At 35.6% G+C, this 144,179-nt stretch overlaps 1 protein-coding gene and 1 pseudogene across 1 annotated transcript; both read left to right on the top strand.

Moving 5' to 3' along the window:
- The first annotated feature begins 61,921 nt into the window (after positions 1–61,921).
- On the top strand, positions 61,922–142,423 carry GNAI1 (G protein subunit alpha i1). Its single transcript, XM_077153417.1, has 9 exons — positions 61,922–62,061; positions 62,632–62,796; positions 112,528–112,570; positions 112,666–112,807; positions 120,929–121,086; positions 128,952–129,080; positions 135,216–135,345; positions 136,404–136,557; positions 140,367–142,423. The coding sequence occupies exons 2-9, from the start codon at positions 62,679–62,681 to the stop codon at positions 140,555–140,557; spliced, it is 1,065 nt and encodes a 354-aa protein (XP_077009532.1). The 5' UTR covers positions 61,922–62,061; positions 62,632–62,678; the 3' UTR covers positions 140,558–142,423.
- On the top strand, positions 109,942–111,625 carry LOC143677390 (thiopurine S-methyltransferase pseudogene; annotated as a pseudogene).
- Positions 142,424–144,179: the final 1,756 nt, after the last annotated feature.

Below are 144,179 nucleotides of genomic sequence, written 5' to 3'. Positions count from 1 at the left end.
GCCATCTAACAACTATATATTTAAGTTCTATTATGCTTTAGCAGAAGACAGTCACTGTCCTTGTGTAGCTTACATTCTAGTGGCAATTAATTAACTAATTTAATAAATAATTACAAAATTGATCCTTTAAGTACAATTGTGATCACTGCTAAAACAGAGAACTATGGGTATTATGACAGAATATAACCAAAAAAAAGATTCAATCAGGGAAGAATATAAAAGTTATCATGAAGAAAGTTTCATGTGAATTATTGTCTGAAAATAACTGAATTTTAAATGTCAGATGGGGAGAGCCAGGTGATATATTCAGCAAATGCAAAATCCTCAAGGAACAGGAAGAAGCAAGGAACAGTCTAAAGTCTAAAACAAGCCAGTATAGTTAAAGAAGACTGAATGAGGTAGAGAAGAAGAGGATTTAATAGATATCTGAGAGGGAAAATCAAACTGATTTGGGATGTACTGGATCTGGAGTTTTCTGAGAAAGGGAGGTATCAAGAATAACTCCTGGATTGTGATTTCAGCAACCAGTTGGATAATCACGCTATTTGCTTTGAAAAAGAGCACCAGAGTGATACCAAGCTTGCAATTTGGGTGGAGAGGAAAGGACAAAGTTTAGTCTCTGTTTCTAGGTAAATAAGTGTTATCTCCTTTCATGGCTTGGAACTATGTAAACCCCCCCCCCCCCCACCAAATGTTTTTAATTTAGCCTATTCTTAATAGATGTGAACCCTTGTAAACAAGACCTTCTGATGAGGTCATTTCATTTAAAGTGTGCCCCAACTGGATCAAGAAAAGTCTTAATCCTATTACTGAAGGCCTTATAAGGAAGGTCACAGCAGGAGAGAAAAACACAAGGAATAGCCAGAAGTTAATAATCAATAGAACCCAAAGGAGAAGGGAAAAACCAGGAGAACCTTCCATGTGCATTGCCATGTGATAGCAAAGCAAAGTAACCCCAACAGCCAATCCCAGAATGCCACAGATGCTGGGAGAAAGCATCACTTTGTAATGTCTTGATTTTGGACTTCTTACAACTTATGCCTTACGACTGTGAGCCAACAAATTCTTGTTGTTTGAGCCAACTCATTGTATGGTATTTGCTTTAGCAGCCAGGAAACTAAAACATTTGCTTACAGAACATTCTAGCAGTATGGCCTGGAGCTCAGAGAAATGTGTGATGCATATATAAATTGGGGGGCAGTGTTAGAAATCATAAGAATCATCAGAGGCTGGGAGTCAAAGAAGCTACAGGAAGGAAGCATCCTTCAAGATGGAGGAAGTGATTAATAGTCCCACTTTCTGTTGTCATCAGATAAGATACTAACTAAAATATTTATTGAAATTAACCATGTGAAGCCCATTGGTGTCTATGGAATAAGTTTTACTTCAGACTCTTAAACTTGCCAGTCAGTAGGGGTTGGAAGGGTGGCAACCATATCAGATGACATTCCTGAACTGACTCACCTCACATTGCAGGGCACTTACATTAATTCTCACTGACCTCCACCCTTGCCAATGCACTCTTAGAACATTGGCCTTCATTCAAGCCCCAAACGAATTCTTCACCTCAATAAATTTTAACTTTGTATTTTTGTATTTTGACTTATCACTTTTTGTGTTTGTTTGAAAGTATTATGTACCCTAGAAAAGCCATGCTATAATCCTGATCTAATCTTGTGGGAGCAGCCATTTCCTTTAATCCTGATTTAGCACTATAAATTGGAAAGTTGAATAGATTATTTCCACAGAGATGTGGCATGCCCAATTGTGTGTGTGACCTTTGATTAAATGGAGATTTGACTCCACCCATTCCAGGTGGGTCTTGATTAGTTTATTGGAATCCTTTAAAAGAGATAACATTTTGAAGAGAGTCAGAAACAACAGAGCTGACAGAAACATAACAGCAGAGCTGACACAGATGCTAACACTTGGAGAACAGATGTTTGGAGATGCTTGAAGCCCAGCAGACATCATCATGAAATGTAAAGTGAGTCAGAACCTGGAGAGAACCAGGGGATGCCAAGAAATCAAAGCCAGCCCCAGAATAGCAAATGAAGAACTCCTGCAGTAACTGAGGCTGAAAGCAATGGAGCCCAGTTGCAAGGGACCAGCAGATTCCAGCCACGTGACTACCCAGCTGGCAGAGGTGTTCCTGATCCATCAGCCTTCCTTGAATCAAGGTATCTTTCCCTGGATGCCTTAGTTTGGACATTTCTATAGGCTTAGAATGATAAACTTGTGACCTATTAAATTCCCCTTTATAAAAACCATTCCATTTCTGGTATATCACATTCTGGCAGCATTTAAGAAACTAATACACTTTAAATGTGTTTTATGATTATTTTATACAGATTTGTCTCTCCCTACAAAAAGACCAGATCCTAAGGACAAGGGTCATATTTTGTTCATCTTCTCTTCCACAGAGTCTTGCATTTGGGAAATAAAGATATGTTTAGTTGTATTTTTTGAATTTTGTATTACTCATCGTTTGCTTTTCAATGGCTTTCTCATTATCTTGTTTCTCTTTTTATGCGGATTTCTGAAAGAGGCTGACAAGATGTTTCCAAGTGAGCTTTGCCAGGTGTCGGCACATTCGTGGAGTCACCATGGATACAAATTCTGTTTCTCATCTTTGTAAGTCAAAAATCTTAATTTTACCAGTTAATCCAAGGAGGGCCAGATTCTAGAAAATATTCACAACAACAAAGCTTTCAATAAAATACACACACATTTGGAAGAAGATGCATATTCTCATTGTTAAATATCCCAAATTAAAGAATAGTTTGGATGATTATGAACCATAGAAATAATAATAAACATTAAAATATCAGCTTTAAATGGTTTCCATTTCTGATGTTTTGATAAAAGTAAAAAGAGTGAGAAAGATGATAGAATCCATAGGTACAATGAGGCTGAATGTTAAAATAGGAAGTACATAATCTGTTTGAAATCAAACAAACCAGCAGACCAATTTCAGCTATACTTCATGTAAGCTTCTTTATCTATGAACCAGGACTCAGAAAGCCTGCAAAATAGTAATTATTATAAGGATTAAATGAGCCAATTTATGAAAAGTTCTTAGAATTGTAGCTGTAATATTATTTTAGGTGTGATAAAAGTATTGAGTCTCACTCTTTTACCTTTGTTTATATCAATAATCCATATTAGATGTGTTTTTTTGGTCCCAGTTCTCTATTTAGAGAAAAGAATATGAATTCCTTGCTCTCTTCACATTATTTCCCTGCTGAAGTATTATTTTAATTAGCATTTTCTGGAATCTTTGTAGTAGGAGATTGCAGAGACTCTGGAGTAACAGAAAAGCAAATATTTTCATCTTCACTCAAAATCAAACTTAAATCCGCACTAACTGATCCTATCTGAACTCCAAGTTTTGTTAGATCAAGAAGAAGCTAACTCTGGTTGAGAAAACTCTCTATGCAAGTGAACACTCTAAACCCTTTTTATCTAGAGAGGTAGAATATGGTAGCATATTGGTATAGAAGATGTGTAATCTGAGTCTCATGCTCTGAGCCATGCTGACCCGACCTGGAGAAATCCAGAGAATAAAATAGCTTGTTGAATCCCTGTGGTACAAATTATGATCAAGTTCAGTGTAGATTATTCTCAATATTTACTATTGCATTCAATGTCCCCAGTTATCTTGGTTGAGGTAGCAAGCTAAAAGCATAAAATTACTGGAAATATTTAAAAGCTTTGAAAACTTTTGAATATTTTCCAAGGTATATGGTAAATTTCTTAGCTGTTTCTACAGCAACACATTGCAGAATTTTTCCTCCTGGCATTTCCAGAGGAAACTTGATTTCATTTAAAAATTTGCATTGTTACTTTTGTAGGAAAATGTTTAACCCAACTTGTAAGTGCTTATTCAAGTCACAGTAAGAAACTAAAGCATGCTTTTTGAAATCCAATTTCAAAAAATCCAATGATTTCAAAAATGTTTCCCCCATGCTCATTTTCTCTCTCTCTCTCTCAGTCTCTTTCCTTCTTTCTCTCTCTCTCTCTACATACATGGGCACACACACTTGTATTATTCATAAATGTATAGATGAGAAAAGTAGCATCACATTTTTTTTTTGCTTTTAAAAGGGAGAATTTAATGAGTTGCTGGTTTATAGTTCTAAGTCCAAGAAAATGTCCCAATTAAAACAAGTCTATAGAAATGTCCAATCTAAGGCATCCAGGGAAAGATACCTTGGTTCAAGAAGGCTGATGAAGTTCAGGGTCTCTGTCATCCGAGAAGGCACATGGTGAACACAATCATGGTTTCTCTCTCATCTGGAAGGGCACATGGCAAACACAGCGGCATCTGCTAGTTTCTTCTCCTGGCTTCCTGTTTCATGAAGCTCCCTGGGAGGCATTTTCCTTCTTCATCTCTAAAGGTCGCTGGCTTGTGGACTCTGCTTCGTAGTGCTGCAGCATTCTCTGCGCTCTCTGAATCTCTCATTCTCCAAAATATTTCCTCTTTTATAGGACTCCAATAAATCAATCAAGATCCAGCTTAACAACCACTCTTGACTAAATCCCATCATCTAGGGAGAAGATCTGATTACAGTTTCAAATATACAGTATTGAACAGAGATTATTCTACCTTTATGAAATGATATTTTGATTAAAACATGGTTTTTCTAGGAGGCATACTTCCTTTCAAACCAGCACACTTGCTTTCTTTGTCACCACCCTTAACATCCTCAAGGGTGCCTCATGGTCCATGCTGGCTGTCGGGGTACCAGCATCACATCTGCATTCCAGTCAGGAAAAAGACCACAGATTTTAAAAACACCAAAATGAAAACTTTCTGTTTGACGTATTCTAGTTGATTAAAGAATATAAAAAAGGGGACATTTTTCTCCTTCATTGGAATTCCTGAAGTGGGTTTGTATACTTCTGTCTAAGTGGTTCCTGGGCCTCTGGGGGCTGTTTCTGATTGCGCTCTCCCCTCCTGTGTAGTAGGGCACCTGAACCCCATGTCCTACACCCAGCACTGCATCACCACCATGGCCGCCCCATCCTGGAAGTGCCTGCCTGATGTGGATGGTGAGTCCCAAGGCCTGGCCAGTGGAGCCCTTGGCCAGGAGCACCGCGGCCTCAGCTTCCTGCTCAGGCAGGAGGACCGTGACATCCAGGATGCCTACCTGCAGCTCTTTACCAAGCTGGACGTGGCCCTGAAGGAGATGAAGCAGTATGTCACCCAGATCAACAGGTGGGCACAGGCCGTGGGCTGTTAGGGGGGCTGGGTGGCATTTCTCAGCCTGTCACGAGTGACGCTTGGGTCTGGATAATCCCTTGTCATGGGGGACTGGCTGCCCATCGTAGGACAGTTAGCAGCAACCCTGGCCTCGCCCCACCAGCTCCTTTTCTCCCCAGTTACTACAACCAAAAATGTCTCAGGCTTCGCCAGCTATCCTCTGGGGGACAAATGGCAGCAGGTTGGGAATCGCAGCTCGAAGGACATAGCGGATCTAAGCAGTGACTGTCACGAGAGGCTAACACTGTGAGGCAGAGGGAGGACTTACTTCATAACTTGAATCTTGGGGAAAGCGGCCTGCTGTAATAGGGCCCCTCCGGTACCACAAGACGCCCCCATGACACCACCTGTGGAGCACTGACCTGGACTCTAGTCAAGCTTGGCCAGCTCAGCACTGGCCACAGGGTGGGGGCATTGAGGACGCTCAGGGCCACTTGGGTCTGTGTCCTCTGGGTCTGGAGGGCGGGAGCTGCCATAGCACCGTCCATCATTTCTGCAGATTCTTCAACAAATAGCTGGTGGAGGGAAGCAGGTGGGGAGGTGGGGGAGCTCTTAGGGACTTGGCAGCCAGACGTGGCATCCGAACCTGTGAGAAGATGTGTGGACATGAGCTGGGTCCCAGATAGTAATAGGGGATTGCTGATTGTGTTAGGTACCTGTCAAGTCCCACAGTTGGGTTCAAACAGGGTCTCTCTCCCTCTGCCCCGCTGGTGTTTGGGGCTGGATGTTCTCTGTTCTGAACATTGTGGGACATTTGCAGCACCTCTGGCTTCCCCTGCTGGGGGCCTGTAGTACCCCATCTCCCAGTTGTGATGACTTTCTCATCACATTTTCCTTTTCTGGAATACTTAAAAGAAATCTAAGACATCACATTTCTCCTGTAAATACTTCCGTATGTGTCTTTAGCATACAGATATGATCTCTGAAACCAATGGTTCCCAACTGGGGGCAACTTCATCCTCCAGGGAATACTCAGTATAACGTCCAGCGACATGTCTAGCATCACATTTTATTTAGTACTAAATTGTAATAATTCTATTTTATTGAACATAGTCTGAATTTTAGTTAGCCAACTTGTCAAAATCTAGACTACACTTTAAAAGTAATCTCTTGGGCAGGCCATGGTGGCTCAGCAGGTAAGAATGCTTGCCTGCCATGCCCGAGGACCCGGGTTTGGTTCCCGGTGCCTGCCCACGTTAAAAAAAAAAAAAAAAAAAAGTAATCTCTAGTAGTTTATTTGCAGTAAAATTGTTTTTTTCTGAAAAAAAAAGTTACTCCCTATAGTTCATTTTGCACATTCTTTTGGAATTTGAGCTAATAGAGATGGATGACAGTATACAATTTTGACTAAAGAAAGATTCCAGAAACAACAAAGATTTAAGAAATTAACCCGCATTATTAAAGGAAATAAAAGAATATGACTTTTAATATTCCCTATCCTCTTACCAATCATTTACCCTAGTTTGAGTCCTCCGAGCTTCAGTCAATAAGACAATCTTTATTACAGAATAAAGTTTCTGATGTGGCTCTTTTTCTACCCAGTAAACACGGAGGAACAAAGTACAAACTTTAAAAACTTACGTTTTCTCTCTCTCATGTCTAAAGGAAAAGAAAAATTTCTTTCCTTGTCCTTGTTAACAGATAATTTTCCAAAAAGAGTAAAATCATGTTTCTCATATAATATAAGAATAAAAGGTATTAAAGAGGCAATTAAAGTTATTATAACCAGGCAGCTGTTATAAGTGTTCAAATGAGAATCCAGAAAACAGACCATTTATTGATCAAGAATACTGGAGAGTAAATTTGCAGATGGATGCAAAAATGGGTTTTCCACAGTGGGAGGAAAGGACAATGAAGTCTATTGAACTTCTACCAGACAGGAAGGTATTTTGTATCTAGAAACAAGAATTATTTTGTATTGTTGCTAGTTATCTACAATGCACAGGCTCGTAAAATAGCTCCCACAGAATCAGAAGCAGATGACCCCAAAAGGCTTCCTCTAGAGTTTAGATAATCCGTAATTTTTCACTGAATGGCAATTTTTCTTTACATCCAAAATTTGAACTGTAGCCTGGTCTCTACAGCTGTCTTTGGGCAAAAATGTTGATAGTTAAATATGTTTTCTACATGAGAGACATATCAAAAATTTCATAAAGCTCTGAAGGAGCCTGCTCTGCCATACAATTTCACCCCTCCTTCCAGCCAGAGGTACACAGCTCTTCAAGGACCCAGGTTATTTCTTTTTTTAAAAGTGCCTAGCTGCCTTAATCTTGTGAAGTGGAACTCAATGGAGTAGTGAGGGTGGTTGTGGGGAACTGTCTGGAGAGAAAGAGAAAGAAGGGAGATATTGAGGCTCTTTATAATGTCCCTAGACCTTGTCAGCTAACCTTATATTTAAAAAATAAAAATAGATGTGGTTGTTTTTACACAGGCATCCATAATTCTGTGCCCATTAATTAATTTTTATCCTTGATGTTTCCAGGATGAAGTTGGAAGCAGGTAGGAAGAGGAAGGAAACTATAATACGTTTGATGTAAAGAAAACTTGTTCTTGCCAAAATAATTTTTTCTAAACTCCATCTACCACTATCATATTACCATTGGTGGAATTTCATATTTCATTACAATTGTACTGAAAAATTTGCTTCAAATTTTGAAAAATTATAGTAGACCTAGGATCTGAAGCATATTGGCAAGTGAATGAATCTATTTCTACAAGGTCACTTTTCAAAGCTTCTCTGATGGGTTGGCCATGGCAGCTCACCAGGTAGAGTTCTCACCTGCCAGGCCAGAGACCCGGGTTTGATTTCCAGTGCCTGCCTATGCAAAAAAAAAGCTTCTCTGACGTGTCTTTTGTTTATTAATATAAAATGGAGAAGCGATTGCTGTACAACAACAAAAAGCAGCTAAGACGCCGTAACAGAGACGTGCATGGATATCCTTGGCCATGGTGACTTTTGCTGCTGACTTAAGTGGATTCACACTGAGGATCTCCCTTCATGCCTGTGGGGTTTCCTGCCTTATGATTTCTTCAATATGAGTAAATCACTTTGCTGAGCCTACACCCTTTTCCAGGCTTGGCTCTCTGTTTTCTGACTGGAGCCAACAGCTTATGAATCTGCCGCTAATCAATTTTAACACCATTCACTAAAAACAGTAATAATAACAATAGCTAGCACTTATGAGGTGCTAAATATATGAAATAACATATTTAATTCTCACAACAATCCTATTAAGTAGGGAGCATCATATTGCACATTTTTAGATGACACAATTGAACCTTTGATTGGTTAAATAGTTGCCCCACTTATCAAGGTATTAAGTGGTTGAACTTTGATACATAATTATTTCATTCCTTCTGTCAGGATTTTATTGAATATTGCACTGACTTAAGTCAGGCTTAAGATGTACAGTTGAGTGTAGAGTCAAACATGTTTAATTAAATACCTGATAGACCTGGATTGGAAAAATTGTAATTTAAAGAGTCTATAAGGAGTTTTTGCCCTTTGAGGTGGATGCTGAAATATCTTTATGGCAGATCTTTACTTTGTTCTCAGAAGTGATTTTTTGATGATACTCTGCAGAGAGGAATGATAGAACAACTAATTTTTTCATTGTTCTTACAAGTCCTGATCATTGGTAAGCTGATTTAAAATCAGAAACTTCAAACCCACATATAAGTGTGAATTGCATGTGCTTGTGAATATTTAGAAAATATTTTCTACTAAAATTTGGTTTAATTTGTTCTTAGAATGTTTATGTAGTTTTAGTCCAAGAATTTCTTTGAAGGATACATGGACATAAATTCTATAATAAAACTAAATGGATGCACAGGACAGATTTCTCTTTCACTCATTACAAAGCAAAGACGGTAACAACAAATTGGGCTGGATTTGGAGAAGGGCTGCCTAGAGTAAGTAATTTTGCCCTAGGAATAGAGTTAAGACTTTACAACTCAGGCTTTAGATGCCTATGTGGGTTGTTTTGTGTGTCTTTTTTTTTTTTTTTTTTTTTAATTTTTTTATTAATCAAAAAAAGAAAAGAAATTAACACAACATTTAGAAATCATTCCATTCTACAAATGCACTCAGTAATTCTTAGTATCATCACATAGATGTATGATCATCATTTCTTAGTACATTTGCATCGATTTAGGAAAAGAACTAGCAAAACAGCAGAAAAAAATATAGAATGTTAATATAGAGAAGAGAATTAAAATAATAATACTAATAATATATATATATATAAAAAGGAAAAAGAAAAAAAACAAAAACAAAAGATACAAACACACAAACAAACAAAAAAACATATTTCAGGTGCAGCTTCATTCAGTGTTCCAACATAGTTACATTACACTTAGGTATTATTGTGCTGTCCATTTTTGAGTTTTTGTATCTAGTCCTGTTGCACAGTCTGTATCCCTTCAGCTCCAATTACCCATTATCTTACCCTGTTTCTAACTCCTGCTGGTCTCTGTTACCAATGATATATTCCAAGCTGATTCTCAAATGTCGGTTCACATCAGTGGGACCTTACAGTATTTGTCCTTTAGTTTTGGGCTAGACTCACTCAGCATAATGTTCTCTAGGTCCATCCATGTTATTACATGCTTCATAAGTTTAGTCTGTCTTAAAGCTGCATAATATTCCATCGTAGGTATACGCCACAGTTTGTTTAGCCACTCATCTGTTGATGAACATTTTGGCTGTTCCCATCTCTTTGCAATTGTAGATAATGCTGCTATAAACACTGGTGTGCAAATGTCCGTCTGTGTCTTTGCCCTTAAGTCCCTTGAGTAGATACCTAGCAGTGGTATTGCTGGGTCGTAATCCATTCTGCCATTCTATGTCTTTTGATTGGGAAATTCAGTCCATTAACTTTTAGTATTATTACTGTTTGGATAATATTTTCCTCTACCATTTTGGCTTTTGTATTATATATATCATATCTGATTTTCCTTCTTTCTACACTTTACTCCATACCTCTCTCTTCTGTCTTTTCGTATCTGACTCTAGTGCTCCCTTTAGTATTTCTTGCAGAGCTGGTCTCTTGGTCACAAATTCTCTCAGTGACTTTTTGTCTATAAATGTTTTAATTTCTCCTTCATTTTTGAAGGACAATTTTGCTGGATATAGGAGTCTTGGTTGGCAGTTTTTCTCTTTTAGTAATTTAAATATATCATCCCACTGTCTTCTAGCTTCCATGGTTTCTGCTGAGAAATCTACACATAGTCTTATTGGGTTTCCCTTGTATGTGACAGATTGTTTTTCTCTCGCTGCTTTCAAGATCCTCTCTTTCTCTTTGACCTCTGACATTCTAACTAGTAAGTGTCTTGGAGAACGCCTATTTGGGTCTATTCTCTTTGGGGTGCGCTGCACTTCTTGGATCTGTAAATTTAGGTCTTTCATAAGAGTTGGGAAATTTTCAGTGATAATTTTTTCCATTAGTTTTTCTCCTCCTTTTCCCGTCTCTTCTCCTTCTGGGACACCCACAACACGTATATTTGTGCGCTTCATATTGTCATTCAGTTCCCTGATCCCCTGCTCAAGTTTTTCCATTCTTTTCCCTATAGTTTCTGTTTCTTTTTGGAATTCAGATGTTCCATCCTCCAGTTCACTAATTGTAGCTTCTGTCTCTTTAGATCTACCATTGTAGGTATCCATTGTTTTTTCCATTTTTTCTTCTTTGTCCTTCACTCCCATAAGTTCTGTGATTTGTTTTTTCAGATTTTCTATTTCTTCTTTTTGTTCAGCCCATGTCTTCTTCATGTCCTCTCTCAATTTATTGATTTGGTTTTTGAAGAGTTTTTCCATTTCTGTTCGTATATTCAGTATTAGTTGTTTCAGCTCCTGTATCTCATTTGAACTATTGGTTTGTTCCTTTGACTGGGCCATATCTTCAATTTTCCGAGCGTCATCCATTATTTTCTGCTGGTGTCTGGGCATTTGATCAGATTTCCCTGGGTGTGGGATCCAGCTGGTTGAAAGCTTTTTCTATGAAATCTCTGGGCTCTGTTTTTCTTTTCCTGCCCAGTAGGTGGCGCTCGTGGCTCTCGTCTGTCTGCAGGGCAGTCGGCCCGGGAAACTGCGCGTGGAGGTGGGGGTCGCTGGCCGCCGCGGCTTGGGAGAGTGCCGGTCCTAATTGCCCAGCTGGCCCGAAACGCCAAGCGTGACGGGAGGGCCCCGCTATCCAACGTTCCCAGTCAGACCGGGGAGCCACGTGCGTGGAGGGGACCCCAGTCGCCAGCCGACCCTACCGGGAAAACGCGCGCCCCTCGGGTAGCTCACCGCAGCAGATTCTCCCTGCCCGTTCAGCTGTTCCAGAATGGGGTACGCTGTCTTTTTGGTCTCTGTCGTGACTCCGGGAGCTGTTTTGTATTGTTTCTGTTTCTTTAGTTGCTTTTCTGGAGGAGGAACTAATACCCGCGCGTCTTACTAAGCCGCCATCTTCTCCGGAAGTCTCGTTTTGTGTGTCTTGATCAGTCCATGATGGTAAGAGCACAGTCCCTTGAAGGAAAAGGATAGACCTACTCTGAGCCATTCAAGGCAGTCATTAGACTTAGATGGGAAAATATTTACTCCACTTTCTTGGTCCAAAGGGCAGTTAGTCCAGACTTTAAGTTGTAGAAATTCCTGCAGATTCACATTGGAAGAAGCTGACCTCACTATGTGAAAGCCCATCAGGAGTAGACAGGGAGTCTCGGTAATTGCAAGGGTTCTAAGACTTATCACAAGAGGCTTTTCTTTTTGTGTGATATACCCAAAGCTAATTCTAAGCCATTTGTAAAACTCAGTTAAGTTTCAGAACTTAGTTTAAGTTTTATTTTAGAATAAGGAGCATTGCTTTTTCCATGAGGCTTCAGTGGGAATTCCTTGGTTTTGTCAAAAATTGGAAGCTTGGAAAAGTTAAAGAAATTAGGATTAATTTAAAATACTTACAATATACAACCCAAATGAAGCATCAGCTTTAAATTTCTGCCCGTAAGAGTCAGTCAGCAAAAACATGTTTCTAGGTCAATGCAATGGGACTTTGCATGGCACCAAGTCATCCCCGACTCCAAAAATACAACTGTATATTCTGATGTCATTGCTTCATCATTAAAGTTACTGATTTATAAATCTACATATTAATCTAGAATAACAGTAATCACTTTGTTTCTTTCAAAAATTTGCATTATGGATTTGGTGTCAGGATCTGAGAAACAGCAGAGAGAAATTTATGAAAACATTAACAAAAAGATTCTGTCTTATCCATTCCATCTCCACGATGTTTCAGAGAGTGACAACTGTATGGCAATTAGCATCAAGGGCATTTGTTTCCTGAGTCTTTAATTCCTCTTCATTGTGGAAAAAGAAAGCTGCCTTGTAACTAGATTGAATGCATAGGTTTCTGATTCTTCAAATTCTGACAGTTTAGAGATCTACCACAAATAGCATTTTTATTATCTTTATTTTAGCTTATTCTTTTCCTGATTCTTCAAATCCTGACACTTTAGAGGTCTATTGCAAATAGCACTTTCATTATCTTTATTGTAGCTTATTCTTTTCCTTTGATATTTCTCCAATAATCAATTCCGTCTTCCAAATTCTATAAGATAAATCAAGAAGTATGATTTGGTACATTACACAAATGGATGTTTTGTGAAAGATAGGAATCAGCAGTTTGCCATCCTCTCCACCCCACCCCCACCCCCAATAGGTTGTACAGAAAACTCACCCCAGAAAAGCATTTATGTTCTGTGGCTTCATCTTCTTAAGGGTACTATCAGCATTCTCAATAATTACCATATTCTAGTTCACTTGCTTGATTGCCTTTTGTGCTCTCTGAGGAAGAACAATACAGCCTGTTTTCTCTTAGTGTTTTCCTAGAGCAATTTTGTTTCTTTAGACCAAGCTTCCAAATATCTTCTTGAGAACAAAGGACTCTGTTCTTCTATTCAGTATGAAAGAATTGTACAAATAACCACCCATACACATCACTGGGATATGAGGAATAAATAGCACATTAAAATATCAAACACATCATTTAAAATTACATCAATCATTTAAAATCTATTGTCACACGTCAAACATTTGAATTGGAGAATTTAAGCATTAACATTACAAAATAAAATATCCATCATGAACTTTCGCTCTATAAAATTTAATTTTAAATCCATAAATCTACAGAAGACTTTACCACTTTTCCTAAAAGTTTAATTATGGCAGATTTTATACTTTTAAAGTTAAACTTGAGGGTAAACTTGAGGGTGGTTCAGTGGCGGAATTAGATGCCTGGAGGCTGCCCATGGCCAAAAAAAAAAAAAAAATGAACTTGAAATTGAAAGTCTCAAAGAAACCAGATCCCATTTGTGAATTTGTAACACTGTTGCAAGGAACAAATGAATTGGAATCTGAAGATATGCCCTGCTGGCTTAAAACTGTTATGTACCCCAGAAAAGCCGTGCTCTTTAACCCTGATTCAGTGTTGTTGTAGGGTGGGATCTTTTGATTAAGCTGCTTCCATGGTTGTGACTCACCAGTTTGAGGTGGAATCTTAAGTGGTTTCCTTGGAGATATGTCTCCACTCTTTTAAGTTGGGTCACTTACTAGAATCCTTTAAGATGGAACCATTTCAGAAAAAGCTTCAGAGCCCACATAGCCAGAAATCATTGGAGCTTGTTCTAGTTTGCTAGCTGCTGGAATGCAATATACCAGAAACGGAATGGCTGTTAAAAAGGGGAATTTAATAAGTTGCTAGCTTACAGTTCAAAGGTGGAGAAAATGTCCCAATTAAAACAAGTCTATAGAAATGTCCAATCAAAGCATCCAGGGAAAGATACCTTGGTTCAAGAAGGCTTATGAAGTTCAGGGTTTCTCTCTCAAGTGGAAGGGCACATGGTGAACACAGTCACAGCTTCTCTTTCATCTGGAGAGGCACATGGTGAACACGGTCAGGGTTCCTCTCTCATCTGGAGGGGCACATGGCGAACACGGCGTCATCTTCTAGCTTTCTCTCCTGGCTTCCTGTTTCATAAAGCTCCCCGGGAGGCATTTTCCTTCTTCATCTCCAAAGGTCGCTGGCTGGTGGACTCTGCTTCTCGTGACTATGTCGTTCTGCTCTGCTCTCTCTGAATCTCTTCTTCTCCAAAATGTTTCCTCTTTTACAGGACTCCAGTAAACCAATCAAGACCCACCCAAATGGGTGGAGAAACATCTCCCCTAATCCAGTTTAACAACCACTCTTGATTGGGAGACATCTCCAGGGAGATGATCTGATTACAGATTCAAACATACAGTATTGAATAAGGACTATTCTGCCATTTTACAAAATGGGATTTTGATTAAACCATGGCTTTTCTAGGGTCCATACATCCTTTCAAACCAGCACAGAGTTGCAGAAGGAAAACGCCCTGGAGAAGTCTTATGAAACGAGTAGCCAGGAAAAAAAGCTAGTAGTGTTGCCATGTGCCCTCCCATCTGACAGAGGTGTCCAGAAGCCAGAGACCCCAGCAGATGCCAGCCACATACTTTCCCGGCTGACAGAGTGTTCTGGATGGCATCAACCTTTCATGAATGAAGGGAACCTCTTGCTGGTGCCTTAATTTGGACATTTTCATGGCCTTAGAACTGTAAATTTGTAATGCAACTTTTTAAAAGCCATTCCATTTCTGTTATATCACATCCCCACAGCTTTAGCAAACTAAAATACATCTAGTTAAATGTACATTTAGAAACTTCTACATCTCCTTCTTATATTGCCAACATATTGACTATTATTACAGCTTATCATTCATCTGTCTTTGCACCATAATATTTCTATTTTAGTCAATAAAATTTAGTGTGAACTAAACATGATTTTAATATTTTTCTGTTTAATTGTTTAAACTGACACCAATAAAAATGGGGGTAGTTTTCTATCTGATGCACTCAAATGACAATTCCTGTGACACTGGGGGTGTCAGAGAGAGAAGGGATTATTGCTAAATATCAAAGCAGGAGACTAGATGGCCAAGAGACCTAAAAATATATCTTCCCAAACTACAGTAAGTCTGATAGTTTCATAGTATCAAAAGATGTACAGGCTTTATGATCATGACTATAATGGCCCAAGATGATGAAGTTAAAGATGATGTAATTATTGAACATGCACAGATTGATTACATGCTAGTTTTGCCTAGTAAGACAGTTAAGGAATTTGGCAGGGTTAGTTCAAGTTCTTTCATTAATAAACATTAGAGGCTGTCTTTGTGATCATAAGACTCCAAAGTTGATAAACAGGGTAAGGGAGTGTACATGGATCCAGCTGCAAGATTTTTACCATTACAAAGATAAAGGTTTTATAGTTATTCAATCATTATCAAAGATCAAGTGCAGCAATCTCAGGCATTTCCTTTGGCCATTTTACAATGAGAAAGTAAGAAAAGTATATATATAATGATTCAGTAATCATAATTACTAGTTAATTCTTAACTTTTAGTTACAAAATGAGCCTGTTTAGGTTTATATTTCTGTTAATAGATATCCTTCATTTTTAATTATAAGGAGTGATTTCTAGTTATTTAAAGGTGTTTTCTCTATTATTTTTTTTCACTATTTAATCTACAACGATGAGGTTTTTTGAAGGTAGTTCTTTCTGTCTGTTTGTCTATCTATCTATCTGTCTGCTGGAATCCCAACAGAATCTGCTGAATAAATTTCACCTATTCATTCTTTCGAAAGTAAAAGGGAGGTAGGATGGAAAACGCTTTTGCAAATTAGGACTATAGAAAACAAATGTTATGTTCCATTGGAACACTGTGTATCCTCTATAGCACACCCTTTCCGGTTATCAAATGTAGCACAGTTCATTTTCTTTGAGCTGTTTTGCAACTCTTTGTAAATTGTCAGTAGCAGATAGCTATGCAAATGTGTTTTATCTGGTAGTGATAAAAATAACATTCTCCAATGCATGGAAAAATTTGTTTTGTCTCTATTTACAATTTGTCTCAAACTCCTTTACTCCTTATTAATTTGTGCTATTTGACTTTTCCTTTGCATCAACTGTACCAACTGCTTGTTTTCCTAGTATCATGAATAAAATAAATTCTTTAATATGTGTTCATTTTTATAACTATATGAGATGTATGATTTTAATGTTTCCTTAAACTTTCTGTTAAGAAAACTTAACAAAATTCTCCAAACAAAGATTATAGTCATAGATTGGATTATAGAGAAGTAGATGCTGAGGCAGAATTTGAGGAATCAGATATTCATTAGAGATAAGTCACTGCATGGGAGTAAGGGGAGACAGAGTTGGGTTAAGGAATAAATGGGATTGCATAGCAGACAAGAGGTCTCCTCTGTAACCAAGCATGGAGCCCCATCAGCCATGTACCTCCTCCTGCCTCAGTCACTTGATGCAGGCCTAGGGAGACTCCCTGCCTCTAAGGCAGACCCTGCAAAGCAGATAGCTGGAGGTGGTCTGCTCTTGCTCTCCCCACAACTGAAATCCTTCCTGGAAGGGAAATCCAGATGGACAGTTCTTGTGCCTACCACAATTATTGTCCTTTTGTTAACACACTTTTCACTATAGCAAGGTTAACCCTTTTATGCCACTCTGTTGTGATTTGCCACCATATCCAAAGAATGTTAGATTATAATCTAAGAATTGTGATTACATTGAGACAAGGTTTTTCTCAGTTCCACATCTCCAGGTTTCCGGTGACTGACTTTTTGTTTTTCTTAATGACCATGTAAGTGGCCTGATCAGAGGTTTCTAGTCTATGCTACAGTGTTAGGACTCAGCCTTAATCTCTGAGCTCTGTCTCCTGACCTGAATTTTCTTCTGCAACTAATTTCCAATTTTCATGTACCACTAAACTTTTTGCTATTCCCTTGACTAGCACCTACTGTTCAGCCCTGGCCCTGAAATAGTTCTATTGTGTGATTCCCATCTGACTCAACAAGCTACCTTAACCCTATATATTATAAACCCAGTGGCCATAACCCCAGAGATAAAGTTAGCTACCAGCTAACTTTGGGCATGTAAGCATAGAAATAAATTTTTTTTATATATGCAAATACAGAAGGAAACCAACAATCAGGAAAAAATAGCTATTTTTTTTAATATTACATATAGATTAAGACAGCATGTTATAATTTGACCCTAAACTGCAGACTCATGACATAATTTGACTACTGAACTGCAGATTCAGGTTTTATGGAGTCTGAAGTCTTTCCAGTTTAGGAACTGTCCTACAGAAGTAGAATATAAAATTAGAAATACTAAATTATTTTGAAAACTGGTATTTATTTAGAATTATAAAATAAATCACAATAAATTACAAATTTTTAAAAGCTGATAATCCAAAATATCCCCCAAATAGGAAAAATGAAATATTTTCACTAATTTCTAATGGCATATATTTTGATCACTTCTTCAAACAAAAGGGATTTTATAGTATTTTCCACAGCAAGAACAGAAAAAGGACTCATTCTTTTATTTAGCTTGATTGATCAAATGTTTTTTTGTTTGTTTATTAGAGAATTTTCAGGTTTATAGAACAATCATGCACAAAATAGAAAATTCTCGTATAACACCCTAATATTAGCACCCTGCATTGCGGTGAGCATTTGTTACAATTGATAATAGCACATGTTTATAACTAGACTATTAACTACAGCCCATGGTTTAATTTAGGATTCACTGTGTAGTGTAGTTTCATGGATTGTTTTTCTTCTTATTTTTTTCTTTCTTATTATTTTTTTTCTGTTACCATATATACATTTTCAAATCTAACATTTTCCCTCACATTCAGATATTCATTTCAGTATTGTTAATTACATTTACAAAGCTGTGCTACCATCACCACCATCCTTACAAAATATTTCCATCATTCCAAATAGGAATGATGTGCATTTTAAGCTTTAACTTTCCATTCCCTATCTGCACCTGGCCCCCTGGTAACCTATGTTCCACATTCTGACTCTCTGAGTTTGCTTATTCTAATTATTCAAATCAGTGATATTATGCAAATTTGTCATTTTGCATCTAGATTGTGTGAGGTTTCCAAAATTCACCCATGTTATCATATACATGAGGACTTCATTCCTTTTTAAGGCTGAATAGCATTCTGTTATATGTGTACCGCATTTAATGCACCCATTCATTGTTTGATGGACACTTGGGCCACTTCCATCTTTTGGCAACAGTGAATAATGATGCTATAAATGTCAGTGGGCATATATCAAGTCGATGCTTTCAATTCTTTGGGATATAAGCTAGTAGTAGGATTTCTGGCATATATACTGCTTCTACATATAGCATTCTGAGGAACACCCAAACTGTCTTCCACAGAGGTTACACCATTTTACTTTGCCACTAGTAATGAATAAGCAAGTGTTCCTATTTTTTGGCATGCTCTCCAACACTTGTTATTCTTCATATTTTTAATGGCAGCCATTCTGATGAGTATGAAATGGCATGTCATTGTGATTTTGATTTGCATTTCCATGATGCCTAATGATGTTGAGCATCCTTTCATGTGCTTTCTGGCACATTGTATATCTTCTTTGGAAAATTTCTATTCAAATCTTTGCCCATTTTTTTTAATTGGGCTTTTATCTTTTTGTTTTTATGTTGAAAAATTTGTTTAAATATAGTGAATATTAAACCTTCATCAAATATGTGGTTTCCAAATATTTCCTCCCATTCTGTAGGTGGTTGTTTTACTTTGTTGATAAAATCTTTTGAGGCTGAAAAGTTCTTAATTTTGATGAGATCCCATTGATCTATTTTTTTTTTCTTTTTTGCTTATGCTTTGGGTGTAAAGTCTAAGAAATTATTGCCTAATACAATGTTCAGAAGAGAGGTCCCTACATTTCTACTAGAAGTTTGATGGCTCTGGCTCTTATATTTAGGTCTTTAATCCATTCTGAGTTTTTATGTGGTATGAGGTACCAGTCTTCTTCTTTTTTCTTTTCAAATGGAGATCTGTTTTTCTCAGCACCATTTATTGAAGAGACTATTCTTTCCCCCTTCAATGGTGTTTGCCTCTTTGTAAGAAACCAATTACCTAAAAAATGTTTTTGCATGAGAAAGAACAAAGAAATATCAATATTGCAGGGTATTGAAAATAGGTGGTCATTCATATTTTAAAACTTCAACTTCCATGTGAGACCAAAATAAAAACAATGTTTATATTTTGACTAGTGCATTTCTTAATATAACTTATATGGACATAAATGCATGGAACCTTAATTAGGGCAACAGATTTTGTAGGTTTGCCCAGTGTGATGCCCAAATAAATCCCAGAGTCATTTGAACAGTGAATACAGAAGTATTTGTAGAGTCCTCTTGGGGAAATTGCAAGAAAGAGGGTAAATTCAACTTCCCCAATTGGAGAATTCCTGATATTCTCACAAGCAGTGGGGACAACCAAGTCAATAGGCTGAGCCCTCAATCTTGGGGTTTGTTCACAGAAAACTTATCCCAATAAAGTATAGGCTAAGCCTACTTAAAATTAAGCCTAAGAATCACCGCCAGAGAACCTCTTTTGTTGCTCAGATGTGGCCTATCTCTCTTTCAGCCAACATGGCAAGCAAACTCACTACCCTCCCCCTCTCTATGTAGGACATGACTTCTAGGGGTGTAAACCTCCCTGGCAACATGGGAGAGAAATCCTAGAATGAGTTGGGACTCAGCATTAAGGGATAAGGCCTTTTCAACCGAAGAGGGGGAAGAGAGAAATGAGACAAAGTGGAGTGAGTGTAAGAGGCTGAGAGATTTCAAACAGAGTTGAGAGGTTATCCTGGAGATTGTTCTTATATAGGTATCCCCTTTTAGTTTAGGGTGTATTGGAGAGGTTAGAGGGAAGTGCCTGAAACTGTAGAGTGTGTTCCAGTGGCCATGTTTCTTGAAGATGAATGTATAATGATATAGCTTTCGCAATGTGACTATGTGATTGTGAAAACCTTGTGTCTAATGCTCCTTTTATCTGATAAATACTGTATAATTATACAGCCTTTATCTTGTGATTGAAAAATCCTTGTGACTGACTCTCATTTGTATCCCTTAATCCTTGTTTCAGTTTGCTAATGATGCCAGAATGCAATATACCAGAAATAGATTGGCTTAAGTTACAAGTTACAATTCTAAGGCCATGAAAATGCCCAAAATAAAGGCATCTACAAAAGGACACCTTCATTCAAGAATGGCTGTCATATCTGGGCTTTCTCTGTCAGTTGGGAAGGCATGTGGCTGGCATCTCCTGGTCCTCCACTCCCAGGTTGCATTGCTTTCAGCTCCTGATTCTGGTAGCTTTCTCTGTCAAGTATTTGTGGCTCCTCACTTAGCTTCTCTGGGTGAAACCCTGTGTTTCATCTCTTAGCTTAACATCTCCAAACATCTGTGTCTTGGAGTCATCTCTTTGGTCTCTATGTCAGCTCTGAGCTGTCTTTCTCTCTGTGAGCTCTTTTACAGACTCCAGTAAGCTAATTAAAACCCACCTTGAATGGGTGGGGTCACCTCTCCATGGAAAGAATATAATCAAAAGGTCTTACCCACAATTTGGTGGGTCACATCTTCATGGAAATAACGTAATCAAAAGTTTCCAGCCACAACAAGTCTGCATCCCCAAGGATGAATTTTAAAGAGCGTGGCTTTTCTGTAGTGCATAACTGTTGGGTAGCTGATGGCTGGGTGTAAGTGGCCGTACTGAGTCAGTCACACAGACACTCAGCACATGACTCAGGAGACAACCCTCAGGGGTGAGTGGAAGGCGTCCGCTTTATTGAGGAAGTGCACAGGCTTATATAGGCTGGGAGCATGCAGGGACATGCGTCAGGCTGAGATTGGTCACCATTGTTGCTAGGGTGGAGGGCAGATTTAAGGGTAGCGCTTTTGGCACAAACCACCACCAGTTCCAGGAAGAAAGCCGGTCGTGGGCTAGGCCATTTTGTGTTGCCTTGCATCAGCCATGGCAGCCATGTTTGGCAAGATCTTATGACTTCTCCATCACATAACAGTTCCAAATCAACACAATCTTGCTTTTCAACTTTAGAGTCTTATGCTTATTACAGACAGCACCTAATGCTTATTAATAAGGCCCTTGAGTCAGTCCATAAATAACCCAACCCAATTCCAAAACTATCTTGCTAGACAAAGCTGCATCTAACTAAAGTTGGCAACCTAACATGCACAATAGCTTAAATTTTAACCTATAAGTAACCTATCCCTCATTACTATACTAAAAATCATGCCCATCATTATATTAAGGCTGCCATTTTCTTACAGACATTCTTTGAATGAACATGTAATTAATCTAAGCATGCTCAATGATTAGATCTTCTCTAACCTCACCATCTTGAGCCATTGTGCTCAATATTCTAAACCTGCTCATCTTTTAATAATATTAAACTATCGGGGTTACTGCTGTTTGGGGAGCCAAGTTTTTCAGCCAGTTGGCCAACTAATCTTCTGCTTTGTGCTTAGCAAAAACTCTTTCTCTCTTTGAAACCAGTGTCTCAGAATTGAGACATTTCAGAGCATCAGGCAGAGAACCCACCACTTTTGATAAATTCAGCCTGGCAATCTAGATGAGACCAAGGTTCTTAGGCAGGAGTCCCACAACCCAAAGTTCTGGAGCCCCAGTGGGTCGGGTGAATGTGGTAATTGAGCCTCTTATAGCTGTTAGGCTCTCTTAGTCTACAGGCTCAGCAACTGGGTTTTTCTCTGTCTACTGGCATTCCAGACCCTCGGCACCTTAAAAAGCTTCAAAGAGAGAAACCATTCCCAGCTCCAAATCCAGATATGAGACTGGGTGAGTGGGTCAAAAAGTAAAACTGAGTTAGGAAGTCAGTACAGTGGTTGGAGTTCCCCAGCCCCTGTACCCAGTTCCACTTCCAGAACAATATCCCTTTGCTCTGACTCCTACATCTTTCTGTTTCCTGAGTACCATTCTGTAGAGGGTTTGAGGCCCTGACCTGAGTTTGCCTGTTGAGCATACTTATAGAAAATAAGAAATCTAACATTAATTGGTATTTAGTGAAATAAATAAGTGTATGATGTCTGTTTAACTGTTAATTGGTATTTTACTTAGGTATAGTAAATGTTTTAGTGCCTGTTTAATTGTTACTTGGTATGTTTGGTCTAGTTATTAATTGGTGTGTTACTTAAATATATAGTACGTGTGAAGTGTCTGTTTAAATTTCTTAATTGGTGTGTTATTGCATTTGGGTTGTTCAGGTGTTCTTAATTAGTTCTAAGCGGAAATTCTTCAAAGTGGGAAATTCTACTTATAATAGCATTCTTGCATATAGCCTTCTGCATTATGTTTTGAAAATTTTGAAATATTTAGTTATGAACCTATGGAAAAAAAAATAAAAATAGTTTCTTTTTGAAACACCGTCTGGCCTCATATGACTTAGAATAGGAGAGAAATGGCCTGAAAATGTATGTATAGAAAAGGACACTCAATGTCAGTTAGAGTTGTTCTCCATGGGAGAGCAGAATTGGGATGAGATGATGTATATTCAGTCCTTTATTTGTGCCTCTCGAAAGCATATTTCTGTGTTTCTGTGTTTGTGTGTGTTTAACTTTCTGTTTGTGTCTGCCTGTTTGTTTAATGTATATTTTCATACCTTCGAATGGTAACAGCAAATTATAAAAAAAAATTCTTAAAGAGCTCTATTCAAATTGCTTAAAGATAAATAAGTGTACATATACATATACTTATATAAATTCATACTCCTACAGTCCCAGAAAAAAAGGGACAAAATCCTTCTAGGCACTCTATGAACCTTTGCCTGAGGAACACACTTGTCCAGCTCTGCAGTAGGGGATAGACAAGGTATTTGGTATAGATTGCTTTAAAGAGACATAAAAAGTTATCAATACTGTTCTATTCGTATATTAAAGGAATACATGAAAAAGGCTCTAATCCACTCTTATACTCTTGCTCCTTTACTATTCTTGTTCCTTTATTTTCTCTGCCCTCCCACTGGTCTCTTTCTTTTTAATCCATACCATTAAACAGAAATATAGCTTTGCTTTTTCCCAATTCTTTTGTACTATATTGTCTAAAAACCCTCCTCCAACAACAACAAAAAAACTGTCCTATGTCGTTCATATCATCCTGCCATCGCATTGCCATGAAAGAAATCTGATCCTTTTCTATTGACAGATCATTGTTTTAGCTCATAGACCTAAGGTAACATCAAGTATATCGTCTGTACTGGAAAACTTCAGAGAGTAAAAAGGGGACCTCTGTTTATTGCATAGGGGCAACGGGCATAAACATGGACCATCCAGGACAATCTGGGATGTTTGTTACTCCACCTCAACCCCAAATTTTAAAGGCAAAATATAGAGTCTCTTAAATCCCCATTATCGCTCCTCAAATGCTTCTTTACTATTATTCAACAATTCATCATTCAGAAACCTTTGTAGCCAGTCTAGATCAGGGGTCAGCAAACTTTAGCCTACAGGCCAAATCCAGCCCACTGCTTGTTTTTGTAAACACGTTGTATCAGAATACAACTATGCTCATTCAGTTACATAATATCTGGCCACTTTTGCAATTCAATGACAGAGCTGATTAACCACAAGGCCTAAAATATCTGACTATTTACAGGAAAAGTTTGCTGACTCCTGTTCTAGGTTTAAGTTCCATGAGGGCAGGGGATGAGCATGTCTATAGATCTCATACACCATGAGTGTTTAAACAATATGTGCCAAGCACATAGTGGATACTCAAATTTGTTGTACTGATAAATATTAAAATGTGAAAAGAGCCACACTATCTAATAGAGTACGGTATTGTGCATGAACAAATAGACCAACTAGACTGATTAGAAAATACGGAATCTCCCTAATGTTTATCAGTATTTAGCGTGTATAACTAAAAAATTTTCAATCAAAGGTAAAATTGGGTTATAAAAATAAAAAAAAAATTTAAAAACTATTTGAAAGAATTATACATTTAGATTACACCTTTTGTATGCAAAAAAATACATGTTCTAGTTAGCTTAGAATTCCTGCTTGACAACATTTGCACTGTATGGATGGAGTGTGATGACAACGAAGCAAACAGCCCAGAGTCTGCAAGCTGAGTAAAACCAAGAAACCTTGAGAAGACATCTAAACCGTCTTCCAAACACCACCCCCGCCCCCCCCCCCACACACACACACAGCTGCCGGAGCAGATTTGATGGTTAATATCTCCTAAATAGCAATGGAATTTATGTCTTCTTTCACCAAATGCTGCCATTTATGCTTAATATTTTTGAATAACTTTAGGTAGATTTTTAATTAGAAGAAGCTCCTAGAAGAAGGTAGTTATTTTTTAAGTGAATATCAACTTAATAGGCAGCTTAATATTATGGAATTATCTGAAAATACAAAGACTTTCTAGACCATCAGCTCATCATTTTATGAATATTTACATTTCGGAATTTCTGAATAATTTCCTACATTGTTTTTTTCCAAATTAGAAACTACCTGACACTGTATTTAATTTTAATTATACCTTTCAATCTGTTTGATGTTTAGGATGTTGATGACTGAACAGTGAATTACATGACTTTTTAATCTACATAAAGTGACATTTTTCCTCAAAAAGTTTTCAGTGTGAATTCTGGCAGGAAAGATTCTTTTCTATTTCTGTGTTTACTATTTTTTACACCAACTAAAAAGAAAAATATTTTTATGTGAATTAATCATGAAACCTACACAGATTTGCAAATAAAATATCACTGCTAGAGAACTTATTTAGGCATTAATTTTTATTGTAGGCTACTACTAAGTGATAATGTTACTTGCTTTAAAAGTACTCCACAATAAAATTATTCTGCATAAGTAATTTAAAACCCCAGACTTTGGTTACAATTTGGTGTTAACTAAATAAGTATTGTAAATTCTAGGGCTGAATTATCAAATTATTTAAAATAATTATCAAAGTGTTGATTTGATAAAAGATACATAAAATATTACTAGTTAATTTTTTACATATAAGGAACCATATTTTTTTTTTCCTAAACCAAACTGGTATACATCATACTTGGTCATAATAAATTAATGTCAACATCTCTCTTCTAATGAGCTGTATTTAAGGAATTTCAAACATGACTACATCATGGTCAGGTTTAAAGGCTATTAGGAAGTATGTTTAAAGACTATTAATATACGATACATATACTAATTGGTGATAAAATAGCTTATATTACTCTGATCTCTTATAGAAACAAAAATGTCAAGTTTTATTGCTTCCAAATGTGAGTATCTTTTTATAGACCTTTGTTCTAAGATGATCTTTTGTATGATGTTTCAAAAGTAATTTGTCTACCTCAGTAGCAGTAATTCATTCGCATTATCTACCTATAAAGATCTGTATTAGAAGAACTTTAAAATAGCAAAGAAAATAGGTCTGTGGAGTTTAGGTTAAATACACAACTGCTAAATAAAAGTTCTGAATTTAATATGGCAAAAATTAGAATCTATAGAACTAGAAATCCTATTAAGCCTAACTAGCAATTCAGAAAGCAGTAGATGGCTGAAGCTTGATGTAAACTGAGTAGCTAAGACAAGTTAGAAACAATTGGAAAAGTATTTAATAGAACAATAGAACACTAGGTGCCACTGTTTTGTGAAAAACTCATTAAATGATGTAATTGATCCCAATTTTATATTACTTTTAAAAAAATACTGATTTGGGGTGTTGTCATATTATGTTTACAAAATTAGTTTATTTCTTTGCCTGTGATTAATCACATACATATCAAAATGAAAGTAATGCAATATGTGAAAGAAGTGATAAAGAAAAAATTATCACTATCAAGATAAATATTTGGTGTTAAAACTGAACGATTATCCATAATAAAAAATTTATGAAACAAATCTTAGGTAGTGTGAATATATGTAATAAGATGGCTACAGAAACTTATTTAAATTGTGGCATTGGTTCCAAAGATTGCTTGATTCCAAAAGACCTTTATTCACTCACTAAGAGTTAGATTGCAACATGTTAGGAATGAGAGTACAAATAAGGTAATATCATAAAATTTCTTTAAAGCAATAATCCTTAACCCATCAATTGGCACTAATCCAAACGGCATTAATCCAAATGGCACTAATCCAAATGGGCATATATCAAACATGAAGAGGATTAGATTTTCTACAGAAGTAACCCATCCAATGATATTCAAATACAGAAAATCCTTTTAATAAATATGCTAGCTTTCTAAGGGCTGACTATGTGCTCCCCCAAAGTGAAACCAAACAAAATAATCATTATAATCCCTAAATGGTGAGGCAGAATTGATTCCCTTATGCCCTGGCATTAACATTAACAAAAAATACCCATGGATGTTTGGCTGAAAGGTATAAGTAGATGCGTTTTTATACTTTTCAACTAACATCAAGGTCTAAGATATTTATACAATTCTCCTTTATCAATGATGGTAGGTTGCATTATAGATCCCAGAAAAACATGTTCTTAATCTATTCCTGTGAGTGTGAACCTATGGTAAATAGGCTTTCTTGAAGATATTTTTATTTAAGGTGTGGTCGAACTGAATGAAGTTAGATCTTAATCTGTCTTACTGGAGTCCATTACAAGCAGAAGATACTCGTTAATAGATTGAGAAAGCCACGAGGCTTTCTAGCAAAGGCTAGAAATTAGTAGAATCCTGAAGAGAAAAAAGACACCATCATGTGGCAGAAAAACCAAGGCCCAGAGATCACCAGCAGCCATCCCAGAATGCCACAGTCTTTGAGGACAAAATATTACCTTGCTGATGCCTCAATTTGACTTCTCTTAGCCTTAAAACCATGAGCCAATAAACTCCTATTATTTAATCAATCCATTTTGTGGTGTTTGTGATTATACTTCGGAAACTAAGAAACCAACTAGCATTAAGGTCTAAGATGGTGTTCTAGTTTGCTAGCTGCTGGAGTGTGATATACCAGAAATAGAACAGCTTTTAAGAAGGGAAATTTATTAAGTTGCTAGTTTTCATTTCTAAGACTGTGAAAATGTCCAAGTTAAAGCAAGGCTATAGAAATGTCCAATCTAAGGCATCCAAGGAAAGGTACCTTGATTCAAGAAGGCCGATGAGAGTTTTTCTCTGAGGGTTTCTCTCTCAAATGGAAAGGCACATGGCAAACATGGCAACATCTGCTAACTTTCTCTCCAGTCTTCTTGTTTCATTAGCTCCAGGGGCATTTTTCTTCTTCCTCTCCAAAGGCTGTATGGGCTCTGCTGTTTCTTGTGGCTCTGTTGCATTTTCCAAATTGTTCCTTCTTAAAGATTCCAGTAAATTAATCAAGACACACCTAGAATGGGTGGTGTGCATCTTCCACTAATCAAAGATTAATACCCACAATTGGGCGCATCACATCACTGTGGAGATAATCTAATCAACTTCCAACCTTCAGTACTAAATCAGGATTAAAAGAAATGGCTGCTCCCACAAGTTTAAATCAGGATTACAACATGGTTTTTCTAGGATGCATAATCCTTTCAAACAGGCACAACTAATTAAAGTAACTAAAGTTGATTTATAATCCTTTATTTTCTTTCTGGACATCGAATGTCTAGTAAGTTATCATGTGATTAAGTTTTTCATTATTCAAGTAATATTATAATAGCACATTATTCTCTAGTAGTTTTTTGCTGCATAACATATTACCCCCAAATTTATCATCTTAAAAATTGCAGATGTTTATTATCTGTTTCTGGGAATGGCTTGGTTGAATGGTTCCAGCTCAGGTTCTCTCCTAAGGTTGCAGTGAAGGTGTCAGCTGGGGAAGGCATTTCAACACTCAATTGGGGCTGAAGGATCCACTTCCATGAGCATTCATATGTTGTTTGTAATCTTCAGTTTCATGCTGGCTGTTAGTCACAATATAGGCCTGTCCATAAGATTACTCATAGCAAAGTAGCTTGCTCACTCTAGACTGAGTTATACGAGAAAGAGAGAAAGAGAAAGAGAGAGAGAGAGAGAGAGAGAATACATAGGCATTGAAGACAGGGGCCACAGTCTTTTCATGAACTAATCTCAGAAGTGACTGTTTTGTTCATATCACCTCACAGAGGTATAGTAAGGCCAGACACAGATCAAGGAAGCAATACCAGAAGAGCTCCAAAGAGTTATTAGACTCACAGTTCCATGGAGAGAACATGGCATACTGTGCTGATTTGAAAGCATATATGTTCCCTAGGAAAGCCATGTTTTAATCTAAATCCCATTTCGTAAAGGCAGAATAATCCCTATTCAATACCGTATGTTTGAATCTGTAATCAGATCATCTCCCTGGAGATGTGATTTAATCAAGAGTGGTTTTAAGCTGGATTAGGTGACGACATGTCTCCACCCATTTGGATGGATGGATTGATAAGTTTCTGGAGTCCTATGAAAGAGGAAACATTTTGGAGAATGAAGGAGATTCAGAGAGAGCAGAAAGAACAGCATAGCCATGAGAAGCAGAGAGCCCACAAGCCGGTGACCTTTGGAGGTGAAGAAGGAAAATGCCCCCTGGGGAGATTCATGAAACAGGAAGCCAGGAGAGAAAGTAGCAGATGATGCCTTGCTCGCCATGTGCCTTTCCAGCCAAGAGAGAAACCCTGAACTTCATTGCCCTTCTTAAACCAAGGTATCTTTCCCTGGATGCCTTAGATTGGACATTTGTATAGACTTGTTTCAATTGGGACATTTTCTCAGCCTTAGAACTGTTAGCTAGTAGCTTATTAAATTCCCATTTTTGAAAGCCACTCCATTTCTGGATATTGCACTCCAGCAGCTAAGCAAACTAGAACACATACCAAGCAGGGATCCGCAAGGGAAACACCAGGATCAGTCAAGAGGCAGGCAGGAAAGAGAGGGTGGACTGTAGGTAAGTGTACTTATTGTATCTTTCAGGGAAGCATGCAATGTTGAGGCATGCTCCAGCAGGGAATTGGTTGGCTATATTTGAAAGTGGAACTCTCACTCTGTTTATTTGTAAGCAGGCTAGGGGCAGAATTATCTGAGTAACAGGTGTATAGGTGGGGATTGGTCACCTGGGAACATACATAGATGTTAAAGTATCAATTTATAGAAACCTGAAATAATGTTTAATAAAATGAAATGCCTTAATTTCTCCTATGTTTTATTCATTAGAAGTGGGTCACTACGTCCAGCCTACATTCAGGAGGAGGGGATTGCACAAGCAACAAATATCAGGAGATGTCAATCATTGGAGGTCATTTTAGAAACTGCCTTCCACATCAATTAACACTAAAGTCTAAGATATGTACATAGTTACTCTTAAAGTGATTGAAGAGTTTTTCCAAATCTACTGCTGAATGAAGAACTATCAGCAGCTACTAGACAAATCATAAAATCTAAGCTTTCATCTGAATATTTTTTAAACATTCAAGGTAATATTGTCGTGGCACAAGGGTGCTGATTTCATGGAAAAGAAATGGTGAGTAGAATTTGTCATTGAATTTTTACACTACTTGTCAAAAATTTTCTCTACCAACAGAGGTAAATATCTGAAGTAGAATATAATAATTTGAAGACATTATTTCCTAAAATTACTCAACTCTTTTTACTATGATTCCATATAATACTCATAAACATTATAATCTAGGCAAAGCAATGATCTATTGTAAACTATATAAATATTTGTCTTTTATGTGAATAATATGAACATTCCTAATGAGCCCTTTTAAAATATGTGTTTAATCGTTGTATTTCTTTGTGCAAGTTAGAATGTGAAAGAAATACGGCTGTGTTATATGTTGGACCATGATTAATTCCACTGATTTGATTTGTTTTCTCCTTCACTATGCCATGTGCCTGCTTCTCCAAACTGTGTGACCTGGATTGAAGGAGATGTTATTTCCTGAAAATGTCAATTAAAACTTTAATATTTTATTAGTCTCTGGCAATTAATGTGAAACAATTTTTTAAGATCCTAGCAATCACTGAATAACTTGATAAAATTATTCTTTTGGCATAATAGACATGCAAAAAAATCTTTGGAAAGAATGAACATGCAAACATGACGGTACATTTGATCACATATTTCTGCTTCCCTTTCTGGTAAACATCCTTGAAATCTCTATGCTTTTTGTATTTTTGATAGTTGCTATGACTTTAATGCTTAAACCGTCTCCCTTGCCTGGATCGGTCATCACTTCTTGTTTTGTTTGTTTTTTAATTTGTTTTTTTGCATGTTTTATAATCTTTTGTTGAAACTTATGCTTCTTAGGCTTTTTGATATTTTAATGTGTCATTGCTAGAATTTAGACTCTGAGACATCTGTTCCTAAAGCTTGTATCTAGCTAGTTCATGATCAAGTTTTCTTTGAATGCCAGGAGTTAAAAAAAAAAATCTTTTCCAGTCTTTACAGATTAAGTGCTCTTCTTCGCAGTTTATCCATGAATGAGTTTAGAGAATAGCTTGAAGGCAAAGCATAAAGGCTTCCCTCATCCTTTCTAGGAATGTGTCTTATCTTGGAAATAAGATATGGCCCTAAGAGTTCTGCTCTTTACACAATAGGAATGTTGCCTCTTTCCTAGAAAGTGTCTGTGGGGGACAGAGTCCTGAAGCTTCTCACTCTGCCATCTTGATCAAGGTGGGAATAGTTGTTACGGTTTTTCAGTACATCTTATTGCAAACATTTGGTTATTCTAATAGTTCCTCCAGCACACAGTATGAACATGATGAATTCAGCTAATCTCCAGGAGGGAGTACAAATTTGGATGTAGTTTGACTTTACTGGATATTGTAGGTATTGCTTGGTAATTATGTCATAGAAATAAATTCTACAAGGGCAAAAAGAAATCAGCACTGTCCCTTTGTCCCTTACACCTCTGGTCTGGACTAGTTACTGCCGATTTCTACCTGAAGTCAGCTATGTCCAGCCAGGTTTAGAGTACAGATGGGATGGTGGAATCAGACTAGTGAAGTAAAACATAGGAAAAAAGAATTTATGCATTCAGAAAAAAGAAGAAAGGGAAACATTGATGGAGTTCTTGCAATATACAAGACAGAAAATAGGGCCCTGTGGTGAATTAAGATAATGCAGAGAAAGGTGTACAGGTGTTTCAGTGGTAGAATGCTCGCCTTCCATGCAGGAGACCAAGGTTTGATTCCCAGACCATGCACTCCCCCCCAAAATAAATACAAATAAATAAATAATAATATAGGGGCTTTTCACACCATCATGCTGCTTTAGCACGTCTGAGGTCCAGGACAGCGGTAAAATAAAGGGTTTTATCTTGTCCTGCTGCCTCAGTGTCTTAGACCCTCTCATTAGTTCCCTCAGTGACCAACCTTGACACCTGCTTATGTAAGATAACAGCTTCTCCCTCTCCTCTCCAAGATCTACCTGGGTTCACAGCCCTGCAAAAGTCAAACACAATCTCCCCAGTCGCCAATTTTGCTTGACCAACTACTACAGCCCCACTCATATATCACTATAGAGGCAGGGTCCCCAAATCCATTGGAACTTGTGTTCCTCATCAGTTTGGAACGGCAGTGTGACCCTACAAAGCATGTCGGTCGGCCCTCTCTGTTATTAGGACCCATATTAATAAACATTTCTTTCATACATCTCTGGTGTCACTCAGCCTTGCTGCACCTGGCTAGTCATATAAAAAGGCTTACAATTCAGCTTGCCATTCTTTTAGTAAGAAGGTGGAATCTCTATGTCCTTTCATAGTTGCCTCAATGTCCATCATCATTCCCTGTCTTGAAATTTCCTCCTCTTCTTAGGAACAACTATAAAAAAAAATGCTAGCGTTCATTGCAGGTAAAGCCCCTGAAAAGTAAAATTATTTTACTTTGACTGGATCCTAGGCTGTGGACTGACAATAACAGCTTTAAAAAAATAATAATAACCCACAGAAGAACCTGTTACCATTATCTTTTGAAATAAAGAAAAATAAATCAACTAGTATCAAGGGTGAAGGTGATCCTTGAAAACACACACACACACACACACACACATACACAATGTAGAGTACAAATTCTGCACTGTGGAAATAAAAATAATGAAACCATTTGTTAAACTTTAGTTTTTTCTTCTGCAAACAAATAATACCTGTCTCACAAGATAAGCTTATACATTGTTCTTATGTGAAACAAAAAAAATTTTGTTTCAATGGAAAACTATATATCATCTGCAGTTTACCCCCCTTGGGTTATCAGATTCTGTTCCTGTTCCTTGTGTTTGAGCTATTTTGTAACTCTTTGTAAGGAACTGATACAAACATAAATTATGTTCCCTCTTGCCTGGCAGTGATTTAACTGATATCCTTCTCTATGTGGAAAATAAAACATTGTCTCAATTTGTACTTCCTCTCAACAATCCTTTAGTCCACATTAATTCATGCTGTTTGACTTTTCCTTTGAATGAGTTATAACTTCCTGGTTCTCTTATATTGTATGAGTAAAATAAATTATTTAAAATGTGCTAATTTTTATATCTGTATGTAAGTCATTATTTTAACCTTTCTGAAAATTATCTTTTAACAAATGTATAATGTTGCGCATGGTATATAACACACATTAAAAACTCTAGAATAAAAATTCCATTCCTGGCTTTAATTTTTGTTTCTGCATATTCTATTTTGCATTTTTTTATTTTTATGCTTTATATAAAAATCTATGGGCATATTTTACAAAATATAGTAACAATGGCTTACAATGTAAATCAACGATTCACTGTAACATTCTCTCCATATCTTTGACCTTGATTTCATAGGTCATGATCTACAACTCTTTTCTGCAGTATTTACCTAAATATTCATAAATAACATACTTAGTTATTTCATAATTTGTCAATTTGAGACATCATCTATTAGTTTTACACCATGGCATTGAGAATTTAACTCTACCTTACCACAATCCCCCTCCCCTGTTTCTTCCACCCCCATCATCAGCACAGAGATACATCAATTTAAGTTAAATCAAATGTCAGCATTTATTTACCTTATACTCTGTAGGAATGGTGCCCCTGAGATTCCACAGTGTAGGGACACAGATTAAATATTTTTTTCCTTGTAAATATTCTTCACTGTCCTTCCAATTAGTGCATTTGGATTATTCCTCCTACACAATGCTATTGTATTGGTTATCCATTGCTGCTTAACAAATGACCATAAAATATAGTTGCTTAGAAAAATGATATTCATTTATTTCCTCATGTAATTTCTATGGGTCTGGAATTCAGAGCAGTTTAATAAGGTGGTTCTGGCGTGGTTTCTCTCACAAGGTGGTATCACGATGTTGGCCAAAGTTGCAGTCATCTGAAGGCTTGATTAGGCCTAGAGGATCTATTTCCAAGCATATATTTCCAAGATCTATTTCACTCACATAAGGCTGCTTGCTGGCAGGGGGCTTTGATTCCTCCCCTGGTGGACCACTCCCTGCACTGTTTAAGCGTCTTCATGATGCAATGGCTGGCTTCCCTCAGACTGAGCGATCTAAGAGACAACAAGGCAGATGCATGCTATATTTTATGACGTTGGCCCAGAAGTCACACACCATCATTTCTACAATACGTTATTGGTTACACAGATCAGTTCTGTGCAGTGGGAGAAGGGACAACACAATAGCATAAAGACCAGGATCTGAAGATAATTGGGGGCTTTTGTGGGAGCCGGTTATTACAAGCATCCTTTATTTTTCTTGAGTTTAATAATTATCTTATATTTTCCATGTTCCTAATTTTCTGTTTTTCATTTGTCTGTTATTTTCAAAATTTCTGTCACATTCTTATCAACACATGCACAAGAGTCATTCTACAATCTGACTTCACTGAGAATGTGACTGGAGTCCCTCGTTCATTCTCCTAATCCAATGTGAGCTTGTCGCTTTCCAGGCTAGCTGTACAGCTGATCTCCAGGTACTTCCCTTTTTTGTGATCCTGGAGAATTCTGCCAATTTTCTTGATTTGATCTGCTGTTTCCTGGATATTACAGTTGTTTATTAATTCATTCCTCATCCTTTAGTAGTGTCCTATGAATGCATTTATACATACATATATGGTTGAGCCTCTGCATGTCTAGAAATATCTTTATTTTATTTTCATTATTGATTGATAGTTTGCCTAAGTATAGAATTATTGGTTAAATTTATTTATTTATTTATTTATTTATTTATTTATTTATTTATTTGGCAGGCATTGGGAATCGAACCTCTGGCATGGCAGGTGAGAACTCCACCAGTGAGCCATCATGGCCCACCCATGGTTAAATATCATTTTAACTATGAATTCTGAAGGCACTATTCCAAGATCTTCTATCATTCACTATCACTCTTCTCTTTTTTTTTTTTTTTCACATGGGCAGGCACTGGAAATCGAACCCGGGTCTCTGGCATGGAAGGCAAGAACTCTGCCACTGAGCAACCATTGCCCCAATTCACTATCACTTTTGAGAACACTAATAGAATTCTGATTTGCTATCTCTTTGTGGGTGACCTTTGTTATTTTCTCTAGATGCATTCATTCCTTTTGCATACTATTTTAAAATTTCATGTGTTTTGTGGGGTCTCCCATTTTTTATGGGCCACTTGGTCTGGTTCCTCTCAATTTGGATATTTATGCCCTTCTATTTTTTTTTTTTTAAAGTCTTTATTTATTGATAGTTTCTTCTCTTTTGTTTTCTCAATTATTTCTTTCTATAATTCCTACTAACTGGATATTTAACTTCAGGAATCTTTCCACTAATTTTTTTTCTATCCTTTTCATTTTCCACTTCTTTGTTTTTTGGTCTACTATTTGTCTTTGACTTTATCTTCCAACTCTTTTATATCATTATTTAATCATATTTTTCTCTGATTTTTTCCTTTTGTATAGCATCTTGTTCTTATTTGAGAATAGTATTTTCAGTACTTTTTAAAAATTATGCCTGCTTGTCCCTGTTTCCAATGGGAAAATTTGTGTGTGTTGTGGTCTTTGTTTTTTAATGTTTTATACCTTTTTATAATTTTGGTGAGGTTTAAGAGGGAAGGAAAAATAATGTAAATGATTAGTCTTTCTTTGTAAATTGCAATCTCTTCTCTCATTTAGTGTTCCTAAATATTTATTTTAGGTTCTCCTTTCCTCATTAAATGAATGTAGAACTTAGGAGATACAGAAAGGTTAACTTAATTTTGTTTAATATATATTTTTTATTAGAAACTTTGTAAGTTTACAGTAAATCATGCAGAAAATGCAAAATTCCCATATACCTCCCATATAATTAACACCTGGCATTAATGCAGTACTTTGTTACAACTGAAGAAACAATTTTAGCATATATCACACTATTAACTATAGTCCATAGTTCACATTAGGGTTTACTGCTTGTGTTGTACAGTCCTATTTATTTAAACATTTTTATTCTAGTTAGAAATATATATATGCAGCTTAAAATTAACCTCTTTTAACCACATTCAAATGTATAACTCAGTGCTATCAATTATGTTCACAATGTTATGCTACCATCACCACCATCAGTTACTAAAACTGTTCCATCACCCCAAATGGAAACTCTGCCAATTAAGCATTAACTTTCTATTCCTACTCCCACCCTGGCTCCTAGTGACATGTGTTCTTGTTTATGACTCTGAATTTAGTTATTTTAATTATTTTATATGAGTAAGGTGAGGCAGTATTTGTCCATTTGTATCTGGCTTACTTTATTCACCATGCTGTCCTCAAGGTTCATACATGTTTTCACATATATCAGAACTTTGCTACTTTTTATAGCTGAATAATATTCCATTGTATGTAAGTACCACATTTTGTTTATCCATTTATCAGTTGATGGGCATTTGGTTACTTCCATGTTTTGGCAACTGTGAATGATTCCACTGTGAAATTAGTGTTCAAATATCTGTTCAAGTCCGTCCTTTCGATTCTTTTGGGTATAAATCTAGAAGTGGAATTGTGGGGATATATAGTAATTCTAAACTTGATTTTCTGAGGAACTGTGAAACTTCACAGCAGTGGCACCACTTTACATTCCCACCAACACTGAGCAAGTGTTCCTATTTCTCTGCATGCTTGTCAGCACTCGTACTTTCCATTTTTAAAATAGCAGCCATTCTAGTGGGTTTGCCAAGATATTTCATTGTGGTTTTGATTTGTATTTCCCTAATGGCTAATGGTATTGAGCATCTTATCACACACTTATTGGTAATTTGTATTTCTTTTTTGGAGAAATTCCTATTCAAGTCTCTTGTTTATTTTTAAATTGTCTTTTTGTTGTTGATTTGTAGGATTTACACATCTTGGTTATTAAACTCTTATTTGATATGTGTTTTTCCAATATTTTCTCCCATTCTGTAGGTTGTCTTTTCACTTTCATGATGAAATACTTTGATGTGCAAGAGTTTTAAGTTTTGATGAGGGCTCATTTATCTGCTTGTTATTTAGTTGCTCATGCTTGTGGTGTAAAGTCTAAGAAATCATTGCAGAATACCAGGTCCTGGGGATGCTTCCCTGTTTTATTCTAGGAGTTTACAGTTTGGATTCTTATGTTTAGGACTTGATACATTCTTTTTCATGTGGATATCTAGTTTTCTCAGCACCATTTGTTAAAGAGAGTATTCTTGCCCAATTGAGTGGACTTGGTACCCTTGTCAAAGATCAGTAGGTCACAGGTATCACCATATGTGTGAGGGTTTAACTTGCTTTTTAAAAAGTTGTCTCAAACTAAGGTCCTGTAAGCCTTCCTTTTCCAGAAATAGAAAACTTACACAGTTCAGTTTAGCACCTCTCCCCTATAATCATAGCAATTTTGAAGGAGTTAGTATTGTCCCTCCCTGCTCATTGAAATGACCTGCTCATTGCCAGGTCATTTCAAGCAACACTGGCAATGTTTCCCACCCAATGATATGTGGGCAGAATAGAACAGTTCTTCCTGTGCTGATAACAGAAGAGAAAATTATAGTTTTGCTTATTTAGCAAATTAGAAGTATAGATAATGACTGGTTTCATATTTAATTTTGAGATTTGGGTATTTTTGCCTATAGTTAAATTGGTATTCATTTTTCTTTTATGTCTAAGAATTTGTTCAGTTCTGCATGTAATTTTACTTATGCATTTTTTATTCCAGACCAATGAGAGTGATAGGAGGAACTAGAAAACAAAAAGACAATCCGAGGGAAGAATGAGTTCAAAAAGGGAACGATCAACTGTAAAAAATGCCATAAACTGTGTTTCAGTTTGCTAATGCTTCCAGAATGTAATATATCAGAAATGGACAGGCTTTTACAAGAAGGATTTATTAAGTTACAAATTTACAGTTCTAAGGCCATGGAAATGTCCAAATTAAGGCATCAACAAGAGGATACCTTCAATCAAGAAAGGCTGATCATGTCTGGGGTTCCTCTGTCACATGGGAAGGCTCTTTTGTGACATGTGCTGGCCCTTCTGTCCTGGGTTGGTTTCAAAATGTCTCTCTCAGCTCCTGTGGGTCCTTATGGCTTCACTGGGGTATGTTCATTCTCCAAGCATCTGTGTTTCAAAATGTCGACCTTTTAAAGGACTCCAACGTGAATGAGCAGGGTCACATCTCCATGGAAACAACCTAAACCAAATATCCCGCCCAACAATAGGTCTGCCCAAACAAGATTGGATTAAAAGAACATGCCTTTTCTGGGTTCATACCAGTTTCAAACCAACACAGAGTTCAAGTAAAACACTGTCTAGGGTTATTTTATGTGGAGGAAGTTATTGACGCCTTTGGTGTCTTGAAGAGTTCTGTGAGCACAGGCCACATTGCAGTAGGCTGACGATTGAATCAGAGGTGAGGAAATGCTAGTGTACAGAGCCCTCTTTTCTTTCAAGAAGTTTGGATTTGGTAGGAGTAAAAGAGAGGGGGTTGTTTAATATTAATTTTTTTTTAGAAAAAAAGAGACTCAGGAGTGTTTACATTCATTTACTTTTGGAAGGAAAAGCATCTGAAAGGAAAGAGCCTGTAGAGCTGAAGAAGTGAAAATATAGGGGGTGGGAGGAGGGGACTGGAGGAGGGGCTGTTGGGAAGGAGGAGAGAGAGAAGTGTGATATTTGCTTGAAGGGGAGGAGGAACTAATATCCAGACCAATATGTACTAATGTTAGCTTTGACCAAAAGCACAACACAAAAGAAATAAAAATAACTGATGATGCAGCTTTTTTTCCAGGGGATTAAGTGGAAAGGGACAAAAAATTGAGAATGCTTGATTTCCTGTGGAATTTAGAAGGCAAAAGTCATCTGTTGAGGATATTTACAGAATATTATTAAGTTTAATAAATTAAAATTATTATTTCACCTCATAGCCAAAATAGGAATAAAATGACAAAGTAAACAAATGCTCTAAGAGTTCTCTTTAAAACAGAGAATCATTGAGTAGCATCAAATGCCCTAAATACATGGCTTCTTAATAGGTCATTAACAGAGTTTATGGATTTCATACAGCCCATCAATCTTTTATTTTTAGTTTATTTACAAAACAATAAATGACAGGTACAGATTATGGTTTCAGATGCTAAGAGAGCTAAGAGAACGGTAGTTCTGCTATTTTATCTCTAAAGGCTTTAAGTATCCTGCTTCGATTAAAGAATGAAAAAGTGCTTCCTCTAAAAGACTTTCATTGAGGATGTGGCTACATGAGGCACAGCTTTACCTTATTTGCCTAAGTGCTTGCTCTTCAGGGTGTAAGAAAAACCTGCATGGAAATTACATTTGACTTTACCTGATAATACTCTTACTTAAAAAAAAAAAAAAAAAAAAAAAAACTGGTATAATAAGTATGCTGCTACTGTAGAAAAAATTAAAAGTTCCTGACATAAATTTCAAAGTCAGTAAAATATAAATTACTTACTGAAATATTTTATGTCAAACTGTTTATTTAGAAAAGAAAGTGCTTTCATCAGTTAAGCATATAATTTATTCAATCCTCTCAATTAAATGAACACATTCATAATGGAACATGACACAAATGTTTGATAGAATGCCAAGAGACACACAGAACAAGTCTCTTGTTTACAAAAAAAAAAAATGTATAGTGATATTTTTGAAACACACAGATTCAAGGAAGAATTTAACAAGTATTTTCAGTATTCCTGTTAAAATTTGCAACTTTCTCCTTGCTTTTATATATCTATAAGAGTTTCTAGACAAAAAAGGAAGAGTACTGGCACAGGTACAATTTTTGTATTCAGCTCAGGCACAAAGTTACTTGTAGCTGATTCCTTTACAAGTGAAATCACACAGTATTTGGTATGAGCCAAACCATACTTGTTGAAAACTATGTCTGTTTCTAGCAAATTAATCAGTCCTGTCCTTCTGGTATACTATTATGTGATGCTTTGCAACTTGCCCTTTGGGTTAATAGCAAATTGCTCTGAATTTGGTATCTATCTTCTTGCTTTTAAATTTTTCTACCAAGGATTTTACTTTTGAATGAATTGTGGTTTTGTAAATTATAGCACAACGTCAGGTTCAAGAATGCTAAGGAAAATTCAAAATATAGGATTATGGAAATGATTCTATCCATACTTAAGAACATTTATTGGTCTCATGTAAATGAGATTGCTTTAACTGAAAAATAAGAAAAAAATAAAGGGTTCTATTTAACATAGAAATAGAGGAATTGACATTTTTATATGCCCCTCTTCTCATTTTAGCAGGGCAAACTAAGGACATTCAAGATGTACCAAGAAGTAGAATAAACAGTATGTGGGCTGACAGATCATGTATTCTTCATTAAGCATATAATTTATTGATAATAACATAGCACATTCATGGTATTTTATATTTTACACTCTATTCTAGAGTCATTCATTTTGGATGCAAAAAAGGGTAAAGATTACGTCAGTCATTCAATCTACACTTCCTTTTGGTAGCAATGACCTGAAAAACACAGACATGTTTGGAATTGATGTGCTAATGGCACCCCAAGAAGTGTAATGCTTTATAATCAAAATATAATCAAAATGTCAATCGAATTGATATTTTTACTTTTACAAGTTTTATATATACCCAGAGATGAACTATAAAACTTTTGTGGTAAATGTTAGAAAGAACACAATACTAGAAAGAGAATAAGCACTCACCTGATTGTGGAGAAGAAAATAATTTATTCACGATCTTGCAAGAATGGGTGCCTACCGGAAAAAATGGTGGTGGTTGTGCTGGGCAACTAAAAGGGAACCATCTAACACGCAAGTCCCTCCCCTGTTTCTCCACTGACTGAATACTCCAGAGGTTACAGCCTATCTGGATAATCTAACTAATTCAAATTTCTGGTGGAAGGTTCCCACTTTTGATTAGGCTTTTTATTTCAATGACCCTGGCTTTTACTTATTTATACTTGTATGTACCTGTTTGGCGCCAATTCTAGGCTTATATCAGAGGTGCTCGCCTTCCCTGCCTGTGGCCTGAGTTGTTCTGCAGCCCTTTCCTGTGCCGTCTTGTGTGAAAGCTAAACTTAATTTTCTTGCAATAAAGCTGCTATTAAATAAATTAGAATATACTTCAGCAAGGCAATATGTGCTTCAAGGCAATATGTGCTTTTTCTCTTTGTTACTCATTACCTTATAGGATTCTAAGAAATATTTGAGACTTCAAAGAATTAGCTTATAAACAATCTAAAGGTCTACAATGGAGTTCAACTTTTTTAAAAAAAAAACAAGGTCTCTAAATTTTGGTTTCATTTTGTCTGAAATTAAAGTTGGAACTCTTCCATCCAAATGTTTTGCAAATGAAGTAATAAAAAATTCAGCTTTTGAAGCTTTTAGAATATTGAAATTACTGAAAATAACACTTAAAACAGGAAGGTATTAAAATGTGTCTCTATAAAAGTACAGGAAAGAGTGACTAAACTAAGGGATGAAACACGAACAGTGCATGCAATTTAATTCTGAAGTTCCATAACTGTGCTTTGGAATATCTCAATTTGTGGGCTGAATCTTTTGATAGGGGTTTTATTTTTAACAGATAAAGATATAATTTCTACCAAATTTAAATTAAATTAAATTAATTACCAAGTTAAATTCAAAACCTACAATTTTAAATCTGGTGAAACATCCAAAAGAATAATAAAATGAGATAATTTATTTGATAAGCTTTTCTGAATGTAAACAAAAAGACAAAACCTATGGCGATATTTGAGCCAAAATGAATACCAAAAAAAATTAGAATTAAGAATATCCTCCATTTAGCAAAATTTGATCAGACTTTAACAGACATCTCAGCATCTGTAAAGAGAATATTTGTATAATTAAAAATATAATGGTCCAAATTGAAAAAAAATCTGAGCAGTCAACAATTTCAAATTTATTCATGATAAAATGTAACTTTGAGGATTACCAATATTTTATAGAAAACAGAAAATAAGACAATCGGGAAAGAAATACGTTCCTAAGAAAAATAACAATGACATTACATGAGAAAGAAACATTTCAGAAACTGACTAAAAAACATTAATACATGCTAAGGATAAGCATTCTGCTAATTTCTTTTAATGTTCAGATAATCAATATAAATAAGTGTTACCTTTCTTTTACTTTAATGAACATGGGTATATGGGTTTATATTTTTATAAATTATTTTTATGCTTTTGGCATTGTAATAGTAACTTTTTGGTAAAGAAACATTTCAAAACTTGTATAGTTTATTTTGGCACCCTCATTCTCAAAAGTATCCCAAATGGAAATTTAAAATAAATGGCTGGCCTATAGTGCTGTGGTCTAGGCATTACATGATAGTATCCTAAACTAAGTAGATTCAATTGTCAGAGAAAAATGTGGATAGTTTAATTAAATTTAGGAAGTAAAATCAGTAGGGGGTGAAGTAGGTACCTCTGAGTCTTATATTTTGGTTAGGAGAGCTAATTTTTGGCAGAACTAATTGGTTAGTAGAAAGTGTTGACCTTTAAAGGATTAAAAAAAGCAGAAAGAGGTACAGTGAGGCAGGAAACCAGTTTTCCAAGAGTCATTGATACACAGACCTGAGGCAAAGAGAGAAGGTATTAATATTGATAAGAATTAATGGAACTGCTCTTTCCCTGAATGAACACATGGAAGGAATTGCTCGTAATAAATGTACAGAGTTCTGTTCATTTGAAACCTCTGAATCAACTAATGTTAGGTATTTGGAAACAATATTAGGAAACAGAATGTAATAAATGTAAATAAATATACATTTATTTATATGTATGCTATAAATTAGTGACAAATCAGTAAACAAGAAAGAAAAAATATTCTCATTATATATTACTTTTCTGTGACACCCAGGCAAATCAATGAAGAATCTGGAAAGATAATATGGAAAAAAGGTAATTTTGTACTTCCATTTTCTGACTAAACATAATACATAATTCAATTAAAGAATAAATCCATTAGTCAGTGCATTGAGGATATTAAATTAATACATTTGCATTCTATATTGATTTATTTTATTACTCATGAAAAGAGCTCTTTGTTTTATCATGCACAAGCATACACACATCTACATCACCAAACTCACAGCACATATAATATCCAAGTTAAAAATGTAGCTTGGGCAATTTGGCATTCTAAAGGTTTAAAAAATAGACTTTTTACATTTTTTAATCTGGCTAGTTCTTTAGCCATCTGATATATTCAGTAAGATACTAGGTATTACTTTAGGACAAATTAGATTCTACTTTGTGTCATCTTATTATGATTACCAAAGGTCATGTTTTTGATTTATCGTCTTCTGAGATTTTAAATTATTTTAAAGTTTAATTTGTTTTACTCATCTACTTGAATTTGAAAGGAAATGTGTGTGTCTTTGTGCATATTTTGGGAAATGCTTGTGGAAAAATATGTGGAATCCCTCAGTAATATAACATTTGAATTTAAGGGAAAGGAATTGGTATTTCCAAAGTAGTTCTGAGGGACTCTAAATATAACTCTTATCAAAGACATTTAGATATTTAGTTTGGCTAGGTGCCAGTGCTTTCTCACATCACTAAAAACAGAACAGAAAATAAGTGAGTAAAATGAGAACAGAATAAATTAGATTATTAGAATGCTAGCTCTAAAGTTAACATGGGACTTTATTTTCCTTAACCTTTAAGAATGTCATACATATTACTTGATGCACTCATCTTCCATGTCTTGAAAAATAATTCATTTACTGTGTCATCAGAATAAAGCAAGAACATCACCTACCACTCCTGGTGAGAATATGCCCTTCCCCACCCCACCCCAAGTTAATGTTACCCAGGTCCTCCTCTTTCCTTATATTTGCCTCACCTGTTCCTAAACTGAAAACCTTAGGTAATATGCTCCCTACCTTATCATTCATTGGGAACAGTTACTACAGAGGAACATCCTCATATTACCAGCAGCAAATTTACTAATTTTCACTGCTGCCCACACTTGCACAAAGGAAGTACCCATCCCTCTCCTGGAAAATCTAGTCATATATGTATTGGATTCCATCTCCTTTTGCCTTTTCAAGGACTTAACTCCCTCAGTCATGCCTCCACTCACCTGCCTCATCAGTGTCTTCCTCTCTATTATAGTCATTGCATCACGGTTCAGATATTCCCTCTGATTTTCATTTTCAACTCCCTCCTCTATCCCCACATTACCTCCAGCTAGTTGTATTTTTCTGTCTTCTTCCCAGGAAAAGGTATGTCGCATTGTCTACACTTATTTTTTCCAACTCTATACTCCTAATTCACTTATCAAACGACATGTTTTTTAAATCTCTATCCCTTTTACCACTGACGCTACTCCTTTCAAGGTCATCAACTACCTCAAAGTTGACAAATCCAATAAGAATTGTTCTATGTTTAACCTACTGGGTCTCTTAACAGCATTCAACACATTGGCAATGTTCTTCTTGATTCCTTGACATAATAGCTTCAGATTTTTTCCTCTTACTATCACTATCTCCTCAAACTCAGTCTCATATTTGGGAACTCTTGCTTCCTCTGACCCAAGATTTAGCTTGTGCCCCTTATCTTTACCACCCATGTCTTCTTCTTAGGTTATCTCTTTCTTTCCCACAGATTTAGATAGCATTCCCATGCTTCCACATCCCGAATTTATTTTTCCAGGTCAGAGCTTCTCCTTGAATTCTAGACTCATGTACTCGAAGGCCTACTGATATCTTCAGTACATAATAGATCCTAGTAGCATTGAAACATCCAAAAGGAACTGGTGATTCTCTTCACTGACCTGTTTCTCTCCAGTTTCCCCATCTAATGAAATGACCCTGCCAGTTACTCAAGCAAAATAAATAAATCTAAATATCACACTTTATTCCTTATTTAAAAAAAAATCTTTATTGACATATAGTAAAAGGTTTTTAGTCTATTTACAGCTATATGTGATGAACACCAGTCAATTTTTAAACATTTTCATCACACTAGAAAGAAACCCTATATACTTCAGCTATTTCCCTATTCCCTGGTCCCTCCACCTAAACCTAAGAAACTACTAATCTATGTCTTGTCTCTATGGATTTCCCTCCTTTGGGTTGTTCTTATGAATTAAAAAATATGTGATCCTTTGTGAACTGGCTTTCTCCACTTAGCATAATGCTTTTAGGGTTCAACCATGGTGTAGCATGTATAAGCATTTCATTCCTTTTTATGATCAAATAATATTCTATTATATGGATATGCCACTTTTTTATCCATTCACTAGTTAATGGTCATTTGGGTTGTTTCCAACTTTTGCCTATTGTGAATAATACTCCTATAAACATTCATTCACAAGTTTTTATATGGGCTTTTTTTTTTTTTTTTTTGCATGGACAGGCACCAGGAATCCAACCCAGGTCTCTGGCATGGCAGGCAAGAATTCTGCCTGTTGAGCCACTGTGGCCCACCCTATGTGGACATGATTTTATTTCTCTTCAGTATATACCTAGGTACGGAATTGTTGGGTCATATGTTTAATTGCTTGGGGGACCATTAGACTGTTTTCCAAAGCAGCTGCACCATTTTACACTCCCACCAGCAGAATATAGATTTGATTCCTTTCTCTTCCACACCATTATTCCTGACATCCAACTGTTCATCAAGTCTTGCCAGCTCTAAATCTAAAATATGTCTTGAAGGTATCTACTTGCATTTATTTAAAACATATTGGTTCTAACTCTAAACTACCACTACCCTGTTCTAAATTATTTTCCTGTATTTTCTGGAACAATGCAAGAACTTCCTAATTTATAATCCCTGCTGCCATTAACAAGTCTGTTCTTCAAATTGTGGCAAGAGTGATCCTTTTAATATAAATCAGTCAGTGTCACTTCTCTATTTCTACTCCTGTTGTTTACTATTGTACCTTTCCATGATCAAGTTCCTATTCTGCAAACACATCTTTTCCATGTCACCTTCTGTTTATACTCCACACTTCAGCCACTTCAGTCTCTTGGCCTCCATTCTGCTCTTCCAATGTCCAGTATCCAGTATGAAATGGTCTTCCTCCTGTACCCACATTTCACCTGGTTCATTCCTATTTTTCATGTTTCAACTCAAATGTCTTCTTTGTGGTGAGGCCTCACCTCCCCAAATCCATGTAAAGTCACCAATGCCTACTATTTTTTACCTTCACATACTGCTTTTGTTTTTGGCCTACAACTTATTACCATCTTAAAACATCCTATTTATTTACTTTTTTATTATCTATCTATTTGACTATCTATTTGAATGGAAGGGGCAGGGACCTTGTCTTGTGGATCAGTCCTATGTTTTCCTAGGCCAAGAAAATGGTCTGTTCTGAGTAGAAATTGATTGATGGATATAACAATCTCATCTAATCTAATATAATAATAAATCTATAAATAATCTAAACCAAACTAGATAGTCCAATGCCTACAATTGTCTAGAAAATTCAGAAAACATAAATAGTTCTAAAAGCAATGGCGCAAGAGTATAGCTGAAGAAAATCAAAGTAAGATGAATATATTAAGTTTGAGGGCATACTTTTTTTTTCTTTTTTGAAAGTTACAGAGAACGTATAAATCAGAAATTTAAGAAGAAAGTATTTAATTACATAAGTTACAAGAGTTTTCCTATGGAGTTATATATGTGGTTATTGAGCACTTGAAATGTGGCTAGTGCAGCCAAAGGACAGCATATTTATTTACTCATACTGCGTTTTTATAAAATAAAATTAAAACCAAAGCAGCATAAAATATTTTTCATTAAATACCACTTTATTGTTTAGTATGACTACATTTCAGTATACTGAAAATTTAATGTCTGAATTGATATGTGTTCTAAATATAAAATATACACTGGAATTTAAAGAGTTAATACCATAAAAGAATATAAAATATTTCATTATTAACTTTTTTATATATTACACATTGAAATGATAGTATTTTGGATATAAGGGACTAAATACAATATATTTCTAAAATACATCTTTCATATTTCTTTTTATTTTTTTCTAATGTGGCTATCAGAAAATTCAATTACATGTGGCTTGCATTATATTTCTATACATTATATTTCTATACAATACATTACAGTATTGTAAATCTACAATACTGATTTACATATACATATACACTAACATATATAGTTTCTTTAAAAAATATGTTCTTCTTATATACATAGAGAAAAATCATTTTCTTTCAATACTGATCTAATTTCATGAGGCCATACCTATTGATTAGGGTTGAACCTTTGACTAGATGGTTTCCATGGAGACTGACCCACTCAATTGTGAGTGTGGCCTTTTGATTAGATGGAGATGTGACTCTGCCCATTCAAGGTGGGGTTTGATTAATTTACTGGGGTCCTTTAAAAGGGAGACATTTTGGAAAAAACACAATTGCTTCAGAGCCAACAGAGACACAGATGTTTGGAAATGCAAAAGCCCCAAAGAAAACTTAGATATCAAGAGCTGAGAGAGGGTGGACCACGGTGGCTCAGCAGGCAAGAATGCTTACCTTCCATGCCAGAGGACCCAGGTTCGATTCCTGGTGCCTGTCCATGTGAAAAAATAAAGACCTGAGAGAGCTGACAAAAGCTAGACAGGAAGGAAAGCCCAGCAAACATCACCATGCGCCTTTCCATGAGATGCTAAGCTAAGAGACAAACCCCAGAGTTTTGCCCCAGAGCAGCTAAATCAGGATCTACAGATGCCTACAGAAAAAGCCACTGAAATCAGAAGCTAAAGGCAAAAGAACCAGGAATAAGGACCAAAGGATGCCAGCCATGTACCTTCCCATGTGGCAGACATTGACCCTTCTTCGGAATCAAGGTATCTTTTTCTCGATGTCTTAGAACATCGAGACATTTTTAAGGCCTTAGAATTGTAAACTTTTAACCTGATAAGTCCCCGTTATAAAAGCTATTCCATTTCTGGTATACTGCATGCCAGCAGCTTTAGCAAACTAAAAACTTAGCAATATTGCACAAAAATCCTTTGAAGTCAATAAATTCAGATGTATATTTAGCCTTTTGAATGACTTTCATATTTTATTGTGCATACTATCAGAGACGATATTTAATACTAGACATTTAGATGGTTTCCAAATTTTCACTTTTACTATATATATAATGCTAGGAGAAACACATTAAGGAAGACTACTATTGGTGAGAGTTGGTTATACGGCCAAGCATAATCTATGCTAAATTTTTAAAGAATTGGAGATGGCCAAGGGAAATTTTCAGAAATCATTAAAGTGATGAGAATTATGAAAAGCAAAGGCAACAGTGGATTATTGGGTGTAAAGCTGAAGAATGGTATGGAAACTCATTCACAGTGAGTTCCAGGAGGAGCACAAGGTACATGGTGGTGGAAAGAAGAGTTTCCAGTGACAGGAGTAGCACAGACCAGGAGGGGTTAAAAGCAGGGCCATCAGGGCCATCTGGAGCTATTGGGTCCAAAGGGACAAATGTCCATATTCCACTCCTACAGATTTTAATGCAAAAGCGGATATTCTAAGGGATAATAAGCAAGACATTGGATTATGTTTCACACCTTCTGTTTACAAAGACAAAGTGTTTTACAAAAATTTCTATCGGTAACAATTAAAATGATTAAAGTGTTAATTATATGTGATTTCAGTTTTCTGGAAAAAATATGATGATTTCACTTCTTATTTTATAAAAGTATTATAAAATATTTTTATAATTGTAAGTAAATGAAATACTGCATTTTAAAAACTAGACACTATTAAAACCATATTAGATACATATTTGCTAGTAACTGTCTCTACAGAGATATAACAAATCCATGGATATAAGAGGTTGTACACTCTGGCCTATTTCTGTCATTTTGCCAGTCTCTGAGAAGCTGCTCTGAGTACACTTCAAAAGAGTAAGCCCTGCATGGACACCTCTCCTAGACCAGCCCTCCTGAGAAACTATGTGTCATTGCTACACTGATGTCCACCCATCTAGGGCTGTACGAAGTACGGAACGGACTTGCTGTCCGGCAAGGTCAGAGCATGTTTGATTTTAGACTCTGAGCTCCAAACTGTTAGAGCTACTCTAGGTGGCCAGAATCTATTACAACGTCCTCTCCAAAGAACTTGTAATACACTCTGCCTTAGAGGAAATAAACAAAGTAGGATTGTCTTGTTTTTCCAAGTGTTTTGTGTACATGATATATTTCAATATTTCATAACTGTATGTATTATACTTCCAAGGCTCCTAGGTCACTATTAGGTTCCATGATAGCAAAAAGCTCAAGTTTGATGTAGAGAAAAATATCGATACAGAATAGGAAACACTTCATGGTATTTTATAGAAATAAAAAAAACACCACATGTAGTATAGCTAGAAAAATTTTTTAAATTTTGGACCAGTTAATATAATTACACTATAAATCAGATCATATAAGTTTCTTGGTTAATAGCAGCACAGTTCAAAGGTCCTATCTAAACGGGCTTACACAGACAGAACCAATTGGGACCTGAATATGCAGTTTTTGGAAGGACATGATTCAATAGTGAAGGCCAGGGTGAACAAAATAGATGCTGGGAGAATATTCCTATTCCTACATAGATTGAGAAGAGGGACTGTTTTTTATTTATATCCTTCCATAAAAGAGGGAGGAAAACATAAATACCTTAGGTCTACTATTCTCTTTAACTTTTCAAAACATTTTCACAAGCAAATGAAATGGAAAAAAAAAAAGGAAGTAGTATGAAATATCTTAAGAAATAGTAACAAAACTTCTCTGAGGGATGGAATCATTTTTGAGGGGGGGGGAGAAATGCCTTGGCAAGTCACTGAAAGAGAAGTGAGATCCTGAGGGCATAGGTGCCAACTTGTTCCCCAAAACAGAAAGGGTGCTTTACTTCAGAAATCTTCAGAAAATAAAAGGCACTGGATTTTGCACCTAAAAAGTTTGGGGAGAATAAAGGTAGAAGAGACTTGGAAGAAAGGAGCCCGAGAAATACTATAAGCCAAAGCTTCATAGAATAAAGATTAGTAAAATCTTCCTGGTGAAAGAGTTACTGCACCACCCCACCATCAAAACAAACAAATAAACAAACTTCAAGAAGAAAAATTGTGATTTTGGTTGTTTCTGTGTAGCATGAACATTCTATGAACAAGGCAGGAGGGTATAACATCTTTGTGTGTATAAATTAAGAAGGTCGTACATTTGAACCAAATCAGAACAGAATAGAAAGAATGTGTGTTAAAGCAGAAACCACAGATATAACATACACCACCTAGGATCTCCTGGGCAGGGAGTTAGTAGATGACTCTGAGTTGTAAATGCATTATATTCTATGATCCACTGAACAACTTGTGAGGTAATTAAAGCAGATGTCATTACCCTTTGACAGATGAGGAAACTGCAGACAAAATGGTTAAATCATTCACCAAATGACTTATAGCAAATTGGTAGAGCTAAATTAGCCTATGTCTCCTAACTCCTAAGCTTATGTTTTTGCATTAAATTTCCTTCAACTATTAAGACAGTGATAGAACAGTAGTAGTTGCCTCAGTGGGAAGAATCAAGAAATACATGCATCAAATCTATGCTTTTAAATAAATGGCTAATATAACCTTTTATTAATTCATTCATTCATGTAACAAATATTTGTTGAATTCCTACTATGTGACCAGTGTTATGCTAGGTGATAGTGAATAAGGACTAATGAATAAGGACTATTTGAACAAAGTGAATCTTAAAAAAAGAAAAGACCACTTAATAGTGGAAGACTGTGCAATTCACAGTGTTCTTGATTTTTTTGTTTTCTGAAATTTCATGACAAGGTTTGAGCTGGTTTCAGCAGCAGAACTTAATAGTTAAGAACTTAAAACTAACCATATCAGCCCTTCTCATTCATTGCCCACTTTGGAAAACAGTTTGGAAGTTCCTGAAATAATTAAACATAGAGTTAACATATGATCCAGCTATTCCCCCCTAGGTATATAACAAAGAAAACTGAAAACATATGTTCATGCAAAAAACTTGTACAGGAATATTCAAAGAAGCATATTCATAATAGCCAAAAGGTGGAAACAACCCAAATGTCCAACAACTGACAAATGGATACAAAATGTGGCATATCCAAAAAATGGAATATTATTCGGCCATAAAAAGGAATGAGGTACTGATACATGCTATAATATGCTACAACATTAAAAATTGTATGCTGAGTTCTTGCCTGCCTTGATGGAGACCCAGGTTTGATTCCTGATGCCTGCCCTTGCAAAAAAAAAAAAAAAGATGTATGCTAAGTGAAAGAAGCCAGTCAATCATAACAGGCCACATACTGTATGATTCCATTCATGTGAAAGAACAGAAAAAACATAAAGAAAGATGTTAGGTTAGTGGTTGCCAGGAGCTGGAGGTGGGGTGGGAGAATTGGGAGTGACCATTCAATGGTTACCCAGTTTCATTCAGGGGTGATGAAAATGTTCTGGAAATAGATAGTGATGATGGTTGCACAACCTCGTGAATACATGCGAAAAAACACTGAATTATATACTTTAAAATGGTGAATTTTATTGCCTGGGAATTACAGCTCAATTAAAAAAAAATCCTTCACCACATTCTTTCTTGGACAATAAACTACAGGGCAACAAAACCAGTATCAAAATGAATACTAACCACACAGCGATCACAGTATTTCCATTACTACATTTTCCTTGTCAGTGTTTTTTTTTTTCTTTTCTGTGCTATATAAATTTTCCTTTGTTCAGCAATTTTATGTGAAAAAAAAAATCCCAATATCCTTATGGAAGCTGAACTTCTAAAAAGAATCCAATGTCATACTTTGCCTTGAATTTTAGCCACTATTCTCAGAATGGTATAAAATAAAATAAAATAAAATAAAATAAAATAAAGCTTTGACAATGATTTTGAGTTTTAGTTTCTAGGACCAAGAAATGCTTGGAAAGTGCCCTGCTAGTCTAAATGTTCTTCCTGATCGTGGAGTTCCCAAAGAACCATTCAGAAAAGAGACAGAAGCACTATGAATCAAAGCAACACTCCGTCAATAACTGTGAATCCCAGATTCTCGAGGCTGAGCTTTGGTGAAAGGATGATTCTGAATTTGTGGCAGAAGGTTGAGAGCTAAGCATTACCTAACAGTCAACACAAAATAAAAATTTGTGGGCCAACATGGGTTGGATTTGCTTGGAAAAAGAGAGTGTACCCCAAATAGACCATGAATCAGCCCATTCACCCACCCATAAGCATCAAACGGAAGAGCAAAGCTCCTGCAAAGACTCTGCCATGGAGATTAGAAACAGGGTATGCAAGGAGTGCATGGAGTCTAGACATGTGTCAGTATAACGGCACCTAATCCGTGCCTAGAGTGCCGGTCAACTAAATATTTAATTTATTTTCCTGGTGTCTGGGGTAGAGTAACAATGAGCTGGGAATAAAGGAACAGACCAGCTACATGGAGACACGACCAAAAATTATCTTCCCATCCAGCAATATTTCGCTCAGATATTTTTCTCACAGGAGATTTAGGAAATAATCTTCAGCATTTGGCCACTTGACTCTCCATTCCGCATGTTGCTCTTGTTTTGTGGTCACCTGAGTTATGTCTCCCAGTGTAGACATCCATGTCCCTATGAGTGTGCACCCAATGTAAAAAGGACCTTTTGAAGCTATTATTTTTACTCAAGGTGTGGCCAACTGAAGCAGGGTGAGTCTTCATCCAGATTACTCAAGATCTTTATAAGCAAGAAAAAATTAAGATGTGGTGAGAGAAAACCACACGGAGGAGTCAGAAGCAGGAAATCAGTGGGAATCTGAAAGAGAAAGGAAGGGCACTACCAAGTGATGGGAAAGGTCAGAACTCCAAGGAAATAGTGGGACAATAAATTCCCATTGTTTAAGCCAAAACCAGTTTTCGGTATTTGTGATAGTGGCTCAGTAAAATTAAGACATACTTATGGAAAAGCTGGTCAGTTTCATATCTTAATGCCCCTCATATGTGTTTTTTTTCCCCATTCAATGACCCTGTGCTATGAAAATGAGTTCAGTTCTTAATAACAACTATACAATTAAATTTTGTTCCTTTTAGCCCCTAATCCATACATAGCCTAATAAATTATTGATATTTGATAAATGCTTGTTACTCAATACCATTACTTGAAATAATATTGCCAATAACTATAATCGGGACAGAAAAGCTCTCAGTGCTTCCCTTGACCCTCTGCCCTGGCTCCTACTTCAGTCCTCTATCAGCCCTTCTATTGCAGTTCCTGCTGAGCTGAACAAGAAACAAACATGTCAGTTTCACAGCTTAAACAGTGAGTTACTGTGAAAGAAAAACAGCTGAGCCAGCAGGAATCATAAACAGGGGGGAAGTGTAATATAGCTATTTTTAAATCCAATATAGTAAATAAATAAACACATAGAATTTATAAAGCCACATTGTTCACTCCTTGAGAAGTCAGTCTGCTTCAAGTTACAGGCTGGCCAAAATTTGTTTGATCTTTATTAGAACAGAATTTTTGAAACTTTTGATGAAGTCAAACAAACATGGGGAAAAGAGAAAAAAAAGAAAATCTCAATTCTCAGGCTCATTCTCAAAAAGAAAAGTAGGAAGAAGGGGAAGCATTAAAAGAATGGGAAGCATTAAAAGAAACTATTCCTATATTTTAGGAATCCTAAAATATATACTCATCAAGATACAAATGGATACTATATCATGAATTTAACTATAAAATACTTTCTTTTTTTTGGATCTTATCCAAACCCCTCATCTTGACCCTCAAAGTCCTCAGTTGTCCCCCTTCACTTAATCTCTTCCTTCTTATGTTTTTATTCTTACCCATGGATCTGACAACACAGAAAGAAAAAGTACTATAATTATGAATAAATTAAGTGCAGGCACTGTTCTGTGTATTATGTTATTTAATTATCGCAACAATGCTACTGATATTTCCAGCTTTGAGGAAGAAACTGGTTTAGCAATTTTGATGTAGAATACATTTAGAATAAATTCCAGACTTAGAATGGCTGGACATCTCTACAGTTTCTGGTCCCTGCCTAGCTTCCACCACCCACATCTTATCTTCTACATCTCTCGTCTTCCTCATTATGCCTCAGACAAACTGATCTTTGGATTCTGTGATTAGGCGAAACTAAGTTCCACCCTAGGGACTTTGCACTTGCTATTCTCTCTGATTGGAATTTTCTTCCCTAAATCTGTCTCCTCCTTGTCATTCACTTTTTAGCTCAAATGTGTCACTTCCTCAGAGTGATGTCCCCTGAATGCTCAGTTGAAAGTACCTGATTCTCTGCCCAGAATAACAGTAGTGGCTAGGGAGGTTCTTTGCTCAGGTATGCCTTTTTAAAGAGTGTAGTTGGCTGACAGTCTCCAGCTGCCCTACCTTTAGATCCACTGCAGTGTTCACACCCATGACTGAGGCCTCATGCCCCTGGAGCTGCCCCCAGCCCATTACTGAGCAGGATGAGTGGTACTCAAGCAGGGCAATTTCTGCTCAATGCAGCATTCCCCTAAAGGGCAGAATTTACAGCAGGGACGAAGAAAGGCTTCCCGTTGGCCTGGCCAAGACTACCCAAGAGCTGCACAATGGTCTGACGCTTTTCCTACTCAATCCTGTCTCTTCTTTCCCCTCTCTCCTTCCCCAGGCAGCAGACCTGCATCACGTTCTGAAGGGTCACCCCCGGGGCTACTGTTCCCTCTCTTTTACCCTTTTCAGGCACTTCACCCAATATATCTCTTGCATATCTAATTCTATGCTCAATAGTTGTTCTTTAGTTTTCCTTTCTTGTGATGTCTTTGATTTTGGTATTAAGGTAGTTAGCCTCATAAATGAGTTGGGAAGTATTCATATTGCTTCTATTTTCTGGAAGAGACTGTAGAAAATTGGCATCATTTCTTTCTTAAATGTTTGGTGTTGGAATTTAAGAGTGAAACCATTGGTCCTGAAGCTTTCCCTTTTGAAAAGTTACTAATTCAATTTCTTTTATATATATATATATATATGCCTATTCAGATTACATATTTCTTTTTGTGTGAGGTTTGGTAGATTTTATCTTTCAAAGAATTGATCCCTTCCATCCAATTTATCAAATTCACAAACTTGTGAAAGTTATTCAAATATGCTTTTATTATCCTATTAATGTCTACAGGATCAGTAGTAATGGTCCCATTTTCATTTCTGATATTAGTAATTTGTGTCTTTTCTCTTTTTTTCTTGGTTAGTTTGACTGGAGATTTATGGATTTTTTATGTTTTCAAAGAAGGCTTTTTGTTTTTGTTGAATTTCTCAATGTTCATTTTATTTGTTCTTGTTCCTTGTTCATTTGATACATTTTGAAATTATAAATTGTCCCCCTTTTTCAAAAACCTCTCCTTTCTTCACTTATGTGCTACTGTAGCCCTCAATGTCTCTGGCTTCCAATGACTTCAAGAGTTGCCTGCTTCAGCAGAAAATTATGCCTCCTAAGATTGTTCTCCAAATATTCTTGAGGGTCCACCAAAATGACATCATAATCATATGTGCTTACAAATTACACTGTAGACAGATGTCACTGCTTTATGTCCTCCATGTTTTTTCCTCTTCTTTTCTAGTTCCCTTTTATCATGGTGTTATGCACATTTAAGTTGCTTGTGGAAGACTGAGTATTGCCAATGGTGCAGTATCATTTAGGAGGAAGTGATTGCCCATACTCATAGTGCTGCGTCTAGATGCTCTCAATCCATCGATTCCCAGGTGCCTGAATGGTGCTATGTTCCATGCACAGACTATGGCTTCTGCATCATCTTTCTGCCATACTTTGTACATTGCTTACTCAAAGATTTCTGCTTGACTCACAGAAGTCTCAATGATAATTCCATGGGCTCTTGTTCTTCAACTTTTGCCCGAATCTCTCAATATCTCCAGTAAACATTGTTTTGGTTTGTGGCTTTTGTATCTCAGACTATAGAAGAGCACAGATGTCATACTTATACCCCATCTTCCCAATTATTCCTAATCTTTTGTAAACCTCAGAGCAAACAATGGAGAGATGTCCATATATCATGCTTTTCCCAAATTTAGCTCTTAGCCACCAAAAGATGTGCTACACATCGCCATTCTGATCTTTCCTTTGCTCTCTCTGTATACGTAGATACATGTTTTAGTGTCCTAGCTGCTAAAACAAACACCATACAGTGGGTTTGGTTAAACAATGGGAATTTATTGGGACAAATAATTTATTGGGACAAAAAAAAAACAATAGGAACTGTGAAGTTTTGATGCAAGTGAGAAGTCCATAATTGAGGCATCAGCAGGGCAATGCTTTCTTCTTGAAAATGGTGGCATTTTGGGGCTGGCTGCTGGTGATTTTTGGTCCTTGGATTTCCTGCCACATGGCAATTATGCTGGTTTGAAGCTGTTATGTACCCCAGAAAAAGCCATGTTCTTTATTTTTTAAATATTTTTATTGATAAATCTTCACACACATACAGTCCATACATGGTGTACAATCAATAGCGCACAATATCATCCCATAGTTACATATTCCTCAGCATGATCATTTCTAGAACATTTGTATCACTCCAGAAAATGAAATAGAAGGAGAAAAGAAAAAACTCATACATCCTATATCTCTTACCCCCCTCTCTCATTGACCACTAGCATTTTATTCTATCCAATATATTTTTTTTTACCTCTTATCCCTCCTATTATTTACTTATTTTTTATCCATTTTTTTTACGCATTTGTCCATACCTTGGATAAAAGGAGCATTAGACATAAGGTTTTCACAAGCATATAGTCATATTGTAAAAGCCATATCATTATACAATCATCTTCAAGAATCAAGGCTACTGGAGGACACTCAACAGTCTCACGTACTTCCCTCCAGCCACTCTAATACAGCATAAACTAAAAAGAATAAAAATAACCACCCATATAACCTCTTGACTCTGTTTGAAATCTCTCAGCCACTGAAACTTTATTTTGTCTCATTTCTCTCTTCCCTTTTTTGGTTAAGAAGGCTTTCTCAATCCCATGAAGCCAGGTCCTGGCAAATCCCAGGAGTTCTGTCCCATGTTGTCAGGGAGGTTTATACCCCAGGGAGTCATGTTGCACAAATGGGGAGAGGGACAGTGAGTTGACTTGCTATGTTGGCTTAGAGAGAGAAGCCACATCTGAGCAACAAAAGAGGTTCTCTGGGGTGACTCTTAGGAATAATTATAAATAGTAATTATAGGCCTATCCAATGCAGGAATAAGTTTCATAGGGCAAATTCCAAGATTAAGGACTCAGCCTATTGATTTGGTTGTCACCACTGCTTGCAAGAATATCAGGAATTCTCTGTATAGGGAAGTTGAATATTTCCTGCTTTCTCTCCAGTCCCCCAAGGGGAATTTCCAAATACTTCTTTATTCACTGCTCAAATTACTCTGGGATATATTGTAGCATCACTCTAACCTGGGGAAACCAACAAGATCTCACATCTTATCCAAGATTCCATGTACCTATGGTGTTCAACTAAATTGACCATACAATTAAATTAGGTAATGCGCTACCCAAAATATAAATTTTGCAACAAATAAACATCTCTCCCTTTGGTCTCACACAGAAGTTGAAGTTTTAAAACATAGGCCATGTTCTTTTAATCAATTCCTGTGGAAGCAGATGTATTGTGGGTGGGACCTTTGCTTTCTTTCTTTTTTGGGGGGGAGGAGGGTGCATAATCCAGGAATCAAACCCAGGTCTCCCCGGAATGGAAAGCAAGCATTCTATCACTGCATCACCCTTGTACCCTGTGGGTGGGACAGTTTTTTTTTTTTTTATTTGTTTCCCCTATTTATTTATTTATTTTTAATCCATATTTTTTTATTCATCTGCCAATATCATATATGAAAGGATCATCAGACACAAGGTTTTCACACTCACATAATCACATTGTGAAAGCTGTATCATTATACATTCATCTTCAAGTAAGATGGCTAGGGTGCATGGGTAGTTTAGTGGTTAGAATGCCCGCCTTCCATGTGGGAGATCTGGGTTCGATACCCAGACCATGCACCCCCTGCCCCCCCCCCCCCAAAAAAAAGAAACATGGCTACTGGACCACAGCTCTACATTTTCAGGCAGTTCCCTCCAGTCTCCATTACATCTTGAACAACAAGGTGGTATCTATTTAATGTGAAAGAATAACCTCCAGGATAACCTCCCAGCTCTGTTTGAAATCTCTCAGCCACTGATACTTTATTTTGTCTCATTTCTCTCTTCCCCTTTTTGGTCGAGAAGGTGTTCTCAATCCCTTGACGCTGAGTCCCAAGGGTAGGACCTTGTCACTAGGCTGTTTCAATTAAGACGTGAACCACCCAATTCAAGGTGAAACTTAATCTTTTACTGGAGTCCTTTATGAGAAGAGCAAGGACAGAAAAAAAGCCCAGAAAGTTAAGAAATACCCAGAGAAGCTGGGTATTCCTGCAGGAGCTGAGAGGGCCACTAAAACCAGAAGTTGAAAGCAATGGAACACAGGAGTGAATGACCAGCAAATGCCAGCCATGTGCCCTGCTAGCTGACAGAGAAATCCTAGATGCAGTAGTCTTTCTTCAGAGAAGGTATCTTCCTCTTAATGTCTTATTTTGGACATTTTTATGGCTTTAGAGCTATACACGTGTAAATAAACAAATTCCTTTTGTAGAAGCCAACCCATTTCTGGTTTATTGCATTCCAGTGGCTTTAGCAAACGAACAGCAATGTACATAGTATTACTCCTGACTTCTCTCTTTGTCTTACTTTCACTCTGTCTATAAAGACTCCAGTAATCCAGATTAAAGCCCAATCTGAAGTATAACTGAAGTAATATCTTGAATAGATCTTATTAACAATGGGTCCACACCCCCCAGCATGGGGACAAAGATGAAGAACATGTTTAAACTGGGGTATATAATTCAATCCACCACTACACACACACACACACACACACACACACCAGCATACCTTGTTTATTGCACTTCACTTTATCCTGCTTCACGGATATTTCATTGTTTACAAATTGAAGACTTGTGGCAACCCTGCATCAAGCAAAGCTATCAGTGCCATTTATCCAACAGCATGTGCTCACTGCACATCTCTGTGTCACATTTTAATGAAGGTATGTACATTGTTTTTAAAGATACAGTGCTATTCCAAACTTAATAGACTACAGTATAGTATAAGCATGACCTTTACAGGCACTGGAAAATAATAAACTTTGTGTGACTCACTTTATTGCAATAATTGTTTACTGCAGAGGTCTGGAACCAAATCCATAATATCTCTGATGTATGACTATATATCTATGTATCAGGTTGTCTTAATTCCTGCTTCTATGATTCCTCTTTATCCCTATACTAATTCATCAACATACCAAGCCAATATATCTTAGATGAACTCTTCTTTCCTATTTTTCTTCAGTTTGTCATATGACAGGATATGTAGGGAATGGGCTGGAATCTAGAAGGAATTTCTGAGTTATAATCTCAGTTTTAACACTAATCTCATCTGGTTTATTAATAACATAGAATCTCAAAATTGGAAGGGATTTTAAGACTAAATTAATCTATCTGTAGATTGCATTCAATATGAGATCATCCAGCTGAGATTTGGAAATCTTAGTCAAGGATGTCATGAATTTCTGCTGATGACTATTTTCTTTAGAGAGAATTGTTCGTCCTCACGTCAAGGTGAAATTTGTTTGCTGTAGCTTCCTTTCAATACTTCTAAATCTACTGCCTTAAAACCAGACAGAAAATATCTATTCCCTTTGATTTATAATACCCATTCAATTATTTGGAAATAGATTTCATGTCACTTTGCATCATCTCTTTTGTACATTAAATACTCCCAGTTTCTTCAATTATTTCTTATTTCTTTGGAGTTACTTTAAAACCCTAGATGCTCTCAGTGAATGTTTCAGTTTTGTCTCAACATCTTTCTCCAACTCTCTTAACATAAGATGCTCAGTATTATTCAGCAATAAAAAGAAGTACTAATGCACGCTACAACATGAACAGTAAAAACATTTTGCTAAGTGAAAGAAGCTGGTCACAAAAGGTTACATATTGTATGGCTCCGGTTATATGAAATGTCTGGAATTGGCAAATATATTTAGATAGATATATAGACAGAAAGCAGATTACCGGTTGACTGGGGGGATAGGGAAACTTTGGGATGATGGCCAAGGGAGGTAGGGTTTCTTTTTGGGGTGATGAAAATATCCTAAAATTGTGATGATATATGCACAACTCTTTAAATATAATAAACGCCATTGAATTGTACTGTTTAAATGGGTGAATTGTGTGGCATGAGAATTATATCTCAATAAATCTGTTAAAAGCACAAACATAATGCTCAGAAAGGAAAACAGTAGAGTGTTTTAATCTCTATATCTCAATTTCACTCTCTATAGAATAGATGAGTTAATATCTGCTCTACCTCTTTGGCGAGTTTGTTGAATCATAGTTTGCAACCTCATATCTATGGAGTTTATTTGAGCAATTCTCATCACCTCATATCTGGATTATTAATTCAGTTCATCTGATGGTAGCTCACTTGTTTGACACATGGCAAAATTTTTTTTCAAATACCTATTACCCAACTTATTCAGGAGAACGTAAGGGGCACTTAATACCCATTGTATTAAGTAGAGCTTTTTACTTTAATAAAGGTCATCTCCAACTTTGTCTAACACTTAACATCATTCTTCACAGCCAAACTCCATTTCCCTTATAAAACAAATGTTTTCTGCTAAGTACACTTTGTATATTAAAGCTTTTAGCTGGTCATTTCTCTCATAATACACCCCTTGAAAGTCTCTGCCAACTCCCAGTCTTTCAGAAAATTTCCTCTCTTGGAATTTTTCTCCATACTGATCATGCCATTACTCTGCAACCTCTCATAAGTTTAGCTTTATTTGAAGCTAGTTTGTAGTTCTTATTCTTCTCTTTTTAACTCCTTATCTACTTGACAGCTTCTTAAATGGGAGGGTAATGTGCATAATTGTTATACCTTTTCTTCTCCAAAACACAAATTTTGTAGTCATTTCCACTATTACTTAGTCATGATTGCTTCCTCTTTTGCTGCAACTGCTATTCCCATAGCAGTTGGTCTAAAGCTTATAGAGAAAAATCACAGGAACCCATAATCCAAATGTACAATGCACAGTCTATTGAAAGTTGACTTTATTAACTTTACTTCCAGAGCTTGAGGAACATCAACATTGAGTGCCAAGAAATAGAAAGAAGGTAGACAATGATTAAATACAATTTAAGGCTTGTACATTTTTGGTGTTATATTATACAGGGTCATAGGAAGAGTTGAGGGAAGTCTTTGTAATGACATCTCTTGAGCCCAGCTGCATGACTCTAACAGGGGAAAAGGAAAGGACATGTTTAATGAGGAAGGACTCACAATCTCTGCTAGTCCACAGGCCTGGCCTTACTAAGTGACCCACACTATACTATTTTGCCTGTATCATTAGCTCAGCGTCACTTCTCTGGAAAACTCAAGCCCAGTTTTCACCAATGATTTTTAGAAAATAAGACTTCTAGATAGAAATCGAGGAGCAATTTTCCGATCCTTAACACATCAAAGAAGATGCTTCTCTTTGCCAAAAGCCTCAACTTCTAATCAGTCCATGTTTCCTGTGATGTAGGTAAGGGAAAGGTGGAGTGGAACTCTAGCAGATCCCATTCCCTAGCTGACAGGGAGAGAACAGACCAAAACCTTATGCTCATTCATTCCCTGCTGAGTGGAATTCATTCCCTGCTGAGAGAAATGACTGTCCTAGCCCTAGGAGCTTTTTTACCCAGATCAGTTGGAGGTGGACTGATATATCAACACTCTTTCATTTTACATAGGTGGAAGCTAAGGTCTGCAAAAATGAATGGTATGCCTAATGGCACATGAATTACTAACATAATCATAAAAATTGATTCGAACTTCTCATGGAAGGCTGTTATGTGTGGAGCAGATTTGTTTGCTTGTGTGGGTGTGTTTTATTGCTCTTATTTTTTTATATCCTGATTTTTAGTCTCCCATTTTCTCAGGTTATGAGGAAATTATTCAAAATGTTTTCTTCTTGTAAAAAGGAAAAGATGAGAATGGATGGAAGGAAGAAAGTTAAGAAGGGAAAAAGAAGAAACTTGCTGAGTATGATTCCCCCTGTTGTCACTGCTCCCTTAACTTCCGATTTTTGCTGTCCCCATACTGTCCCCATCTCTGATTTCACCAAGGCTCCATTTCCTCCCCAGCTCCCTCTATTTCCCACAGCCTTGAATGCCAGCCGACAAGAGTTCTACATTTTAAAAATCCTCTCGTGGCTACCGGAGCTGGGCATGCTCAAACGCCCAAGACCGGCTTTTCTCGGGCTTCCAACTTTGGCAGCTCTTCCACCCCTTCCCGAAGGGGCAGGTCCGCACAGATCCCTCAGTGTGAGTAAGAGGGAAGAAATTACCCCACTCCCACGGAGGGAGCGTGGTAGGAAAACGCGAAAGGCCTGAAGGCCCCAGCTTCCCGGGGCAGTTCTGTGCTCCAGGCTTGCTCGGCGCGCAGACCCGGGCCCGCTGACCTCGCGCACTGAGCGTTTGCCGGGGACGACGGGGTGGCGGGAGTGCGCGGCCCTCCGGCGGGGGGCGCTGTCCGAGGGCACATGCACGGGAGCGCGCCCTGGGAGTGGTCCCGGGCGGGCGGGAGGGGCGGGCAGGGGCGGTGCCGCGGCGGCGCGCGGACGCCGAGCTCAGCCGGGCTCCGCGAGGCTGTGGCGCGGCCGCGGGTGGGAGGGCGGCAGTGGCTGTTCGAGATCCTCAAACCCCGGGGCTGCCAGACGCCGAGGGGCGTCGGGGACTGAGCCGGGCCTTGGGCACGGCCGACCGAGGCTTCTCCGCAGAGACCGTCTTCCTAGACTCCGTTTAGGAAGTGGGTGGGGGTGTGTGTGGCCAGCGTCGGGAGGGGTTCGAACGACCGCGTCAAGAAAGAAAAAAATCACCTGTGTTTTGAGACAGCACCTCAGACGTGGAGGGAGCGGCGGTCATCTCTGGCTTTTGGCACAATGGGCTGTACGCTGAGCGCCGAGGACAAGGCGGCGGTGGAGAGGAGTAAGATGATCGACCGGAACCTCCGCGAGGATGGCGAGAAGGCGGCGCGCGAGGTCAAGCTGCTGCTGCTTGGTAAGGGCAGCCGGGCCGGGCGGCGGGTCGGGGTCGGTGGGTCGGGCCGGCCGGCTGCGCCGCGGTGGCCGCGAGGGGTCCTTGGCGTTTTCAAACCCGGAGGGATCTTGTCGAAGCGGCCGTGGGCGCGTCTTGAAGCGCCCAAGGATGGTTTTCGGGCGAGAGCCTGTCGTAGGTGGTGCGGAGCTGAGGGGGTTCCCTTTCTCCTCTGTCCTCTTCCTCCTCCTCCTTCAGGGAGAATGAGAACTCACCCCTGGTGGGGCAGGAGCGCCGCTGCACTCCACTGCTTTAGTGTGGACCCTGCAAGGAACCGAGGAGCGATTTTAAGGAGGCGGATCGCTCGTGAACCTTTTTCTTTGAAGTTAGCTCAGACTTAGAAAGATGAAGGGCCATTCGCGACAAGAAAACACAAGTAGCCCATTCCTCCCCTCGGAAAGCCCTTCACACAAGGTGGTGTATCGTGTTTGTGGTTTCCCTTATCGAGTGCCACGTTCCGTGGCTTCAGTGCACCGTTCTAGGGCCTGTGTGGGGTAGAAATGTGTCCTTCCTATTAACTTCCTATGGCTATTCACTAAGTGTTAAAAGAGCTCTGCTTATAGGTACCCTGCGTAAGGAAGTATGCTACACTGGATGCTTGATTTTTTTATTAGTGTGGGAGCATGGAAACCACCAAAGTTGGGTTACATTTGCTTCCGTGGTGGGCAAGACGAGATACTTGAGTGGTGAAAACCCATGTGAAAGGGGCGAAAGGGTCACGCTGGACAGCAGGATTCTCTCTCAGATGTGGTTTCTGACCGATGTGGTTGGCCAGGTACATGCCAGGCTTTTATTTGTTCTTAGTGCTGTTTTGTGGTGAAACGCTACGTGGACGTCTTTTCCAATTGTTTGAAAGGCGAAGGATAAAATGAGTAAACCAGGGTTTCCACTCAGGGATGTAATAGGAAAATAATTCCCAGGTCAAGATTTTTAGACCTTTGAGTTAGAATTTAATTTTGTTCGCTTGTCGTCCCTCCCCCTTACCCCCTCCACTGCAGGTTTTAGGGTCATAAGCGATTTTTCAGAATCTTCATTTGCACCTCCAGCGATTGCTTTTTTTTTTAACAGTTATAATAAAAGGGAAATACTGTACAGACCTGTTTTGTACAGGTTTCTGCTTCATTGTTTTATTGACTGCAGAAAAAATGGTGTTTATTTGCCCCCATCGCTAGTAGGCTTGGAAGCAGCAAACTTGGCATACTAAAAGTAATAATGATCTCAGGTATTTTGCAAGAGAAATAATTTTGCATATTCCTGGGTGTCTTTCTACCCCCCTCCCCCTCCCCCCACACATAAGTCTTTCACAGTTAATACTATTCATCAAGTTTCTGCATTTATTAGAAATACTGTATTTTACCAGGCCATTTTAGTGGGTTTTTTTGAGCCTAGAAGAGACACGGTTGTCACTCGAACATGTGGACTGCTTTTCTGAATTGAATGTACTTGCAAGCTGCAACTAAACAAAAGGAGGATTAAAAAGTTCTTTTCCTGAAGTTTTTACACTCCTGCTATGATATTTTTTCAGTGTAACACTTACTTTGATCCAGCCATCCACCATGTTTAAAGCAATTGGTTGTGGCGTTTTAGGCTTTAATTAGATGACTGTTAAGAGAGGAATGGCTAGGATAAAGGTCAAAGGAGTTGGTTTTTATGTAAGTATATTCAGAATAAATCACTGTTTCTCAACCTTAGCACTACTAACTTTTTGGACCCCATAATTCTTTGTTGTGGGGGCTGTCTTGTGTAGTGCAGAAATGTAACAGCATCCTTGTACTTGTTAGATTATAACTCTCCAATTGTGAGTTACCTCCTCCCCCCCCCCCCCCACCCGTGTCTCCAGACATTCATTGCCAGATGTCTCCTGGCTGGGGTGGGGAAGGAGTGGGGGTGGGAGCAAAAACTGCCCTGAGTGAGAGTCACTGGTCTAGATTAGCAGTGAAATGCAGTTGAGTGTGTAATGTAGAACAAAACTTCCATCTTTACAGCCATATATAGTGAGAGTTATGAGAAAGGTGGAACAGAGTTACGGCTTTCAGAAAACTTATAAAATTATAATTTATCCATACCAATAACATTAAAAAAATTTCAAAATGATTTTTTAAAATCCTTATATTAGGCAGGTGAATTCCTTCAGTTCTCTTTTCTAGCTTTGTTTTTTTGTTTTTTCTTCCTTCTCTTCTCTTCCCTCTGGAGAAGTCCTGTCAAATTCCTTTCTCCTCCACTTGCTCATTATTTATCTCACCCCCCGTTCTACTCTACCCTTTTGCACAGTTTCCACACTCTAGTTCCTATAAACAGAGTGCTGGTTTACTTATTTCATAAATCTTAATTCTTGGAATGTTTGAAAACTTTTTTTCTTTCCTAATTTGACTTTAGCAGTGAAGCATGAACTTTGGTTCTTTTTTGAACATTTAAAACCATATGTGTACATAGCTCAATAAAATCATTACATATAAAGCAGGTCAATTGAATCAACTATAAAAATGTAAAATTGTTTCTAGGTACTCTGTGTAACCAGTGTCACTTTTATTTACATTGGCTTCTTCCTCTTATTTTATTTTTTCCATCGAATGATTTTTTTTCCTTTTAAAACCTAAAATCTCTAAAATGCAACTTATTAGATAGTTCATTATATTGCTTTTTTTTTTCTTTTAAGGTATCTGTGGTCTTTTTAGGTATTTGGCCTGATAAAAGCAGGTATGAGGCTTGCACATAGTTAATTAGTAAAAGGAACATAGTATGGGGCATCTTACATATTTTTTTTAAATAAAAAATGTTTTGCTGTTCTCATTAGGAGCAGTGAATTAGGCTTTAAAAAAGAGAGGATGTGGTCTAATCATTGACCTAAAGGAAATGAGGTCAGCTTTTGAGTGGTTTAAATCTTTTAGGCTTATTTTAATTGTAGAATAATAACCCTAAATGGAGAAATTTATCTTAATAAGGAAAATTTCTTTCCATTAAATGGTAAATTGTTTTAGTGGAAAGCACCCTTTTAGTGTTATCTTTACTGTTTTATTCTTGAGAATGCCATAATTTATCATTCTTTTCAAGTCTAGACTGTTTTTCAGTAAGAGTATAGTGTACTTTTCAGTATTATTTCATTATAATTTTTCTAAGATGTAAAGGAATGGTTTTCATAAATCCTTTCACTCCAAAGCTCTGAGCTTCCTTTTCCTCATTAATCCTTCTCTCCAAATCATCCACTCCTGCAAACAGAGGAAAAACCCATGTGCTTTATCTCTGTCTTTGCTTGGTTTAAGTATCACAGCTTGGATGAAAATGAGATGACAGGTTTTATCTCTGCTACTTGTTGGATATTTTTCTATTTCTGCCACTAACCAGCTGTTTTGGATACTATATTTATTATCTTTTTGCTCCCTTTGAACTTGCTCTATGACTTTCCTAGTTGAGAAATTATCATTATAGGACTTTTGTATTTGTATTGCTTTAGTTCTTTCCTTTAGAATTGGCTCAGGATTTTAAATATCAGAAAGCCCATTTCCTGGAATAAATAGTATTATTTCAACATGGATTATGTGCATCTCTGTCACTGGTGTACCTTATATTAGCAATTACTTTAAGTCACAGGTATTATAAAAGTATATTTTTAAACTACTGATTTTTTTAAATCTATCTTCCATTTTTATTCTCATTTTCATAATTCAAGTTCTTTTCTGCCTCTGGCATTCTAATTCCAGTAGACTTTCCTGCTTCTGATCATTCCTCTCTCTAGTCTAGTCTAACTGTAGTTATCTTTTCAAAAAATTGTGCTGATTCCTTGCTCAAAAAACTTTGCTGATTTCTCCATTGCCTGCAAGATAAATATTTTCTTCTAGACCTGGCTTCCTCTTATCCTTGTACTCTTTTCACTAGGGCAACCTCTTCTAAATGCTAACTCTGGCATAAGTTAAATTGTATTTGCTTTCTATTACTGTTTAACCTATGTCCTGCCTCTTTCCCCATTACCCTGTGAGAACCTGAGAGGCAGAATCTTCGTGTTTCTTGCATCTCTAGCAATCCTTCTAACTTATCATGTGCTTTATAGTTCTTACTTATGTCAAATTGTTTTTTTGTGTAGATTGTTGACTTACCTGGAATATAAACCTTATTCTTTACCATTTCCAGTATCAATAGTACGTAGTAACTACTCAGACAAACAATGTAAATTAAAAAAGAACAGTGAAAGTAAATGATGACCAAAATAAATACATGGTATGTAAAAGAAACTTGTTTGAAGATATTTTTTCATATTCATAACAGCTTTTATAGTCTTTATGTTTATTTATAAGTTACATAGATATGAGAAAATGACATGATATGTTTCACTGAAGGAGGGTCTGCTATGTTGCAGTTGTGGTATTTCTTAAAAATATTATTTAGATTATTTTTGGGGAAAGATAAATCTTGTTTTCAAATCTTTGTTTTTGACCTCTTTTTAACATAATTAAAGAGCATGTGTCATATTTATCAATGACGGCAAACATAATGCCCATCTTACAGGATTTAGTGGAAGATGTTATTTAATCCTGAAAAAGAATGCTGTAATTTTTGAAACAAAAATTAAGTGTTCGGCTACAGTCTTAATTTTTGTTTTGTTATACATGTCTCACTGTCTTGGAAAAATTCAAGATACAACAGATGTATGTGCGAGGGCCTGAATGTGTTGGTCCCATTTAAAATGAGGGCATGTTCTGAGTGGGTATTAACCCAATGTATAGTCGCCAGAGTGAGACATTGGTGAGGTTCAGATCTCAGATGGTATTTGAGTCTAACTGCCCGACACTGTAGTGCATAAGCTGCTTTCTGCCATTACTTTTTAAATGCTAATTAAAAGCATTAACAGAAACAAAGCAAAAATAATCTTTAAATGAATTTTATTTACCACAAATTTAGTGACTTAAAAACCATAATTTTATTATCTTAGAATTCTGAGGGTTAGAAGTCTAAAATAGGTTTCACTGGCCTAAAATTAAGATGCTGGGAGGGCTCTTTGCCATTTGGAGGTTCTAGAGAGTCTTTTCCCTTGCCTTTTCCATCCTCTATCTAGAGGACACCTGCTTTCCTTGGCTCATGAGTTCTTCCCCCATCTTCAGAATCAGAACCAGCAGCTGCCAGTGGCATCTTTTTCACACGGATCACTCTTCTGCTCCCCTCTTTCACTTATATTGGGCCTACCTGATAATCCAGATAACCTCCCCATTGCAAGACCAGCTACTTAATCACATCTGCAAAACCTCTTATCTTCCTTATTATCTTATTGTTTTATCTACAGGTAAGATAATACACCCATAGGTTCTGGAGTTTGGAATGTAGTCATCTATGGGGAAGGGTGTTATTCTGCTAAACACAGTCCACACTCTGACCCCCAAAGATTTATCTCCATCCCAACATCTCCGAAAGTCTCAACCCCATTACAGTATCAACTCAAGGTCCGAAATCTCATCCAAATCTCTTCAGCCCCCAAATCCCAAGTCTAATGATCTAAATCATTACACATGGGGTGAGACTCCAGGTGTACTCCCTATAGGGCATGGTGATGCCTGCTGGACTCCACCTGTGTCTAGGCATCTGTTTCTCTTTCTGCACTCCATGTATCTCCAAACATCTGTGTCTCCATTAGCTCAGGAGTAGCTGTTCTCCAAGTGTCTGCCGCTGAGGTTTCTTCAAAATGTTTCCCCTTTTAATGAACTCCAGTAAACTTCGTCAAGACCCACCTTGAAAGGGCGGAGTCACATCTCCGACTGAACAAAGGCCACACACCCACAATCCCCCTGCCACATCTTCCCACAAATAATCTAATCAAGAAGTTTCCACCTACCATGTTGAATCAGGATTAAAAGAAATGGCAGATCCTCAGATTGGATCAGGATTAAAGCATGGCTTTTCTGGAGTAAATAGTAGTTTTAAACTGATTCACTTGGTAAATTAAATAGTAGAGGGTAATATAATTATTTACAATTTGTAATAATATATTGCAAATTATTTGTGTAGTTTGGACACATTGTTTTCAACAGTACTGTTACATTGCTAACGCACGCATTCATATTCACCTGCTTTCTTGAAGCTGATCCAGCAGTATATATAACAAGGTGTGGACTATAAACTCACCACCTTCTGTCACATAGGATGATGTGTGTTTGAATAAAGCTTGCATTCGGGAGTCAGCAGGGCTCTCAGAAACTCACCACTGGTTTGTTCTTTATGTCTTACCTGTCCTTAATGTGGTGAGTGTCACCGCTGTGCATGTGTAAAGTGCATTTCTATTTTGATGTTGAGTTATGTCTGAGACAACAGAATCCTTAAGATTTAAAGTTTACTTAGCGAAATAAAATGTATAACTAAAAATAGTTCTTCAAAATGGGAAATGGGGGAGAAATGGAATCATAATAAATGGGAGGGGATGTTAGCTGTAATATTGGGGCTTTAATGTTGATCTTGGCGGGAGGAGGCATAACACAACTCTCAAATGATCGTAGTTAGAAATCTGTCGACTTCCTTGATGTATTTGTGGGTTTACTGTTTGATCTTGACTGGTTGTAAGCTCTGTATTTTCTAGAAACTTAGAATTTAGAAGACACTTTGCTGTCAAGGAGTTGCATTTCTTTACCATCTCCACATATAAGGCTTTTTTCTCTACAAGGTTTTGATCTCCAGATAGTGAAAGGCAGTTGTTAGTGAAAAGTTTCCCTTGATCTCTAGAGAGTGAAAGCAGTTGTCAGTGAAAAGTTTCCCTTGAGACCTTGGGCAAATTACCCAAGTGCTATAAGGTCAGTTTTCTTTTATAAATGAAGGATAATAAGTGTATCTACCTCATGGGACTATTAGAAGACTAAGTAAGTTAATGCTTCTAAAATAGAACAGTGTATTGCATATACATATTTAATAAATATGAGTTGTTATAAATACCTTGGAGACTCTCAGGGGTCAGCCTTCTTTCTTTGCTTCCTTGTAGTTTAATCCAATTATGGTCATAGACAATAAATTCTTTTGTTTCATTTTAGCAGAAGGTGTATATGTTGCAAAAGCATTAAGAAGTATAAAATCAATCTTAATTACCGGTGTCTAATCCCACCATAGCTTTCTTATGGGACTTGGATTTCTGTTAACAGGTTCCATACCTGGAATAAACCTGAAAATATCTGTGCTAACTAATTGAAAACTTCTGCAAATGATTTAAAAGTAATTTTCTTTTTATTACCTGTTTTTAGAATAAACACAGTAGTTCTCAAAACTTTCCATTTATTTTACTTGAAAATAAAATAAAGCTGTTAGTATAAATTATGAAACATTATTTGAGCTGATTCAAATAAATGGACTGTTACTTGGGGGAGTTTATGATTACTTTCCACAAATTTGAAGACCTTTCTAAACCTCTCTGTATTGATGACTCAAAGAGATTCCTAATAAAACTCCAGAATTATCATGAATTTATTTCTAACGGGGAAAACAAAAAGCATCTTTTGAAAAGTGGTAGTAACCTGGATGTACAAACAATGAAACATTGAATCTGTGATGATTTGTCTGCCTTTTAATAATTTTTAAAGAGTATCCCTTGAAATTTAGCATTGAATTGCCTGGAACCCCTCTTGTCTTTTTACCTTGCTTTTTAAACATGCATCCCAAGATTTTTCCAGTCACTAAATAGTCTCATCTGTATTGTTTCCCCCCTGTTTGGACGCATGGTTTTTAGTTGAAAGTTTTTTCTTAAGGATTACCAGTTTTTCTGTTGATTGTATTCACAGGCATTGAACCTGTGAGTATATCCAAATTTAGACCAATATAATGTGAATTAGTAAAATTACCTTATTTTCTTATGTGGGCTGATGGTAGTTCTAGAAAAAAATTGCCTTACTATCTTATGAGTTCATGGTAGTTCTGAAGCAAATTTAATTTCAAGATTTGCCTTTATTTCCATACAGTTCTAAATTGGTCAGTGTATGGTAGTTCATTGAGTTTTTACAAACTGAGTACACCAGTTCAGTCAGCAACCAGATCAAGAAATATAGGCGACAGATTTGGAAACCACATATCAGATAAGGATTTAGTATCCAGAATATATAAAGAGATTGTTCAGCTCAACAACAAAAAGACAAAAGAATCCAATTAAAAAATGGGCAAAAGACATGACCAGACATTTCTCAGAAGAGGAAATACAAATGGCTAAAAGGCGTATGAAAAGGTGCTCAACTTCACTGGCTATTAGGGAAATGCAAATCAAAACCACAATGAGATATCATTGATACCCACTAGAGTGGGCATTATCAAAAAAACAGAAAATGACAAGGGCTGGAGAGGGTGTGGAGTAAGAGGCACACTTATCCACTGTTGGTGGGAATGTGAAATGGTGGGGCTACGTAAAATGTAGAGAAAGAGATGTACCTTTTCACTGTTGGTAGGGAAATGAGAGGTGCAGCCCCTTGGAGGGCAGTGTAGTGTTTCCACAAGAAGCTAGGGATGGGTTTGATCCAGAAACCCCGTTGCTCAGTATATATCTGGGGGAAGTGAGTGTGGAGACATGAATGGACATCTGCACACTGATATTTCTCCAGCAGATCCACAATGAATGGAGGTGGCCTAAAGGTACAACGATTGAGGAATGGTAAGGGTGACTGTGATGTATACATACAGTGGACTACTGGGTGGCTGCAAAAGGAAGGAGGTTGTGAGGCATGCAACGAGGTGAATGAATCTTAAGGACTGTATATTGGATGAAATATCAAGAACAAAAAGAAAGTATCATGCCTCACTCATATGCACTAACTATAATCTAAAATCTTGGTGAACTGAAGTCGAGAGCTTGGGTTATCAAATTGGGGCCTATTGTAAAGGGTCCTAGATTGTAAACTCTTACAGCAGTCACATATATTCATGAGTTTTAACTGTTACTTTCTAAATTCTGAGATGCTGAGCTGTTTGTTTATAATCTGGTCATTCCCAGAAACTTCGGGTATTTAACACCTGAGACTCAGCATTGGAGTTCTGAATCTATAAAAGTCAGCAGTAGCCCATACAGGAACTGTTTAAAAAGTTGGAAAAGAGATCTGACTTTGAATAGATATATGAATGAAGTGGATCTGGATAGTACTAAGGAAAATCAGAATATAGGGTAAAGGATGATATCATCCATTTTTAAAACTTCAACTTCTGAACTTCAACTTCTGTGTGAGACTAAATGGGTGCAAAATTTGAAATTTGGATAGTACATTTCCTAATTTCATTTGTATGGTCGGTTTAGTTGAACAGCACAAGTACATGGTATCTTGAATAGGACATGAGACTTTGTTGGTTTATCCTGTTTAATATGATGCCCAGATATATCCCAGAGTAATTTGGGCAGTGAATAAAGAAGTATTTGCAAAGGGGCAGTGAATAAAGAAGTACTTGCAAAGTCCCCTTGGGGGACTGGGGAGAAAGGAGGAAATATTCAATTTCCCCATTTGGAGAACTTCTCATATTCTTGCAAGCAGTGTTGATATAATAGGCAGAGCCCTCGATCTTGAGTTTTCGTCCCTATAAAACTTATCCCTGCAAAGGATAGGCCAAGCCTACTTAAAATTAGGCCTAACAGTCACCCCCAGAGAACCTCTTTTGTTGCTCAGATGTGACCTTTCTCTTTTAGCTGACATGGCAAATGAATTCACTGCCTTCCCCTGCCCCCACACGTGGGACATGACTCCCTGGGGTGTAAATCTCCCTGGCAGCTTAGGATAGAAATCCCAGGAAGAGCCAGGGCCCGGCATCAAGGGATTGAGAAAACCTTCTTGACCAAGAGGGGGAAGAGAGAAATTAAAAAAAAACTGAAGTGTCAGTAGCTGAGAGATTTCAGAAACGAGAGGTTATCCTGGAACTTATTCTTATGCATTACACAGAAATCCCTTTTTAGTTTATGGTCTATTGGAGTGGCTAGAGGAAAATACTGAAACTGTAGAGCTGTGTTCTAGTAGCCTTGTTTCTTGAAGATGATTATATAATGATATAGCTTTTACAATGTGACTGTATGATTGTGAAAACCTTTTATCTGGGGTATGGACAGATGAGTAAAAATATGGATAAAAAATAAATAATAGAAGGGACAAAGGTTAAAATAAATTGGGTAGATTGAAATGCTAGTGGTCAGTGAGAGGGAGGGGTAAGGGGTATGGTATGTATGATTTTTTTTCTTTTTTCTTTCTTTTTGTGGAGTGATGCAAATGTTCTAAAAAATGATCATGGTGATGAATACACAACCATGTGATGATATTGTGAGCCATTGATTGTACACCATGTATGGAATGTGTATGTTAAGAATGTATGTAAAAATAAACAAACAAACAAAAAGAAGTATATGCGAAGGGTGTGTTGTGCTGGTAAAAAGTCATTATGTTGGTCAGTGAAGTTGTGGTTGATGAATTGGCACTCCCCTAGATCAAGGCCAGCAAGCTGTACTTGTTCTCACTCGCCTTCCTCTCTTCCTTTCAAGACCTTTCTCCTTCCACTCTGATTCTCCCTCTAACATCCTCATTCTTCTTTAATGACTCCTGTATCCTGGTCTGTAGCCATGCTTAAGTCATGCCCAGCATTAAAAGTAATGAAATCCAAATAAAACTGTTCATATGCCCTTTCAGTAATTTCTAATCTCTTGCATTATTTTTCATCTAAACTTTTCAAAATATGAGCCTGCATTTCCATTCATTATTTAAATTACTTTTTATTGTAAGATTGCAGACAATTTCATTGATACAGAGACATTGAGGAATATAGATACTCATGTAACACACACCTACATATTTTTAAAAAAGACAGTGTGCCTATTGTCTTTCTTTTTTCTTCCTGGAATTCCTTTCATATGTAGGTTGGACTTACGATTCTAACTTCTGTATCTCTTAACCTCTCTTTTGCTTTTTTAATCTCTTTATCTTTTTGTGCTATTTCCAGTTCGCTATTCTCTCTTCAGTAATTACCTAATCTGCTTTTTAATGCTGGAGTTTTAAATTTTAACGGTGATATTTTCGTTTTTAGAAACTTTAAAATATTCCTTTAAACTAGTTTATTATTCTATTCTTGTATTTCCTCTTCTAGCTTGTGTTTTCATTGTAGCATATCTGTTTCATTGTCTTTCTGAAAAGTGTATTGTTTGAAATTCTTGTTCTTCTGCTTGTGGCGTGTTGACTGTGTCTCATGATAGATTGCCTCTTCTTGTGATTTTTTTAGTGTGAGTTTATATTAACCAGAACATAATCTGTATGAATTCTGTGCACTTTGGTTGGCCATAGTTTTCTTTTTAGTCCTTTGGGGAGAGGAGTGGGAAGCAGGTCTCTTTCTTTTTCCTCTCTCCTTAGCGCATCATTTACTCACACCCAATAAGTCTACAGCCTCGAGAGAATGTATTTTCTAAATATTTTACTTATTTTTCAGTCTCACAGTTCATGATCTGGAAACACTGATCTTATGGTTTGCCTTCATTTCTCTGCTAGTTTTTCCCCCTCCCTCCATCTTTTGCTCATATGGTCTCTGCCTGTGATGAGAAGTGGGTTTGATGTGTGTGTGCGTGTGTGTGTATGTATGTATGTATGTGTGTGTTGGTGGGAACCTCTAATGCTATTCTGATCCTCACTGACTTCCATAGTGTCCCTCTCCCTAGCAATCAGCTTATTCCTTATCTGCTGGAAGTATGAAGTGTGCTGCTGAAGTGTGAAAATACTTGTTGGTTCATTACCTCTCATCTCAGTCACAGCTGGGACCATCTTTCTTGTTGTCTTTTTGTCTTGGACCTTTAGGGCCCATGAATGCTTATACCTTCTGATCTGTTTTTCCTAGGCTGGAGTCTGCTGCAGAGCCAGTCCATGGTAGCCTAATAGGGTCTTAGCCAAGTTCAGTGCCCTTTCTTCTCTGATCCCTTCAAGCATGTGGGAAATTTCACATTGCATCAATTCCACAGAAGTCCCAGGGTGCTGGCATATTGTAGATTGGAATGGTGTTAATGATCTTGAATCCCCAAAATATTGTAAACGTGTTGACTGCATTTAGAATGTAAACAAATTGAGAAAATTTTTTTCCTTAAAATAATTTCTTTATTTTAATTTGTGCTGCATAAAAATTATTTTAACCATTTTAAGTGGACAATTCTTTAACATTAAGTGCACTGACACTGTGTAACTTTTACATGACTTCCAGACTATTTCATTATCCTAAACTGAAACACAAATTTAAGTAGTAATAACTCTCTATTCCCCCTTCCCACTTCCGCTTGGAAACGCTATCCAGCTTTCTGTCTCTATGAATTGCTTATTCTAAGTAGTGCATAAAAGATAAATCATACAATATTGTGTTCTTTTGTGTCTGATTTATTTTAATCAACATTATGTCTTCAAGGTTCATCCATGTTGTAGCATGTATTAGCACTTCACTTCTTATGGCTGAATAGTGTTCCATTGTATGGATATACCACATTCTGTTTACCCATTCATTTATTGATGGACATTTGGGTTGCTTTCATCTTTTTACTTACTACTGGGATGAACAAATCAGTTTTCAGTTCTTTTGAGTAACTGATAACCAGGCATTTGTGCAAAGATATGATATGGACTGGAGTGATGCCAGTATAAAGGGGTACTCCCTTAATAAAAATATTGGTGACCAGACCTCTGAGGCATGAAAACCCAGTGAAGAACCACTTTGATGAGTGTCAGGTACAGACAGGCTAATACCTAGTTGCTCTGACTCCTTCTTCCAATGTCTGGGCTATGCTGAGGTTTGCTGTCACCTTTATCGCTGCACTTTGACCATTGCCTCCCCTGATAAATGCAGACCCTTCACTGACCCCATGTTCGACTAGCTCCCGAGACCTCTTGATATATATGTACCTGTCTATCTTCTGTCGTCCCTTTGGCCAGTGAACTTTAGAGACTCGGGTATTCTCTACCTTTAAATGTGTGGCATGCTCTTCACCTTGTTATTATGTGTTGGTTGTGTTAATGGCTTGTGATTAAGCAAGTAAATAATTTCATTGAACATTCAAACTAATGTCAAATCTACTTTCAAGTGCTGAATTTTCTTTTGTTTCTATCTGCTTTTTGTTTATCACAATTACATTTCTAAGATATGGGGAGAGGTGAGCTCAGACAGTACTCTGCTTAATCAAGCTGCTCAACCACAATTTTCCACCAGGCTGCTTATATATGGATGCTGCTCTGTTGCTACTGAGGCTGCCTGGGAGGTTTTCTTTTCCCAGAACCTCAAATAGCAAGTATCAGAAGCATTGCTGCCTTTAGCAATCTCTTCATCTTCTTTGACATACCAACCACCTCTGAAACTTTGGTCCAAAGAGTATCTCAGCCATCTGATCCCTTGCCTCTCTTATCCTCATCTGCCTTTCGCAGTTGCTGCTAGGGCACTGATTGCCCCATGCTCTTAAGCTTGACTCTCAGGTTTACAACTTCTGCTGTTGATACCTGAGAAAGTAAGCCACTTGTAAGCTTCCGTTTCTTTCTGGATGGCTCTAAAGCAGCCTGTCTTCCTCTTCTCCCATTATTCATATAAATGCAAAAGGGAGAAAAAGCACATTAATAATTTTCAAACTATTGCTCACACTATATTCCCTCCTGTCTCTTATATGTCTGGTTGAGCGAGGTTTCTTTCCCAGTTGTGTCTAGTATATGTGTTTACCTTATTTCCCTAGAGTAGTACCTCAAACTTTAATGTGTATACAAATCATTTGGAAACTTTTTAAAATGCAGATTTTCATTTGTAGATCTGGGGTGAGGTCTGAAATTCTGCATTTCTATCAAGTTCTTAGTGTGACTGTGCTGCATTTTCATTGTCCATTCTATCCTTTGAGGAGTAAAGTCCTAGAGATTTCTTGGCTCTTATCCATTTATCTAGTTCATAATCATTCCTCAAGATTTTGCCTGCCTTTGTCACATTCATGAAGACGTCATAATCTTACCAGTGTTTAGATAGTTAAAAGTTTTTAAAGGTGGTTAAAGCAGTACCTTGCACAAAACAAGCACTCATGGTTTTTTGTTTGTAAATTTATTTATTTTTATGTCTCCCTGCATAAATGCATTTCTACATCTATACATACACAGAGGCAGATATGTGATATGTCTATCATAGAGAATACTCATTATATTTTATGTGTTTACATATAGGTGTTTACACATTGTATATAATGCCTGTTACATTCATAATTATTATTTTTATCAAATGGTTAAATTTCTAATGTTAATCTGGAACATTTCTTTAGTATCCATTTTGAGGAAACTATTTGATATTACATGGAAACATACATAGTGCTTCCCAGAGAGAGACGAAAAACTGAAATTGGTGACAAATAATCTTCTGTGTTTTTAACTAGAATTAAAAAAATGGATTTATTCTTTTGATGAAATGATTATCTGAGTCAGCTTGAAAGTACCCCATAGTTGCTGTAATGTTCACAATGAAATGCCTTTGTTAGAGTTAAATAAGATGTTTGCAAACTCTGAGAAAGCTTATAGTCATTAGACTTGAAATAATTGATCATGCTATTTTTTGTATAACATCAGCTGCCCTGGCCTATAGGCATACAGAACATAATTTACATTGCCTTTAAGAGAGAATTCTGATCTTAGAAAACTTCTTTTCTCATTAATATTTAATAATAGATAACTAGAGCACATATACATAAATGCTCTATTTCATCATAGTATCAGATTTCACTATAGTCAATATCATTTGCTCGTTGGCTTCTTTCAGTTAATTATGACATCTGGTTTTATGAAATGTGTAAATTCACTCAACAAATATGTATAGAATGCAAATGCTATTGCCTACATTTTCTTGATATTGGGAAGTGGAACAATCTTTGGGAAGCTGTTAGAAATTTAAGTGGAAGAAACTTTCCCTTAAGCAGTTTACTGATAGATAAAATGCCATGGTTATTTTTATTTGTTTAGTTATAAATTTTAGTCGAAAACAGTGCGTTCTCAATGATCATGTAAATTGTGACGAGAACTACATAAAGGTGCTGAGATGCAGGAATATGGGAAAAGAGTTTTTATACTATTGATGTTAGGTCAGTATCAAAGTACATGAGATTGTTATAGGTTTAGGATGTTAAATTCACACCCTGTGGTATGTACAAAGAAAATAGTGATGAATCTGCAAGCTCAAAGATTCAGAAATTAATAGTACAGGTTGCCAGGGACAGGAAGCCACTGAGAATGGAAATTAGTGCAAGATGGGTATAGGGTTTCTGTTTGGGAAGATGGGAAAGTTTTAGTAACGGAAGATGGAAGTAAGGGTTGAGCATAAGTGAATGTGATTAATCCTGCTGAATGGTGTGCTAGGGAGTGGTTGAGATGGGACAGTTTGTGTTATATGGGGTTTTTCTCTCTTCCTTTGTATCTTTGTATGCCTTTGTAGTAGACCATCCTGAATTTGTTTTGGATTATTGCATTTTATATGTCAAGTTGAATTTTATTGCTTTTTGCCAGAAGCAAAATTCTCGGAAGGTTCAGAGCAAGGAATAAGTAATGAGCACCAGAGTAGTTTATTCTGTACATATAATGATGCTTAGAATTTCAGAACTAATTTTCTGAGTTATCAACAAATGCAGCCCATTGTAATTTCAGAAGTCACATCTAAAATAACTTAAGATTTAATTTTAAAGGTAATCAATATCAAAAGAACAATTGAAAAATGTAAAACTTTTAATAATGTTTCAGTAGTGGCTATCCTTGGAGAATCAGTCTGTAGGACTTATGTTTTATAATTCAGGCTCTTCTCTAAATTTTGACTTATAGTTGAATGTATGCAGATGTTGTTTTCCCCTCAGGGAACAAATGTTCTTTAAAATTGAAAACAAAAAAATAAAAAACCTTGGAAAATTTGAGCATCTGTAAGGGGCTGTGTCAGATAGGTAATTCTTGAATGAGTCCAGTTACATAGGGGGTAGAGTTGGGAGGTGAATTTTAATATTTTTAGAATTGTACAGTAGGAATTTAGCAATGGTTTGGTCTGAATATCTGAAGGTTAAGATTAGGTACTTAGATTTATGATAGTTTTAATCATTAAATGTTATGTGGGTAGATTTACAATAGATACAGCCTGCTTAATTGACAGAACATTTTAAACAAAAATAATAGAGGTATCACTCCTCATGTACTTCTCATATGTATTATCTGTAATTTAGGGAATTTTTTTTTTTTTAATTAGAGAAGTTCTGGGTTTACAGAACAATCATAAATAAAACACAGGCTTGGGTGGTACAACAGTGGCTCAGTGACAGAATTCTCACCTGCCATGCCAGAGACTCAGGTTTGATTCCCAATGCTTACCCATGCAAAGCAAACAAACAAGCACAGGCTTCCCATGTACTACCCTATTATGACCATCTTGCATTAGGGTGTGGTACATTTATTATAATGGGTGAAAGTACATTTTTATAATTGTGCTGTTAACATTAGGCTGTCGTTTAATTTAGGGTTCACTGTTTGTGTTATGCAGTTCCACAGATTTTTAAAAAACTTTTTCTTCTAATATATATGTATATGACCTAAAATTTCTCCCCTTTAACCACCTTCACAATGTTGTGCTACCATTACTATCATCCATTACCAAAACTTTTCCATCACACCAAATTGAAACCCTGTACATTTAGAGCCATAATTTCCTATTCCCTACTCCTACCCCAACCCTGGTAACCTGTATTCTAAAGTCTGACTATGAATTTTCTTATTCAAATGAATTTCACATCAGTGAGAACATGCAAAATTTGTCTTTTGGGTCTGATTTATTTCGCTCAGCAAATGTCTTCAAGTTTCATCCATGTTTGTGCACGTAGCAGAACTAAATTATTTTTTACAGCTGAGTAATATTCCATAGTGTTTATATACCACATTTTGTTTATCCATTCATGATAGACATTTGTGTTGCTTACATCTTTTGGCAATTGTGAATACTTCCACTGTGAGCAGGGATGTGTAAATACCTGTTAGAGCCACTGTATTCAATTCTTTTGGGTATATATGTAGAAGTGGGATTGTGGTTCATTTGGTAATTCTGTACTTAACTTCCTGAGGAGCCTCCAAACTGTCTTCCATAGCGGCTGCACCATTTTACATTCCCACCAGCCATAGATGAGTTCTCGTATTTCTCCGCATCCTCACCAACACTTGCAATCATTTTAAAAAAAGTAGTAGCCATGCTTATGGGTATAAAATAGTATCTCATTTGGATTTGCATTTCCCTAATGGTTAATGATGTTTGAACATCTTTTCATGTGCTTTTTGACCAATTGTATACCTTCTTTGGTGAGATTTCTATTCATGTGTTTTGCCTATTTTAAATCTTGGTTATTTGTCTTTTTTTATTGTTGAGTTGAAGGTTGTCTGTATATTTGGTTATTAAACCCTTATTGGATATGTAATTTCCAAATGTTTTCTCCTGTTGTATGGTTGTCCATTTAGTTTCATGATAAAGCCCTTTGAGGTACAAACTTTTTAATTTTGATGAGGTTCCATTTTTCGGTTTGTTACTTGTGCTTGGAATGTAAAGTCTAAGAAACCATTACTTAACACAAGGTCCTGAAAATGCTTCCCTACATTTTCTTCTAGAAGATTGATGTTCTGGCTCTTATGTGAAGGTCTTTGATCCATTTTGAGTTGATTTTTGTATATGGTATGAGGTATGGGTCCTCCTTTTTGTGTGTGTGTGTGTGTGTGTGTGTGTGTATGGAGATCCAGTTTTTCCCAGCACCATTTGTTGAAGACACTATTGTTTGCCAATTGAATGGTCTTTAGGTATTGTCAAAAAATCGTTTTGCCATAAATGTGAGGGTTGATTTCTGAGCTCTCAGGATTGGGAAGTGTGAATCTTTTATTCTTCTTTTTTAAGATGGCTTTGGCTATTTGGGGCCTCTATCCTTGCATATAAACTTTATGATTATCTTTTCCACTTCTACAAAGTAGGTTGTTGGAGTTTTTATTGGGTTTGTGTTGAATCTGTAAATCGCTTTCAGTAGGATAGGCATCATCATAATATTTTATCTTCTGGTCCATGAACATTGACTGTCCTTCCATTTATTTAGGTCTTTGATTTCTCTACCATTTAATTGGAGAGTTTAATCCATTTACATTTAAAACCACTACTGGCAGGACTTTCTTCTGCCATTTTGCTACTCAGTCTTTAAGTCCTGTATATTTTTGTCCTCAATACCTGCTCTCATTTATTTAATTTTCTGTATCATACTGAGCCCCGTCTCATTTATCTCTGGGTATATTTTTTATATATTTTCCTTATGGCTACCATGGAGTTAAAATTTAACATCCTAATTCTTTAACAATCTTTTGATTTGATACTTGTTTCAGTTCAGTAGCTTACAACTATACTGTTCCTATATCTCTGTTTCTCCCCACTTTTTTGTACTTGTTATAAATTATATCTTTGTAATCATATGTCTGAAACCATATATTTATCATTACTTTCTATGTATTTGAATTTTAACACCTATAAGAAGTAAGAAATGGGGTTATAAACCAAAAAACACAATATAATAGTACTGGTGTTTTTAATTACCCAAATGATTACTTCTACTAGAGGAAGTCTTTATAGTATTTCTTTATGGTGCTTTGAACCATTATCTAGTGTCCCTTCCTTTTAGTCTGAAGAACTCCTTTTAGCATTGCATTGTTCAAGTGGCAGGTCTAGCACGGCAGGTCTAGTGGTGATGAAATCCCTCAGCTTTTTTGTATCTGGGAATTTCTTAATCTTGACTTCATTTTTGAAAGAAAGTTTCAACAGATAAAACATTCTTGGTTGGTAATTGTTTACTATCAGAACTTTTAAGTATTTCAACCCACTGCCTTCTTGTCTCCATGGTTTCTGATGAGAATGTGGCACTTAATCTAACTGGGACTCCTTTGTACATAGCATACTGCTTTTCTCTTGCAGCTTTCAGAGCTAGCTTGCATTTGACAATTTGATCAGCATGTTTTCAAGTTTGTCCTGTTTGTTGATTGATGGATGTTTTGGTTTGCTAAAGGCCACTGGCTTTTAACGACGTGGATTTATTTGCTTACAAGTTTACAGTTCTAAGGCAAATACCCAAAGTAAGGCATTAACAAGACAGTACCTTCTCCCCTAAAAGCAGCTGTATATGAGCTTGGGCTCCTCTGTCAGATGGCAAGGCATATGACAGTGTCTGCTGGTCTTTCTCTGGCAGGTTTCATTGGCTTCCAGCTTTTGGCTTCAGTAGCCTCCTCTCTGAGCTTGTGTGTGTGTTTCTCTCGTTTAACTTTTGTCTCTCTTTGCTTCAGTGGGCCTTTCTCTCTCTCTTTTATACTCTTATAAAGGACTCCAATAAGAGGGTTAGGACCCACCTTGAGTGAGGGGACCACATCTCAACCAAAATGGCCTAATCAAAAGGCCCCACCGACAATAGGTGTACACCCACAGAAGTGGGTTAAAAGAACATGATCTTTTCTGGGGTACATAGAGCTTCAAGCCTTCACAGTGGGCTTCTTGAATGTGCATATTTATGCCTTCTTTATGACTTGCTCAGTAATATTCAAATTATTTCTTTGACTATTCCTTCTGCCCTATTTCTCTTTCTTCTGAGACTCTTATAATGCTTTTATTGCTGCATTTGATGGCTTCCCAGATGTGTGTTAGGCTACTTTCACTTTTTATAATTCTTTTTTCTTTCTCCTCAGTTTGACTCATTTCAGTTGTCTTACCTTCGAGTTTGCTGATTCTTTTCTCTGTCAGCTCCAATCTATTGTTGAAACCCTCCTGTGTCTTCAACCAAAGTAGTTCTTACTCCTTATATCTGTCTCTTTATTGAGATTCTCATATTGTTCATTCATTATTTTCCCTATATTTTTTATTTCCTAGTCTGGATTTTGCTTGATCACCTTGATCATTTTGAAAATTGTTCTTTAAAGTCTTAAGTATATCCACAGTCTAGTTTTCTTCAATGGTGTTTTCTGGATTTTTATCTTTTTTTCTGTGGGTGGCTATCATTGCTGTTCTTTGATTGTCTTGTAATCTTTTGTTGTACACCATTTTTAAATATTTTTATTCACCCACCATGTAATACATCCTAAGTGTACAATCATTGGTTCCTGGTATAATCACATAGTTATGCATTCACCACCACAATCTAAATGATAACCTTCCCATTTCTTCAGAAAAGAAAGAAAGAAAAAAATCTCATACCCCTCCCTTTTATCCCCCTATTGTTGACATTTAGCCTTGGTTTAGTGGCTTTGTTATAATTAATGAAAGATTATTACAATGTTACTATTAACGGTGGTCCTTAGTTTGAATTAATTGTATTTTTTCCCCATATACCACCCCATTATTAACACCTTATAATAGTGACATACATTTGTTCTAGTTCAACTTTCTTATATTTGTGCAATTAGCCTCTGTCATCATCCACTCTAGTTTTGCTAAATTATACAGTTTATAATCTCCATCCTTCTGGTCACATACACAACCCTAGCATTCCTCTTTCAACTATACTCATACTCAGCATTGTTCATTATACTTATGGTATTGTTCTACTATCACACAGTATTGTGCTATCCATTTCTGATCCTTTACAATCAGCTTCATTAAACATTCTGTACTCCTTAAGCTTCAGTTGCCCAATCTCTGCCCTGTTTCTGTCTCCTCATAACCCATGTTCTCAAAGTTAACTCTTAGAATTTGCTCATTATAGTTAGTTCATATTAGTGAGACCATATAGTACTTGTCCTTTTGTTTCTGGTTTGTTTATTCAACATATATCATAATTTCATTCCATCTTACAACTGCATAACATTCATTGTATATATATACCACAGTTTATTTATTCACTTATCAGTTGATGGAAATTTGGCAGTTTTCCCATCCATTGACAATCATGGATAATGCTGCTATAAATATGGTGTACAGTGTCTATTCATGTCCCTACTTTCAGTTCTTCTGAGTGTATACCTAGTAATGGGGCTTGCTAGGTCATTTGGCAGTTCTTTACTTAGCTTCCTGAGGAACTGCCAAACTGCCTTTTAGAGTAACTATGCCATTCTATGTTCCCACCAGCAGTGAATAAGCGTACCTAATTCTCCACATCTTTTCTAGCACTTGTAGTTTTCTGTTTTGCTGATAATGGCTAGTCTAGTAACTAGGTGTGAAATGGTGTCCCATTGTGGTTTTGATTTGAATTTCCCCAGTAGCTAGTGAAGTTGAGCATCTTTACGCCATATGTCTTAATACTTTATGATATTAATTATGGAATTTATTCCCTGAGATGTTTGTTTCTTGAGTTGGTAGCCAGCTGGTGATAATAGTGATTTTTTGAGCTTCAGTCATACTTCAGGAAGGTCTCCCCAAGGCAAATAAATGCAAAGTGCAAGTTCTTACCTGTGTCCTGTCCTGGGCTTGTGCATGCTAGTGGTTTAGGAGCTCCCCTGTTTACAGAGTTTGAATGCCCCCTTTGCTTCCCATGTGACAGACCTTCTTCTTCTGGATTTTTGTACTGCTGGACTTAAAGCCGGTGAGCCTTTACCCTAGGCCGTCTGCCTCAGTTGTTTCTTACACTCCTTTCTTTGTCTGAGGCTGCTTTTGCCTGGAAGGCTGATTTTGTTAGTTTTTGACGTAGATAGCTTGTTTTATTTCACGTTAAAGAAGAAGGTTTATAGTGGTTAAAATTATTTTTGGCCCATATGACTAGGCCTTGAGTGTTTTTCACAAATACATATGTTAAAATTTATTTATTCATTAAAAAAAATTTAGCAAATGAACTAAAACATCAACATATATAATCAGTACTTCACAATATCATCAGTTAGTTGCATATTCATCATTTCTTAGAACATTTGCATCAATTCAGAAAAAGAAATAAAAAGACAACAGAAAAAGAAATAAAACAAAAACAGAAAAAGAAAAAAGATTATACATATCATACCCCTTACCCCTCGCTTTCATTAGCATTTCATACTAACTTTGTTTTAACATTTGTTCCCCCTAATATTTATTTTTATTCCATATGTTCAACTCATCTGTTGACAAGGTAGATAAAAGGAGCATCAGACACAAGGTTTTCACAGTCACACAGTCACATTGTGAAAGCTATATCATTATTCAATCATCCTCAAGAAACATGACTACTGGAACACAGCTCTACATTTTCAGGCGGTTCCCTCCAGCCGCAACATTACATCTTGAATAACAAGGTGATATCTACTTAATGTGTAAGAATCACCTCCAGGATAACCTCTCGACTCTATTTGAAATCCCTCTGCCATTGCCACTTTGTCTCATCTCACTCTTCCCCCTTTTGGTCGAGAAAGTTTTCTCAATCCCTTGATGCTGAGTCTCAACTCATTCTAGGGTTTTTCTCAATCCCTTGATGCTGAGTCTCAGCTCATTCTAGGATTTCTGTCCCACCTTTGCCAGAAAGGTCCACACTTTTCACAAATATTTTTATATTCAGTTACATATGCTTTCAGGACATATACAACCTTAGAACTTTTCACCAGGAATAGAGAAAAATATCCTGAAGCAGGAAGAAAGAAATGAAAACTGCAATAGAGAGATTAATTAATTCAGTCACATTAGCATTGAAGACATCTGTATCATACCACATATTATCACAGAAGTGCAAATTAAAATGAGATACCATTTCACATCCATCATAATCAGAAAATACTAAATGCTGGCTTGGACTTTTCCAGTGTTAATAGGAGCATCAACCGATAGAATCATTTTAGGCAATGCTTTGTCAATATCTAGTAAAGATAACTATATTATGGAACCCAAAATTTTACTCTTGGTTACAGATTCTGAAAAAAGTGTTGCTTATGTGCCAAGAAGAATATTTACTGCAGTATTGCTAGTAATATCAAAATTTGGAAACACCCAAATTATACATCAGCAGGAGTGAACAAATAAATGAGAATATATATTAAAAATGAAGTACAAATTGAACTACACAACTGAAGTGCTAGTCAGAGAAAGTGAAATATAGATAGATCTCAACAATGTTTAGTTAAATACACATTTTGCAAAATGATGTATTCTGTGATATATTAATATAAAGTTAAAAAAATCTTAACCATGCTATTCATTTATAGGAACAAGCATATGAAGTAAAAATATAAAGAAATGCCTGGGAAGGATAAGCATCAAATTCAGGGTGTTGGTTTCCTCTGAGGAGGGAGAGAGAGATAAATGGATCAGGAAGAAGTATCCAGAGGGCTGTAATTTTTTGTGTGTATACTCTGCGGAGAGGGTCATATTTTTTTTTTTGATGTGACTATCCCATTATTGCTGCACCATTTGTTGAAAAAAAAATTTTTTTTTTTTTTTTTGAGTACATGGGCCAGGAATTGAACCCTGATTTCCCTTGTGGTAGGCAAGAATTCTACCACTGAACTACCCTTGCACCGCATCTATAAGGTTTTAATGCTTAAGCAGGGTGCTGGACACCTTTGTATGACAGAAATATTATGTAAGTATACAGAAATTTTGTAATTGTGAACTAATGCATGTCATCTTTGGCATATCCTTCTCGTGTGCTTTCACATCCGGTTATTTGTCAAGCCATGTTTACTTTTCATTTGCACTGTCATGTCCATCACACCTTGTTTCCATTTTCACACATATTAATCTGTTGTAATATCCTGATACCTGGTTTTGCCACCAACATGATTTCTGACCATTCCATACTAATTATCTTGAAAGACAATGTTGATCTCATCATTAACTGTTCTAAAGTCTTCAGTAATTCCTGTTATTTACAGAATATTGCCCTTATTAGCATGATATCCCAGTGCCTCTATGATTTGGCCTCTACTTTGCCTTTCTGTTTCCCACTACTATCCCTTGCCACCCCTGAGTACTTCCTGTGCTTTGTCCTCTTGGTATCCTTGCTCGTGCTATTTCTTTTTCAGGAATGCCCTTCCACTCTCATTTATTTCCAGTCCTGCCCATGTATGCATGAGCAGGGTTTGGGAAGTTTCTCAAAATTGAATAATATATAGATTCCTAATAAAGGAAAAACAATTCCTGTGGATTCCTAATATTGATATAAATATATTACAATAATGTTCAAGTATATACAATTATGTAGACATATAATTAGGTATAAACTCATAAGATTATAACTTCTAAACAACCACAAAGCCCAAAAACAAACTAAACTACAGACTAGTAAAATTTTAATTGACATTAATTGTTCTGTGCTGATTGTGCTGTGAATCAGATATGGACTGCTTTTGTATTTGGCATGCCTGTATTACTAAATGCCACATGATGTCCGAATTCTCCCCTCCCCTTTCTCTAATTGAGTTGTTGCAAAATTCCCATTCCCCCATTCCAGAGGTTCTCTCCCCTACGTTCCAGTAAATGTGTCGTTGAGACATCATTTGCATATTTGACTTCTTTTCTTTCTTTCCCCTTTAAAAAAATTAATCCTTAAGTGTACAAAGTGATAGCCTTTGTTATCAGTGCTACACTGAATAACACAGATGCAGATGTCAGCCCTGGAATTGTGCAGTGGTTACTCTATTATGCTGATCATTCAGAGGATCCTGAAAGTGTTTATATTTTGCTTTTCTTTTAAATTGCTGTAGAAAGCCCAATTTGAAATCCAACCTTGTAGAGAAATGAATAGGAGACTCAAAAACTAGATGTGAAAATTTCAGGTTGTAAAATATGATTTAGGAACATTCAATGGCCTAGGTGTTATGGAATTAAACCCATAAATAAACCCGTGCTTAATTAAAAAACAAAAAAAAAGAAAGATTTGGCTGAACATCATTCCTCTGCCTTAAAAGTTTATGATGATAGGGCTGGAAGAGAGAAAATCAGAGAGTATGATGTCTCACTTCCATGCTTTACTGATCTAAAAGGTGTGAAGCTTACCCAAATTTCCTTGAGCTCTGAGCTCTTAAAATGTAATGAAATATGCTCAAACAAGATTTTAAGCAATGCCGTTACTGTAGAGGATGGATATAACATTGTGTTTATAATATTAATAGTTGTTTTTGGAGTTTTTGATCACTAATGGGGACATATCAGTTGACAAATTCTCCCTCCAAGGACAAAGTTGCAGATGAGGTTGCTTATGAACACATAATGGAGAAATTTTAAGAATTATTTAAAACAATAATATCATGAATTATAAGGCTCAGTAGTGTTCCCAATAAATTGTCTACTTTTATACATGAAAAAATACATTTGAACCAGCTTCAAATTATAGCTGCTAACTGCTGTGGGCTATGTCAAGTATTGTGTGATCTAAATATATATTAAATTTGAATATGCCCTGAGAAATTTACTCTGGTAAAACAAAGCCAAAAGACTCTTCTTTATGGAGGGTTAAGTGCTAGGGGTGGAATTTGAACTTGCACAATGAGGCACCTGGATTTCAAGTTCGGAGTGAACTCATGCCTAAAGCCAGTAAAGGACGTAAGTAAGAATATGAGGTTGATATGCATATTTTGAGCTGATTTCTCTATTCTTGCATTTATGTTCGCCATTCTTCTTTGTCAATCCGTATTTCTTTTTCATGGGGTGCTATTTCCTTCTCTCTTTTAGAAGTGAGGTAAGACATTAATCTCATGTTGTGAAGCAAGAATTGAAGCTTAGAGTAAATAATTTACCCAAGGTTATATGGCAAGTAAATGCAACGCTGGATCTTACATTTCTTCTCCATTCAATTCTCCATCTAATTTCATCTTAACATGAGGATTAAGAACCTTCATGGTAAATTGTCTCTCAGTATTGTCTTATGCTTGAATGTAAAGTAAACTTTTACTGTTATATCAAGCAGGCATTTGCGATTATAATATTAAAGGGTGCTTTTCCCCAATTAGGGGACCAGGTAGATACTTAGTAAATATTGGTTGAATAAATTAACAGTGATATCATATGTAGGAAAAACTAATAAATAATTATAATTTATGTGTGTTATATATGTGTATATCTAATTATATATCTAGTTTATAAAAATAAAAAAAAATTGAAACATCACAAAAACTGATAAATAACCAAGTGTTTTAATGAGATTTTTTTTAAAAAGGCCACTATATCATATGTATAAATTATACTGTCAAGTGTTTTGTTTTCTAAAGATAAGTAAGAGAAACTACCCTCAGGGTATAATCTGAGTCACCCTCCTTTCTTACATCTATATCTAGGGCTGAAGTATGTCAAATGAAAGGTGAAATTTATTAAAAACAAACAAATGCTGAGGCAATTAAATATACTGAATTATTGAAGAAAGAGTTAATTATATTTAATACTCTATATTTAATCAAGAAAAGAATGTGGACTTATATTTTCCAAAGTGTTTTTTTCTTTTATAATTTTTGCATCAGTGGCTTTCCCATTAACCAAGGTAACCAAAATATTCATTTCTAAGAATAGCCCCACATGTAAAAAATGTCCCTCTCATTGACTGTCTACCGTAAAACCTGAAAAAAGACCCAGGGCTGAATGATGGAGACTCATAAGAGTAAATTAATCAAGTTTGTCATGTCTAGTGTCCTGTTCAAGAAGAATCATAATTTTCTTTTTAACTTTACATTCTTTTTCTTTGATATAGCTATAATACATAGTTTAACATCCTTGGTTGTTTCATGATTGGCAAGCTGGTTGTTAATGCTTGCATTTTTCAAAAACTTTATAAGTATATTAGAACACTGAGCTGTCTAATTATCAAAGTTAATTGTAATTAAAACCATTTCTTGCTACACAGGGTTAATTAACCAGAAATATTTTGGGGGTATGTTTGCTCCAACACAGTAGGAGAAGAAATGTAGAGATGGTTAATAATCAGTTCAGAGGTGCCTGGAATGGGATGCTTGTTCCATTCAAAATGCTAAAAAATGTAAATACACAAAGGAGTGTTTTGGGCTAGTTTATCATGAAAGATCCTTTTTTGTTGATGGACTTAACATTCTGAAGAATGACTTTAAATTCTCATCCCCAGAAACTATGAAAAGGAGCTGATATCCTTTGTGTCGTGGTCAAGAAGTTAGAGAAAACAGTTTTCAATGAACAGGAAGTGATTCTTTTTTTCTCTTGCACTTAAAAAATTGCCTTGTTTTCCTAGTCAGTATACTTATCCTCTGTGACTTCTAGTCTCTTTTCTTTAGTATAACTCCTGCAAATATTACAGGTAGACAATTTACATAAGACTCTGGGAGAAATCAGATTTACATTATCATTAAACTGATTCTTTGGAAAGAAAAGAAGGGGCAGACCTTTATTTCAGTTTTATTTTTATGTTTGTAGTGTCTTTTGATTAATTGAGTTCTGGGTTGTAAGTGTTTTGTATGGTGTGTTATTTAAGCCTCTGTGCAAGTTTAGTGAATTTTGTACTCAATGTCCTGGGACTTAAGCAATAAACCCCTCACTTCACATAAAGCTCTTGGGTATTTGTCCTGGAAAGAGTGACAGAGATCGGGCAACAGAACATGATTCTGAGAACTATGTTTATACAGTTATTTCCTGACTGAAGTTATCTGGGGTTTCAGTTTTTATTTAGGTACTTTTTAGATAAACATGCTTTTACCATAATTTATTTTCTTTATTGGAATGACTTTAGATTCATGGCTAACAAATAACTCACAGTTCAGTTATTAAATCATTTTTGAAAGTTAGTGTGTTAGGGTTCTTTAGAGAAAAAGAACCAACAGGAGAGGTCTGTAAATATGAAATTTATAAAGGGATCTCATGCTACCATGGGAATGGAAGAGTTGAAAATCTATAGGGCAGGCTGTGAAGCTGGTGGCACCAATGAAGGATCTGGATGAACTCCACAGGAGAGGCTTACTGGATGAAAAAGCAGTGAGTCTCTCTTCTTCCTTTAAAGCAGTCAGCTGATTAGATTATCTCATTGTGGAAGGTGTGCCTTAGTTAATTGCAGATGTAATCAGCCACAGATGCAATCAACTGGTGATTTAATACACCAGCCTTCTTGTTAATCAGCAGCCACAAAATATCCTTGCAGCAACAGTCAGGCCAATGCTTGCCTACCCAGACAACTGAGCATAATCTCTTGGCCAACTTGACACCAAATCTTAACCATCACAGTTTTCTTTACTCTATATTAAAGCAAATGAAGTATATATTTTACAGTTATTTTAAATTATAAGATATCTTTTGAAAATGGTGTTTTGCCCCATTTGCTAGAACTTAAAAGCATTGATTATAGTTACGAGAGATTTGGGGCTCAGTAGTAGCTGACTGAGCTATGCTTCAGAATTATGCTTGGGTTATATGATTGTGAAAGACTTGGATTACAATTTATTAAGTTACAGTTATATTTAAAAGTGGATTTTTTTCTATAGATAAAGTTTCATCTTTAATGAGAAATATTATTGCAGCAAAGATACCTGTTACATATTCCTAAAAGGCAGTATCACATTGGTCATTTTTTATTCCATTTTAGACTTTTTAATTTTTGACTGCAGATTTTATTGAGATATATTCACATACCGGACAATTGATCCAAAGTATATAATTAATATATCATAGTATCATCACCTAGTTATACAGCCATCATTACTCATTCATTCATTTTTAAATGCGTTGTCTGTTTTTTACATTTTTTATTGTGAAATATATATACACACACAAAAAGTAATAATTTTCAAAGTACATTTAACAAGTAGTTTTAAAACACATTTCGAAGTTTGGTATGGGTTACCGTTCCACAATTTCAGGTTTGTCTCTTTAGCTGGTTCAAAACACTGGAACTAAAAGAAGTATCAGTATAGTTGTTTAGCACCCCTACTCATTTGTTAAAATCCTATCATTCCTTGTTTTAGCTCCTCCTCCTTTGAACATTCTCCCAATCTTTAGGGGTCTTTGGGTTATGACCATTCTAACTTTTTCATGTTGAAAAGGGTGTCAACAATATAGGATAAAAAAAGATGTATCTAGGTATTACATTAAGCTATACAGAATTACAGAATTGTCATTCCCATTCTGGGCCAAAATTCATTGTCTTTTATAAATCTTGTTATTCTAACTAAAGTGCAGTGATTTAAAAAAAAATGTTGACTCAGTAATAAATAGGATCATGCAACATTTGAATTATTGAACTTTTCCTGGTAGAAGGAAAAATCTAGTGTTTTTTAGAAATTTCTATTCAAGCCCTTTTATGAATAAAATCAAAGCATTCTAAACTTATATTATGCAAGCAAATGAATGGTTTTTGTTTTAATCATAATTTTTTTCCTTATAAAAGTAAACAAAAATTTTTTGATATCACTTTCAAATTTCTAATCTTGTATTTTTGTCTATCAGGCAATACATGTATAATGCATAAAAAGTGAGTTTTTGTTGTGTGCAAGATCTGTCATTATAGATTTTAGTGATTTCAGAATTTGGTTGTTTTTAGAGGTTTTCTTTTGTTTATTCTGAAATTAAATGATTTCATCAAGGTTAAACAAAAACTCCTATGTGCTTACCTTCTTTAAATATTTTTTATGTAGTCTAGTTTTTAAGACTTTGTACTTTTAGTCATCAAGGTGTCAAAGTCAATGAGTAGGCTGCTGTCTTTATTATTAAAGATCAGTGATTATAATTGAGGTTTTGAAATTTTAAGTAGCAAATGGCATTCCAGGAGGAGTGATAGCAGAGTTATGCAGTCAGATATTTAAGAAAAAAAAAATCTGTGTGTCACTGAGCAGACTATTAGAAAGCAAGCACAGTCTGCCTTTCTTCCTGGTGACATTAAAAACAAAGAGCTGTTGGAACAGGCCTTAGTTGTCAGAGGATGCCATGTTCATTGGCATAATTCTTCCAAACCCCCTTCCCCTATTTCAAATAAATATGTTGTATTCAGTAAACACTTATTGTGTGTTTATCATGTGCCATGAATCCTGTTAGAAGAAATGAAATAAAACAAGGAAAGAGATGATCTTTGTACTCTCCTGATCTAGTGGTGAGTAAGAGATTTAAGGATTCCTTCTATAAGGTGAAATAGCACTCCAAATTTATTTTATAACTACACTTATTTTAAAGGAGGGATTTTGAATGCTGAAATAAAATTTTTGCTTGCTAGCTCCATAACTTTTATTGAGGTGTTTGTATGCATAATCAGGTAAATGCTTAGCAATGTATCTACATATTTTGTTAAAGTTTTCTTGTCCATAGGGTGACTTCAGATAAAAGTCCCAGTGCTAATGACAAAACACTACTTTCTTATTTTGCACCGAGCTACTCTTGGTAGCCTCAGGAAATCCAGCCCCTATGTATTCTTCCCTGCCTGTCATGGGACTTAGCAGGGATGCTCATAGTTGTGAACTTTGAACTAGGGCTATTGGCTTACTACTGGACTCCATCATTTCCTTCTCTTGTGGCTCACAGTGGTAATGTCTTCTGAAACTGTTGTGGTCAGTGGAGACATAGCTCTGCCACTGGTCACCACACACATTCTGAAGCTGCTGGTGCCTCATGGCCTTGCCAAGTCCCTCGTAATCCTCTCCATGTCCATCTGAGAGTACCATTCTAGATCAGATGAGTGCCATTTCTAATGTCTTGTGCTCTTTCAGTTCCTCATCGACTTTTGTGAAATAGTTCTCTACAGGTTTTACTTACTGGTTAACTGCAGTGCCCTTGCCCTTATTCCCACTCAAAACCACATGGGTTTTGAGTCACTCAGTGACCAGCTCAGAATCACAGCCCTGAGGTTGGTTGGGTCTTCTGTTTTTGAGTCAGATTTGGATTGATTTCCTCTCCTTCCTCCCAGTTTGAGCACAGCTCAGGTTACAACAGTACACATAGTAGCTCATAGCAAATACTTTAGACATTCTATTTGTCATCTTTGTCAGGAAAATGTTTGCATTTTGAAATAATGCTTTGCATCGTGTTTGCATGGCTGATAGTCTTTACTTGTGGTTTTCTCCAGGTACATTTTCTTCACTTCACTGTTCTGTGCTAGAAGAGCCTAACCTACAAGCAGAATTCAGTTTATAGCTCAGCTTCATCGTTTTAATAGACTAGGTGCCCATGGCACATATTTTAATTTCCGATGAACTCAGTATCCTCATCTCTGAAATTGGCAGAAACACCTGTCTCCTAGGGATTATTGTGAATATTAGAGGTCTGTGTCAAGTGCTGGGCACACACTAGAAGCTCATTATGTGGTATCTAATGTCGGCCTCCTCTATTTGGTTGAATCCATCACTAAATATATTACTCCTTCCTGTTATTTTGCCTCACAAATCTGTGCTGGGAGGCAGATCTCTTGCAAATCAGTTCCTTGAAGCTCCCATGGAGGATGACCACCTCCTTTAAGTGATGACACCAACACCCTCACAAGTGACTTTCATAAGTTGTCATAGCAGAGCAGGCAATTCCTCCTTTAAATGAAGAGGGAAAGAATAGAATTGTTTGTGTGTGATGTGTGCATGTGACAGTCAGCAGAATGTAGACTCACAGACCACAGCTCAGGAGCCCAAGTTCTTTGTAATTTTTCTATACCTCAGTTTGTATTTTAGGAATTTGGGAGGAATGAGCCAGATGATCTTTTAGGAACTTTCCCATGTCAAAAAAGGAAATGTGTTATATTATAAGACAGGATCTACTGTTCTCAATTTTGTATTTTAAACAGATGTTTTGCATATAACTAAAAAGTATTCTGGTATTTCCATCATGGAATATATTCTATTATTTCTATCATAGAGTATGTAAGTGTTAAGGAAGAACTCGAGTCGAATTTTGGAAATTGACAGCCTCCTATTCCTTGTACCCTTCACAGATTGTTTTTGCTACATTGAAAGATGAATACTGTGATATCTATTTGCAAATCAAGGGCTTAGTTTAAGTTATTTGCCTTCATATTAACTGATTTTATCAGTTATAAGCTTCAAGAAGAACATTGAGTTGTTATAGCACATTATATCTTTCATAGCAATGTGAGAATCTGTTTATTATTTAAAAGTACGTTTTGTTAAAACTGGAATATTTTCTAAAGAAGGCAGGAAGTTTATATTTTTCATATTCTTTCCATGTAGTAAAAATTCTAGTTTTTAGAAAAGAATTTTGATAACCGATATAGTAATTATCTATAATATAATATCTTCCAAAGAGTGTACTCTAGAATTTCCTCCAGTCAAGATAAAGGTTTCCCATTTCAAGACATCTAAGAAATGCTCTTTTAAAAAAAGAAGTTAAGACTTTTTAAACGTAGGGCTCCATTGAGTCTTTAATGTGCTAATGTACATTGTGAATCTGCAAAAAATATATAGTGCACACCTTATTTTCATATTTAGACTGTTACCCACAGAACACCAGTTGGCATTCTTCATAATATTACCATTCCAAGGGTACAGCTTGAGAAAAGTCTTTCATACAGTATTCTGTAGTTTATAAAGTATTGTCACATTATTGACACATTTAATTCTCACAGTCCTGTGAGTGATCTCTGATCATGTACATGAGCACTGGAGAAATTGTGACTACATTAGGAAGACACATACTTATTGAGTTGGAGATTAGTTTATGTTGAGAAGGAAATTAGATCTTAAATTAGAAGCAGCATGTTGTTTTTAGAAGTTAATTGAGTATGACTTTGTTGATTACAGAGAAATCTGTTAGAAGACTTTGAGTTAGAGAATGAGAATCTAAGAATGTCAGCTATTTGCCACTGAGCCTGCTAGTGAAATTTTCCATTCCTTAATTATATTTGTATCAACAAGAAAGAATTTCTTTAAATGTCATATGTTTTTTGGAAGTGCATTGGGGCTCCACAATATAAACTCTCTGGTTACTTATTAAATTTAAATACACAAGTTAATCTGTAATGTTATTGTTTGTTAAAGCAAACTGCATTTGTTTCTAAAGTGGGAGCTCTACCAGCCACAATACTCTGAATCATAGACTGATAGGAAGTTGAGTCCAAAAAGCTTTTTGGGGTCCCTTTGTCTAACCGCCTATTCAAAAGCTGAAATTATCTCTGCAACAGCCTTACTGGATAATGGAATTGTATTGCATAACTGAAAGTCACTGAAATGGTGGTACTCATTTGTTTTATTTATTAGCAGCTGTTTTACAATGCTTACCATTTGTCAAGCATTGTTCTAAGGGATTTATAGATATCAGCTTATTTAATTAATAGTTCTTGAATGTTTGCTAATGTGCCTGGTAGTAGTCCTGGTTCATAGGTATTTTACTAAATACCATGGTGACTCCTCCTGGAACGTTTGTATTATTATACTCATTTTATAGATGAAGAAACAGAGTTTCTTCTATTCCTAAGCTTCTTAGGATCCATAGCTAAATGCCAAGGTTAATACAAGTAGTATAAAAGAAGTATAATTCTACATCTTTAGGCATTGATTTTGTTGATGCATAAGGAAAATCAGCTGAATTATCTCAGGGAATGTTTTAAAGAAGTTTTGCTTGTAGAGCTACCACCCCAATAGCAACAGAAAACTCCTTGACCTAGAAAAAAATCCTTCTTAGTTTGAATGAATATTTTAAACAGCTTCTTGAGGTGGGGGGAAAGATGTTTAAGATACTTGAGAAATAATAAATGGTTCTTATTCAGCCACATACTAGGATTTGTCATGGCTGAACATGAGGGGTGGTTTTTGAGATACCAGGTGGGAAAACTGAGGGAGCTAAAGTGGTTTTCAATGAAGAAAAAATTAGGGGGATGGAGGATAATCTTAAGTTTCTGCATTTTGTGATATAAATCTTCTCCCCTATCTTCTTTAAATCTTTAATGAACATCTGCTTTTAAAAATAATTGGTGAAGCTGGATTGATTTTAGGGAATGTGTCCAAGTACTGACTACAGTTTCAAGAAGGTCTTACAAGTAGCCACCCAAGGCCACCCAGGGTGGGAGAATGACATATCAGAGTTGCATTAGTCTTTCTGGGCCTTCTAGTCCCTCTGGCAGTATAAATGGTGATTCTCATGTATATAGTATCTGAAAGACCATATCTCCCCAGTCTTTTATTTAAAGCTAAATAATTCTAGTTTTGTAATCATCCTTATCACCTTACGGTCAGACACCTCAGCATCATAGTAACTCTTTATGAGGCCATCCTTGTTTGTAAAATCCAGATGTACTCTGTTCTAGTTTGTTAGAATGCAATATACCAGAAACAGAATGGCTTTTAAAAAGGGGAATTTAATAAGTTGTTAGTTTACAGTTCTAAGGCTGAGAAAATGTCCCAATTAAAACAAGTCTATAGAAATGTCCAATCTAAGGCAGCCAGGGAAAGATGCCTTGGTTCAAGAAGGCCGATGAAATTCAGGGTTCCTCTCTTGAGTGAGAAGGCACATGATGAACAGGGTCTGGGTTTCTCTCTTGGCTGGAAATGCATATGACAAACACAGTCATCTGGAAAGACACATGGCGAACACAGCATCAACTGCTAGCTTTCTCTCCTGGCTTCCTGTTTCATGAAGCTCCCTGGAAGGCGTTTTTCCTTCTTCACCTCCAAGGGTCGCTGGCTGGTTCTCTCTGCTTCTCTTGGCTATGTCGTTCTACTCTCTCCTAATCTCCCTCTTTCTCCAAAATGCTTCCTCTTTTATAGGACTTCAGAAACTAATCAAGACCCACCCAAATGGGTGGAGACATGTCATTACCTAATCCAGTTTAACAACCACTCTTGATTAAATCACTTCTCTAGGGAGATGGTCTGATTAGTTTCAAACATAGAATACTGAATAGGAATTAGAAGAAACAGCTGCCTTTACAAAATGGGATTAGGATTAAAACATGGCCTTTCCAGGGTGCATATATCATTTCAAACCAGTACTTACTCTAAACTAGTACTTACACCTTTCTTCATTTACATCTACATGTCCTCTAAGATGATCAGCGCTTGTCATAGATGTTCCACCTGTCTTTCTCCATCACTTGTTTTGTATTTAGCAAACTCTTCACTTTTCTTATATTACTTTTATTCAACTGAATTTCACTTGTGTGGCTACTTATCTCCAATAGTAACATATATTTGAGAAATTGAATGTTTTGAGTCTAAGTTCTGTATTTACTACTATTTTTAACATATGCAAATGTAATTTGTTCTGGTCTATTATTATCGAATGTTGAGATATTTAAAAATAGTAATTGCTTTTCCATATTTTTGCCCACATAAGTCTGGTTTCAATTTTTATTTCTGTGAAAGTTGCTGATTAATATTGACCATTACAGTTAAGGCATGAATTCTGTAGCCCATTATCCACATCTTTAATTCATTAGTCATCATTCTTTAAATAGAGTTGTCCTACCAAATACAAATTTACGTAAATTAGCTAGGCTCTAGTATATGGTTTTCTGTTTTTAACACAAGAGCATAGGACATATTGTTAAAGCCTTGCTGAAATTACCCTTCTCTAGATCTCAGGTGTGGTCATACCTTTTTCTCTGTCTAATAACCTTATGAAACAGAAACTGTCCTTTTTTAAGTGAACTTGAACCCTCATAGCATTGCTTTGTTTTTTGAGTACTCACAATTTACCTTGGAATGATTTGACTTCAAAATTTTTGGAAATTGATGTGAGGCTACTACTTACCTTTTTGATTTGGGGTGATTGTCCACCTCTTCTCTTTTCAGACATTCTTCTTGATTTCTCAGGATTTATTTGATGACTTTGCAAAGATGCCAGTAATTGGAGAAGCAAGAATGATACTTAATCATAGCTGGTTGACATTTCAGGGAAACACCTCCTTTTTCTTTTGGCCTTTTAAGAGGAATCAGAGAAAAGGATTTATAAAATGACACAAAATAAAGCATTTGAAAATAAGTGAAAGATTGGCGTTATTTTTCCCCTAAAAAGAGAGAGTTGAGGATTGACTTCATATGTGAAGATATATTGTGATGGCCAGCAGTTTTTGCACATTCCACAAAGACCAAACAAAATGAAATAGATTTAAGCTATATTCTTCAAGGATTTATATTGAGTGTAAATAGGAGTTTTCTGATTCTAAATATTGTTCAATTCTTGAGTGACTTTTTGAAGGAAGTTGTGATTTTTCTCCCCTCTAAAAGCCTCTAAAAATAACAGATTTGCATCTCTCACAGTAATGTTATAGTCTTATGGTGCTCCCAAAAGGCAAACAGAGATTCATATGACCTTTACAAGTCCTTTCTTGCTCACTGGTTCTGTATTTTCCCAAATCTCATTCGACATTTTATTTAGGGATTTGTTGTATTCACTTTTTGTTGTTTTTCTTTCTGTCATTTAAAGTGCAACATTCCATCATGAATCTGCTAATGGAAAGGAGACCATGCAGTTTAGTGTGCTAGTATCAGTTTAGAAATAAAGCTCTAATTCATGTTTATATAAAATATAAATACTTCATGCAATATTTCAGTAATGAGATACTTGATGCATTATTTTTAATGGCACTGTTTATTTTCCAGTTTACCTTCAGAGTTTGGGCAGAGTAATTATTTATTAGAGTGAAATTGATCATCCCATGCATTTATTTTTATTTTTCCATTCAAACATATCATTACTAGTTAGTTCTTTTAATTAAATTATTCTGTAACTGGAGATGGTCCCTATTTTTTACTATAGTGGTTTTTTAAAAACCAGATTACTATTAAGTGGGTCATATTATCTATCCCTATTGAGGAATATAACCCCTGAAATTTCCTGATTTGGCAGTACAATAAATTGTAGATATAACCAAAATATAAAAGTAAATATGTAAAAATATTTACATAACCATTACTGCACTGTTTGGACAGTGCCATCCTGTTTGAACATTATTTTATACTTCATTCAGAATTTTAATATTCTTTAATGTAAAAACTTTGATGACTGGATCTGTTTATAAAACTGGTGTGACCATGGGCAGTTTGCTTAATCTTAGTCTTAGTTTTATCATTTATAATGTAGAATGATAATGATACATACTTGTTAAGACTATTAAATAAATGAACTTAACATGCGTAGCATAGTGCTTATCACTTAGTAAGAGCTGCAGAGTATTTTTATGCATTAACAAAAACAAATACAGTTTGCTTACTAGTGTTTGTCCGGAATTACGTCAGATATTAAGCATGTAAGATAGAAAATACTCAGTTCCTGCCCTGGGGAAGCATTTTAATGTACAGGTAGAAACAAGTGTTCATAGAAATGCAGTCTTTTGGGAAGTGGTATTGGATATTGTCGAATTTGACATTGGAACGAGGAAACTTCTTAAGTTTTACAAAACTAGGCACTATTTCTTTAAGTTTTTTTTTCTTTTGTGCAAAATAGATTAATATTTTGTTCTCATAAACATAATCATAAGGTTAGTTGTGGAGATAAATTTTGCATTTGCTTGAGTATAAATGGCTGTGTTATAGGGAGCTATTGGAGGAAGTGAAGAGTCTTCTAGATAGTTCCATTGTGAATATTTGTGTATTGATAGGAATTTAGTATTCTGTGTTATGATGGTGCATATTGAGATTTCATTCTAATTCTGTTTCTTCTAGCTCCACAAATAATTTAATTATAGTACCTTCAAACTATGTGGGAGTTTTGAAAATAATATCTTAGCCATACTTATAAAGTAATTTTTAGTTTTTTCCCCTATTACTCCTACTATCATGAGTTGAAGATGAAGTGCTACAAATAAACGTTCTTCCATTACCTAATGGTTTATAAAATTAAATTTTTTAAATTGTAGTGATTTGCTTCAATTCCCTAGGCAGATTACAGATGCTTTTTACTTTTTTAGTCATCAGGTTTATAAGTTGACAAGGTCTGTAATGTTATTTTTACATGACAGGTTTATTTTCCATTATTAGAGAGATCACATGAGTTATCATACTGCCATACTGCTGATGAGGTCGGTGGTTTCTCTATAAACGACCTGTAAGAGTGAGTGGGTCAATGGAGTATCCTGGTAGTGTTCCAATACTTGAAATAATCACCTGAGAACCACTGGTGATTTCAAAGACTTCTTGAAATTGGAAGTCTAGCCTCAGAGCTGATGTAAGAATGACCTCTCTCATTCTGTATCCCTGACTGGTGAGCCTCAAGCCTCTGAGAACTGTGCATGGATAGACTGAAGGAAGATAAGAAAGTTTTTCCTTGCAGTTTTTGATATCCTGTGGAAAACAGACAGCTACAGTGGCAGAAGGCATGTGGAAACAATTTCTCATTTGTTGCTCTTGAGCAGAAGGTTGGGGTCACTAGAGTGAAGATGGAGCCAAGGATCTGGCATAGGAAAAGAGATCCCTATTTTATCTGCCCTAAAACAATGGTTCCCATTCTTTTCTGACCCAGCACTCCCATTGATAACAAATACTGTGATTCTCCTTCTCCCCATATTATCCTGAAACTGTATTTGTAGATAATAACCTAATTATTTATATACTTACTAAAAAAAAACAGTTTAATCTTCTAACTCTAATGTATTAGAAAAATAACTTATTTTAGGTTTTATAGTATGTAAATGTTCAGCTACAACTACAAGTTATTATAAAAGTCAGGTATTTGTATTTTTAAAGCTTTTGAAATATATTGACACTAGCCCTTTAGTAACAGATTTACTCCTAGTAACAGTATATGAGCATACTCACTCCCACATTCTCAGCAATTTACCGTACTGGCTTCATTAAAAATATTTCATTATCATTTTGATCTGTTTGTGAATTGACTGCTCTTATGTGACAGAGCCTGCATAGTCTCTCGGTTACCAGTTCTTGTTCCATATTTATTGTTTATTCTGGCGTTTTCTGTCTTTATTTGTTCGTCTTTTATTAGTTTCGTTTGATCTATTTTAAGTAATGTTTTTTTTATTTCCTACTTTCTATACTTCTTTCCCTGATTATTTGATTTTACTTTTCCCCTTTTAATTGTCAGAATTAAAATACATAGTGATGATTTTTCCCTTTTAAAATGTTCTGGGATTAAAAATAGAAAGCAGGAATCATGACTTGAATGACTGGAATTGTAGGGAGATTCCATGTCCCACACATAGAAAGTAGGGTAGCTTTTTCTATACACTCGTCCTTGCAGTAGACCCTGGCTTTCCTTAATAAAGCTCCATCGTGATTATGTTGAATAGACTGAAAGTCTAGAGATTTACATGCAAAAGTTTCCTTGAGGGAATATTTTACTAATACTAGAATCATACTAGATCAGTATAAAAGCATCATTCTCTCATATTAAATAAAATATTTGGGTTTCTGCTTTATATAAAATCAAGTCTTTCAGCAAGCTGTGCCACATGTTAGAAGGAGAAATAGAATGAATGTTCCAGGAAAAGTTTGGTCCTACTGAGCAAGGAACCAAGTGTTAGGCAAGGTTTCAGGATGACTTAATGGTAAGGAAGATGATGTAATGTCTGTAATCAGGTTTTTAACTATTGTTCTTAATTTATCTTGTTAATTATTGATTACAAAATTGTATTAACTTTTCTTAAACAGCTTTTTGAGATATAATTCACATGCCATACAATTAACATTTAATTTATGTAGTTCAGATGGTTTTTACTATATTTGCAATTTGTATAACCATCATCACAATTTTAGAGAATTTAATCATCCCCCAAAGAAAGTTCATACCCATTAGCTCTCCGCCTATCCCCTCCATACTCTCCAGCCCTTAGCAACCACTAATCTATTTTCTGTCTCTGTAGATTTACCTTTTCTGGATTCTTAATAAAAATGTAATCATGTACTAGATGGTCTTTAGTGAACAGATTTTTTACTTAGCATAATCATTGTAAGTTCTCCCAAATTGTAGCATGTATCAGTACTTCATTCCTTTTTATGATTGAGGAATATTTCATTGTATGGACATATCACATTGTTAAGTCTTATAGGGCTTTAGTAAAGACAGCTTGAAAAAAAGAAATCCAGTTGACAGTTAAGAGGTTTACTGCTTTTGATTTTGTAGTCCTAGAGTAACTGGTTCTACTAGGAATTAGAGTGGTCTCATTAGAGGCAAATAATTCCTTCTTTTGCAACTCATCAGGTTAGATTTATAAATAATTAATAGTGTGAAGCCTCTTTTCCCATATAAATCTCTTCTTGTTAGTATGCCAATACTTGTCAACTTATTTTATCACATTCTGTCTACTTTATCCTCATTCTTTAAAAAAAGAGTAAATTTCCTTTTAACAAAAATGACTATTTTATTAGGTATTTGCTAAAGAAATTTTGCCAGTTTTCTTCTTTCTGAACTTTAGGTTTCTGTTTATCAATGTACATGAAGGAGTGCAGGGATTTAGACAAAGCTACATCCTCATTTATTGTTGTTAGGATCACTCTTGTGTGGTGTAGACGGCTGATGAGGAAAAGCAGGGAAGGCTTGCATTTTATTGATCCCTCTGGGACTTTGACCCTGTGCAGAAACTAATTATGGCCAGAATGTATGAATTCACTGTAGTCTATGATTGATGTTTGTATGAAACCTTCATACATTTTAACATAACAATATGAATCAGGATAGTGCCAGTAATTCTGATGATTTCTAGTAATGTAATTCATGGCTCTGTTTGCTCCTATCTGTTTTTAACCTATATCTTAATGAAATAAAATAACACCTAGAGAAACTGTATATATACCTTATACAGTAGAGGATGGGAAGAATAACAATTCTTCTATTGAAAGATAACATAGTTTTGCAGATTTGGAAATCAAATTATTAAGAAATTATTCCGTACACTGAGCCAACTTTGCTTCTGTATAACTTTGGCTATTGATCTTAATTCCACTCTTTTGACTATCATACGGTATAACTTACCTTTCCATGTAAGGACTCTTCAGCTATTTATCAGACATCCCATCTTCCTTTATTCTTTTTCTTTTCTAAGCAGGCCTCTCTTCAGGTGTGAAATAGAAATGTATACTTACTCCTCTATTCCACCTCTCTGGACTTAATCCCATTTATCAGTGACCTTCCTAAAAGAGTGGTGGATACTTTTGTATCCAAGTGAAGGGAATACTTCAAATGTTAGTAGATGAATGAAAAGTATAATAGGGCAATATAGTTCTTGTTATTTAGGATTATATGTATTTGTACACATTTTATTTGTATTAACTTTTCTGTAATCTTTTACTGTTTTTTGCTTTTATTATTTAGTTCCTACAGTGAGTTACTAGATACATTAAGTTGTTGTTAAGATATATTAATAGGAAAGGTTGATATTTTAAGTATAGTGTGTGAATGTATTATTCATTTTTTCTAAGTGGCCTTTCCTGACCACATCATCTGAAGTGTTTCCTGCTACTTTTTCCTCCATCTCATAAGAACTGGGACCACAATTCCTATTCTTAGTCACTTTCTTTCTGCGGTGTCTAGTATTGTGCCTGGTATGTAATAGAACTCAGTATATACATTTTGAATAATTTGAGTGATTGTTCATTTGCATAACTGTCTCCCCGTTGTCTAGAAATCAGAACCCATGTCTTATTCAACTTCATCTTGATTGTCTAATGTAATTGTTGGCACAAAGATGCTTTAAAAATTCTGACTGTATAGATTAGATAGATTATTTTGAAGATTTAGGTTTGGAGAATGGTTGTAAGTATGTCATAAGAGATAGGAGTTAAAGGGCATTTCTTTACAAATCCTAGAATGTTGGAATGGCATACTAAATAGTTTGCATTAAAGAGTGATACAGATTTTATAAAAACCATCCAGGGAGGAGTGTAAAAAATGAGGGATAGAGGTAAATGTCTTGAATATGTTGATGTGCAGGAGGAAGTGTCCTCTCAGAAGTCCTGTTGTGCTGACGGGATCAGAATCTGTCCATAAATGAACAAAACAACCTGTTGGAAGGAGAAATATAAAAAAAAAAAAAAAAAATTAAACAGGTGTAAACATACTTGGAATATTTTACTGTATGTATTCCAGTTTTACTGTATATTGGAATATTTCATACATGTATTGAAAATATATGTTTATTCCTTATCTTTTGATGTAGGATAGTTGCCTTTTTTGAGGTATGGTTCACTGATTGTATTTCAGAGTTGTCCATTTTGCCTACCCAATATGGACCATTTATTATTTCTAGTTTCTGTTTCTTGCAAGTGAAAACATAAACATACTTGCAAATCAATGTGAATGGAGAATCCTATCATTTCTGTGTGTCTTTTCTGTTTAACAATTGTTTCACACATATCTAATTGAATAGCATATATTCACAACTTGCCATATTGAATCTTTCCAAGGCATTCAATTTAGTTTTCAAGGAAAAAAAACAAACCAAAAACCTAACTCTATTTTTGCATATGTAGATTGGCATAATATTTATTTTTCATGTGAAGGTAGAATAAACAGCAAAGCAAAGAATAGGCTTAAGGACTGTGACAGGAGCTTCTGTTGTCCCTTAATATCTATTTCTAGTCACTGCCACATAGCTAGAGACTATTTCCAGCCTGGCTTATAGCCAAGTGAAGCCAGGGGCTAGTTCTCCCATGGGGAAATGAGTGAAAATAATGAGTACAGCTTTTAGTTTTTATGCACTCAAATAAAAAAAGCTTTTGCTACAGTTCCTTCTGTGGTTCTCTCTTCAAGGTCCATGTGAAATGGGAACATAAACGGACATCTTACACGTGAGGAGAGAGTCATGCCAGGACCATCACAGATAGAGCCTGGTTTCCTAATATTTTTCAAGTTGACCATGGTCTCTGAACTGCTTGCTTACCTTTTCTTTTTCTTGCATTGAAATCCCTTACATTGTTTGAACCAGAATCCTAATTAAAACATTAAAGGCCTGTATACATGCTGTCACACGGAATTTGATTTAATCTTCTTTTGTGAAAGGAGAAAACCAGAACATTCTACTATATGCATCAGATTACTTACAGAAGGAAAAAACTTGAAGTAGTGAGAAAAATGATGTTGGCTCAAATCAGATGTGAAACTGTTTTCACAGTGTACTGTCATTGAACTACAGTTTGATAATTCTTGAGAGCAGGCTGTTAAGAATAATATATAAAATTTAGTATATTTGTTAGGAGAAAGTATAATACTCACCTCTCTTTAAATATGCTTAGAAATCCATTGCTTATGTATTAATAGTGAAGGTTACAAGAGTTCATTCACATTGTAACTTAGATGTAGAGGAAAAATGTTTTTTTGTTTTGTTTTGTTTTGTTTTTGTTTTTAATTTAGCCTAAAACCAATCTACCACCTACTGCACCCCTGTACCTGCTGGTTAGTGGGGAAAATTACAAAATAATAATGTTGCTTAAGCCTTAGAACCATCAGATAATTTAAACAGTACATTTTTATAGTGTTCGTATCTTGCCACACTCTTTTGCTGTTCTCCCTCACTCTTGTGGAGGACTGTGAATGGGGTAGAGGTGAGATGGGTACCTTACTTGATCTGGTTGCTGCAGGAGCAGAGTCTGGTCCCTCAGAGGTGATATGTTCTCCTTCATTTGATTTTGGAGGTGCACAAGAGCCTTCACATTCATTGTATTTATTTGTTGAATGCTGCCGGAATGCAATATACCAGAAATATAATGGCTTTAAAAAAGGGAATTTTAAAGTTATAAGTTTATACAGTTCTAACACCATAAAAATGTCCAAACTAAGGCATCCAGAAAAATATACCTTAACTCAAGAGGTTATATGGGAAGGTACGTGGCTAGTGTCTGCTGGTCCTTTTTCCTGGTCTATTACTTCCAACTTCTGATGCCAGTGATTTCCTCTCCAGGCATCTCAGGGCCTTCACTTAGCTCCTACAGGACATAACTCTGGGTTCTGGCTCACTTAGCCTCTCATAGGAAGGCACATGGTGACATCTGCTGGGCTCTGCATCTTCAAATGTCCATGTCTAGGCATCTGCTCTCTCTGGGCACTCCAGGCATCTTCACATGACTGTGTCCCTGTAGGCTCTGAAACAACTGTGTTTTCTCCTAAATGTCTCCCCTTTTAAAAGACTCCAGTAAACTAATCGAGACCGACCTTGAATGGGCAGAGTCACATCTCCATCTAATCAAAAGCCTGCTCCCACATTTGGGCATGACACATCTTCATGAAAGTAATCTAATTGAGTGGGTCAGTCTACATGGAAGCAGTCTAATCAAAGGTTTCTACCCAACAATATTGAATCATGACTGAAGGGCATGGCTTTTCTGGGGTGCACAACACTTTCAAACTGCCACACTCATTCATTGCTAATATTTTTCCTCATTCTATACTTTATCTTTTAATTTTGTTTATGGTGATTTTTTCCACTTGTAAATTTTTTTTGTTTTTTTTTAGTTTATTAATTTTGTTATAGTGTTTAAATCTAGCCATCTTTTAAAAAAAATTGGTCAGCATAAAGGCAAAAGTTGTTGCATCAAAGAGATCCAACCAAACAGTGGTCTAGATTAGAGGATAGACATTTCTTTCTCCCATGTAACCGTTCTAATGTTAAACAGCCCTGGGGTGATCTGCTTCATGTGCTCATTCAGGGAGCCAAGTTCCTACCTTTTCATTGCTCTGTTATTCCCTGGACATTGTCTTCATCTGCATGGTTGGAGCAAGACCAGCCATATCCATTTTCCAACTCAAAATTAAGTGGCATGAGAGAGAGGGTTCAAGGGTGCAGTTTTCTTTTACACACACATCATATAGCATGGGTGAGAAATGTAGTCATGTGACTTACACCTAACAACAAAGGAGAATGGAAATATAATCCCTAGCTGGACAGCCACTACTCCTGGTAGAATGGAAGAAGGAGAGAATGAGCCCTTATTAGTGAACAACCAGAGCTCTTTTGCTGTGTTTGTCCATTATTTCTTCTGTTCTTTTAATAACATTCTTTTCCTTTCACAGTTCATATAAATATTCATTTACATTTTTTTGCAGCTTCTTCATTTGTCTCTTTCTCACTTCTCCTCCTCCTGCCCTTCCATCCATCCAATGAATAAATGTTTATTGAGCTCCTGCTTATGTGCTAAGCATAAGGCTAGGCTCTGGGGAAGTTGCTGTTGGTTGGAAAGGGAACATCTTTTATCCCACTTTTTGATTTAAATGGAAAGAAATTACCTATCTGAAAAACTACTAGAAATATTGACACTTCTCTCATTTACCCCCTATGCCCACCCCTGTTACAATATTTCTTCCTGCCAGCCATATAAGCCTGCTATTTTAGAATGTTGAAACTTTAATCATGCAGCATTTGTAATTTTCCTTATTAGGAGTCTTTGTTTGTAAAAGAGAATGGAAATCTAATTACAAAAGATGCTAAGCTTCGAAAGATTATTTTAGCATTTTTGCTTCTACTTAACTATTCCACAAAGACCTTATGGCTAGTAAAGAAAATAGGTAAAAATACAATTAAGTAGACTACTATTCACAATCTGTACTGTAAACAGATTTCAGAATTTTGTGAACCACAGACTGTTAATTGCAAAGTAAGTTATATGTTCCATGACACCAGTTATATTAAGAGATACAAAGTGATAGAATTTAAAGATATCTAACATCAGAAAAATTTGGTTCTTTCCTATTAAGGTACAAAAATTCTCATCTGTGTACAAAGTAGTTCAGTTGGCAACAGTCTTAACTCCTTACAATTTCTGATCTTTTCCTATTGTATGGCTTTCAAACCTCACTAGCTTGTATCGTTTGTGCTTTTCTCTGGGACTTTGAGTTGTTCAACTAATAGAATGGAACATGGGTTGCTATTTATCGAAGGTCACTATGTCCGTGGAATCACTAGCTCTGGGTATGGATACTGGGGTCTAGAATATCCCATTATCACAGTGTGGCAGCTGCTGATTTAACTTACAGTACTCTAGAAACCCAGAGGAGTCCTTTAAGGAAGCTCTGTGGGAAACTGCCAGGTTCACAGCTCCTGGATTACAGAAACGTGTGAGCCATAATGCCTGCGATTGTGCTTTTCACAGAGCCAAGCATGCTGTTGTTGATTAATAAATAACGTGTTGTTTATCTTGGAAGTGTTTATATTGGCAGATGCCCCAAAAGATTCAAAGGCTGTCTGTTAGTGAAGAATGCCCTCATTGTTCATTCAGTTCTTGCCTTTCTACTTAATGTGAGGTCTTTTGAGAAATTTTCTTGAATATTAAATCACAAGTAAAATTTAGGCAGTTTTTCAGATAGGTCATGTTAAACTGTGACCTGTTCTCAGATGTCTTAATTGTCTCTGATGAAGTGAATATGTGTGTGTGTCTGTCTAGAGGGATGGAGGGAGAGAGGAGAGAGCCAAGAGATGAAATACAGAAGTTTACCATCTAATTGTGACAGCCACAAATTGCATAAATAAATTCAAGTAACATTTCTGGTTGATTGACTGTGTGTCTAGCACAGGCTAGCTGCTGAGAATTCAAATAGAAATGTGTGCAAAGTGAGAGACAGCAGGGATCACATGTGGCGTGGATTAGGAAAGGTTGATGAAGAAGATACGTTTGATGTTTGACAGAGGATCATTACCAGGCTGGCTAGAGGCAGCAGAGAAAAGTTAATTTTGGCAGGGAAAACAGTATGTTTGAAGGTTTGTGGTGTGATCACAGTAGATGTTCTTGGAACTGTAAATTGTTTAGTAATGTTGGAGCACAAAGCACAGCGGGAATGGCCATGGGGAAGAGGGAATATAGGGCCCAGGTAATGAAAACCCTGGACCTCGTTTCTCAAACATTAGTAAATTCCTCCAGGATAGACCAAAGAGCACATGAAGCCATATGATAAACTTGTATCTTTATTATTTTGTGTCCTCTGCTCATATGTTCATGGTATCCAGCAGTTAAGAGCCTGACAAAGACTTTGACATTTGATGTAAAAATGGAAGCTACTGTTACATGGGAAGGATATTTAGGTGTAGCATAATTTTATAAAAGGTCATTTCATTTAATGATATTTTCATGTTAGAATGGCCACACTCTAGAGATCCAAATGGTAAGGAGACCCTGTGTGTGTGGGAAGTGGAGGAGAGCTTTGAGAATGATTCCTAGGTTTATGACTTGGGTGATAGGGAAGATGAAAAAACTCAGATGGAGACATTTCTATCCAGCATGCTGTTGTATCCCCAGTGCTGGCAAATAGTTTTGGTGTGGACTAGATGTTTAATAAATGGTTTTTGAATGAAAATTTCATAAGACTACTTCAACATATAATATTTTAAAATTATTTTTCATCTGGCTTCTTGAAATCACTGCTGTATTAGTCAGGGTTCTCAAGGGAAATAGAACAGGCTATATATATATATATATATATATATATATATATATATATATAATGCAATTTGTGTAAGAATTGTCTTATGCCACTGTGGGTATGGGCAAGTCCATTTTGTAGAGCACACCACAAGCTGGAAACTGATGCAGGCTTTTCGATAAATTCCCTGGAGGAAGCTGGTGAAAGTAGAGATGGAAATTCTCATTTCTTACTGCTGGAATCATCACTTCTCATTTTAAGGCCTTCAGTTGATTGGGTAAGACTTCTCTCATCGTTGAAGGCAGTCTCCTCAATGATTGTAGACATAAGCAGCCTTAGATGCAGTCAACTTGATTGGAATCAATCTGCGAATACACTCACAGTAATAATTAGGCCAGTGTTTGCTTGACCAAACCACTGACCACCATAACCTGGCCAAGTTTTCACCATCACTACTTCCTTCTTCTTCACAAGATCTAAAGGTTAAATTGGCTGAACAAGTACAACTTCTGCCAAAATGGTGGGTGTGTGTATGTGGGGAATCTTGAATAAAACTAATTTATAGTGCTTCAATTTAAGTTATAACAGATTGACTTTTTAAAATGCTTTAGGGAAAGCAGCAGGCAGTGGGCGGCTGAAGAGGCTTGGAGATATCTGCTTGTGAGACAGAGGTGTCTACAAAACTATGAATGATACAAGAACTTTACTCTAAATTAATGAGTACCCCAATAATGAGGTACAGAAAAACCGAGTACTAAATCTGAAAGAAAGACAAGAAAAGTGGGTGAACCACAACATTGCATTTCATCAAAAACAAGAACATCAGCTATTAAAGAAGCACTTGGATACTTTTCTTACCAATGAAAGTGGACACAGGCTATTCTCCTCTTTGTGGAAAAGCAGTTGAAATGAGATGGTTTGCAGACTGGGGACATAACATAGTTGGTATGGAGATCAGTGAACTTGGGATTCGAGAATTTTTTACAGAGCAGAATCTTTCTTACTCACAAGAACCAATTGCTGAAATTCCTACAGCCAAAGTATTCAAGAGTTATTCAGGGAACATTTCGTTGTATTGTTACAGCATTTTTTTTTTTAATTTCCAAAGTATATATTCATGAATTTGACAGGATTTGGGATACAGGAGCTTTAGTTGCTGTTAATCCAGGTGATCGAGAACACTGTGTTGGTGTAATGTTGTTCCTAACAAGAAAAGACTTCCAGTACCTTGCATCTGTTGTTTCTTATGATCCAGCTAAATATGGAGGCCCACCATTTTATATTCCAGACACTGAAATTAAAAGGTTGTTTGGCACAAAATGCAATATTCATTGTGTTGAGAAGGTGGATGCTTTTGAAGAATGTCATGAAAGTTGGGGAGTTGACTGCATATTTGAAAAGTTAGATTTATTTATATACAAAATCTAGCACATTGGCATGTTTTTGAGCAACAGAAAATCATGCTCAGGCATGAAAATACAATGAATGACTAAAAAAATCATTTACCAATCACATCACAGATCTTTGTTCAAAAATGCATATAGCTTTTTGGAGAAAAACACATAATAAAATGTTAAAAGTGACTACCTTTTAGAGGAGAGTGTAGTTAGGGGTAAAAGCAGACTATACTTGTTTGTTTTACTTATAGATTATAAAAAATGTTTACCATGGGCATGTATTACTTGTATAATTAATATATAAAAGAGAAATGCAAGACATATAACAAAGAAATATAAGAGATAGAAAAATTGACATTTGAGTGTAATGCTTTAATAAGGTACAAGGTAAAAAGAAAATAATCCAAGAAATTATATAAAATAATTTTTACCATAAACAGTCCTTATGTACCAATTTTCACATTTTGTCTCTTGACATAATAATTTTATATGTAAGATAAACAATTATAAAAGTTTAGTTAAATGAACTAACTTATATGGAACCAAGTGTTTTTCCTAAAACATAAAAATTTTACAAATTTTAATACTAAGTTTTTTCTGAGTTTGAAAGGTTTTTGTTTCCTCTAAGTTGATCTTGTTTAAATGATAGACTAATGAAGTATGATGAATCCAGACTTATATTGTTCACTATGAAAGTTTAGATTTAAATCTATTTTTCATTAACACTTACATTTTATTAAATCAAACAAACCCTCTAACTGCACTACCTAGTATCTAAAAGGTTTTGATTCTTTAGCCCATGTTAATAGAATGCTGTATTTTATTAAAAATGCATTGTGTAAAAAATTAAACACTTTAGGAAGTACATGCAAATAACAATGAAAACTTTTTTAACAGTTGAGTTTATCAAATTTAAGTGTAATGGAGTAATTTTTTAAAAACAGGTGAAACTTATTAGGGGGAAACTTTTTTATATGTTTAAAACTCATTTATTTATTTATTTATTTATTTATTTATTTATTTATTTTTCTTTTTTGCATGGACAGGCACCGGGAATCAAACCCGGGTCTCAGGCATGGCAGGCGAGAGCTCTGCCTGCTGAGCTACCGTGGCACGCCCTAAAACTCATTTTGATATAAAACAAAATTCCCCCATGAGAGAGAATTGTGAGAGAAAGAATGTGTGTATGTGTATATATTGGAAATTTGATACAACTAATTGACATTAGAAATCTCATTTTTTTTTTTTTTAGGTGCTGGTGAATCTGGTAAAAGTACAATTGTAAAGCAAATGAAGTAAGTAGATTTAAAATATGAAACATTTTTTGTTGTTAGGTGTACCTTCCCATCAGAGGATACATTGTTCTTCTTTTTTCCTTTCTTCTCATTAGAATTATTCATGAAGCTGGTTATTCAGAAGAGGAATGTAAACAATACAAAGCAGTGGTCTATAGCAACACCATCCAGTCGATTATTGCCATCATTAGGGCAATGGGGAGACTGAAGATAGACTTCGGTGACTCAGCTCGGGCGGTGAGTTATTAAATTTATTAGAACAGGTATGATGAGTAAAAGGAATACCTTGCATGATTATACCACACCACTTCATACAGACTCATCACCTATCTCACAGCCATTTTATAAAAGGAGTAGAAAGGGTAGAAATGAGCGAGATGATTCAGAAGCTTTAGAAGCAAGTGAAATAAGAGTATACAGGATTGTATTATTTCCCTTTACAGATTTGGACAACTCAATAATTATGGTATTTTCTACTTAACATGTTATATCAAGTGCCCCTGCATCACCATAGCAATTTCTAATAGTTAGTACTGAATTTAGTAAACTACTTGAACCAGTATTTTTCAGAATCTGTTTTTATAATTTGAATGCTAAAATGATCTAATTTTTTGTATTCATGCCCAGTTTAGAAAGTAATCTAATCTCATGTGAGATTAAATAGAAAAACAGTACAAGAATATGCTTTGATTTGGAATAGGAAAATATTGGCTATTAGAAAACAAGTACGAGACTTTTAGAATTAAAAGGGACCTTTGGAGACAGTATTCTGCATTCAGATCTTAGATGTGGTTATTCAGAAAGGTTTCGTACCCTCCATTCTTTTTATTTTCATTTTTTTCTTCTCAAGGAACATTATTATTTTGTTTTCTCTTCTGATTTTCTTTTTTCTTTTTTAATGTAACTTGGATTTAATTTCAGAACAGACTGGGATAACTGCTGTTTCACCCACAAGCTATTTGTTAATGGTGTTTGATGCTTTGGAATCTACATGTGGGCCTGCTTTGTATATCTTTGTTTCCATGGGTGCTAGTCTGACCCACAAGTCTTTCACTCCCTAGCTATTCCCTAATAACTGTTTTCTTACTACCTGCACATCATTGTTTCTGTTTAAATCTCATTCCCTCAAGTGTCTTCATGTTCTCAACATTGCTTCTGATGTTGAGAAATATCTGCTCCATGTTTTGAGTTGCTTTACCTCTACATAAGCTTTAAAATGCTACCAGGCTCTTGGAATTGTGCTAAAGAATACAAGGTGAATTAAATATGGTCATTTTTCTTCATGGAGATTTCTTCTGCCTGGGCATGCTGCAGAAGACTGTTTACAGTGAACTGGACATTGAGCTGGGATTGAAAAATATGTAAGAGTTTTCTAGATGAAAACAAGGCAAAAGCATTCTACGAATAAGAAACAGCAGTTTCAAAGGTAGTCTGAATATATTTCTTTTTCTAAAATATCAATTCCTGGAAGTGTTAACTTTGAATTCAAGTATAACCAGATATATCATTTTAATTGGTACCACAGATTTGCTTACCAAAGGAAAGTGATATGAATAATCTTTTTCAGCAACTGTGTATCATATCAGTTTTCTAGCAACTGATATTAGATATTATCCTGTTCTAGTTTGCTAGCTGCTGGAATGCAATATACCAGAAACAGAATGGCTTTTAATAAAGGGAATTTAATGAGTTGCTATTTACAGTTCTAAGGCCGAGAAAATGTCCCAATTAAAACAAGTATATAGAAGTGTCCAATCAAAGACATCCAGGGAAAGATATCTTGGTTCATGAAGGCCGACAACGTTCAACGTTTCTCTCTCAGCTGAAAGGGCACATGGCAAACATAGTCACAGTTTCTCTCTCAGCTGGAAGAGCACATGGCAAGCATGGCATCATCTGCTAGCTTCTTCTCCTGGCTTATGGTTTCATGAAGCTCCACGGGAGGCGTTGGCCTTCTTCATCTCCAAAGGTCACTGGCTGGTGGATTCTCTGCTTGGTAGTGTTGCTGTCTCTGAATCTCCCTCTCCAAAATGTTTCCTCTTTTATAGGACTTCAGAAACTAATCAAGACCTACCCAAATGGGTGGAAACATGTTGTCCCTTAATCCAGTTTAACAACCACTCTTGACTAAATCACATCATCCAGGGAGATGATCTGATTACAGTTTCAAACATACAGTATTGAATAGGGATTATTCTACCTTTATGAAGTGAGATTTATATTAAAACATGGCTTTTCTTAGGGGGCATGCTTCCTTTCAAACCAGCACATATCCCAACTTAGATATTATCAACATTTTAATTTTTCAGATCTTATGAGTGAAAAATATTGCCTTTCCTTTTTAATTTTTTGTTTTCCTGACTTTTAGTGAGGTTGAGAAACATTTTTTATTTGTATTTGTATTGCAGACTTCTTTTATAATATTCTTTACTCACTTCTGTTAAATTACTTGTCCCTTTTACATTGACACTCTTTGAATATTAGGGATATTAACCCTTCTTTATGTAGATATATTTGCCCAGTATGTTTCTTTTACTGTTTTTGGAAATAGCACTTTTCTTGTTGTAGAACTTTTTTTTTTTTAACATGGGCAGGCTCTGGGAATTGAACCTTGGTCTCTGGCATGGCAGGTGAGAATTCTGCACAGAGCCGCTGCTGCTCTGCCTCTTGTTATAGAACTTTTAATTTTATTGTAATCAGTTATGAGTTAAGTGTTTTGCATCTTGTTAGAAAGAAAGGCACTCTTCATAATTAAAAAAAAAAATCTTCCATATCTTCCCTAGGATTTATATAGTTTTGCTATTTTAGATTTATTTCTTTACCTATCTAGAAATTTGTCCTTGTTGCTAGACTGGATTTAAGAGTACTTTCATGCAATCTGATATTCCCTTGTCTTATCACCATTTATTAAATTATTGATCTATTCCTAATAACTTGAAAATGTCACCCTTAGCAATAGTTGGTTTCCCTTTTGCTAACATACTTAAGTATATTTATGTACTTCATTTTTTCCCATGATACATTATTTTCTTTCCAAGATCAGTCACTTATTAAATTATTTAATTTTTCTAAGGTAGTTCCATCATAATAAAAAGGCAATAATAATTTCTGCTTCATAGGGTCGTGAGGAATGATGAGATCTTGGATATATCAACCACTTACTGTGGTTGTAATAGGTGCACAATAAATGTCTGCTGCTGGTTTTGTTGCTATTGTTATGTATAATTATTATTACACTACTAGTAATCTTGTCAAAACCACATTATTTTAGTTTTATAGCCTTAATTTTATAGCATTGATTGATATTTAATAAGGTAAAATCATGCCATATTATTCCTCTTTTTCCAAAATATTGAGGCTATTATACATTTTTCTCCCCCATTAAAACAAAACAAGCAAATGAACAAAAATCTGGTTGGTATTTCAATTGGTATTACATTTGAATACATAAGTTAATTTGTTCCAAATTAAATAAAATGTAAAATCTTAAAAGATGGTGACTACTTTGCTGTGGTTTGCTTAATATTTAGCAGTTACCAGATTTGCAAAGCAGATTACATATAAGCTATTTAAAATGAGAGGAAACAAATTGTTTTCAAGGCTGATATAGAGCAATTTTGTGTTTGCCGTCCTTACAAAACTCAGAATGAAGCTAGTCTGTGCTTGATAACATATGTATAGCTTAGATGATTATATTTCTAATGTGAAGGGAGGGAAGCACTGCATGGGACCTGTTGGCATCTCTTAGACACTTCATCACTTTGAGTAGTCTGTCTACTCAAAGTATGGTCCGTGGACCAGTGCCTGTCCTTAAGCTGTTGCACATGTGCATGAGATGAGTACAGAAATTAAGTGTATAGTTTTATAGTGATTCACAATAATTTATATGCTAACTAGGATAGTTTTTAGAAAATGGGTTTATATTTTGTATGTCATTCATTTCATTTTAAAAGTAGTATTGGTTCCAAAATAGGTTGTAAACAAGGAAATAAAACAAGAACTGGTCCTTCATGAGAGATAGCTTGAGAGGTATTTACTTCGAGGTAAGATATTAGGATAGATGGAATAGAAAACTTTGCTTTGCATTGACTTAAGTAATTAATTCCCTTTCTCCCTGAAGCCTCATGTACTCCTATATAATGGCTGCTTTTATGTTTCCTAATTTTATCAATTTATTTTCATTAGTTAGTTGATATCTGTTTGCCAGATTTGCTAAAATGCTTTGGGAAAGATTGTATTGATGAGAGTTGAGAGTTTCACTTTCTTCCTGAGTCAGTGTAAGTAGTTTGTGTTTTCTAAGGATTTGTCCATTTCATCTAGATTATTTAATTTATTGGCGTACTATCTTCTTTTTTTTCTTTGTTAGTCCAGCTAAGGGTTTATCAATTTTAGTGAGTTTTTCAAAGAACCACCTTTCAGTTGTGTTCCCCTCTACTGTTTTGTAATTCTCTATTTCATTTTTCTCTGCTCTAATCTTTGTTATTATCTTTATTGTCTTCAATTTGAGTTTAGTTTGCTCTTTTTCTACTTCCTCTAGTTGTGAGATTAGGTCTCTTTATTTGGTACATTTTTCATTTTTCCTATGTCTCTTTTGTCACTAGTTTCTATTTTCCATACAAAGAACACACAAATTTAAATATTTCTCCTTTTGGTAAAATTGAAAATAAGAAATATATGCATGTATAAAATTCATAAATATGTATTATCATATTTGTTAATACATTTGTCCAGAATTTCTCTTCTTGAAATAACTTAAATCTTTTTGAAGCTCATGCTTGTTTGATGCCAACTGCTTTTTTGTCAAAAGTAATTCAGATGTTTCTTTTTAGTCTTTTCTCCTCATTTTAACCAACAGCATGGGAAAACAAATTATTTTCTATTTCCTTGCCTCAGCTATTGTTACTTTTTCATTTGTGCTTTTAGAGGAAAAAAGCATGTGCTTTAAAATTATTCATTTCTTAATCAAAACTCTTTGATATCTGGGATTAGCACCATAAGCCATGGACTGATACCCACACTAAAATTCTTAGCGTTTCTTTTAAGTTTATACTAACTTTTTAAAAAGCAGTATAGCTGTCTTCAATGCACAGGAGTGACTACGCAGTTTACAAAAATGTGGCATATTAAATACATGGGTAGTTTTAATTGTATGGGGTATTCAGTATTGTCAGTTAGTGGTAGTAATGAAACAGTTGATCTAAAACCACTGAGAAAAAAGTTTTCTGTGCATACAAGAATCATGACATATACATTATCCTGTGCCCCAAAATACTGAGGCATCACTATTTCTTTAAAAAACACACTCTTTTATCATATCATTAGCCTCTTTGGTGGAAGAGTTTTTGATGTTTTCTATTTGAATTCATAACCTCATTTATGTAGTCTTTCTGATATTACAATAAATGATTACCTAGCCTTTTCTTAAAGCTCTAAATTTCTCTCCCTCCCTTCCTATGAATGGTTTGGATTGTTAAAAAGTGTTTTTCTTATTTAGTTGGAATCTGATATCTTTTGTCTTGAAAATTCTTTTTCTATTCTGTACCCTAACAGAAAGTCTACTTTTTCTTAACTTTTATGAGTCCTTGTGTATCAGAAGATAGTGATCATGGGTCCTCTGATTCTTCTCTTCCCCACCTTGGGCAGCTCTCCTGAATTCCTATAAAAAGGGACAGCTGAAAATAAGATGTGTTGTCACCAAATAAATACATTATGTCAGGTGTTCCCTGACCATCACTGGGGAAAGCTACCCTCTTATTTATCTCTTTAAACAATAGTGTTTCATATCCCTTTTCTTTCTTCCCAAAACATGTGGGTGTAGGAACTGGAACTTACCTTCTCTAAATCATCTTGGGTTTGATTTAGTTTTTCATAGTTTGAAAATACATAAACTTGGCTACATCTAGTTTTTTTTCCTTGTTATTTTGCAGTAATTGCCTGGCAAATAGCATATCTTTCTCTTTATCACAAGAGAGGTCCTGTAAACTGATTTGTTAATCTGTAGCCCTTCCTCTGACTGAACTACAGTCTTCTCTCCCGTAATGCCTATCATTGTTCTATGAACCGTTTTCACATTTCATGGTACCTTTGCATTTATGTTTGTAAATATTCTTAAGTGACTTTACTTTATATGACTCTTGCAAAGACCTCCTTTCATGACAACCTTTTTGAGACTAGGGATCATTAGCTTCATTCTGTAATTTAAAAATTTATCCTGTTTTAGGCAAAGGCTACTTAATTCTTGATTTACTTATTTGTATAATTGGATGGCCAGTTAGCTGTAGAACTTAAAGTTGTTGAATCCTCTCTGCCTTAGATTCTTTTTCATATAAAGGAGGAGGTAGAAGAATTTCTAAAGTGCCTTCCTGTACAAATATATTCCCTGAAAGCTCATTTATAGTCATCTGAATGTCCTCCTCGTGACATGGAGGTGAATATTCCTATTGGTTTCTCAAGTAAAAAAGGCCAGTTTGTATTATGTGAAGAGGGGATATTTTTGAATGCTACCAAGAGAATACAATTTATATAAAGAGGGTCCAGAGTTTTTCATATCTTTTCCTCAGGTTTCTTCCTAGAATGTTTGAAGAGAATGATCTTTTGATCCATTCCAAGGGGCTTCAGTTTTTGTTAAGAAACTCAATTTAAAGTGAGTAAAGATATCATAATGAAAGTTCATTTAGAAATTTACTTCAATGGTGGTACTTTTCTAAAATTAATATAGTACATTATGAATAAAAATGACAGTTTAGAAATTTCTCAAGTATTGGTAACTATTTGGAAAACTGAATAATTATTTCCTGGAATTGGGTAAATTGTGCTAAGGATGAGTTGAAAACATGATATATGGGGGTTTATTAAGGATATTGTATGTGTGCTACTTGTTTCCATGCCTTTCTCTTGCAATTTACTAGAAAGGGAAATATATGCTTGAATAATATATTCCCATGCTGAGAGACTTAATTATTTCTCATGATGGGTTCCAGTTGAAAAGAAAATGTCTCATAAATTGGCAGCAAAATGAATTTATATTGTCAGCTAGTACACTCTGTTAGCTTCTGTTGCCAAATGCTTCTCTTCTGTATACCTTTTCATAACGTGTGCCATTGCTTTATAAGACTCTGCTACAGTATTTTGAAAAAGTGCCCCTTAAGAGAAATTAGGCACTCTACCTCCACCCCAGTTAACATAGAATTCCATATCTCACGCTAAAGAGTCTTTGTGAGGCTAGCAACTGCACATCTTCCCCTAGTTTTGGATTAACTGTTATGACCTGGAGACTAGAGTTGTGTTATCTGATATAGTAGTCACTACCCATATGTGCCTATTGAGTACTTATAAATGTCCCTAGTCTCAATTGAGATGTGTAAAATACAGACTAGATACTGAAGGCTTAATATGAATAAAAGCCTTCATATTTTATTTCATATAAAATAATTACTTTATATCTATTACATTTTGAAATATTTTTTACATATAGATTAAATAAAATATATTATTAAAATTAATTTCACCTCTTTTTTCTTTGCTTTTTTCAAGTGGCTATTAGAAAATTTAGAAATACATAGAAGGCTCTTATTAGTGGCTCATGTCATATTTCTATTGAACAGTACTGATGTAAAGCAATTGATTACCTGTGGATTAGAATAACTAGATATTTGTAGCCTCGATAATATTTATATGGATATTTATATAAATTTATATACAATATTCCTTAATAAAACATTTTTGCATATTGTCTTCAATATATATTTTAAATATTTTGTTTTCTATGCCTGGATTATCAAACACCTGCTCCCAACCCTTGGCCAAATGATTTTAATTTATACATAGTTTAAAGTCTCCTGAAAATCTCATACTGTTCTGTGAACCTGTTCTTGCTTACTCCACATTGATTTCTCCCCTCCCTGGACTTATTTAGCTTTTCGTAAAGTGTATCAGAAAGCTAACATGTAATTAGATTCTATCTTAAATAATCTCTGACAGTGTTACATGTTTCTTATAGTAGAAGCTTTTTATAGGGGGTGACATTGGAGTAAAATTGGTGGTTTTCCTGTTTTCTTAAAAATGATCATCTGCACAAACCCAGTCAGTGGATAGTTGGTTAATGCTTCCCTTCATAAACTGAAAGTGTACTCATTCTTCTGGAAATTCCTAGTGCCTTGTTAGATATTACTAATACCACAAAACATAGACTTATCTCTAAAAATCATACTCTTGTTTAAACAAGTTTTCAAGTAATGCTTTAGAGAAAGAAAAGTTATGCCATTTCAATAAAAATGTGAAGGCAGTTCATTATTATATTTGGATTTTTATCAGTGATATCCTTTTTGTACTTTTAAAAACTCTCCTTTCAATGTTCAGGATGATGCACGCCAACTCTTTGTGCTTGCTGGAGCTGCTGAAGAAGGTTTTATGACTGCAGAACTTGCTGGAGTTATAAAGCGGTTGTGGAAGGATAGTGGTGTACAAGCCTGTTTCAACAGATCCCGAGAGTACCAGCTTAATGATTCTGCAGCATAGTAAGTAATCACAAACTATCGTGAATAATTACTTGCAAGTCAAATATACCTCTGAGTCAGTTTTATTGCAGAATTAGCTGGCACATTCTTGTACAACTCAGGGTGGCATTATCTAAAAACCTTCTTTGTCATTTTTGCCTGTTTGTTCATGGCAATGCTGTTATTAACTTTGTGTTCCAAAATGTTTCAAGATACTGTGCTTATGTAATTCTAATTAAAATATGCATCATAGACTGTTTCCACTGTATTTCTAAGAATATAATTGGAACTTTCCAAAATTCACTGTGAATTGGGGTGTGTCTGTAGTTTGCATAGGGTGAGACAAAGGGGAGGATAGTTGTTTAGGACTACTTTTTATTATAACAATGGTACCTGAGAAAATTTAGTTGCCCAAGTCAGACATCTTGAGTAGGGACTTTTTGAAGGAGTACATGGTGTTCCCGAAATACTTTCTCACTTGGTAAAATAGTTGTATGTTTGAAAATTGTCCATTGAGTGTACCCTATTGCATTAAACACTGCTTACAAGTATCTAAGCACAGTTTTGGGAAGACAAACTTGACCTGATTTTCCCAGTGACAGCCCCAGAAAGTTTGTAAAGCAAGTTGTGATAAAACTCTAATTAGTGAGTTTCTGTTTGGTGATCTACATAGAATTTTAAAAATTGTATATTTGTTGTGTCCATAAATTTGTACACAAACTCAAAACTGTCAAATATGATCTGTGTAGTGGTAAATGCTCTGTAAATCATGTTGTGCACTCATTTTATTTCTATGATTGTTCTTTTATTTGACAGTTATTTGCTCTTAGAAATACAAGTGATGTTTAGGTGGAAGAGTTCAGGTACTGGAAAGTCTAGGTAAATACGTGCACTGTGCAAATGAAAACACAAGTGGGTCATGGCTTCTGAGAACTTAATTATCTTATAATTTCTTGCACATTGAAGTAGGCACTGTGTATTATGTGAATCACTTAGTGCAAGTGAATAGTACACATCATTCTATGACCCTCAGCCATCTTTTTATAACCCTATATTTCTTTTTTTTAGCTTCTTTTATTAATTAAAAAAATTAAACAAAACATTAAGATATCATTCCATTCTACATATACAATCAGTAATTCTTAATATCATCACATAGTTGCATATTCATCATTTCTTAGAACATTTGCATCAATTTAGAAAAAGAAATAAAAAGACAACAGAAAAAGAAATAAAACGATAACAGAGAAAAAAGAAGATTATACATACCATACCTCTTACCCCTCGCTTTCATTTACCACTGACATTTCAAACTAAATTTATTTTAACATTTGTTCCCCCTTTACTTATTTTTATTCCATATGTTCTACTCTTCTGTTGATATAGTAGCTAAAAGGAGCATCAGACACAAGGTTTTCACATTCACAGAGTCTCATTGTGAAAGCTATATCATTGTTCAGTCATCATCAAGAAACATGGCTACTGGAACACAGCTGTACATTTTCAGCCTCTCCACTACATCTTGAACAACAAGATGATATCTACTTAATGCATAAGAATAACCTCCAGGATAACCTCTCAACTCTGTTTGGAATCTCTCAGCCATTGACACTTAGTCTCATTTCACTCTTCCCCCTTTGGTTGAGAAGGTTTTCTCAATCCCTTGATGTTAATTCTCAGCTCATTCTAGGGTTATTCTCAGTCCCTTGATGCTGAGTCTCAGCTCATTCTAGGATTTCTGTCCCACGTTACCAGAAAGGTCCACACCCCTGGAAGTCATGTCTCACGCAGAGAGGGGGAGGGTGGTGAGACTGCTTGTCATGTTGGCTGGAGAGAGAGGCCACATCTGAGCAACAAAAGAGGCTCTCTTGGGGGTGACTCTTAGGCCTAAATTTTAAGTAGACTTGACCTACCCTTTGTGGGGTTAAGTTTCATATGAACAAACCCCAAGACTGGGGGCTCAGCCTATAGCTTTGGTTGTCCACACTGCTTGTGAGAATATCAAGAATTCAACTTGGGGAAATTGAATTTCTCCCCACTCTCCCCATTCTCTGAAGGGGGCTTGCAAATATTTTTCCACTCACTGATCAAATCACTCTGGGATTCATCGGGGCATCACTCTGGACAAACCAACAAAATCTCATATCCTACCTGAGATTCCAAGTACTTATGACATTTAATCAAACTATCTACATGAGTTATATTAGGAAATGCTCTAGTCAAAATATAAATTTTGTAACAAATAAACATTTTTTGCTTTAGTGTCACACATAAGGTGACATTTTAAAGTATTAATTATCATCTATTTTCAGCACCTTGCAATAATGACAATCCTTTGTTCTTCCTCATGCAGAAACCTTTTAAAAATTTGTACATTGTACATTTCACTATATTATACATCCTAGGCATTCCTAGATTATACCATCTCAGTCTTTACCATCTGTCTTTCTTTCTGATTTCATTTATGTCCCCAGCCCTCCTCCCTCTATCATTCTCACATGCAGCTTCATTCAGTGTTTTAACATAATTACATTACAGTTAGGTAGTATTGTGCTGTCCATTTCTGAGTCTTTATATTCAGTCCTGTTGCACAATCTGTATCCCTTCAGCTCCAATTACCCAATATCTCACCCTATTTCTGTCTCCTGATGGTCTCTGTTACCAAGGAAATATTCCAAGTTTATTCACTAATGTCATTCATATCAGTGAGACCATACAGTATTTGTCCTTTTGTTTCTGGCTAATCACACTCAGCATAATGTCCTTAAGGTCCGTTCATGTTGTTACATAATTCATAACTTTATTCTGTCTTACAGCCACATAATATTCCATCTTATGTAAATGTCACAGTTTGTTTAGTCAACTGTCTGTTGATGGACATTTTGGCTGTTTCCATCTTTTGGTAATTGTTAATAATGCTGCTATAAACATTGTTGTGTAAATGTCCATTTGTGTCCTTGGCCTTGTGTCCTTTGAGTAGAGACAGCATATAGATAGGGTCCTGTTTCTTAATCCATTCTGCCAGACTATGTCTTTTGATTGGAGAGTTTAATCCATTAACATTCAGTGTTATTACTGCATGGGTAGTACTTTCTTCTAGTATTTTGCCTTCTGGATTTTATATGTCATATCTAATTTTCCTTCTTTTTACCTTTACTCATAGTCTTCCTTTCTACACTCTTCTCCACACCTCTCTCTTCTGTCTTCATCTCTGTCTCTAGTGTTCCCTTTAGTATTTCTTGCAGAGCTGGTCTCCCGGTCACAAATTCTCTCAGTGATTTTTTTATCTAAAAATGTTTTAATTTCTCCCTCATCTTTGAAGGACAGTTTTGCTGGATATAGAATTCTTGGTTGGCAGTGTTTCTCTTTTAATAATTTAAATATATCATCCCACTGTCTTCTCGCCTCCATGGTTTCTGCTGAGAGATCTGCGCATAGTCTTATTGGGCTTCCCTTGTATGTGATGGATTGCTTTTCTCTTGCTGCTTTCAAGATCCTCTCTTTCTCTTTGACCTCTGACATTCTGATTATTAAATGTATTGGAATATGTCTATTTGGATCTATTCTCTTTGGGGTATGCTGCACTTCTTGGATCTGTAATGTTAAGTCTTTAATAAGAGTTGGGAAATTTTCAGTGATAATTTCCTCCATTAGTTTTTCTCCTCCTTTTCCCTTCTCTTCTTCTGGGACACCCACAACACATATATTCATGTGCTTCATATAGTCTTTCAATTCCCTGAGTCCCTGCTCATATTTTTCCATTTCTTTTCCTATAGTTTCTGTTTCTTGTCGGATTTCAGATGTTCCGTCCTCCAGTTTTGAAATCCTATGTTCTGTCTCTCGAAATCTACCATTGTAGGTTTCCATTGTTTTTTTTATCTCTTCTGCTGTGTCTTTCATTCCCATAAGTTCTGTGATTTGTTTTTTCAGACTTTTAGTTTCTTCTTTTTTTTCTTTCCTTGCCTTCTTTATATCCTCCCTCAATTCATTGATTTGGTTTTTGATGAGGTTTTCCGTGTCTGTTCGTACATTCTGAATTAATTGTTTTAGCTCCTGTATGTCATTTGAATTGTTGGTTTGTTCCTTTGACTGGGCCATATCTTCAATTTTCCTGGTGTGATTTGTTATTTTTTGCTGGCATCCAGGTATTTAATTACCTTAATTAGTTTATTCTGGAGATTGCTTTCACTTCTTTTTTTCTAGGGTTTTCTTGCTGGATGAATTTGTTGTCTATCTGTTCTTTGACATTCCGTTCAGCTTTATTTGGACCTTTAGCTTAAGTTTTGTTTATCAGAGGAGAATTTTTCAGTTCTTGTTTTCTTGTTTCTTGCCCTGCTTGTGTGGTGCCTTTCCCCCACACACACACTTAGGAGGGTCTACTTAGATATTATAGACCCCAGTCAGATTTTCCCAGACCAAACTGGCCTCCTATCCAGAGGAAAGAGTCACCTGCGTCAGTTTTCCCTGAGGGTGATACCCAGCAGAGTCGCTGGACTCTGTTTTTCTTATCCTGCCCTGTGTGTGGCGCTTGTCTGACTGCAGGTCCCACCAGCGTAAGATGATGTGGTACCTTTAACTTTGGCAGACTCTCCCTGCTGGGGGCGTGGTGGAGACAGAGGAGAGGTTGTAGGCTGGTTTTAATGGCTTCAAATTACCAAGCCCTGGTGTCTGAATTCCTTGATGGAGGGATTCCACCTTAGTTGGGCTTCACCCCTCCCCTTGGGAAGGCACAAGCTCCAGATAAGCCCCCAAAAGAGCTCACTTCTGCTTATGCCTGGGGCAGTTGCAGCCTGAAAAGTGGTATCCAGAGGCAGTCAAGCCTTTGTAGATACACAGTCACAAAAACCTCTGTTTCCTTCTTTTCTCCCCCCCCTTTTTCTGTCAGTCCTGCCCCCTTGGCGCATTGGCAAAAATGAGCAACCTCCACTTTGATCAGGTTCACCTAAGCTGGGGGCCTATTTTTAGTAGTCAGAATTTGTTAATTAGTTCCACAGTTGGCGTTTGATTGTGCCCAGTCCCTGCTGCTGGTGAAGTCCTTTCCTTTCCCCTCTGGGAAGCGGCCTGTGGGGGAGGGGCACTGGTTGCCACAGCTTTGGGAACTCATGGTTCGGTGGGGGTGCTTGCAGCCGGTCCAGCTGGTTCAGACTGGGGTACGCTGTGTGTCTGGTCACTGATGTGGCCCCAGGAGCTGTTCTGTACTGTTTATGGTTATTTAGTAGTTGTTCTGGAGGACGAACTGAAACGCGCACGTTGTTAAGCCGCCATCTTGACCTGGAGGTTGTAGGCTCAACCCTGTATTTCTTAATCTTTATTTTAAACGTTTTAAGCCTATATAAAGCACATCTATATCATTATTATAATATAGATAATATATTATTATATTATCTATAGCATTATAGATGTGGTTTATATCTATATCTGTAAGAAACTGTTATTGAAAATATAGCCTGTCTTTCCAGCTTGTGGCAAAACTATGAGGAAATCCTCCTTAACCCGCTGACTAAGTCCTTGTCTCTCTATATCATATATTCATAATACAATGTACCTTTTCATTTTAACATTCACAAGTTTCCATTTATTTTGATATTATTTGATTTATATTGTGTTTGAGACTATATGATTATTTCCTCTCTGCCAACTATACTATAAATTCAATAAGGTCTGTTTTTGTTTGACATGTATCGCCAGTGCCTGCACATAGTAGTAACTTAATGGGCTCTTGTTTAATAAATGAGTGATTTAATAAACCAGACTTCACAGAGGTTAGAAGAGAAATTTTAAAAATAACTTACAGCAAGAACACAATTCTCACACCATATTTGCTTTGGCACCACCAACATTTGCAGAAAAAAATGAATGTGAATTGTTTATTATAATGAAAAGATTGCTCAGAGCAGAAACAGCAAAGGGAGCTATTTCAATAATTATCTTGTGCTTTTCAGGGTCAATAGATTAAAATCCTCTTCCTCATTTGGGATTGGGGGATTTCCTGGATCCTCAGTCTATTGGCCAAGACCCTTTTTCAATAGTTCTTAGAGCTGCATTGAGAAAAATGCATTGCTCTGGCTTCCCATTATTTCTTTTCTAGTAGTTCTGTCATTAAGATGCAAATAATGGAGCCAGTTTTCAAAAACGACAGAAGTCATAGAAATATTTTTCTCCATGATGGTTTGAGGGCATCTGCATCTTGATTTCTGAGTTCTTAATCGGGGATTTTAGAAAATTGCCTAATAGAACTGTCTAACCAACAACTTACATTCTAAATTTGTGATCCCTTAAAACAGTTGAGATTTTCACAATACTTATTTTTCACTTTTGTCTTGTTGAAATATAAATGTACATTATTTTTAGGAACTGTTAGAAGAACTGTAGCAGATTTAAGAAGCAAGAGCTCATTTTAAATAAGAGTAATTCAGTACTTTAAAGGGAGAATTAATAAACTCTTGCCATGCCCTTTTGTTTGTTTATTAAATCATATTTTCTAGTGATAAAATATAAGGTTTTATTTGTGAGATTAAAAGTGCAGATAAAGTGCTAGGGTATAATTTCCAATATATACATTAAACAAGATTATTTTAAATGCAGTGCAGTAAGCATAATACAGATAACTTAAACTATCATCTCTGTATGTATTTATTCTATTATCAATACCACATGCATATACCTGTCTAAAACATTTGTTATTATTAATTCAGTGCTTGGATAGTTTTCCACCGCCAAATCAAATATTTATTGTGCTTTTGTTTGCAAGATCTTTTTCTAAATTATGATATGGCTAAGTAGCAGTTTCAGACGATAACACCAATTTAATGTTGCAATAGTTGGTGCTTTTCAGGGACTAGATTTATCTCCTAGATTATCTTTTAGTAATTTGCTGTAGTATTAGAAAATTCTGCAGTGATGCTCCTTACATACAGCTGACTTTAGGGTTAATTCCAGATCTTGTTTAAGAGTGTACATAACCTAGTAATCACCTTACTCTCTTAGAAACTAGACATGGTTATTCCTGCTTCCATACTGTTTTCCTGCTTTTCTTGATTGGACTGGACTGACATTCCCTTCTCTCTAGCCTGTAGTTCAGATTTCTACTTACACCTTTCACTATCCGTGAATCCTTTGTTGACCAACCAAGTTCATACCTGGACTCTGTATGGCATTATTGACTCTATCAAATAATTTGGTGCAAAATAATCTGCTTTCAGATTGTGTAGTATGACCCCACTATATTTTTATATTATAACATGTTTGGCATCATTGACAGGCAATATTGAATCAGTGACTAAAATCAGTGAGTAGAAGATGGGCACGGATTTAGAGAACAGTAAAGTGCAAAGTAAAGGAGTATGTGTAATGTCTCTTACATTTAACGTAAGACTGGTTGAAAAGGAGTAACACCTAATTTAGCCTTTTGCAGGAAGTTCCTCACTCTGTACTCAAAAATGAAGACTTTTTAATCCTCAACAAAAGAAGAGTTTCTGGGGCATAAATATAGAGTTACATTTAAAAAAGTGTAATAAGGACTTTTAAGAAATAATTTCAGAGTGTGAGGTTAGTTTGAGTGGTTTTAAATATATATTATTACTATTGCTCTTCTTCATTTTCCAATGAGAAGAATTACTAATCATTGTCCTTAAAAAACAGAGAAAATATTTAAAAAATACTAATACATTTTTGTGACCAGAGAAGTATAAACATTTTTTTATTTCAGTGGGAGTTGTGTAAGATATAGGCTTAAATTGGTTGCAGTGTATCATTATACAGAAATATTAAAACTTCCGGTAAGTCAGAATATTGTAAATATCACAGTATGTTTTACTCTTTGTTTTAGATTATCCTTATTGGCTTTACTAATTTTTAGCATTTTTGTTGTTGTTTAATTTTTTCAGCTATTTGAATGACTTGGACAGAATAGCACAACCAAATTATATCCCAACTCAACAAGATGTTCTCAGAACTAGAGTGAAAACTACAGGAATTGTTGAAACCCATTTTACTTTCAAAGATCTTCATTTTAAGTGAGTAGTTCTGAAGCATATAATTTATGAATTTAGATATAAAATACATTGCTTTGGAAACAGGTATAATAATGAAAGTTTAAAAATATCTATAGTTGGAAAAGTATTTTAAAAATTTCTCAGAAGATTAGATATAAGACTATTGGGGGCATTTATTTCTTAACAAAAAAAACTACTATTCTGATTAAGTGTATTGTGAGAAAGAGTTTGCATCCCTTTTTTGAGTAAAAAGAGACAGAATTTTATTGATGGAATTTGTACTTCTTTATGAGAATGTTAAAAACAGAGGGGTATCTTTTACAAATTTGTCATGAGAATTTTTACTTGTAGTGAACTGAGGTTTCCACTATTTCATGATGAGAAATGTTCATTTAATTTAATGTGTACTAAATATTAATTTGCTGGGTTCTGAGCAGGAATGATGAATTGTAGCCTTTAGAAATGGGGGAGATGTTAGAGTTCATTTTGTGTAGTCCCTCCTTTAATAATGATCCAGGCTCAGAGAAGTTCAGTTAAACAAATTTGTGGAACTGCATTTCTCTTTTTCTAAGAAATAAAAATTGCCAAGGTACGAGACTTACTGCTGGTCTTAAACACAAGCAAATTTTACTTGGCAGATTCTTGTTTTATAGCCTTCCTAGTCAATTATTTTAATCTGTTTTCTCCTTCCAGGTCTTCTGCTACCTGATTTTAGGCATCATGACTATCTTCTTCTAAATCCTTCTCTTATTAATTCCACTATTTATCCAAACAAAATTATGCATGCATTGTTATTCATCATTTCTGTTCACCTTATTCTAATGAAAACAATAGCAGTAAAAGCATGGAAAAAGAGGATGTTTATTTCATATAAGGATATATACATGAGAAAGGTAATTTAACATCACAGGGTCTTCTGCTGAAACAAAACTTCGATGTTGAGTGGGCCACAGTGGCTCAGCAGATAGAGTTCTTGCCTGCCATGCCTGAGACCTGGGTTCAATTCCCAGTGCCTGCCCATGCAAAAAAAAAAACTTCGATGTTTTCATAAAAATATCAGACCACTGTAGTGTTAAGAAAAAAATGACAAGTATTCTCTGTTTTCCCCCCTTAGTATTATTAGTTCATTGTGTTTAAGCTAAATAAAGTGGTTGGCAGAAATTCCTATTAAAAACTGCTAGTTTCCCTCAATTCAAAATCAAGTAAAATGTAGCATTTCCTAAGTTCCAGTTTGTATGCCCAGCAGCAGGGATAAAGAACAAAAAGAGCAGCTAATGAGGCACTTCTGAGAGGCCATGTTAATATATATAACTGTGACAAATCATTTTATTCAGAATGTAGTAAAATCCACATATTCCCTATACCAAGTAATTATTTGCTGATGAATGATCTTAGAAATAAAAATAATAAAAATGATAGAATTAAATAAGTTGTTGGTTTATAGTTGTCTTTATTATTTTTCTTAGTTTGTTTAATAGATAGATTTCTTTTTCTTTTTTTAACCCAATATTAAGGTTGAGATTGATTTTTAGGAAGCATGCATTTCAGTCAATGTCCATCTTATGCTTGTAGAAATTTATAGATAAGTTGACTCAAACTGAGAAGAGTACAGTTGTCACTGTGGAGAATTGGATTAGAAAATTTGTCATCTGATTTGTTCTTTATGAAGGCTTTCATAATTTTTATACTCTATGTTTTACTTTTTTTAACATAATGAATGAGATAAATCATATATACTCTGCTTGTCATGTATCTTTCAGACTATGTTTAGTTAAGGGTTTTGGTTTCTTTGTTTAATTTCAAATTTCACCAGACTAGTTATTCCTGTTAATCTTTTCCGTACCCTATCCTCCAGTACAAGTTAGAAGGAAAAACAATAACAACAACAAATTGTTAAATATTCAAAATTTATCAAAATGTAATTATCTGTGTTTGGTCTGCAAATGGAGTATCCCATATTGTTATTGAAATTATTTTTCTTTCCTCATTACTTAAGATTTTTATGATATTCAGTCTATGTTTATATGCACTATGGGTTGGACTGTGCTTCAGAGAACTCTAATACCTTGAAACTGTAATGATGATAAAGCAGAATTTCTGACAACATCTTAAAAAAAGGTTCCAAAATCAAATAATCATCAGATCACCTCATAAAAAGCTCAGTATTACAAATTGTAAGAAGCTCAGTTAAATATATGCCTCTGATTTATTCCATAAGTATTCTAGGTATTATACATTTGGTACTAATTTATCCACACTCAGTGGCGCATACAATTGAATTTTCCAGAGAGCTAAGATTTAATTTCAGCTGTTTTCATGGCAGCTTCTCACTCCTTCACTCCCCCATATCAAAATATTGCCTGTTTTCTTAAATACAGATCATAATGAATTATCTGGCCATGTAACTTTGTACTTCAATACATGGTATAGTTTTGCATCTGCTTTTAATTTGTTTGTGCTTTCACTCTTTATCAAGTTGTCAGTGGACATTTTTTTACTGCTAGCATTATCTTTTATTGAAATAATTTACTTTATTTTAGTCTGCTTGCTGCTCCTAGAATGTTAAATGACCACACACAAGACTAGGATTTTAAATAATGTGAGGTATCTGATCTGGAGACTGTTGTCTTATTTGTCTTAAAACTATGAGGTGATTTTATTTATATGGAGTTTCACTGTTAGAATGAGGCTTTAAAGTTTTTTAACTCCTTGTATCTTAGATTCTAATTTTTTGTTCTTTACTTTGTTTTAAAGACCATATTCTAAAACGAACTTAAATTGTTATGTTCAGACAATGGCTTAATTCTAACCAATGTTAGAGAAGAAAAATACATGGAGTTGAGACTAGGAAGTAGAGATTCTAGACTTTGGTTCCACTATTAAGTAAGTAGGCAAACTTAGGTTCTTAACACAGAGAGTATTTTAGTATTCCCCTTTGTTAGAAGTATAAAGATAAAATGAATTATTGACTATAAAGGAAACTTTGTAAAGGTGAAAATTCTTAAATGGTAGAAAATGGCCATGTAAGTGTTAGGTCCATTATTTGATAAAATTCACTTTTAACCATGGCTAGATTCATTTTAAACATTCATTTCCGTACTATACTTGTTACTTCCAGCCTGAGTTTCTCAAAGTTATAATTTCAATATAATGCAAGTTTGGGGATTCAGCAAAATTGTCTCTCTCTGAAGTGCTTCCTTATATTGCTCTATTTAGCCTCTTTGGCTGAGGCGGAATTTCACAGTATGTTTTTAGTTACTATTTTCATTTTCTGACTTAAAGATAAACACAGGTTTGTCAGAAACTTCAAATAAACCTTGCCTTATTTTGGATTTGAATTCTGTTAAATTACTATCATCACCAGTTTATGGTGCCAACTTTGTGCTTTTCAAAATGTTAAATCAGCCTTAGTTGAATGAGGGCAGAAATATAGGTAGGATAATTCTCTAGGGATCTCTAAGTGTCTTCATTATTTTGTAGTTCTTGGTGTGTTTCATATTACACTTTTTTATCTGTTGTTAACTGCTGACATTATCTGTTTCACTTATTTTTTGTATTATTGGAATTAAATTCAAAATGAGGCAATAGATCAGTGATAATCTAAGAATTCCTGTTATCACCTCTGTTAGTAGGTGGTTATGGACAGTCTGCTGGGTGAGTTATTTTGCTTTAAGACTCAACCATGATATTATTGCCAAATAGAGAATTAAAGCAGCCTTTCTTTCCGTGTATAACTATAAAATTATCATCATAAGATAAATTTCCATTCCTCTTCCATAGTAGATAAACATATAATGGGTTGGAGTGCAATGTCATATTTATGGATTTAATACCCATATATGGTCGGGTTGCTTTGTGTACCAGTCAGTCTTGGTCACATATGGTTTTAGATGACAATCTAAGGATATTTCATTACATCTTGGAATCTACAACCTCCCATTCAACTCTAAAAAAATCCCAGGAAAACTCAAATTCACTCCCTTGCTTGATGCTAGTCGAAAGTTTCATCTTCTCAAATGAAGAGTAATATATTATACTTTTGTTCTGTTTTGGTTACTTTTTGTTTTAGTAATAGGTTCAGAATTTCATGACAGTATATAAAATATGATATTTCTAATGTCTGTGTGAAACAATAATGTTCTATATATTTTTAATCTAGGGTTTCAGAGAAGATAAATGCAATAGTAAAATTAGTTTTCTTTTGTTATTTTCTTCATCTGGTTTTCTCTAAATGCTAAGAAACTGTGAAGTACATTCTGGTCATTTCTAATATCAGTTCTCAGTCATTTTTGCCCCTTGGGTTTTGGATTAGAACAGCAGCAGCACCCACCTAGTGATTCTGATGCACAATAAAGTGTGAGATTCATTGGATGATTCTAAAGGTTTCTTATCACCATTTATAACTGTTATAGGAATAATCCTCATTCATTTCTCATTTATGAATTAAATAAATTCAAGAGAATTCTTCCATAGTCTAATTACTTGATCATTAAGGTAAAGCTCTTTTATATTTAACATTCCCACAGTATAACTGGTAAATCTACAGTTTGAACATAGCAAAGCTAGTCTATTGTTCCTTGAATGAATTTTGAAATATTCTGTAGGCATAGTTCATTCATTCAACAAATATTTATGAAGTACTTATTGTGTGTCTGCTGTTGGGGATATAAAGTTAACAAAAGAGATAAAGTCTTTATCTTTACACTTTTACCATGGGGGAGAGGAGATGAACAAATATTTAATAGGTTTAGTAGTGATAAGTGTTATGGATAAAAACTGAAACTGGGAAGGAAGGAAATGCAGGATGGGGGATACATTGGATTATTTTATATTTAGCGGTCAGGGAATGTGTGCATTTGAGCAGAGAGGTTATCTAAAATATATTATCTTTTTGTTAAAGTCATTTTCAGATTGTGGTCATAGCTGTTGAACAAATGGACTATCATTTTAATTCATTTTTTTCTTTTGTCCTTGTATAACTTTTATTACCAGATGTCCTTTTCGTATGCTATCCATTTTATTTTGTGGTAGTGATTTACTGTGTGGGAGAATCGTTTTGTTATATAGCATACTTAAACTTAATGAACAATTTAGTAGCTCATGCAGTAGAATGAAGGCCCCTTAAATGATGATAAAAGTAACAATATCAGTTGATGTACTCAGATTTGGTTTATAGGCCAGTATTGCTCTGCAGGGAAAATTATTTTTGCCTGAGAATTAAATAGGGACTATTTTAATTAGTGCACTGTCTAGATAAATGGAGCCTTTAAAAATGTACCAGTTTGCATAGCATTTCAGTTATATAACTGGTTATTTCTAGGTTGCATAATGTAATCTATGAGAATTTCAACTTTTGCTTAACTTTATAAGTTCTTTAAGATAAAAAAGGAATGACCTGTGTCTTTTTACTATTTTGGTTGTGTTGCATACTACCCTGTTCACTAACCTACAGTAGTCCATTACTATATATTGGGTAAATACTGAGTTTTTCACTCTAAATTTCAAGGGTATGCAATATAGGGCCTCCGATTTCTTATCTCACCTCTCTCATTTCTTCTGTTCCATGGCCTTCCATTTTAATTTAGGCAAACCTGTTTTTCCCTATCTGAATTTGTCTTACATGCTCTACTTTTTCTTACCTGGAGTGGTTTCTCCTTTCTGTCAAAGTCTTGTTTATTGTGTCTCAGAGGAAACAACATTTTGTAGTGGAAAGAGGGATCATGCCTCTGCCTCTAGCATTCCATGACTTTGGCAAATTAAATATACTCTATAATCTCTATATTCCCCAGTTGCTTCATGTGACTCCTTAATGTTTACCTGCAGTTTACAGTCTGTTCATTTGTACTTGCTTTAATGTTCTATGCTAAATGTTCTCATATGTTAATGAATGTGGGATTGTTTTTTTTTTTTTTTAGGGTGTTTGTGTTTGTTTTTCTGAGAGATGTCCTCCCAAAAAAATAAAAGGAAAAAAAACAGACTTTCCCCCACTTTCCTGCAACCAATATATGACATTGTTTTCCTCCCATAAAGTGCTTTTCTCCTTTTTCCCATCCCACATTCTCTCAGCTATTTGGAGCTGTTTTGTTGACATTACAGAGATGCTCAGAGCTTTTGAACATTTAATATGATGTCAACTCATTATTTTTCCTCTTATAGAATGTTTGATGTGGGAGGACAGAGATCTGAGCGGAAGAAGTGGATTCATTGCTTTGAAGGAGTGACTGCAATCATCTTCTGTGTAGCACTCAGTGACTATGATCTGGTTCTAGCTGAAGATGAAGAAATGGCAAGTAGAATCACTTTTGAGGATTAAGCATGAATTATGAAGAGTTGGAGATGTTGCCAAGAATTTTTCTTGGAAAAGTCCTTGAGAAGTTCTTTTTAAAGCCTGAATTGTTTGAAAGTTTAGGCTCTTTCCTCTAACTTTTCTGTTTGCATATTTAAAGAGAAGTATACCAAAGAAGCACGAAAGGATCCTGAGAAAAAGGAAAAGATTGAGAGCCAAACTCAGCTCAACTTCTGTGTATAACCATCTATCTCCTATATCTGGCATCCATATGCTGAATGAAAATTATGCTAGTTCCATAGTAGTCCACACTCAGTACTTGTTTTTTCTGCAGCTCAGTAATCTTTGATATATGTTGTACTTTGCTACTGCAATTTTCAGGTATAATTTTCAGATGTGTTCTAAAGGGCCAGATATCTGGGTGAAGTAGTTTTGAATAGCAATTTAAAACTTTTGTCATGTTAAGTTAACTTTAGTACATATTTGAAAAAAAACTGAAATATCAGTTTATATTTTAAAATCGGTTGTGTTCAATTATATTGCAGTAGGTTCAATGGGACACCATATGTTAATTTCCTTTATTTCAGCAGTGTAAAATGCAGTGGTGCCCTTTCTGAAACCACAAATATTTGAAGGGTAAGAAACAGGAACTGGATGTCTTGTTCTCTAACATACCATGTTGGACTAATTGATACTGCTTGTTCTATTTAATTTATTAATTTGTAATAATCTCTATCTGTTAATAGTAAACTATGTGACAGTGATATCTCTTTTCAAACTTTTGCACTTGACATTTCTTGATTGTAAATTTCTGAAGCAGGATGACACGTAGTGGGCACTAAGCAAAAACTACTTGAATTCAAAAAGTAATAAGCAATGATCACACACTCATCTCCCCTAAAAGCCATACATATTTGTTTTGAAATGGCAGAAATTTATTTTTATGGTACATTATTTGTCAACTAAAATCCATGTCATTTCGACACTTTCAAAAAAAAGTAATATTCCTTAAAATCCTTATCATTAGTGACAAAACCATTGTATCTTCTCTGTTACAGAATCGAATGCATGAAAGCATGAAGTTGTTTGACAGCATATGTAACAACAAATGGTTTACAGATACATCTATTATACTTTTTCTAAACAAGAAGGATCTCTTTGAAGAAAAAATAAAAAAGAGCCCGCTCACTATATGCTATCCAGAATATGCAGGTATTTTACTTTCTGTAGAAGAAAACTCATCAAGTCATACATTTCTAAGTGAAAATTCTTGTAAGGCAAGATTTCAGTTGTTGATTTGAATTCATTTGCTTAGAATTTCTTACCTTCAAGGGAAATTATGTATCAAACCACATTAGAGCACATTATAAAAGGTTTTTACAGATGGTTCCTTTGATTGTCCATGAGATTACTGAATAACATTCATTTTATGTAAAACATGTTAGATGATTTTTAATGATGACTCCAACTCTTCGTAAATTTAAAGCATTGACTTGTTTGTCCAGTTAACAGCACTCATGCCGGGTATCTGTAATACAAAAGAAATAAGATATGGCCTCTGCTCAGTGTCTGATGTATACGACAGACTCACTGAAAAACAAACAAGTGGAAAAGGAACAATAATAGTGCGACATGCTCCTGAAAAGGAACATGAAAAATATTGTAAGAGGGAAAATGAAAAAGGAAGCAATGAAGCAGCTAATGCTTCAGGAGTCAGGAAATATTCCATAAGAAATTCGAATTTTGGTAATAAGTCTGTTAATAACTCATTAATTTTTGGTTAATAGCGCAAAATTTTACTACTGTACAACTGCCCTGAAGTGAGAAAAAGATACCTGAGGTACAGTCCTGGCTTTTCCACAGTTAGCTTTTTGTTCTTGAACAAAGCAGTACCCCCCATTTGTAAACTCAGGCATTAGGCTAAAACATTGGTTTTAGTTCCCTTCAGTTTCTTGGAGAACCTCCTAAAGGTGGGTATATAGAGCAGAGCTAGTTATTTTTACAAATCCCGCTTCAGCCTCTTCTCTCATTAAAGTGGAGTAACTCAACTTTTATATCTTATATACTGGAATTCTGAATAAGATTTTATTTTAACAAAAAGAACTCTGCCTAAAAAAAGTTTGTATGCCACTGGTTTATATGTTCTCTAAATCTAAATATTCTGAAGGTTTTATTAATGTAACTAATCAATACAAATTGCTTATTCTTATCTAATCCTTCCATTAAAAAAGTCTCAAGAACTTGTTCATTATGAACAAAAATTTAGTCAGTGTTCATTTAGTAAAATGTATAATGAGCATTACTGCCATGTGACAGGCAGTATTACAATCTAATGATGTCAATGCTTTTGCAGGTGAGAACACTGGGGTTTAATGAAGAGAGTGCAAATCTAAACCTGGGTGTTTCAGATGCCTGAGCTCAGGCCATTAGCAATTAGGGAACTTCTAATTAACTTTTCATTGAAGCTGAAAGGGGGTCTCTTTGATAACTATAATCATGCTACTTATTATTCCAGTCCTTTAGATGGACTGCAAAGTTATACTTTGGTCCAAAGTAATTTCGCGAGTTGCTCATTTTAAAACTCATTTTCTTTTTGAGTCATAATTTGCTTTCTTTTTGAAAGTCACATTATCATGTCATCTTATTCATTAACATTTTCAGTGCCTCTTAGGAACAAAATTATTTATAATTCTGTTTCCAAGATTGAAGTTATCCAAAAACAAGGTGGCTCAGTTTTGTCCTTATTTGAATTTATCTTTCTGTTTTTGGTTTATATTTATCCTTTTCTAATATGAAGTAGCCATTTTTTACCAATTAATGTCACCAGAATCCCCAGGGAAAATCATACATATTGTATACCAAGGGGGATTTCAGAGTAATCATGACTATATTTGTTATCTTGTCCCTTGCCAGATATAAAATGGGGTCAAGAAGTTTTGCTTATATTGTCTAGATAATTAGAATCTCTATCTCAAAATCTTTGCACAAATGAATATATAGAAGTATTTAATGCTCCTTGTTGTTAGGATTATAATTTAAAATCTCCACTGTGTGCCCTAAGTATTGATTCTGTTGCCTGTTGCTGCAACTCTCAATCCTGTGGCTACTGCTTGCTATAATCCTATGCAGCCTCCAGATTATTCACTGGGTATATTTCTAACCTCTTTGTCTACTCCTGCCTTCTTCTCTTTATCATTTTATATTATGTGTTGACATTTCACCAGGTTCCATTTGCAGTCTTGTTATGTTTTTGCTCTCTATCCTTTCACAGTCCTGTTGATTCTCACTGTTAAATTCTGTTGTCAATGCTAACTTCTCTAGAGCTTGTTTTTGGTCACATACACGTTTTTCTTCTGCAACTCAAATTGAACTCACAGCATTTTTTTCTCAAATCTCTTCTTTCTCACTCTCTTTTAATTGTATTAACAACCTCCAGTTCCCTAGTCTCAAGTGTATTTATCACATACTTACTTTTATTCATGACAGTTCCATCACGTTAGAAAATAACTATCACATTTCCTCCCCCTGCTAATCCCTGCCATTCTTCTCTCAGGACATGAAATCAGATTATAGGATGTGTTCACTAGTTCATTCACATATTTTGTCTCTCTTGGGGTACAATAATCTAGCTACCTATCCAGAATATATGCAGCTGACCAAGTTATGCACTCAGTATCAGCTGTTTCTCCAAAATATATTTTTAGAGGTCACATTAGTTGTCTTTGTTCCAACAAGAAGCTGCTTATTGCTTTAGAATTTCAGAGCCAACCTTACTATGATTTAGTAAAAGAAAATAAAAATTGATTTTTAATAATACATGGTTGTTTGCCAGGAACTTGAAAGAGTTTACATATGTAAAGTTATTTGAATACTCTAGTTTTGTTATCTTTTTACCCCAAATATAATCAGTAACATCATATATGCTATCATTGTACTTTAAGCATAACATCCTATGTGTGTTTGTCACATTGCATTGTACTGGGTAGTATATAACATAAAAAGTGGGTTGGGGGAACTATGGAATATGATGCTTATTCTTGAAGAACTCTCATTCTGTTTTAGAAGACCTAGCACTAAAAGAATTTGAGGTTCTCTAAAGCAATAAAACAAAAGACAAAGATAGGATACATCTATAGTCTATAGGAGGATTGAATCATACAGCATGAACTCTTTTGGGTCTTTTATTCAATAGTATGTTTAAAAGATTTGTCCACGTTATTGTGTGCAGCAGTAGTTCTTTTATTTCTTTCTCATTATTGTATGGAAGCTCATTGCATGAATATGCTACAATTTATTAGCCAGTCTAAAGTTGATAAGAATTTGGATTAGTTCATAAATTAGAAGTAGCATTGCTGTTAACATTCTCATTTATGTATTCTGATGTATATTTGTACCTAGTTCTGTTAGGTGTACTCTGAGAACCGAATTGCAGGGTCACAGAGTATGCATGTGAGTAACCTTAGATACAGCTAATCGATTTCTGGAGTGCTTTTACTCAGAGAAAGTCTTTAAGGAGTAATCTGAAGGTAAAATCTGTCATTTATTTTTTTGGAACCTCATGGCAGTAAACTACATTGTAGACCCTTGGGCAATTTTTGAATAAGAAAAATAAATGAGAAATGCTCATTGATATATAAATAGGAAAGGGAATGAAAAATACTGATCAACATTCACTCAACATTTATTGATCAGCCCCTGGGCTAGAATAAGGATAAGAGAAAAAGGGGAATCCGACTTTTGGAGATTGAGACAGGAACAAAGATCATGGAGAACACTGTATGCCATTCAAAGGAAATATTTTTTTATCTAAGTCCTAATTTATGTTCATCAAAATATAACCAACATTTGGTATTTTTCATTTAGAAGAAATAGTTTCTTTAGTTCCAGAAGGGAAAATGCAATTATGGAGTCTGCATATTTCTTATATATATAATTGACTTTAATATTTTAAGAACCATTTTACTTAGCAATATACTTATTTCAACTGTTCTCATTATGTTTCTTTCCTTTTCCTGTCTCAGGATCGAACACATATGAAGAGGCAGCTGCATATATTCAATGTCAGTTTGAAGACCTCAATAAAAGAAAGGACACAAAGGAAATATACACCCACTTCACATGTGCCACAGATACTAAGAATGTGCAGTTTGTTTTTGATGCTGTAACAGATGTCATCATAAAAAATAATCTAAAAGATTGTGGCCTCTTCTAAGATTTGCAGTTAATGGTAAAATGCATTTTTCAAACCAAATGAGTACTTATATGTGGATCTCTCTAGACTAGAGTCTTGCAGCAACACAGAATGTAGTATACAGGAAATGCATCTGGAGCTTGACCAAAGTTGTTCTATTTTGTTTTTTGTTTTTCTGTTTTTTTTTTTACTGAAAGTAACAGAAGGACCTTTCTTAAATGTGAAAGATGGTCCTGCAGTGTATAAAGCTGGGCTCTAGTGTATTGATGATTCCTACATAAGTGTAAATATGCAAATGTATGTATACATGTATTTATAAGTTTAATTTTTCACATTTTATGTTTTAGAAGTGACACCTTAAGATTCTAGTGTGATGGAAATAACTGAAATAATAAGTACATTGTATTAAATGACACACTATTACTGTGGCTGCCAGTTTTAAACAGCTTTATTTATGTTCATGGTTCTGTAAATTTTTAAGTACCGTAATTGATATTAGAACACTGAAAACTTTATCTTGATCATATGTATACTTGTAATCATACAAATGTTATTTGTATAAACATTGCAGATATTTTAATAATATGATTTGTTCTTTGAATTTATTGTGTTCTATTGAAATGTTCTTAAAACAGATGAATATACCTACCTTTGGATCAATTATTTAAACATCATACACATTTTAATTTTTATTTTAAGAGCGCATGTTGCTTTAATTCTCCATTAGATTTGATTTGCAAAACTAAAATTTCAGATTTTTGAGGATATATTATCTTATAATTATTATACACTTTTAATTTTTATTCAGTTGGTTTCTTTTCACTTCGAATTTTGATATTTGGATGGTATTCATGTATTGCCTTAAAGGCAATGCCAAGATTAATTTTTATACACTTTAAATAACTACATTTTTATTTATAACTAAGGTCAGGTGGATATTGAGAGCATTTTTGTGGTGTAGAAAATGTCAGCATAATGAATTTTGAGACATTCATTTGTGTATTTCCTTTGGGAAATCCCTTGTACCTAGCATACATGATAGTTCCTTGTTTGGAAGGTAGCAAGAAAGAGCTTTGAATAATCTGCTGATATAATGCAAGCTTTAAATTCTTATATGTAATTAGTTTCAAATTTGTCACACTATGCTAAAATTACTTTTTCATCTTAGTAGATTATTCAGATTTCCTCCATGTGCTTCAATCTATATTATTTCTTTCTAAAATGTGCTATTATTTCTGAGGAATGATATGGGCAATTATACTTAGAAAATGAATAGTAGTGTTTAATAAAGTCAGTGAGTGTATGTAATATAAGTATTATATAGGAGCTAGATATTGAACTTTGATAGAATTATTTTTTCATTTTCATTTTCATGATGTGTCTCCGTGCCCTTGTTTCAGCAAAATGAACAGCATTCCCCAGCTACCCTCCTTTTTTTTTACTCATCTTGAAAAAGTTAGTCTTTTTGTAATTGCTGGTAAGTAGTTTATGTGCAGTCGTTTTGTATTTGTTGATGTATATGTATGTGTCTGTGTGTGTACGGATAGCCATTGCTACATTTATATCTTTCATTCAGGAGATTGGTTTTTCTTTTTCTCTCTGTAAAGCAAAGAAATTCACAGTTAGCAAAATTCCTTAAATGTGTTAGTTGAAATTCTTTATGTGCCTTTCATGAAAGATATGTTTTCATTAATTTTACCAATGGAAGACCTGTAATAGTCACATTGTGAAGCTCTGTATGAACTTCAACTATGTTATGAATAAATTTGAATCATGAGAAAAACAGTTAAAGAGCCACAAAGAAGCACATATTGGTGATCACCACTGATGGATTCCTGAACCTTATTCTGTGTAATCGTGTCACTAATAAATTCTAATAAATTTAAATTTTTAAAATTTTACAAACCTGTTGGCTAAATACGTGTTGCATTAGAATTTAATTATCAATCTTCTGTATGTCCATTTTCTTCTTTCTTTACACTTTGTCTTTTTTGCAGTTTCATCCACTTCAGGAGCTTGAGTTTTCCCAACCCATGTTTTCTCATGAGATACGGTGCCACATTTGGAATTATCTGCTTGACATCCCCTTCTGAGAATTCATTGCCTGCTGTAACTCAGTATGTTTTCTTCTAAGGGTTTTATCATATTAGCCCTTATATTTAGTTCATTGGTCCATTCGTTTTTGCATATGATATGAGGTGAGGGACCAAATTCATTCTTTTGCTTATGGATGTTCAGTTGTCCCAGAACCATTGTTGAAGAGACTTGTCTTTCCCCATTCAGTGAACGTTGCATCCTTATAAAAAATTAGTTAGCCATAGATACGTATTTTTATAAATTTTCATCTTTTATTCATGAATTTAATTAATAATGTAATAAATATTACAGATGTTAGCATTGTCGTTATTTTAGAGAGACAGTAGAAAGTGGTGGTGAGAAGCCTAGGCTCTGTTGCCCAGTTTGGGTTCAAATCCTGGTTGTATCTCTCATTTACTGGGTAACTTTTGGTAAATTAATCTGTGACTTCTTTCAGTTGTTTGAAAAATGGGGATTTGATAATCAGACCATTTGTTTAATGGTTTCTGTTAGTATTATATAAAGTCACAAAACATCTTAAGTACTTAGAAGTGTGCCTTCTTAATAAGTGTTGCTATCATTATTTAGTTACGAAGACCATTCAATTTTAAAAAGAATTTTTAATTTTAGGGTGTTAAAAAGAATTTTTAATTTTAGGGTGCCTTTAAATTCATCATTGGTGCTTAACAAAAATTGCTGATATAAGCTTTGGGTGAAATGTCTTAGAAACAATTTAACTACTGTAATTCACCTTTATAGTTAGAACTTCTGAGTGTCTAACATTGATATGGGGAAACAGAAAGAAAATGGATCCCTTTAATCAGCTTCAAGGTATCTCAATATATTTTAGTGTTAACAAAAATGTTGTAGATTTTTGATATTTCAAGTTAGCTTGAGAATTTTCTCATGTAGTCACTTTTTAAAATCCTATTTTAACCATTAAAATGCATTTGTATCGAGTTTTATATTTCACAACTCCCACTGGCCTGTTTCCCAGGCATTTTTCCCTTCACTGAAAACTGTTTGTTGGTGCCTCTTGTGTTTTCTATTATTTACTTGGATTTTTCAGTTACTTTAAAAGTTATGAAATACATTTCATCAAGTCCAGAAATATACCCCAAATATGTACTAGTAGGAAGCTGTTGTATTTGTCCAGAGCATGGCTGATAAGCCTGAACTAGGACAACCCCAGCATGTAATGTGTCTTCCTGAACATCATTATGAGGTCAAATATTTCCAATTCCTTTGACTTACTGCCTTTTTCCTGGTCTCCATACCAAGAAAATGGATGGAAAGCTACCATTGCTCTTCAAATTAAGAGTGCATTGTACTCCCAAGGCAGTAGTAGGTATGGAGGAAAGCAATCACAAAGGAACAATGAAGGCAGGGATTTTATGTGCTATTTTAGCAGGTGTTGGATTGTCACTTTTAGTAAATGAAGCTGATGTAAGTGCCTTGCCTAGCAGAAAGTGCATGGAGTAGGACAGTCCCCAGCCTAAGACGCAAGCCAAAGAAATTTCTATTTCCAGCAGCAGTTTTCTGTGAATGAATTCTTAAAATTAATTTT

This window comes from Tamandua tetradactyla, chromosome 1, assembly GCF_023851605.1.
Source record: "Tamandua tetradactyla isolate mTamTet1 chromosome 1, mTamTet1.pri, whole genome shotgun sequence".
Classification (NCBI taxonomy): domain Eukaryota; kingdom Metazoa; phylum Chordata; class Mammalia; order Pilosa; family Myrmecophagidae; genus Tamandua; species Tamandua tetradactyla.
This window is presented reverse-complemented; position numbering and strand designations above follow the sequence as displayed.

Coding starts and splice junctions, on each gene's coding strand:
- GNAI1 (XM_077153417.1), top strand. CDS start 62,679: ATGGGCTGTACGCTGAGCGCCGAGGACAAGGCGGCGGTGGAGAGGAGT. Junction 129,081..135,215: donor TTCAAAGATCTTCATTTTAA/GTGAGTAGTTCT, acceptor TTCCTCTTATAG/AATGTTTGATGTGGGAGGAC. Junction 135,346..136,403: donor TAGCTGAAGATGAAGAAATG/GCAAGTAGAATC, acceptor TCTCTGTTACAG/AATCGAATGCATGAAAGCAT.